This window comes from Lygodium microphyllum, chromosome 2 (genome assembly GCF_053477565.2).
Source record: "Lygodium microphyllum isolate KBCC chromosome 2, Lygodium_microphyllum_v1.1.10, whole genome shotgun sequence".
Lineage (NCBI taxonomy): Eukaryota > Viridiplantae > Streptophyta > Polypodiopsida > Schizaeales > Lygodiaceae > Lygodium > Lygodium microphyllum.
In genome coordinates this window covers 137,273,283-137,417,461 of record NC_141136.1, presented here as the reverse complement: position 1 = coordinate 137,417,461, position 144,179 = coordinate 137,273,283, and the positions used below count along the sequence as shown (strand labels likewise).

At 41.5% G+C, this 144,179-nt stretch overlaps 1 protein-coding gene across 2 annotated transcripts; it reads right to left on the bottom strand.

Moving 5' to 3' along the window:
- Positions 1 to 25,351: 25,351 nt before the first annotated feature.
- LOC148040373 (uncharacterized) lies at positions 25,352 to 125,186 on the bottom strand. 2 transcript variants are annotated; one of them, XR_015694666.1, is made up of 9 exons: positions 123,708 to 125,186; positions 93,084 to 93,158; positions 92,444 to 92,515; positions 92,287 to 92,367; positions 39,903 to 40,000; positions 39,697 to 39,822; positions 39,394 to 39,442; positions 25,877 to 26,167; positions 25,352 to 25,755 (listed from the first exon to the last, which is right to left on the bottom strand). XR_015694666.1 is itself a non-coding variant. In XM_087698932.1 (8 exons), exons 1-8 carry the CDS (start codon positions 125,070 to 125,072, stop codon positions 26,015 to 26,017), a joined length of 2,019 nt encoding a protein of 672 aa, XP_087555058.1. In that variant the 5' UTR covers positions 125,073 to 125,186; the 3' UTR covers positions 25,354 to 26,014. The 2 variants fall into 2 exon arrangements, 1 of the variants encoding a protein (XP_087555058.1); XM_087698932.1 differs by having other exon boundaries at positions 25,354 to 26,167.
- Positions 125,187 to 144,179: the final 18,993 nt, after the last annotated feature.

The following is a 144,179-nucleotide window of genomic DNA, read 5'->3' as shown; positions in this document are numbered from 1 at the left end:
AAGAAAACATTCCTTATCAATGAATATTGGAGGATGTGGACTCATTACCTTCTTTGCGGATAAGAAAGATCACAAAAATTACCCATTGGAGGCTAATCTCATTGATCAATTCTATATACAAAATTTTTATGAACGCCTTAGTCAAAAGGCTAGGATGATCCTCAAGAAACATATCAACAGCCATTAATATGGCTTCATAAAGGGAAGGAGCCTTCTAGATAATGTCGTTAATGCAATGCTTGCCATTGAATAGGCCAAGTCATTTGGGCAAAAAGTTGTCTCTCTCTAACTCAACATTTAGAAAGGTTTTGACAAAGTAAGGTGGTCCTATATTCAAAGAATCATGTTTAAAGTGGGTTTTGATAGGAAAATTGTAGGTGTTCTATACTTTCTATCAAGAATTGGCCGGGCCTTTTTATCCTTGAATGGTTTCTTGCTATAGCTTTTTTGCATTGGCAAGGGGGAGAGATACAAATGCCCTCCATATATCCCACTACTATTTGCAATCGGAACCCACCCATTGTTTTGCATGATGAAGGTTCTCACAAAAGAAGGAAGTCTTGAAGGTGTGAAATACAATCACAAGCAGTTGATTGGTCAAGGGTTCACATACAATCTCCTTATGTCTCAAAGCCACTAAGGAGAACATAGAAAAAACTATGGAGCTACTAGACTTGTATGAAGAGGCAACAGGGTTCTCCATCAATTATCATAAGTCCTCTCTAATGAGTATTACTAAATAGCACTTGAGAAACCTCCAATGGAAGGTTGGAATAATCAACAAAGGTAATATTTTTATATGTCTCCATTTTTGAGTGGGGGAGATATATATGTGAATCTAGCAAGACCTTTTGGGTACTTCACAAACTCAAAGGGAAGATAAGTAATTGGAGGTTAACAAATTGGCTACTATATGTTAAATCAACAGTCCTCAACCTATTTATCCAACCTACACTATCATTCTATTGTTAAGTTGGAATGCATACAAGCTCTAGGACTCGGCCCTTCATCTTTGCCTAACTAAGATGGCTAGGAAATATATTATAATGTTGAATCCCATGATTATAGCAATAGCTTTATTGTTGAGTTGATTGTTACGAAGAAAAGGAGTGACTAAGTAACTAGAGTCTATGCATGCCATGCAACTAGGTTGCATGGCATGGTTAAAAGGATTTTTGAGGATGACTTACCTATTGATTATGCAATAAATATTTCATTTTTAGAATCTAGAATGAGAAAATATCATCTCCTTGCTAGAAATCCCACTATTGACTATAAGGACCTAAATGTTGTCTTCAATGAAGCAACTAACAAAGTTTCAAATTGAAGAGTGATCCTATCATGAATATCCATTATACATTATCAAATGTATTAAAGTGGGCGGACAGGGGGGTTAATTTTGGAATCACTCAACATAGAGCTTGCAATTGTTAGAGGTAACCACATTGCTCTTGATATTGCGCTTTATTAGAACGATCCAAGCCCCTTAATATTGCTGTAGAGATGGAATAGAGAACTAATGTTTATGAAATAAATAAAAGGTCATTTGGAGCAATAGTTTGTGAAAAATCAAATTAAATCGAATCTAGCAATTATTTCCAACACTTAGGTCCTTGAATTGGTAATCGAATAATTAAGTGATGCAAAACATTATTAACATGGTTAAGGACTTGTGATGGGAGACTATCATGTTTATGCAAAACCCCATCATTTTTTATAATGATTTGCATTCCAATAGAACTACAATAGGCCATCTTTCAATAAATCCCAATAAGTTTTCTATTTACAATATCCCATGTTTCAAATGCTTTCACGTCCAAATATTTGAATTTCCAATATCAATTTTGCTTCTATAAATAAAGCTATTAAGGTGACCACTTCTTTAACCCTTCTTATCAATTTCTTCTCAGTTGCATAACAATTATTTGACATTAAGTTGATGTTATCATCAATAAGATGAATAATAGATTTGAAAGTTATTTCCAATTGTTGGTGTTTATTATAGGATCACATGTTTCATATGAATTGGTTAGAATTTGGGAATCATAATCACTAAATTTTACATGAACTAATCACATTTTGTTGGCATAAAATGTTATATTTAGCCAAGCACAACATAAAGTATATAACGTATGTAGTCAAACAAAATGATATATTTCTTATTATGATTTTACGCATGAGATCATTTCTAATTTCAAGGCTTGCCATCTAATAGGGAAAGGAGAATGCTCAAAGAGCTTTAAAAAAATCATTTCAATTAAAGAGTACATGCATTTTGTTTTGTTTTGTCTTTTTGTATGTGTTGTTAGGTGGGGTGTTTTGGGGGACCCAAGGCGGTCAAGGGTGGGGAGGGGGAGTTTTGGTTGGGGAAACAATGCGTAGTATGGATCTTTGTAGAATGCACAAAGGAATTAGTTGTAGTGACAAGTGATTGGCTATATTAATAACAAACAATGAGTTGTTGTTAAGTTGATATAAGCAAGCCATAGATCATGATGAGACGAGAAAAAATATCCTGGAGCATCTTGATAGATTTATACTCTGCCATTAAAAAGAACTCTATCAAAAAATCAACACAACATTAAATTACACGTCAATCTACCATGAAGCCTTGATGGGCCTCAAACAAGCACCATACATCAAGCAATATGATCCCTCTACAATCCTTGCTTACCTTTGTGCACATGCGCAAATTGTGGTTCATTTTGCAGCCCTGATATTTTGATTATTATAATCTTTAAGGGAATCTTACTTTAATGGTTGTAAGTGTCCCAATAGTTCTTGGTAAAATCACTCATGCTAACTAAAGTTTTGGATAATATAAGGCCATTAATTGTTTTTGTGATTATTCTCAATTTCATTATCATTTTGCGTACTTTTCCCTCTCTTTTATTCCTAATGTGATGGCTTGGAGTGCCTCAACAAAAACTTATCACATTAAAATGCATAAGAAGGTAGTAATGCTCTAGCACATTGACAAGTGCCCTTCTTGACTCAACTTCATTAGCTTGCTAAACTTTGAAGGAATTGGTTGGAAAAGCCATAATTCCAATTATTTTTCATAAATTTCCATGTTTAATAGCCTTCCAAGCTTCCGTTTATTAGAATTCAATGTGAAAGCATGCTACCACAGTTGATGTGTACTCTTGGGTAGTGAAAATGAATTTCATCAAGTTAGCTATAGCTCACCATGTTCTTCTTTCCATAATGACTTTTGTGCACTTGTTGGCATACAAAATGCATTGTTTTTCTTCTTCACTTGTGAGTAGCCAATCAATTGACTTGTCTCATGAAATGCTCATGCAAATCATGTGCATCTCTATTCTCTTCCTCCTTCTTCTCATTAAGCTCTTTTTTCCACTTTTGAAAAATATGTTTTCAATAGGCTATCATTTGCAATGTTCTCCATTATTCATCAATTTAAAGTGATATTGGATCCCACCATACTTCGATGGAGAATGCTCATTGGCTTTTGAAACCTGAACATTGAATTTTCACCCCAAAAAGAAGACATACAAAAAACCGGAATATGCAAGTATGTGACAATCAAATTTTATACTATGAGTTTACACCTCAGTGACTATTAATAAGAGATAATTACTAGCTTAACTTAATAAACTTGATACCTAGGTAGAACATGTGCAGAACCAATATATTAGTCTTTATGAGGCTTTACCACCATTATAAAAAGATTTGGGAGCGCAACTATCAAGTACCTACCAAGGAAGATAAGGATATGAAAAATTCTAGTCCACAAAGCAAATATGAGTCATGACCTACCTCTTTGCACTTCTTAAAATTAAAAAGTTTGAAAAAAATATGGCAATAAGGTAGGTGACAATGGTGATCTTTCTTTCATGTCTTTGGCTAGTTTATAGAAAACAATTGAAAGTTCTTTTAGGTTTGAATGCGCTTTCCTTTCTTACTAAAAGCCCATCAAATTATCAAATTTCACTAGATTTCCTTTACAATGGACTTTTTGGACAACCAAGTCCTAGTGAAAATCCTAGAAGGAAAAGCTACATATTTCTTTCTTTGCTAATATGCACTTAGGCAAAGATGCTACCACATTGACCTTACAAAATGATGCAAATCTATTATGATAGAAACAAGTTTTCATGTTATGTTTTATTGTTCAATCGTAATACTTGTAACCTCTAGTTTAAGTCCAATTGAACTCTCAAAGAAAATATGAAAGTAAATATAAAGAAGAAGCATGGAGTCTAAGAAATAGCTTGTTCCCATTATGTTTTTTTCCTATGTCCTTTTAACCAACCATCAAAATATAGGCTTCTAAAGCACAACTCAACACGAAATTGAATGTTAACATACATCAAAACCATGTTTTGTTAAGAATTCAAAGTTACCCATGTCAATTAGATGAGGATGATGGCTTTGCTTCATTGGCATCATGGACCATGGGAAACTAGACTTGAAAATATAGAATGTAAGTATGGTACCCTAAAGGTAATGGACTAAAGGTCAACATTTTGTGTCATAATTGTGAGATTGTAGGTTCAAGTCTTGCCATGTGCTCCACTCTTTTTGCAAAACTTTTCTTTACGTTATGCTCATGAAAGTCCAAGCCCTTTTCCTCCCAAACACTAGATGAGTCCTTCTCCATGGTAGGGTCATCAAGGAGGAAGATTCCAATGTGTTTAAGCTCCAATATTCATTTAGCTTACTTTCCTACCTATACATATGGGCATTAACATAGTTCTTGCTCACTCTCTCACTTTTTTGATATATGGGGGAAAATCCCCTAGCATGGGGATGCATCCCTAAAATTAAAAAAAAATCATAATATGATTCATAATCAGAACTACATTAATCAATGTATCAAACTAGCCTATAATGAAAATACAAGTGGATTTTTAAAACTCTAGGGACAAATAGGTCCTCCTCCAAACAAGTCCAAACTATTTGGCATGAAAAACCATAAATTTACTATATCAAAGGCCAAGATATGTGTTTTGAAAGTAATTTTAAGAAACTATTTAGTCATGTTAGTTTTGTAAAGTTTTGTATCCATGTGCTAGTTCTTAAGACTTATTAAGGATGTCATACAATCACAATTTTGCTAATACTTGTCCTTGTCTCCCTTTATGTATAGGTAACTCATAATTGAATATTTGTATTCCTAACAAAATTATTATTAATTTGCATAAACCTCGATACAAGTCCAAAGACTCTTGCATATGTGGATACCATGCTTTAGTGCATTCATGTAATATGGTCTTTGGTTTGTAGTTTTATTTTAGTCCATGCTCTATTTTAAATTTGATGTCTATGTTCCAAATCAAAGGACTAGGTTACTGAGGGAACTAGGAATTCCACAACTTCATGTTTAGATCCCTATTGAGGCATGGGATCTATGTTTTGTGATGTGAGTTTATTTTAATACTATTTCATAATTCTTATTTGAATCATAAAAATATACATAGCGTGGCATCTAGTGATCTAAATTTTTGTCATATGATTGCTTTCATTTCTATATCACAATTCTTTCAATAAGACATTCCGAACATGGTGTAATGTTTCGTATTGCTACTATTTCAAGCTATGTTCTTGAGATAACATCATGTAATATTTCATGTCCTACTATTTCAAGGCATGTTCCTAAGATAATATTTATCTCTTTGTCATCTAGAAAATAAGTCTCCTCAATCAAGTATGATGTGTGTCTTGTTATAGAAAAATATCCATGTCTCTAATGAACTTCAATTAAGAAAATTCCCTAAAAATATAATAATGTCAACTTGGTTCTCACATTCCTTAGTAACACAACACACATAATGAAGTATCAAAGTAGAGTGTTCCATCTTTTAAACTCTTTGTTTGGATCATCCTCAAGTAGACATAAGTTGAAACTTTTAAGCACTTAGTTGCTATGTATAGTGATTGGAGTCAACATTTGTGAGCATACTTATGTATGGTTAGTATGTGCTCCCATGAGTTTCTTCACTTGTTTTTAGATTGGAACCATTAGATTTGGTGTCAACTTCGAGCCTTGATCCTTGAACATTTTAGCTACATTGGGTTCCTTATTAGTATGTACAACTAACACTATCTAATTTTTGGGGGATTTAATAGATTGCATGTATAGACATCATATCTATTGTAAATTCATCTTCAGGTCCTTTGGTATCATAGTGAAGTATTGCACATGGCTTCTTGTGTTTTTGACACATGAGATGACATCTTGACAATATGATAGGTTACTTGCTCATGTTGACTAACTTTGCAACACAATGTTCTTCAATCTTGCAAAAAGCTTTATAGGTCTCACGAGTGAGGGCCTTCATAAATAGATCTACCACTTTATGCTCTGCAAAAAGATAAATCAAACTAATTTGGCCTACTAAGATTCACTCATTAGCATAATAATGATGCAATTCAATGTGCTTTGTGCAAGCATGAAAGACTAGATTCATTGCAATTACCAAATCATATTGATTATAAATATAAATCATGGTAGAAGATGATCAATCAAGAAGTCATATGGGCCATGTAAACTCTACATATGTGGATTTTTCTATGTACTTAGCATTACACATATAAGTGGCCATAATAGGCTATCATTTCCTTAGTCATTGTATACATGAAGCATCAAGATGAGATCAAAACCCATTAGTTGACACTCTAATGACTATTTATCAACACTATATGGATAGGATAAAGCATACATAACCTTGTGCACCTTCTAGGTAACAAAACATGCTCTTCATATCTTATCAAGGTTGCAAACCAAGGCTATTCATAGACCTAGTCTCACATGCGATATTGCAAACTTCACACCCGAAATAATTAAATAGACATTAAAAAGACACTTATATGGATAGATCAATTCGATTACATTGATATTGTAACAATGAAACGATACCAAGTCAAACATCTCAAAGCTCGAGGCATAGTTCAACTTTGAAGGTTGAAATTACAATCTATTAATGACAAGTGAGTAGAGAATCAACCAAATAAAAGTGTGAAGTTGACAAGTGCACACTAAGTCAAACTATTGCAAAAACCACAAGCAAGCAATTTGCATTTGTATTCTCATATCGAACTTGAGGTGCATGTTTATGACTACAAAAAGCCTTTCTCATCTTGCATAGTTTTGCCTCATGTTTGTTAACACTAAATCTAGGAGGTTGCGACACATAAAACTTCTCATCCATTAAGCAAAGTAGGTTTATTGTCCATGCAATGTACTTTCCATCCATAATGCACAACCAATATAACAATAGATTGAATGGTGATTAATACATGAAGTAAGTTTCAAGGTCTTATCATAATCTATCCCATTCTACTAAGCGTAGCCCTTTGCAATAAGTTGAGTGCTTGTAGCAATCAATGTTACAATCTCTTTCCTCTTAAACTTCTAGATCCACCTCTAGTACTAATGGGTATTTTTCCTTCATGCAACTCAACCAATTGCCATGTGCCATTATTGATTATGAAATCATATTCATCCTATATGCCAATTATTGAATCAATACTCTCTTTTTCTTAATCAAATAGGGCCAATTCCTCACCATCACACACATAGAAGTAATAAGAGCATGATTGTCAAAACATGGAGCATTAAAAGAAGTCCCATCACATTTCCTATTAGGTAAAGGAGCATCCAATTCGCTACTTTAATAGTCTACACAGCCCATTTGGAAAGCTCTTTGCAATCATAAATGGTTGCTCTCTCCTCAAGCACAACCTCATCCAAATGTCATATCCTCAATTATATCATGGTCTATCAAAAGTTTTCACCTTGGATTGTCCTCTACTTGGCAAGGTGGGTGCTGTACAAGTGGTGGTGGTGGTGGGATCTTTGAGAAGAAGTCTATCGATTTCTATTAACTATTTCCATGTGTACTCATGGCTAGTGTTCAAGGGCTAGCCAATGTATCTTGGTGTTTGCAAAGCTCCTAAAGTCTCAAGTATCTCTGGCCATGGAAGGCCATGACATCTACATACCTACTAATGCTCCTCTATCTCCACATCCAAGTGGCAAACTAGTGGGCAATATCTGTGATTACACATGAGAGAGTGTAGATGGCAAAGGGCCATGGTTGAGATCAATTTATTTAGTACCAAATAAGGGAATGAGAGTTTTCAATGTATTTTAAGTAGTTACGTGTTTTTTCCTTTTTCATGAGAGAAAAGCTAAACTGTATATTTTGCAAAGGCAATCCCTACTAACAAATCAATTAATTTTTGTAGCAAGGTCATAAATCCTATATCCTCTATTTTCATTGCTATACAAAATAGAGATCACTTCATAGCCTTGTCACCTAGCTTTTTGCATTTTCGTAAAGGCAAAATGTCATAAGCCAAGTGTTCCAAAACATGCATACACATAATGTAACATTTTTTATCATACTAAACCTCCTAAGACATTTGCAAAGCCATAATTGGACATCTACTCAATATAAATAATTGCAAAGCCATAATTGGACACCTACTCAATATGCATAATTGGCATCGGATAGCTTCCAATAAACTATGATGTAAAGTTTGTTATTTCACTATGCATCTTTCCATCTCTAAAATATATCATTTTTTCCTCTCGATCACTCCATTTTGCTACAAAGTGTAAGGCATTATATATTGATACTTAATACTTTTTTGAGCTATAAATGTGTGAAACTCTTTAGAGACATGCTCCTCCTAGGATGTGTATCGAATCCATGCTAAAATAGCCAATCTCATTCTCATCCATGGATCCAAATGTTTTATGGAGGAACATAAATAATTCTATCAAAGGGAAACCCATATAATTTTGTTATAAATGTCAATGAACCTTATATAGTAAGCTACAACTAACTAGAGGTGCCCTCATGTAAGAAATTCTAAAAGAGGGTATATGACCATTGATTCATTCCACCTTTAACTTTCAAAATCCTAATATAGGAAGAGTTCTTAAAATTTCATCAATGCGTACATCAAAGGATCAAATCTAGCAATTGTGCTTAGGTTTTAGGTTGGATCCCTAATGCTAAAATAGCATTGCTTCTCATAACTCCCTGAAGGGTATGTCATATTGGAAAATTACATTTAAAAAACAGTAAAATACCCCCCCCCCCCCCCCCCCCCCTCTTGGTTACACCTTTTAGTCCTAACTTAGCATCTACAAAATGGCTCTTGGGTCATGTGCTAGAAAGAGTCCTTAGGTGATTCACTTTCACATTTCTTTTTCTTTTATTGTAAGGGCTTTAAAAATCATCTATTTGGTTGGATTTTGTTGATTTAGATTCTTTTTCTTGCCTGTTGCATAGTTCTTGCTTGTTGTTGTTGTTGTTGTTATTGTGCCAACAACCTTTTATGGTACTCCCCCACCTTCTTGCACTTGAAATATTTTGGTTTGTATTTATGGAAAGCAAATGGAGCCTTCACATCCTTTCTTTTCATTATGTGATTGCATGATACATGTTGTCCTTTTGAAGGTGGTTTCTTTGTGTAAGACATTACATCTTTTCCATGGATTGGAAATATGTAGTCATCTTCATTTCTTTCTCTTGGAGGAGAAGAATAGACACAAATATTATTCCATGTTCTTATGTATGTCCTTAGTAGATGCATAGTCTTTTGGAATGCTTACTAATGGCATGGCCATTACACCTTTTTTTGGTATCTTGGCATCAATAACACCCACTTGAGCCATCATACTTTTCATCTTACTTACATATTCTATCATCAGAAAATCTTAAATTTCTAGTTTTAATTCATAAGACTCCACTTTAATATGCAAGTCATGCTTCTTAGTCTTGATCCAAAGATTTTATTTAGCTTTACCCATGCATGCCTTCATGTACCTTATACATTTCTATGATGTATTCAACTTGGTGCAAGATGCAAACTAATTAGGGTTAGTGTGAGTTTGTACTTCTTTCCAATTTGATGCATGGATATCTTGATTCACTTGCAACTTCCCATAACTTTTTATTCGTAAGGAGAAGTTTAACTTCAATGGACCATGCATGATATCATTATTATGTAAAATTCTCTAGGAGTAGTGTCTATCTCTATTACAACTTTCATAAAGAAAAAACCACACACAATTTGATGCATCCGTATCTTGTTCTTGTTCACTTGAAACTTGCTTTTTTTTTGCATGAAGAGAATTGTAACTTGAGTGGACATGTATGATATCCTACCACTAAACTTGTCCATGAAGACATTAATAATGACACTTGCCATGACTTGAGATGTCTTACTAGCTTATATCAGCACTGACAACAATGTCCATCTCTAATACAAATTTTACAAAGAAAAACCCACATGACACTTCATTAAACAACATTGATCCTATTGTTTACACCGTGAATTTGTTAAAAAGGGCAAAGCTAGTAGAAGGGTCATCCATACAAGTTGTGATTATGAATGATAAGTTGGGGCATTTTTCATCTTCCTTTTCTACAACCCCCAATCATGGTCTAGATTGAGCTTTAGGTTCTTTCTTTGGCTTTAAATTTGTTGATGCTACAATTCACACTAGGTTACTTGTACACTCCACACTTATCGATGCACTACAGATTGATGGCAAAAGTGAAATGGTGGTGAAGGCTTGCAAACTTAGCATGTATATCCTAAATTGAAAAGATTTTACGATGAATAATTAAATCCTAATTCACCAAACAATCAATACTCTAACTATTCCAAGTTTCCTACTATACATTCCCTATCCTCTTGATAATGCCCCAATGGGGGTTTGGCAATAGTGGTTGTGACTGATCTCTAGCTTCAAAACTTCACAAGAGAGTTTCCATGCTCCTCATGTCTTTGCAAATGAAGAGGCTTTGAGAAATTGTGATTCCTCTACTGCAACCATATGATTGAATTTCATCCTCTTGATCACCCTTTCCAAAATACACTAACGACATAGCTTCTAGAGTTGCAATGTTTGTGAGCTTTATTATGGTAATTTAGCATATTGAAATACTCTCATGGCTAGCTATTAATATTTGAAAATACGGAGGTGTGTGAGCCATGACAAGCAAGAGACCAAGATACTCTATGTCTAATTATGGCTAACAAAAGCTTCTAAAGTTACTAGAAAATGAAAATTCTAACTACATTCATATGTGGTTTGAAGAGATCAATACTGATTTGAAGCTTGACAAATGGCTTTATAATGATAACAATAGTTTGGGAAATGGAAGTGCCTCTTCAAAGATATAGATGAAGAAAGAGGTGTGTAGACTATAATCTAGCTATGAAGACAAGTGTTAGGGTTTTGATGGAGCCATTAGGAATGACTAGAGACTAGAGTGAGCTTAAGGATCTGGTACCATGAAGAATGATTGGAAGTTAGGATCAACATGATAAAAACCATAATGGCAAATGAGATAGTGATAATCAAACAACGCTTTATGAGCCCTTCACTAATGCTAATGCCTCTTAAATAGGCAAAGTACAAATGAATTAACCTCTTTTTAAGCTTGTGATCTCAACCTTGTGGGCCTCCCTCCTTAGAGTATAGATGTGCCCATTGATTCATTCCACCTCCTTGACCCTTCGAATTCCTAAAAGAAGGCTAGGGCTCATCTACTTTTCATCCATGGTGAGATGAAAGATTCAAATCTAATGATCATGCTTGGGATTAATGTCAAAAATACATTTGATGTTGGGGAATGCAAAACATTGTATTTTAGCAAGAATAGGGCCATCACATGCATGTTTCACATGATCTCATAGATGTAATAAATAAGACATAATGTTTCACCTAGCAAGTCCAAAGAAATATTGGTAAATCAAGTATCCACATGTACATGACACAACTTAGAAACAAAATTGGTAGTAAGAACACATTCATCATCATGTGCAATCCTCTCGTAAACATTCAAATCGTAAAATCCACAACATAAGATCCTTGAAGCAATGATAATGTCAACATTGCTATGATCATATATATATATATATATATATATATATACACACACACACACACACACACACAAAAACATGACAACAAAACCAACTTTGGTAATTAAGAACATGTTCTTTTTTATGCTTGATACATAAAGCTATATCATGAGAGTGATTGTACTATCATTTGTTGCCATGAGCTATAGGTTGTCCATTCCTTGAACAATGCATGATATATTGTTAATAAACTAAACATAGCTTTTGTGCAAAGGCATCTCCAAGGACCAAAACAACTCCTTATGAAGAGTGATACACCCACTACCAAAATACCAAATGTAACAACCATAATATTGTATGTATCTCATGCACAAAAGGATCAAAATTGCAATGTGTGATGAACACATAGACTTGTGAATATCATGTATACAATCCATTCCATAAGGACCAAATTTTGATATATCAAAAAGTGCTCTTGGATAATATTAATTTCAAGTGGGCAATAACATGAAAAAAATCTCTCTCTTCTTTGTATCCTCATCACATTTTTCCTAGAATTTCTTAGACAATTAAGCTTAAGATTCTAGTCACCAATAAAACAGGAATTCGCCTTGCTTTGTGGTGACTTGTGTGAGATGCTAGATCGACTAGATAACATGATTTTGTCTAGATTATTCTTCTTATTGTATCAACAGTCACAATGTTAATTAGATTTCCCTTCATCATTTCTTGAAGTCCAAATGCAAAACCAAATCTAACAATTCATTCAAATATGTAACTAAGGTACCATTTGGAACTACAATAAGTTGCTTCTTGAGATCCTCAATTTTTGTGAAAGACATATCCATAGAGTGGCCCTTATTCATGTGATCAAAATTCCATGGTTTATACAAGAAGGAAAAGTGTGCTTCATTACATACCTAATAGAGCTTACAATGTGTATCTCAAGCCTCCTTTGGCAGTTTTACATCAGGAAATGTGGCATATGATTGCTATTTTGACAAATAGAGATGATAAATCTAGAGCTTGTGTATCCTTTTCATCCCATCTAAATTATTGTTGAATGGGTTGTAAATTTTGCATGTTAATACTAGGACATATCTCATCCTCCACAATGCCTTCATAAAGAGTAGCAATTGTGGGAGAGTCATGTTGCTTCTCAATACCTATAGTAACATTTCACTGCCCTTTGCCAACCTACACATGCTGCATGACATAACACCATGTGGATTGTTGGTCCCATCAAGCTTTTTATTAGTGATGGTGGACTTAATATATCATTACACCCAAACATTTTGAACTCTCATGTACTACCAAGTTGTTCAAGATGTAGTGTCTAAGTATCCTCCAATTATTGAAGAAATGTGTTGGCTCCCAACATAGGAATGGCATTTGTATCAATTAACTAGATTTTCTTTAAAACACATAAGGATGAAGTAAGTAGAGAGTATTAAAAATGGTCCTAAGTTGGTTAGTCTCCAACTTTAAATGAATAACCCTAAAATTACTCTAAAAAGGGTTAAATCTAGCTATTCTCTTTACAAGTTGTCCAAATGTGAAAAGCTATTAGATATTTAACACATCAAGTTGCCAAGGAAACCTAGTAAGAGCATGAGAAATATATGAGATAGAAACATACCACATTGGCTACATCATCAATTACAAGAGATGGCTTACAACATAGATCACATAGTGAAACTAAAAATAGAAAACCATAGATATGTACCATGAACTACATCATCAAAGGCTAAAGGCTAGGAGCACATACCATGAGGCAAGATATACACCATGGGCTCAATTTGAAGTTTCCACATCCATCATTTTCCTCATGATAGTGCTTGATTGATGGCAATGGTTAACTTTCCTTAACACTTGGGCATTGGCATTATTGCTAAATGGTTACAACTTAACCTCCATCTTAAGAAATACATGTGGCATACCATAAGTTGTCAATCCTTTACATGGTGGGGAAAATTTTTCCCTTCATCTATATATGGTAGATTCATAAGAAACTATCAACATAATTTGCATCATTGCTTGGTTTGCATTATTCTCCATTTTTAATGTGGCTTTGTGTTTATTTTAAATTGCTAGAATTCTTTAGTACATATAACAAGATTGACATTTTTGTTAACATTGATGTCTGCATCTTTGTTATCATCACTTGATTTTCCTTAAGCTCCAAGCTTGAAACCACTTCATGCTTGCATGTTAGAGTTGTCCAATACACGTAACATGAACGTGTGACATGGATGTCCACATCTTTGGGATGGTGCACTTTTGGCTCACTTCTCATACATTGCCTTTTTGCTTGACATAGAAAAAAGGTTTTGTTAATTTTCAACAAGCACCCAATAGGTCTATACATCATTGGCTTGACTTCAATCATAGAAAAGTTTTATGTATATGAGCCTTCTTTCATATAAAAATCTAACATGCACTTCCTTAGATAACATACATACGCCCCCTCCTCCTTAATTTCTATGGAGACAAATGGCATCATAGCATCATGAACATACTTTTGACTTAAAACTTGTGAAGATTGACCATAAACCATTATTTAGAAACTCCATGACGTCAAGAAGCCATCAACATCTCCACATGTGTTCAAAGGTTATTAAAAGACCTCTTTTACTCATCTTACTACTATATTATTTTGGTTGTAGGTTCGAAAAGCCTCCAACCTCCAAAGTGCTTCCCGAACCTACCCCTTTTTCCAAACCTCCCTTTTCAATTAAACCCCCTCCCCTCCCCTCTCTCTCACTTGTAATCTCTCCTTCTCTCCTTTTCTCTTCCCCTTTCCCTCCTCTCCCCCTTCTCTCTCTCATTGTAGGGCTTAGGCTCTCTCTCTCTCTCTCTCTCTCTCTCTCTCTCTCTCTCTTTGTGTGTCTCTCTCTCTAATTAAAACCCGCTTCCTTCTCTCTCACATATAATCTCTCTCTTTCTTTTTCTCCTCCCCTTTTTAATTAAATTCCTCCCCCCTCCCCCCTCTCTCTCTCTCATGTATAGGGCCTAGGTTCTATGTGTGTGTGTGTGTGTGTGTGTGCATTAGATTAAACTTTTTAATTTAAAATTTTCTTTAAATTAAATATTTTTAAAAGTTTTTTCAATTTAAAGTTTTTCGAACTTAGTTTTTCATACACTAAGAGGGAGATAGAAGAAGTAGTACTAGAGAGAGAGAGAGAGAGAGAGAGAGAGAGAGAGAGAGAGAGAGAGAGAGGAGAAGAAGAAGAAGAAAAAGAAGGATTAAAAAAAGAAAAAAAAAGAGAAAAATACAAAGAGGGAGGAAGGAGGAAAGAGGAAAGAGAACAATCTTTTTTAAATTAAACATTTTTCTTTCCCCCTCCCCCTCTCTCTCATGTGTAGGGCCTTCTCTCTCTCTCTCTCTCTCTCTCTCTCTCTAATTAAATTAAACTTCTTTTTAAATCAAAAGTTTCTCTCTCCCCCTCTCTCTCTTAATTAGATTAAACTTTTTATTTTAAATTTCCTTTTAGTTAAATATTTTTAAAAGTTTTTTTTTAATTTAAAGTTTTTTGGACATAGTTTTTCACACATTTTGAGAGGGAGATAGAAGAAGAAGAAGGAAAAGGATTAAAAAAAGAAGAAGAAGAAAGAGAAAAAGACAAATAGAAGGGAGGAAAGAGAAAAGAGAATAGTCTTTTTTTAATTAAACCTTTTTGTATATAGTTTTTGACTTAGAGAGAGAGACATAGAGGAAATATATAATTTGAAAGAGAGAGAAAAAAGGGGAGAAAGGGAAAGAGAAAGAGAAAGAAAAATTAGGAGAAAGGGGAGGAGAAGAAAACAGGGAGAGAGAGGAGAAGAAGAGAGAGAATATGAATATAAAGAGAGAATTATATTTATATATATAAGAAAAAATAAAATTTACATACTTTAAGAGAGACTAAGAGGGGAAAAGAAAGTAAAAGAAGAAGATGTAGAAGAAAGAAGGGGGGAGAGAGAGAGAGAGGGAGCATGGAGGGAGAATTATAGAGAGAGAAAATATAATATTTAAAAAGAGAGAGAGAAGAAAAAACTAGAGGACATAGAGAAGGAGGAGAAGAAGAAGAAGAGAAAATATCCGAATTTTAGCCTTATGATAGTGATTAAATATCTAAATTTAAGGTATAACAACTTTAGCCTTATGATAGTGATTAAAATGCTTCAAAAATAGCCTACAATCATATTCAATCCCACAATTGTAGTCCTTGCCTTCAGATGTACTCCTGACCCTATTTTGAAGTATGCAAGTGGAGTGATCACATAGGAATGTGGAAGAGAGCTTGAAGAGGGAGCACTTGCAAAAGCTAGTAAGAGGGTGAGAGAATGGTGGGAAGCTTTGCATAACGAAGGCCATTTCTTCCATTGTCCTAGTGTCTCTTAAATAAGAAAATGGGTACATTGACATAAAGCATCTACCTGCTTATTGCATACAACATTGATAGTCTTGGTGCACAAAGCTTTGCACAATGAACTCCACACATCTTCCATTGACACAGTGCGCCTTAAATAAGCAAATAGGTATACATAAAGCATCTAGTTGCATATGGGATACAACATCAACATTCTAGCTCTTGACACACATACATTCTTGTATAATCTTAATGCAAGGGGGCCACATTTTCTACACTTTGAATATATGTTATGCGTGTGTGTGTGTGTGTGTGTGTGTGAGAGAGAGAGAGATACTTGTGTCTTATGCATCATAAACCTCTCTTCCTTGCATTATTTACAACTGCCATTTCTCTCAAACAATATAGTGTGTGACATGAAGCCTTAGTCACACAAAAAAAGCAAGCTTCAAAGTTGTTTGGACTTCCACTTTGAAAATAGTGCACATAGTAATATGTCCCCAACATTATCCACAAACAATTGTGTGAACAAGTCAAATTGAAAGGCTTTTGTTTGATTCCTTCGTGCTTTTTATGAACAAGTTTGCTTCATGCTTTTCATTTGCTGCTAGAGATGTGAGCATGCTTTTTGTTGCACATGTACTTGATAAGATTGGGGAACAGAGCGATAAACAATGGAATAAGGTGCGAAAGCAATGTTTACAAGCAGTGCACACATGTTTACATGCATGAATCGAGAGCCGCGTGGGTCATGATGAAAATATGGTGGGAGAGCTTGTGGTTGAGGAGATGGTTGGATAAGGAATGACGATGGGTGATTGTAAGAATGAGTCTTGAAGGTGATGGTGGGAGTGATGGGAGATGCCTAATGGGCGGGGACACATGCATGGTTGTGATAGAGATGAGAGAGGTCCTTGTTGATCACAAAAGAAGCTATATAGGGAGGGGGTGGTAATAGAAGGAGGAGGAGGGTCGGAAGGTGGGTGGTATGAGAGTGGGGCTGAGGGATGGGCTAGGCCTAGTAGGCCTAGTGGTGTGAGTGAGGTAGATAGATGCCTTCCTTTATCGTCATGGGCAGAAAGAAAAGTGCAGGAGAGGAAAATGTGGATCCGAGGACACCAAGAAAAAGGCTTCTCTTCTCTGGCTCTCTTTCTCTCGAAGGTGCCTGCCTCCACATCAATGACAAGGAGCGCTCTCTCTCTCTCTCTCTCTGTCTCTCTCTGGAAGGTGAGGTGCCTCCTCCACATCAAACACAAGGATCAGAGCCGCCTTGTGATGTGCCATGCCAGCCATCGCCTATCATCATTCTTGCTCTCTCTCTCTCGCTCACGTCCTTCTTGTACCAGCCTTATCTTCTTTAGTGCGGCCTTTTCTCTGCTGCACGCCAGCCAGTACATCCCATGTACCGTGGGCGTGGGACGTGTCACCGCTGCTCCAGCCTACAGTCGGGGTGTGTGTGTGTGTGCGTGTGTGTAGTCGGATCCGGCTTTCATGGGCTTTCACAGATTGTCTGGGGATCGGGGCTTATCCCTTTTTACCTGTCACTCTCTCACTTCCGAAGGACGCGCTCCCAATTTTCTTGTGGCGTTGGGTTTTTTCTTTCTCTCTCCCTCCTTTTTTTCTCACGTACACTTATAAGTTATAGCATGCTACGCGTTCACGCAATTTGGACGTATTTTTTCATCAAATTACACGTATTTACTATTCTTATAACTGAATTTTTTCAAAGGTTTCAGGTATTAATCCTTTTTGTTTAAAGTTTGAAGGTTTTTTTCCTTTACATTCTTGCAATTCTCTTTATATTAAACCTCAATTTTTCGTGAACAATGCTAAAAACCAAGGTTTATTACTTTAGTGCCAAGTAAATCATTACACTCGGGAACAAAAAAACACTTTGAAAATCTTGTTGAGAAAATGCTATTAACTTTAAATTGTTAGATTCCTTTTTTATAATATGACAAAGCCCATGAGAAGAAAAACTACAAGCCACCAAGTTCAAGGTTTTTGAATCTCGATTGTGAAATATATTCTCTATAAACACTAACTTACACATACCAAAAGTCCATGCATGTTAACTCCCACATCATATACATTATGGAACATGTACAACAAGGCACAATTGTAGGTGTAGGGAGTCAAATATTGCCAAGGCCATTACTCATTTTCAATGGTATTCAATTGTACAATGGATTGGATAGTGCACAATTGGTGAAGATATATGTGTTTGGTTGTACCATGGATTGGCTAGTGTCCAACTAGTGAAAATATATGTGCATTGAATCTTTCTTGCTACAAAGATGTGACTTTATGAGGGAAAGAGATAAGTGTTCGTAATTCCTTAAAAGAAATGAAATGTATTTCAAGGGATATTTATGATGTGTACGCTCTTGTCATGAAAGTGCACAAAAACAAATTCCCACCCCAGAGGATTGGCAATTGTGGCATACAGTACACATTACATTTGGGAAAAACACCATATTCATTTATACAAGATAGAAAAAAAAAACTTGGTGCTATGAAAGATCGAAGTGTGCTAGCTACAATAAACTACATAGTGCCCATAGATATTGTGATGCATGATGGCAAGGTAACATAATTCTCTTAGAAACTCTATAATACACAACGTACAACATGGATAAAGTGGTCACTACCACACAACTCAATAAAAGTGTATACTTACTTAGTAATAATGTTTGGTATACTCTAAGGCCCTCAAATAAGCATTTGTCTTAATTGAAAGGGACAAAAATACCATCATTGACTATAGGCACCAAACCACAACCACTTCTACATGTACATATTCATATTTATACTTTTGTGTGTGTGTGTGTCTCCATTCTATTCCTTGTATGTCTTTGTATATTTTCATCATTATAAGGGCATGCACATGGTCCATCTCCAATGGGTTACTTAGAGGTTATTTGTCATATAGACTTTATGACAAGACAAAACAAAGTTCACAAATTAAAACACTAGCTAAAACTCTCAACTCACATAAGGAGCATTACTTACATGTGTTTGTTTCAAGGATTTACAAGCTATATCAAGCAAACATGTGCTAGGATATAAAAGCATGCTCTTACTTGAGGTTTTACCTTTAACATCCATGCTTCGTATATGTGGGAAAGATAGCAACCTATGCATTTGTATAGTTTGTGTCATTTCAAAAGGGTCTACGAGAAACCTCAGCATGTATGGAGGCATCTTAAAGTGATAGAGGTTGTAGTTTGATGTGAAAGTATGGAGCTCCTACACTTCCAAAAAATTATTTCCATATGTCCATTTTTTTTTATTGTGACCCTTGGTTGCACAAAATCGTAATTGAATTTGATACAAAATTAACACAATCACAATATGTCAAATCATTTGTTCTATGGCAGAATGTTTGTCACCATCAATGTAAAACACCACCAATGTTTATTTCTTTATGGTGAAATACAAGACCTTGGGCATCCTAAGGGGGAAAAAAGGGGATTTGACTCATAAATACGTAAGCATATCACATGGATTCAAAAGAATGGATTTTTAGAATACCATGTTTATATTTTTTACATACAAAAGGGGGCCATATAAAGGGGTTATTCATTAAAAATTTTAAAAATAGGTGTATTTTATTTAGGAAACATTCATAGAGAAGGGTGCTTTTAAATAGGTGTTGGATGCACGCAATATAGACTATTTATATATCATGAGTCCCCCGAGTACAAGGCTTTCATCCAATACCCTCAAGGAAGTTACTATATGTATATCCTCTACATCACGTGCATTCAAGGCCTATTTATAAATATCCTTATCTATGAATTTTTTCTAAATAAAACATAACCCTTTTCTATTCAATCTTTAAATAACCCCTATATATTACACCCTTTTGTATGTAAAAAATGCATATAAAAATGGTATTTTAAAAAACCCTTATTTTGAACTCAGATGATGCACACATGTATTCATGAGTAACTTACCCGAGCCAATACCACCCTAATTCTTCGCAAGTCACTAAAAATTTGTAAGCATATCACATGGATTCAAAAGAAGGGATTTTTAGAATAGCATTTTGACGTAAGGGTGTCCTATAAAGGGGTGATTTGCAAATTTAGAAAAAAAAAGGGAACATGCTTTATTTAGGAAACAATCATAGATAATGGCATTTTTAAATAGGCATTGAGAGCTTATAGAATATTTCCTAAGACCCTTCTGGACTATTAAGCACCTTGCAACATGCAATCATGATTTTGATTCTTTACACTTGCAATAAAAAACATATGTAACAATGGCATAAGACCACAACTTTATAGTCATCTCCTAAGGTGAACAATGTTTCTCAAGGTTGTTTCCCATAGTTTGGTTGACCATGCATTCATTTCCTTCATTCTCTATAATTTTGGGAAAAAATATATGCAACACTGGCATAAAACATCTTTGTTGTCATCTCCTAGGGTTAACAATGTTTTTCAAGGTTGTATGCCCATGGAGTGGTTGTTCTTATGATTTTGAATTATTACATTTGTTGCAATGAACCCACAATGGGTGCTCATGGTCTCCTCATGTCCATTAAGGACAACTTCCTCATGTTTACAATTGTCCTCTCTATTTCTTTCTTCACCTCACCCTTCTCATCCCCCTTTTTTGCTTGTTCGATCTCCCATTTGATTTTTTACATGTCATCTCAATGAGAGAACATAGGGGATCCTTATTCACCTTTATCTTCGAAGCTTTTAAAGGCATCTTTAGCAATTACAAGGATGCTTTGTTTTCATGTCCTTTCTACTACCATGTTTATATATGCAACAAAATTGGATTAGTAAACAAATAGCTTCTATGCTTGGCTTATAAGTGTATTAGCTTGGCTTACATCTTATAGACTACCTACAATATATCCACAAGCCATAGGGCAAACCTATGAGCATAGACATCAATCTTTTAACCATAGGCCATGCCTACAACACACAAAGAGCTTATTAAAATGGTTAGTGTACAAAATGACTTACGAATTATTGAAGGCCATGATAGCCAAGCTTTGGGATCAAGATTTGAGGCCACACCAAGCCAACTTATAGGCATAATCCACGTGTGTGGGTCAGCTATTCAAGGTAATCTAACATAACACCACAACTCGAAATAGGTTTATTTTCTACTATTTTTTGGCATTTTTGACTAGTGTGCTCTCATTTCCAATCATACACCCACTTCTCATTATTGCTTGATTGACATATATGCTCATTTCCCCTCACCCAACTTATGTTGTCTCATACAACCTCTTTTTTCTCCTTGTGATTAGTGTATTGTCTCTTCCTGGTGTGATTCTCTCATTGTCCATTTTGCCTTACAAGTACCGCATCACCCTCAATGAGCATGTCAGGCCACTCTTAGATAAGTTATTCTCTATTGAGCATGTTACATGAAAAAGTACTACACTTCTTTGGGGTCCACCTCCCATTGGAGTTCTTTACCAAGAGGAGGACTATATTGGGAAAGGAAGGTGAAAAGTTGGGCAAATCTTAGCCAACTAGGTGGATCTCCAAAATGAGGGTCAAGTGGGGTTGCTAGTGATACAACACCCAGTTCTAGCAAGCCACAAATGGAATAACCTCTATGAACTAATTAAAAACAACAAATTCCTAAATGAAGAAATTATTCGATTCCAAGCTTGTTGGCACATACCCCCTCATTTCCACTCCTATACCATGTTTCCCCATCAATTTTCACTATTTCTCACTCACACACCCTTAGTTTTTCTCTCTCTCTCATTTCTACACACAAGTGCACACAACATCTTCCCTACTCACACACAATCTTGAACCACAAATGTTTTCCCTTGAGATAAAAAACACAAGGACAAGGTGTTGAAGCTTGTTGTGGGAAGAAGCCTCCATCCAAAGTAAAACCTACAAAACAAGCACATAACAAAACAAGAGAGGAGATGGGAGCTAAAGATCCACTCACCCATTTAGGTGAGAAGAATAAAGAGATCATTACAAGAGAGATATGTGCACTACTGCACAGAAGGGACCTCTCCAAGTTTTTTACTTTGATTTCTCATTTTTCAACCTATGGAAACCAAAATTCTCTATAGACTTTTGATGAAACTTGGTGTTGGTTTAAGTAAGAGTAAAAAGTGTTGAAATAACTATATATAATCCTTTCATTCAGGATATTTTTCAATTAGTTTGCAAAGAAATGAAAACAATTGACAATAAGAAAATGTGTGCAAAAGATTCAAGAGATTATGTATTGCCTATCCAATAGATGCAAGCAATAAGTCTGGCTAGTGTTAAAATACCTTGAACAAATTTTGAACTAAAACAAAAATTTTAACTTGTCAATCTAAAATTAAGCACTCCATCTAATTACCTTGAACAAATTTTGAACTAAAACAAAAATTTTAACTTGTCAAACTAAAATTAAGCACTCCATCTAAAGGCTCTTATTTAAATGTGTGAAAATTTGGGAAATCACTAAGTTGGAGTTACCAAGAGCACCCAAAATGCAAGGCTGTGCTTGAAAGGGTAATTGTAAAATTAACCAAAGAAGGTTAGGCTATTCTGAATTTGGATGTTGGTGACCATGTGGTGAATAAGAGGGAGTTATGCCACCTTTGCACATTTACCTAACAATGGTTTCTACAAGCTCTTGGGTGAGGAGGCCTTGGCCTGAGATATGACCCAAAGAAAAAATGTGATGTCATTGCTGGGCCAATTGAAAACCCTAAACCACAAGAAGCATACCTAAAGTCCTACACTTTAAATCCTAAATGCTTACTCTAAAACACCACACCCTCAACCATAATCATATACCCTTTATCCTAAATCCTAAATATCAAAAATGTTAGATCCTAAATATTGTGAAAACTGCAACCAAATAGCAAACATGTAACAATGTAAAGGGAACAAGTGCTATTGAAAGGTTATGGCACCAAAGGTCCATTAATTTGCCCACTCAAGACATATGAAACTAAATTTCAAAGTTCATGTTTTTTAGTCTCTTTGAAGGTACCTTTACATCCCAAAATGAAGATCATAAATAGTAACCTAAGCACTTGACATAGATATTCATAAATGGGATGCATATGGTTATAAAGGGCTCAAACATTGTAGTCCTCTACATTTCTAAGAAGGTTTGAATGCTAGAAGTGGTGCATATATGTAAGCACTGCAATTCATATTACCATGTGATCTCGTATTTTGCTTTTAACACACCATTCCATCTCGTTATAATCGCTCCTATAGGGACAAGAATTTCCTCAAATATATTAAAATAGGGCTCAAACTTAACCCTTTAATATTGTTATCTTCTCGCATATCCATCTAAAATGTTCGAGACATTTGAGTCTCAAGCTCCAAAAAGAGAAGTTTGATCAATTCAATCACTTAAGTGAATCGATGAGCACCATCAATCTATGCTTTGGAGCAGTATTTCTAGTCTTCTACACTTTCTAGAATGTTTTAAGAAACATATATACATTTGCTAAGTAACACCATTATTATTACCCAAATGGCCAAATTAATTTGCTTTAATACATCATTTGCATCCCACCTATAATGTGCTCCACATGCATATGTGAATCTGATGTTTAGCACTCACATTATCATTAAACAAAGCTCAAAATATTATTTTGTCCTCTCACCATATATTCGAATCGAAGTCACAAGTCTCAATTTCTTGGGGAAAGAAGTCATAAGTCTCAAACTCCAATCTATTATGTGAATCAATTGTTATAGCATACATAGAAATCAAGTTTTGTACTCAATAACAAGCCTCTCTCTCCCACATAACTATATCTTGAGCAAACGATGCTCAACTAAATACTTGAACTACATGGTACTTGAAACATCTATCACTTGATTGATACAACAAATGCAAGCACAACTCTAGTACCAATGTTGCAAGAATCTCTTACAAGCAAATACAAAGTTCTTTCATAAAAATAAGTGTGCACAAAAGGAGATGTACATTAAGAATGAAACCCACTTTTAATAATGGGGCTTTTGGCTACATAAAGATAAAATTCCCAAAGTTACCTACCTTAACATCCTATTTTTAAGATTAAGTTGTGATGTTCTCATGTTACACTTCTTATCGCGCTTGGAACCCATAGTATCGACTTCAGCAACACCAACTTGCTAGGCAGTTTTCTTCTTTGGTGTAATGGTTTGGGATGGAGCATTTGTTATTCTTGATAGGAAGTGAATGACTAAGGTGAAGCATGTGGCCATGTAATTGCACTCTTTTCATTGCAAATGGAAACCCATGCTTATATCACACAAGAGTTCAAATCCTATTGCAATGGTTCTTCTCCAACAGTGGTATCAAAGCTATGTTTGATATTTGACACAAAATGTTTGCTATGTGATGCTATGTAACAATATTATCAGATCCATTCCTATGCTTTGATGTATGGTTACTGTCTTGAGGACCATGTGCGTGAATTATATTCTTGAGCATGGATATCTTGATCGAGTAGTACTCAGATTGTGAGGAGAAAGCTCAAGAGGCATGTTTAGCTTTTTTTCATTTTCCTTCCCTTGTCTGCATGGTAGCCTTGAAAACTAGAGTAGGCAAAGGGAGACTTGATTTTGTGGCGCACTGCAGGCTTTCCATGGAGTCGCCAAAACTAGTAGAGGAGGCAAAGACGGAGTTAGTTTCAATGAGTTATTACAGCCCACTCAAAAGCCTTCGACACACACGTTTCCATTCTTCACAGTGATCGTCCTCCATGTGCATTATGTACCCATCCAAAAACTGTGGCATTATGCACCCATCCGAAAACTATCCACATGCTCTGTGTGTGTGTGTGTGAGAGAGAGAGAGAGAGAGTGATGAATGCTTACAGTACGACTATATCCATGCATATATGCGCCGTATATCTAAATGCATGGAGTACAAAAAAAACCACGATCCCGCTCCCTCGTTTCTCTATAACCCTGCAAACTCTTATACTCTCTCATAAAACTCAGTATTTTCAGTTTGTACACCTACATGGCCGTTAACTGCAAGCTCGTCTGTAAGCGGCTAGGCAAACCTAATAGGCAGATGCGCACGCGTGTCCATAATACAGTACAAGTTGACAGCATCCAGGTGTACCATGGGAAGTTAACAGAGGCGTATTACAGCTGGAGTTGGATCCAAAAGGAACTCTATTAACATGTAAACCCCCTCTGCTAGAACCTGCCAACACTCCGCAATGTAAAGCACATCCTGCTACACGGAATATAAGAAAACCATGCTTGTACAGTGAGAAATTAAGTGGTGTATAATGGCTAGAATCAAATTCCATTACAATGTCTTTGAACAACAGACTTGCCGATACTTTGCAACGCTGCAACAATGTTAGTACACCGGTAAATAGCAGTCGTTGAAAATTATAGCAAGAAAGGGTAGCTGAACACTTCCTCTAAAGGAAGGCTAGAAGTAACACGGTTGAGAACTCAGATAATATCACAAGGCTACCATCCACCACGTGCAGAGGCAGGCAAGCATTGACTGATTCTAATATTCACTGGTATATATAGCTTATGCCAGAGCTTCTTTCCCATCTCATCCTTCCTTGTTCCTAAAAGAGAAGAACCAGCATCATTAAGTACGTGCTGTTCATCTGACATTCTCCACCAAAAGAAAATTACCTTGCTAATGGTTTTCACCCGAGGCGTCTTCCAGAGTGCTCTCTGCTTTACCTTAAGAATGCAAAAAGCTATGCAGTAATTGGAGCACACGGAATTCAAGTTTTAGGCACATGGGCGGGATGCTTTATGTCTGCATAGATTACTCGCCACCTCCACTACTTTCACTACCAAGAATTGGTCTCAGTCGCCCTAGTGCAGCCATTCAATATTTGCAACGTTGAACAGCTGGAACTCCAGATCAGTTCTAATCATTGGCTGGCCATAAAGTTGTCGCTCTTGCTCTGACAGCCACTGGCTCTCACAGAATCTCTTTGCCATAACTTCAGCTTCTTGGAAGACACGCTAATCAAAAAAATACAAGTTAAATCAGTTGTTGCAAATGCAAAACTAGGCACAGCAGAGACCAAAACCAAAACTTGTTGCCCTACACGGCTGAAAACACCAATCAAGCCTCTAATCAAAAGAAGAACTAGTGCCTGTAAAGTGTACAATCGTCCACTGTGCACAGATCATGTGAGCGAATATGTTTTCGTTCAACAGCCATGAATATATCAGAGACAAGCATACCTACTTACATCTTCACACATTCATTCTTCTGGGGGTTCGAAACCATGGGTAAAGCACAATTGTAGGAGTCTTGTTATAATGAAACATGGAAGTACCATGCCAAATTCATGTTTAAAATTTTGCATCCAAGTTGTGCAGTCCATCTATTAAGGAGTCGCCATAAATCAGAACAGCTCCAAGGGATGATGGATATCTTCAACACTACTCCACGTCACTACTTTGAGAGTTGCAACTTTCTTTCTACAACACCTTACCACTTGCAAGGCTGCAAGCAGACATCTCCAGAATAAACTTTGCTTCAATGCATGTTGTTCATCCTTAAAAGCTTTCCCATCCATCAGGTTGTAGGCTTCATCAAATGCCATAAAAATTTGCCGTGGAAGCAAGCTTTTACAAGACCTTTAGCTCAAATATAATTCAAAGGATAAACGGTTGAGGTTTAATCCTCCAATCTATGGCAAAGACTCGAGCAAAGGCACAAGCTTCAAAATTATGAGTTCCCTGACCTTGCTCCAAATAGGTCTAAGCCCGAAGCTTGCACACGCATGTGGAAAACTAAGAGAGTGCCCATCAACGTCAACCACATCATTAATTGGCCTCATGCCATGCTGGGCCAAGAGATAAGCCCCAAGGTTCAGTCGCTACCAAAGGTGGTTGAAATAACCAAACTTATAGCAAATGATTTTCAATCTCATAGAATATCTCCATGAATCTTGCCTACCAGTCCATGTCACATTTGCCAATATTACTTGCAACTTTTGCAGCATGCGAACATCACTCAATGGTTCCTCCAATCTAACTAGTAGCAAGAAAAGTTTGAAGATTCGACAACAGGCCTCCATGCACCTTTGGAGAACTCTCATTACTCTCAATGTCTTTTTATGTTTCTAATTTCAGCAAAAGAATTCTACAGTGGTTGAGATGAAGAAATCGATTTCAGTTTTGGTTCAGTTAACAAAGGTATTCAGAATTTTACAAAAGTCATCAGTATGGATTAGACAATCCTCAACTGACATGCAACGGCTGAGAGTGTTTCCTAAAGCAACCTGCAATTTTCGCATCACCCTTACCGGATGCATTCCTTGCAACAGGATAAAACCAGTTCATGAGGAACTATTACCTGGCTCAGCCATATTAACTCATGACATCTTTCCAAATTCCTTTGTTGATTGGAAGGACACTTCAATTTGCCAAGTTTTACAGCCACAGCAAATAAATTCCAAACTGTCATGAGATTATGTACTTTCCATTCTTTATTCCAGACCTAAAGAAGAGACATCAGCATACCAAAGGGCCAAGAGATTGGCATTATCAGGCAATAGAAGTCTTTGCAATGTTTCTCCTTACAGCAGGTTATCCTTATCTGACCGCAAGGAATACATAGTAACGGTATGTGATAAGCTTCGAAAGTATGATCTGGTCTTATTGGTATACAAAGAGTCCCAGCAGGCCCCTCATTGCATCAAACTGAGAGAGTATGTTTGTGTTTGCCTTGACATGCTAACTAGCATTCTAAGGCATGCTTGATACTTTCTTTTTTTTTGGCAAGTAAATTGTGACTGATTATACTACTCAAAAAGACTGATTACAATGGGATGCTCATGCTCGACAGACTAGCTGGAGCTGGTGGAAGGTCATAAATAGATCATGTGTACAAGCCTCTCAAGGCATCTAGGGGCAAGAACCGCGGGGGGGGGGGGGGGGGGGGGGGGGGGCGGGGGGGCTGTGTGGTGTGGGTATCATGAACAAGTCCTGGCTGCCCCAAGTGCGCATAAAATGAAAACGGAGCTCCTAACGAGCTGGAGACTCACCTTGCACCTAGTCCCATCGGCCGCAGAGGGAGTGGATGATAGAGGTCCATGGCTCTCCCAAAGTCGCCTATACTAAAAATCTTTCCCCACCAAAAACCTCCTGACACCACGCCTTCCAAATGTGCCATCCAGTAAGACTCCCTACGATCTTCCATACCTCAAAGCAGTCTGATGTGGGCTCCAATACCTGGCACATGGGTAGAGCCTCCAAGCCCACCACTACACACAACCTAGCCTCAATGATGAAGATTGTGTCCTGCATCCCAGCCTCATACAGAAGGTGGCGGCCCTAGCTGACTGCGTGCCAATAGAAAGCTCCCCATGAGATACATCCAAGGCTGGGTACTAAACGGCCGAAAATGCGGCATGCTCCTCTCCACACAAGCCGTGCCGCCTCACACAACCAAAGGCAGTGCTTTGGAGTTTCCAGAGAAGGTTGTGTGCAACGTTTACCACCTCCATCCTTCTACACCTGGGCTAACCAACTCCCCACCGCCAGGCCTCCATGTGCCAACAGCCATAAGAAATACGATACCCTCCTCGGCCTCTAGCTATCCCATAGGTGGCGCCAAAAAGTCCGCTGGAAAGCATTCGTGATGCTATGCTCCGCCCAGTATCTGCTACGCGAAGGCGCCCAGTCCATGTCCTCCTCCACCAATACGTGTCTGCCAATCCTGGCAGTGTACTCTAGGAACCTCAGTGGCTTCTTGGCGACCGCAATGGCTGGCCATAGCCACTCTCCAAGGTCCCACTCCAACTCATCAAGTGGCCTGGCATGCTTGACACCAAGCATGGTCTTTTAAGCATTTTGAGGTATTTCAATGATTGTGTTTTGAAAAGCCTGTTATTCTTACATGTTTGTTTAGTGGTTATGTTCATTGTGCAGTATTGCATTCGAGTGTATCCTGATCTTGGGAGGTTGCACTTGGGGTGAGGATCCCTCTCGATGGCTGCATGGAGGCTTCTCCTGCACCACTTGCTCAATGTGATCATTAAGGATGGGATTGAGTGTGTCCAACTAGTTGCACCTGACACCAAGGTCAACAACTGTCAACAATTTGTTGCCTCTCATTGCTTTTCCATATAGATTTGTGTGCGCCCATCAACCTTCCTCAACATTTGCAATGTGGTTAGCACCAAGATCACCAAGAAATTGTATGTGACCATGCCTGAATGCGAAGCGCATTTCATGGGTATAACGTTTCACCCTAGCAATAAAACACCTAGTTGTTTTCATCTTTTTAAGCTGCTGAATCATACATTGCCCATATATATATATGCATTCTTATATATATATATATATGTATGTAAGTTGAACCTTAACATGAATTGTCAACATATTTCAACAAAGCTTACACTTCGAAAAACAAGCATAAAAGATGTTGAATTTTGACAAGGGGACGAGGGGTATGAGATGATAATCTATACACTATAGATGTGTCATCTAGGTTCAAAAGTCACCCAGGGAAAAGTGTCACATTTTTAAAAGGCGAGGGCTAAAAAATGATTGCCCAAAAAAGGGCAAGTATGAAATGCCTATGGCATACATCTAGTTTTAGGGGTCTGCAAACATCTGGAATGGGGAATCATACATGCGTGTAATGTTTCACCTTGAAATGAAACATTTCAAGACTAGGCATGAGGTCCTTGCATTTGCATCATTGCTAGCCTCTCCTCCAACCACTAAAGGCTGGCTGGAATAGGGCTCCTAGCAAGTGCTGATATTGGGGATGAAAGCATGCTTACCGGGCATTCTTGCCTCATAATTGCCACACAGGGCACCAAGTCCTCGCCTTCATGATACCGCTCAGTTTTAGGCCGCCCCTCCCACATCTTGAAGTTGGCAGCTGAATGCGTGGTTGTCACTTACATCCGTATCAAAGACACATGGTCTTTGCCTTGCTTAATAAGCAATCTTGCCTCAATTGACATGCATTTACTATTTAGGATTCGCATTATTTTGAATTGCTACAAGAGATGCTATCATAGGGATGTGAATTTTTTATGTTTTTCTTAGCATTTGATTTAGTTACTAATCAAATGTGCAAATGTGAGAGGCACATGTGTTGTGCAAGTCAATTAAGTCACAATGATAGGCCAAGGATCCCGAGATATCTGTGGGGCCGTAAAAGGTAAAAGTTCTCGTCAAGTAGCTTGGTGTCCATTTGGACCTATGGTATTTAATTAGACATTAAATGTTGGTGGTGATATTAGGAACTAGAAATTACTTAATTAATTAGTGCCAATTCAAGGGCCAATTAATACTCACGATCACTTAGGAGTCAAAATGGCCAAGCCAATTTAATTGTGGATGGGAACATTTAATTTTTTGGGCAGGACATGGGCTAAAACTCATTTTCAAAATTATTTATTCTGAAAATTAATTCAATGGCTGAAAAATCTAATTAAAAGGCTGCCATTTGGCAAAACTCGCCTATGCAAGTGAAGGAAAGGCTATTAAAGGCTGGTTGAGGGTCATTTCAGCCATTTCAGTGGATTGTGGAGGTTGTGAGAGAAGGAGAGAGCGTTGTCCAAGCATGTACCAACAGGTTTTGGTCATTTCCAGCCAGCCAAGAAGGCTCCTACTACAAGCAACAGCACCAACAAGGAGGGTAGCAACTGGAGGTTCCATCTAGGGCAGGGTTACATCCATCTAAGGGCCTCCAAGCTGCTAGGCAACAACATTTAATGCTGTTTTACAGCACACAACAGTTGGTTCTAACACTTTCTCAGCAAAAATCAGAAATCTCTCCTCAACTTTCTCTCTCCTCTATAGGCAATCCCTCTCAACAATTTTGAGCCATTTATAACAAAACAAATATTAGGGTTTAGCAATGGCCTTGGATCCTATGCCAAGAAATCAAAGGCTTACTACTTGAATCAAACAGCTGGAATTCAAGGAATCGCTAGAGATTTCAAGAAGCCAATCATCCTAATTGAATTTGGGGCTAGATTTGACCAGCCAAGGGTCAATTAGAGGCCAATCCCCAACTTAGATCAAAGGGGAATTTGATAAGAGGTCTTGTTGGTCATTTTTATATAGCAAGAGAGATTAGATAGTGAAGGATATTGGAGCCAAATCTCAGCGTACTTCATCCAACTTTAATAGAAGCTAAAGAAATACCACAAAGGGCACTAGTTTTGGGGCCAGTTGGGAGTCTACCATCCAAGCTTGACTAGTAATGTTTATATTTCAATTTACATGAATCTTATGCTTGTGTAGTTAGTGCTTAATCAAGTTATTTTTAACACCCTATCCAAGAAGGAAGGCTGGTTTCATGGTCCCATTGTCACGATACAATTAACTCCCTTGAATTGGTAGGCCCGTGGCACCTAAATAGAAGTCAAAAGCATTGCTTTAGTGCTGAATTTGTAATCAGCTGCGCATTGCAACAAGAATGTCTTCATACAATGAGATGGGATCAAGTAGTGATGATGCCTCTCAATCTGAAAATTCTCAAAATGTAGGGGAGAATGTGATGCCTAATCTTGGACAAGGAACATACCATGGCAGCAAGAAAATTAATGTTGGTTTAGACTAAAATGAGGGTCCTTCTAGGTCCCTTGAAGCTGATGACCAACAAGAGAAAGAGGCATTTGATGACCAATTTAAGGACCAGCTAAGGTGAGCAACTGAAATGGTTGTGCAATTGGCAAATGATCATTGGTTAATGTGCTTTTTTGAATCCCATGAAAGAGGTTTACCACCCTATCCGAGAAGGGAGGTTGGTTTCATATTCAATTTTTAGATTTGCAAAATTTTAATTGCTAGATGGAATTCTTATTTATGCATATTGGTTTTCCTCCTCTTGTTTTTAGTGAAAAAGGTGTGGCTAATTATATTACGCATAACAAATACAACGAAGGAGCAAATGCTCAATGGTCTAGCTAGAACTAGGTGCGCATCCAACCACATATATACATAAGATCTCTGTCACGAGGACGTGAAAGTTTATTGCTTTGCTTAGCATTTGATTAAAAGTTAATCAAATGTGCCTTTCTCACAATTGAAGACCGAAGGACCCTGTGAAAAAGATGGGTGTCAAAGGCAAAAGTTGTAATAAGTTACACTTGTTAGATTCTAGGTGAATTTTGGTGTCAGTTTGCCCCTAGGACCGTTAATTGGCCATTAAGTGTCAGTGGTGACATTAGGGACTAGGCATTAATTAATAGATTAATGCTTGTCCAAGGGTCAATTAATACATGGAACCACTTTGGGTTGCAAATGGCCTAGCCAATTAATTTTTGGATGGGCAAGGTCAATTTTCTGGGCATGGATTAAGGGCTGAATTAATTTTCAGAATTAATTAATTCTAAAAATTAATTAAATGGCTAGAAATTGCTGAAAATGGATTAAGAAAGCTGCCACTTGGCAAAACTTTCCCATGCAAGTGGGGAAAAGGCTAAATAGGGCTGAAGGGAGAGGGAAATCTCGTTTTTTCATTTTGGAGCCGTTGGAAAGAGGTGTTGGACTGTTGCTGCCAGCTTTTGGGGCTAATTCCCAGCCATTGGAGTCCATTTTGGTGATGGAGATTTGCATATTCTTGACCTTGGGAAGCTGACAATTGCTGCTGATGCACTTTCTCCTGAAGATCACAATCTCTGATGCTCCTATTGTTGTTGGTGCATCCGTTTGGGGCTAGTACAGTAGGGCAGCAACTGATTTTGATCAGTTCTTCGCGACAAATCTCAAAATTTTCTCTCTCTACAGCATTCTCTCATTTCCTTCAGCCTATGCTCAGCCATTCGGAGGAGATCTCAACCATTTTTGGTGGGCTGATCTGTAATTTCTGCAGTAAACCCTAATTCACAGCAGAAATTAGGGTTTAGCAGCCACCTTGGGATCCGTGCCAGAGATTGAAGGCTCAAGGAACTGAAATCGGTAGCTGATAATTGAAGATTATCAAGGGATTTCAAGAGCCAACCCATCCCGAATTGATTTGGGGCATTTGGCCAGCCAATGGTCAAATTGGAGAAGAAGTCCTGGGTGAGACAAGGGGCAAATGACCCAAAAGGCTTGCTGGACATTTATGACAGCAATTGGTTAGCAAGAGGAGATTGAAGAATCTCAAGTTGTACTCCTTCCAATTGAAGGAAAGCTAAAGAAATACCGCAAGGGGCGCCAATTTTGGGGCCAACAAGGTGTCTACTGTCCAAGAATGTTATGGTAAAGTGTGTATTTCATTTTATGTGCATTTATTTATTTCTGTAATTAACTCTTAAATCAGGTTATCACCACCCATTCCAAGAAGGAAGGCTGGTTTCATATATTGCATATTTCACTTTCATATGTAGGCCAAAAACACTTCATTTTTTGTTGAATATCTCCAATAAGGAAGCTTATTCTCAAATCCTGGCTATAATATATGCTAATATGTCCACAACCTTTTGGAAGTTGGACAATATCACATTGGGATGGTTTTATGAGACATTTTCAAGGCACAATTGTTTTTTCCATTAGGTTGATTATGAGTTGGAAAAAATTCTAAATAGATCTAAAATGGACTAGCAGACACACGCAGAAAGCTAGCTCTCTGCAACTTGAAGGCACACATTGAAGTAGATTGTTGAATGCTTTGGCTCTTCAAGAATAGAGGAGAGCTTACTTTATTGGAAAAATAAGAATTGTATGTATTCAAGATGTCATGGATAATCATGGATATGTGATTTCCTTTGTTGTTGTTAGTTCGTTACATATCGGTCGTGTATCCAAGATCTTATAAGACGGCTTGAACTGATTCATCCTCTGGATTCAGCTTTTAGGCTAGATTCCTAGAGTTTGCAGCATGCTTTGTTGCCTAGCAAATATTTGGCACTACAGTTGTTTGCTAAATCTATCTATCCCTTTACCCTAGACAAAACATCACACAAACTTGCTAGAGTGTTTGAATAAGCCATTGAAACTGCCAAAGACAACATTTGAAGGTCATTTTGAAATGTAAACTTTCCCTTAAATCACATATTTTCCTATGGACATACTTGACTAGGTACTGCTATCTAGCATTATTCTTACCCAAAGAAGAATAGAAACTTCTATTTCTTCTATTTGTGCACATTGTGCTACCCCAGCTGAAACAATTCTACATATTTTCTGGTTTTGTACTTATTCACATAATTTGATAGATAGAATTTCTAGTTGTTAAGGGTGTGTTTCATAGTTGTCAGGTACAAAAGATACGATACAATACAACACGATAAAATAAGGTACTAATTGGTATCTTATGATTTTATAAGGTATGGTACGATATTAGTACGAAAAAAAATTAAGATGATTTTTTAAATAACAAAAATCATAAATCATTAAATGATAGATCATAGAATACATGTTTAAAGTGGAAATAGCCATTTTATTATAGAATAAGATGAATACATAAGTATAACCATCGCGGTCACATGGGCTACACAAAACATGCGATACAACTACAGTCTAGTATATCTGATACAAAAAAAAAGAGAGACCTATGTGACATGTCATGTGAATCTATGATGAGGCATCACTATCACCATCACCATCATCATCAAAACCATCTGAGTGCTCATCAAGAGAATCTGAAGATGACTCCTCGGCATCCAATGATGAGACACTCATACTCATCCTCAGTAATGAGGTTACCATCATCATCAAATGATGGCTCCCTAGGTGGCGGCTGTGTAGACAAGGGGGGAATGTCATCATGAGGCACAGGATGTGAACCACTAGAGCCCCGCCTTACATAAATCTGCAAACCACTCAAACCACCCCTCCTCGATGATGGAGGCCCTCAAATGACCATGCCCCTGCGACCACCTACTCGAACTCCTCGCCCACGAGCACATTGACTGCAAGTGTCACGAGTATCTAATGCTATAAGCTCTCTATAGAGCTCTGCAAAAATCATCTCCTCCTCCTCGTCCACCTCCTTATATATACTCAGAAGAGTGTCGCATGTCAACTTGAATGTATCAACATTCACCTACACAATGCAGTGATGCATGTAAGATTGATAATTGTAAATGTTAAAGTCTAAATTGTAAAGTATAAAGTTTAAACTCCAAAGTTCAAAGTTTAAAAGTTAAAACACCAAATTTTAAATGTTATGGTTAAGTGTTTAAACTTTACTTGCTTCGGACTATCCATGCTCATCATAGCCCTCGTCATGTGTAAGTTAGTACGGCAATAGACTAGCCGCTCTAATTATCGTGTGCTAAGCCAATTGTGAATCTTTGTGTGAATGAGAGAATAGGCACTCCAGTTTCTCTCACATGCACCCGAAGAGCAATCCTGGGCAAGGACCCTCATGGCTAAAGGCTGAAGGGTCTCCAGTGCATATCCAAAGTTTTGCCACCAAAATAAAGGCTTCACAAGTGACTCTCTCCTCCAACAAGTGGGAGAAGCAAAAGCCACATGCCCTCTCTGATCTGCATAGCATCCTAGCTCCTCTAGCACTGCATTGTGATCATCCACAGGGACAACACGAGTCAAATAAGCAAGCTGGTTTGAACCGAACTCTCTATCATCTATAACCACCAGTGACTTGTAGGCGGGATGTACCAATGCGGAAAAACCATGGATGGGCTTATGCATCTATGCCCATCTCCTCTTTGCTATCTCTAAAACATGTGCACGTTGTGTCTCTGTGATCATTGTACAAGCACGTGACTCCGCCAATGCTACTTTAAAGAAGTGAACGAGAAGGCCCATGGTGGACCCCTCGCAATCACTCATACGCAACACCCTCTAAAAGGGAGTCACGACAATGACAACGACACGAACTTTTTGCCAAAACTGCTCATTAAGGCACAAGCACTACATGGTTTTGGCCTCCTTTGTCTCATGCTCATCCCACTTATTCCATAGAGCGGACACCACTATCTGGCGCAAGGTGGACCGCACCTCATAAAGGCGCTCCAATAATAACCACATGTAAGCAAAGCAAGTTGAAGAAGGCTTCTTCAACTCCAGTGTGCTATGCTTACGATACATCGCAAGCACCTTTACCTTTACCTTTGTGGACCACCCTCTTCACCCACTTGAGCTTCTCAATGTCCTCCATAAGCAAGTCCAAACAATGACTTGCACATGGAGTCCACACAATCGTAGGAAACTCGGCCTCAAGCAAACAGCCCATACGCTGACAATTCGATGCATTGTCAGTAACAACTTGCACCATATTTGAGGGGCCCACCTACAACCATAATTTACAAATTACAAGTTACGTATAAATCAAATTTCAATTATGAATCATGATATTATCATAACGAAAGAAAGTGAAACAAATTTAAAAAGAAAATTGCAATGTATACCTCAATGATAGCTTGTTAAATGTGGCAGTAGATGAATGCACTTGTCGTTTTTCTCCCCCTCTTGTCGGTATCTACAGCTTGCAAAAAGTAAGTGCCGAGTGGACATAAGACGAGTATCTTGATGATACCTCGTTTCTTACGATCACTCCATCCGTTGGTGAAAATGGAGCAACCATATTTTATCCATGCGGCCCGAATAGAATCAAGGAATCTATCAATCCTCTCCTTCTCTTCATCAACCTCTCTCGTCCTCATGTCATTGTATGTGACACCAGTCCATCCTTCACATGGACCCACATTGGCAATGGCTTTTATCATCTTCTTCCATTGCTCTTGCTTTAGGACATTGAATGCAAGATTGCACTCAATCACCGTGCGTGCAATTTCAATGTCCGTAAGTCGTTGCCTTTCTCTAAGAAAGGCAACCGATCCACGCACATGACCGGGAGCTTGAGAGAGTGACAATTGTCTCTCCGGCACCGCATGAGCCTCCACTCTGTGTCTTTTACCGGAGCCGGATGCGAATGTGGAGCCCCCGCCACCAATGGTAGAGGCCTCTCTTGCATCGGTTGAAAATACGCCCATACTGAATGCTTCCTTGTTAGTAGGCATAGGAGTTGGTGCCGATAAGCCACTTCCTCCTCTTATGGATCCCCCTCTCATCTTGGCGAGAATCTCATCCGCAATGTTTTGAGGGATCTCCTTGTATGGAGGAACTTGCCCCCCCGTCTTGGAAAGATATTGGAGAAGCCGAGTTGCACCACTTGTATAGCGCTTCCTGCAATACTTGCACGTCCAATGGTGGGAGTTGGAATTCTTTGTGTCCCTCTCCACATGGATCGCATGCAAATTGAAGGCCTCGTGCTTCTCAAGAGTCATGGTGCCGATGACGGATAAAGAGGCCCGAGAGAGAAAGAGAGAGAGAGAGAGAGAGAGAGAGAGAGAGAGAGAGAGATGCTTGAGTCTCGACTCCTGAAACTTGAGTCTTGAAAGTTTAAAGGGAGGGAGACTCGAGAGGCCCGAGGATTGAGGTAAAGTTGAAAGAGCAAGAGTGAGAGAGAGAGGATGGGAGATGAGAATGGCAAATGCTCTGATAGGGTGCCGCCCACGGGATAAAGGGGATGGGAGATAAGATTTGAGAATGGCAATTGCTTCGATAGGGTGCAGGAAAGAGGGGATGGGATGTGAGATTCAAGAATGACAAATCACAAGTCCATTCAAGAAACAAGATCCAAGAGAGGAAGATGAGAATGGTAAGTGCTTGCTGAATTGGTGTGGAAGCATGGAGGAGAGAAGCATTTTTTGTAGATGAGAGAAGGGTCAAAGTTCAAACAGTCAAAGAGGGGTCAACGGTCACAGAGAGGGCTGCCAACTGGAAGGAATCCAAAGAGGGCTGAGGGGGAGTGCATAGCTGGAAAAGGGGGTGGGATGAGGTATCCAAGCCCCCCCCCCCCCCCAAAAAAGTGCCACGCAAGCAGGCGAAATGCGCAGGAGTAAAGGCGAGGGTGCAGGAAACGCGGGACGCGGGATCCAGGTGGCCCAAAATCACGTACGAATTCGTACGGATATGTACCGTACAGTACCGTATAGACAGTACCGTACAACGTACAGAGGCAACTATGGTGTATTTTCATTCTCACCATTTTGGGAAAACTTTTTGGCTATCTCATCATTTTGGGAAAACTTTAGACTATTTATTATAATTCATGCTGCTCACGTTTCCTTTCTTCAGAAGATCACTAGTAGCAGACACGAGGACTAGAAACTAAAACATAATGCCTTAGGTTGTCTTATTTCTTTTGAAGTCACGTCCTCTATGAAGGTACAAAAGCATATGTTACCTCCAATGGCATGCCTGATTTCTAAGTCAAAGATAAGCTTTTTGGAAGGCTTTTGCAAAGGATCTCTCCATCTCCCCTCTAGTTTCATTGAGTCGGATATTGGGTTTTCTGGACAATTGGGACTCAAATTTCAGCCTTGTGGCTACTTCTAACATTCGCTACAGCAATCAGTATATGATCACTGCCATGTTGCTGATTTGGATGCTTATTCTACAGATGTGCTTTGCCATTATTTCTTATTTTTAAAATAGACTGCTATGAAGTCTATTCCCCTTACTCAGATAATGAACAGTGGTAAATTAGTGTTCATTGTCTCATAAATGTACAATCAGAAAAGACTTCATGACAAAAAGAAAGAGTGTTGGTGTATGCATGCACATGTGTCTGTTTTGGATATGATGCTGTGTGTTCGTTTGAACACGGACTCCTTTGTAGCTTGATAAAAGTATAATCCAGTCATTTCACCCAAAAAAAAATCTCCTAAATCTACAACCAAAATACACTTCATGCCAAAAAAGAAAAAGTTGTTGGAGTATGCATTTGTGCACACATGTGCACACTTGCTATGAGGTTGTGTGTTTTCTAACATACATATTCCAGTTGTTTCACCAAAAAAAAAAGTGTGTTTGCACACAGATCCACACCCCCCGCAACATGCACGCATGCATGCGTGCGCACACACAACACACACAGTTGCCAATTGAGCCAATTGAGCCAATTGAGCTGACAGAACCAGAATAGTCTAACATTTTGGAATAGATAGGTGGCATCTTCAAGCAAACCTCATAATCTATGTAGTCAACTGGCAACAAGGGCATTATCAATGCGCCACTAGCTACTTACTAAGATCAGCATAAATAAATCAAATGCTCTCTCAAATCCTCTACCATAGACAAGTAAAGAATATAATGGCAGACACCTTACTTGCATGCATGATATTGCAAGCAAGCCTAAGATGCACTGGCAACAAGCTAGCTTTCATACATGCACTTGCTGGGGATTGCAGACAGAAAAGTGACCAGTGGAGCTCGTGAGATATCAAAAATTCTGAGACTGAGACAGGTACCTGCTTATCGCGTAAAACAAGGCCTCTTTCACTTTCCAACTCTGCAATGCTGCAACTCAAAAGGATAATAATGTTCAGTATATATAAAAACTTTGAAAAGTTTCTGACCAACACTATGCTGTAATAAGTTTCCATTCCTTAAAGCTCAAAACAAGTGTGTATATAAGTCCTCTGTCAAAAAACAACCTTGAAGCCAGAGAAATGTGTTACACAAATTATTCCACGTCCTAAATTAAGATAAGGTTGATACACTGGTCTCACTTAACAATTACCACATTATCTCAGAATTTCCTGACTTCTCACCTGAAACATAGCTGCCTCGGGTCTTGACTTCTAACCAGCATGACTCTAGCTTTCTCACCCACTCTGAAAACACTTCCCACTGACCTCACAAATTCTTGCGACATACTTGAGATATGCACAAAACCCCTGTCAATAGAAACATGTCAGCAAAAGGACTACGTACAACAAAAGTAAGCACATACAGAACTTCCATTTCAAAAACTTGCCTCACACTGGTGCCGAGGACTTCAACTTGCACTCCATGAGAAGTAACACTTGTAACAACAACATCATGCACTGATCCAAGCAAGAGGTTTTTTCTCATCTAAATGAAGAAAACAAACTAATCAGGCAAATTGAGTCATGGCTTTTTCCCAATCTTATGGTTCGCTTGATTAAGCTCCTAACTTAGCAACTAACCAGACAAAGTGACATCATCATGGTGAAGGTCTACACCAGGCTCAGTTTCAAATAGTAGTAAAATAACAGACATCGTTGTTGTTTCATAAACATTGTGAGTACAACAAAACAAGCTTTCATAAACATTGCAAGTACTGCAAAACAAGCTTTCAACTGCTGATTAAATGATCTGAGAGAAAAACAATTTGTTCCTGACAGTTGTGCATACAAACAAAACAAGGACAATATGCTATCCTTGTTACATCTAGAACATCAAGGCATTCTAGATTACAGGTATGCTGATTTGACAAATTGTTTCTGCGACAAGTATACAGTCACCGATGCTTCAGAGAAGTATGCAACTGCGTGCCCAACCACCAAGTCTCAAACTGGCAATTCAAGCTTCCAGATCAGCTATTGAGCTCCTGTCCACAAGCACTTGGACTAAGTAGAAAAGCATTCCCTCAAGAGGCCAACATTTCACTGCAGTTATCTCTAATGCTGTTCTTGCTTCAATGGTTATTATAAGATTTTTCATTTGCAGGCATAAGTTGATAATGTTATCATCAATCAATTAATTAAATCTTGATCCTGATTATTACTCTTTGAGCATGCTATCAAACATCTAGGTTTTCCTAAAGGAGTTTTGTTCACGATGTTGTCTTGATTCTAATCATATTTTTTTTGTTTACAGGAATCTTGCAATACTGATGGGAACAAATTTTTGAAACAACTGCCATGGCTGAAACTGCTTTTCACAAAGCAAAGATTTGCAACTTTAACAAAATTGGAGATTTTCTCATACACTGCAGAAACTTGATATATGTTTGTGGGAAACATCATGATGAATCCATAAAAAATTAATTCATCAACAAGCTGCCAGCAGAATTAGCAAGACTGGTCACAGAAGACATCAAAAAGACCTCCAGTATAGTAACCTGCACTTTTGGAGAATTCTTTCAAAGAATTGAAAGGACAATACAAGATCTTTGCATCAAACGGTCTACACAGTAAAAGAATTCCCCCAAAAACATTTTGTAAAAATAATATCTTACTAGAAATTTTGGCTGCAACAAAGAAAAAAGCAATAGTTGCAAAAAACACGAGGACAAATATAGAGGCCCCAAGTCAAAGAGAAAAGTTAGAGCATTCAGGAGGCAGAAATCAAGAAGAAAAGAAGAAGATAATGCATGTTTTATCTATGAAAACAAAGGACATTCGGCAAGCAAGTGTCCAAAGAAAACTAAACAGTTTAACAGCATGCACTTTGAGGAAGAAGAAGAATATCTACAGATTGATCTCAGTGATGCAGATAGCAACACAATCTTCTTCTATAATGACTAGCACACTCTCTATAGCTCAGAAGACTCTCTAGATGAAGGGCAAGAAGAATTGTGTAGCATAATATTCACAGGAGACTGGCCACAAGATGATGATACCATCCCTTGCATCAATATTCAGGCTAGTTGTTACACCCATGGAAGACCAAGACAAAAAAGCCGAAAAATAAAAAATGGAAGACAGTCCCAAGGGGAGAGAAAAACGGAAGAGAAAGGCACACTCAAAACAAAATCTTAAGGCATGAAATGTAGGAAAAAGCCTCGAATGTAAAAGGAAACACACGATAATAAGTGCACTGTAATATGCTAGCAAGAAAAGCACCAGGCGCATTATAATTTATTTTGTAAAACAGAGTTGGGCTCTCTCCCATGTACATTGTAAAGAATGAGAGGCATGGGTTGAGGCCTACGCTAATAGAAAGGAGAAGAAAAGAGAGTAGAGGAAAGGACAAAGGCCTGACCAAAAAGGGGGATGGCCGCCCAAGGAAGGGATAAGGGCATGTATAAAATCAAGAAATGAATGAAGAAGCTCATTCTTGTGTGTAGCCAAACTTGCTCTCTTCTTGTTTCTTGCTCTTGCTTCCTTCTTGTGCATGAGAGAGGAAGTGTGAGAGAGGGAAAGAGTGTGTGTGAGGGAGTAAGGGACCGTTGAGAAACTCTTCTTCTCCTCTCTTCATCTTCTTCTTCTTCTCTTCCTCCTTCTAGTGCCCAAGGCTATGGAGGTCAAAGCTCAGAGCTTGTAGCTGGAGCTTGCTTGAGAACGCATCTTGAATCGTGGAGCCATTGATGAATTCGTGGGAAGAGGTACTCAATCAGATTCGAAGGTAAGCTCATTACATTGATTTGTGGAAGTGCACGGCTATGTGAGAGGTAGCTATCGCTCTCAGCTTGAAACACTTGAAGCAATAAGGGATCCGTGGGTCTTGATGGTTTGTCCGCGAGGGCGACAACACTAGTCTAGAAAACCTTCCCCCTAAATATGATGAATGTAACAAAACAAAAACCCAGAAGGGCTCCTTATAACATGCGAGGGCAAGGACAGGGACAAGGACCCCAAAGGGCAACCCAGTCCACACAGACAATAGAAGAAGAAAAAGAGGAAAGAGAATCCACAGATTCTAAAGAAAGAGAACACGTAATCTAGAATGAAGACCACAAAGAAGGCATCAGGCGCCTTCAAGAAAAATAGCAACACAAATATGGTCTCCAAGAAACTGCTCTCCCTAATACTGGCACACAAACTGATGCCATAACTATGATCCCTCCTTTGAGTGATCGAATAAGCAAAGACAAATGGCAGACCCATCCGACTAAAGGAACAACAAAACTATGTCCAAAGAATTGTGTCAAGCAAAGCTGTCACACTCTCCCTTGAAAATCTACCCCCGGGTCTAAGCAATGATGAGGAAAAAAACTCCTCACTTTCACCCAGACTTCCAAATAGTATCCACTTCTTTCAAGCCCCTAGGCACCACACTCTATTACCACACCAGCCCATCGGCAGCCTCCAAAAGAGGCCCCTACCAAGTTGACAAAAATGATCCTGTTGCCATGGCCCTGAATGAAGATTTCACAAGAAAAACAGGACAAGTTCCTCAAGCGCCTTCAGCGCCAGAAACACCTCCTGCTTCAACAAAAATCCACCCTCTCACAAATCCAGGTCATCTCCTCTGACTCCAATAATGATCTCCCCACACCTAACAATAATCTCAAGTTCTACTCCCCACAAACCCATCAACATATGTAGTCTTCTGTGGAAAAGGATACAATGACTTCATCAACCAGAGCCACAGTCCTGATCAAGACCCTAAAGAAGAGCTTAGCAAGGAGGCTAAAGAAACAATTGATTATCTGGAACAACTACCTCCAGAAGAATTCAATAAAGCCATGGATATCCCAGGATTCCTAGCCTATGGAGGGATCAAAGAAAATAAGCCTGTCACTGGAGTCAACATCAAGGTCCCTGGTATAAGACATTCAGCGTGGATGCACTCATCGACACCGGAACTTCAGTATCTTCAGTATCCCTGATTAAAAAAAGGGGATCATCCCCAAAGGAAGGATAAGGCAAATGACAGGTACAGGAATAATAATTTCAACTGGCTAAAAGAATTCTGTGAAATATGGATCCAAATAGGGCAAATCAAATTCAAAGCCCAATTCATAATCCACCCGCCTCCATGAAATACGATATGATTCTAGGGATGAATTTGTCAGCTCTCATGGATCCCATTACCTTAGATTTTAAAAGAGAATTGATAAACTTCTTCATTAAAGGCAGAGAAGACCAGACATTGTCAAAAGAACCTACTGCAGTGCTACAGAACATAGAACAGGCTGAAGATTCTGAGATTGGAAAAGAAAATTTCCAAAAATGGTTTGCCAAAGAAGAACAGCTTTATGCGATAGAAATCCAAGAAGTTTGGTTGGACCTGGAGATAGGTAGGGCCGTCAGCAAGAGTAGACTCAATGCCTCCAATCAGTTGATCTCTGAGATTCTTGTGTCAGGCAATGAGGAGCATAACCATACATTAGGCAGAGATGCCTTCGCGGAACAGAGGATTAATGCATGCTTGGACCATTCCGAAATAAGTAAAATGATACCCTTTTTCAATCGCCTTTTGTCGCTCATTTTTCTATGATGCTTTAAACTTTGATAAAGCGCATTTCTCCATCATCAAAGATGGCAACGACTGTTCTATTTTCTAATAGAGAGTTGAGGGGTGAGGCCCTAAGCTGAAACAATTTTTATGTTTGTTTACTAGTTCTCCAGCAAAACTCAGGACGTTTCCACCAAGGACTAGGATCTATTTCTTCTCCTACTAGCTTGAGACTACCTTATGCAGTGTAAATTTTTTCCTTCATAGAAATCTTACCTTTGAGAGAATGGCCATGGCTTCCACTGGGGCTATGGGCTTTCGGATTCTTCTTTGCATACCAGCAACTCAGCTGAAAGAACTAATTTGTCTCAGCTCTACCCAAATACTTGACATACAAGGGCCTATGTCTATGGTATGCTAAAACGCGGCACGGCAATGGTGGCAATAGGGTGCAAGTGAGGGGCCAGAGAATTTAGTTCTGCCAGAGTGCCTTCTCTTAAAGATTTTAAAATCCTCGGCTTCTATTCAGCTTGACCGGAAGAAGTTCTGTTCAGCTTTCTCTCTGTAGAGTGAGAATGAGAATGAAAGAAGCCTAAATGAATTGCCAGAAAAGAACGCTTGGCTCTGATACCATTTATACGCACAGCATATACAAAGAAAGCATGAACAGCTATATTATATAGAAATGATGTTTACAGAGTATGCAGATCATTCAGATGTTCTCTCTCCGTGTTTGTGTTCTTCCATTACGAACTCTCTCAGTGTTGCCAATATAACATGGAATGCAAGTTCTGACAGTCAGTTCCCAAAAATTTTCAAGAGGCTGTCATACAATATATGATCCCTCCAAGTATAATATGGAATGTAAGTAATGATGATCAGTTCCCAATAAGCTCAGGAACTTGTAACATTTAAAATATGGCTGATGCCAAGTATGATACAAGCTGTAAGCTATGATGATCAATCCCCCAAAGTTCAGCTGTCGTGTTAAATAGAGTAATGCCAAGTGTGATATGGGAGCTAGCCATGATGATCAGTTCCCCGTAGTTCAAAGGCTGTCGTAGAACAACGTGTTCATTGGAAAACTGTCCTTCAGTGTATTTTTCCTGGCTGGATTTTCAAGAAAACCATTGAAATTCAAGTTTTTCTAAATAAAAACCGACTAATTTTTTGACATTTTAGTTATAAAACCAGCCACATTTTTCCCTAAATCAGTCACATTTCAACCTCTTCCTTTTTCCATTGGATGGGAAAATAGTTTTTCATTACACTTATACTACCATATAGGAGAGCACAATGAAAACCTAGTAGAGTGGGGCAAGAGAGAGGGAACAACCCCAACACACCCTAGACAGTCTTAAGGTTTGGGGGCTTCTATTTCTGAAATCCATAGAAGTGGGTTCTGATGTATTCAACAGTTACCAAGTGCCTCTGCATCCTAGGGGAGCTCTTCTGCTCATCCTATTCGGGTTGCTTTATGGGAGTCCGCCATCTCCTTCTCGTCTAAGCCTCTTCTTTGATACTGTGTAAGGTGTTTATGGGGTTGCTCTATGGGTTTCATCTTCTTCTTCTCACTTAAGCCTCTTCGTCGATATCTGGTCCAAAGGCAGTTCCCAGTCCATGGAGTCCATCGCCAATACAAGTGCGGCCAAGAGAACATTCTTTCTCACTATTTGTGCTACTGCGCTTTGATAGTAGTGATAGTAGAGACAGAGACACTTATTGGACCTCCCAATCCATGCACCCCTAAAACACCTAAGAATGAACAAACAACATCGTTTTAGGAAGGGAAAGATACCAAAATACCCCTCGTTTATACTATCTATACTACTACTACTTCTACATTTCCCGAGCCTACTACCGAACCTCACATAGGAAGTGGAAACATAATTCTTGTTGACTAATAATAGACTGTCGAAGAGACTGAGTTCCAACAAGAGAGAGCCAAGATTCAAGACTCAGGATGGGAAGATACAAGGCTAGGAGATATATGGCTAGAGATAAGGGGATGCAAGACCAAGTGTTCAACTCTGTCTTCACAAATAAAGTGGTAGGTGGCAAGTAAAGTATGACAAAAAGAAGCCAAGTAGTGGAGGATAGTGGGGAATAAAGTGGTAGGTAGCAAGTGGAGTATGATATAAAGAAGTTAGGTGGTGGACTGGTATCAATACAAAGAATAAAGTGGTAGGTGGTCCTTTATTTTGGCAGTGAGCTATCTTCTTCTATGATGATGTGGGTAGTGGAATATGGATCGTTTTCCATGTGAGTAGATAGGATGGGATTACGACTGAGAAAATCTGTGATGTTCTTCTATATCCCCGGCACATGCTCGTAGTCATATGTCCATGGTGAGAACCAGCTGGCCCACCTTAGGAGTTGGGTATTTCCAATTTCACTTGCATTTTTTCCAAACAGATATCCATGCAAATTTTTTAGATCCATTTTTAATTTGAACCTTGTGCCTATGAGGAAGAGTTTCATCTTCTTGATGGATCTCGTTGCTCTGAGTATTTCCTTGTGGGCTGAAGGATATCTTTTAACGGCTTCAGGAAATATTCTAGATCCAAACCTGCAAACAAACATTTTTCCTGCGATTTCTTCAAATAAAACACATCCCCATCCTATTCCTGATGCATCAGAGTAAAGGACCATAGTTCCTTCTCCAGGGATTCTCATGGTAGGAAGATGTAAGCAGATCTTTTGGATGGCTTGAACTTCTTGCTTTTGCTGATCTGTCCATTTTCCCTCTGCATCTTTTTTCAACAACCTTCTGAGATTGGTGATGGATTGGGATAGATAGGGAATACACCATTCTATCCGATTTAAACATCCCAAAAACTTTGCAATTCTTTGATATGTTAGAACTTATCAGCAAACTTGGCAATCCTCTGCAAAACATGTTCTTGTGGCTTGACTGTTCCGTTTTGGATTATGGTTCCTAGGAAATCTGCTTCTAGTTTACAATCCTGGCCTTTTCAATAGATAATGTGAGGCCACTTCTCTTTAGGAGTTGATCAAAATCTTTGAGGTGGTCAAGGTGTTGTCTGATGTTGTGGCTGAAGATGAGTATATCGTCAATATATACAATACAGACTTTACTGATAGCTTCAAAAAAGAGCTGCACTCTCTCTTTGTGTAAGCCAAAAGGCATACAAATCCCTTGGTACTGTCCAAGCAACATTTGCTGTTTTGTACCTGTGTTCAGGATGAATCTTGAATTGCCAGAATCCAAACTTTAAATCAAAACTACTAAAGACCTTTGCTCCCTTGATTTTCCATATTAATTCTTCTTTGATTGGCATCCGGAACTTGTTTTGGATCAGCATTTGGTTTAGGGGTCTGTAATCTATCACTAACCTTTTCTTTCCCCTTTTCTATTCTGAGTGCTTATTGACATAAAAAGCTGTACATCCACAAGGACTATTACTTTTTTCTATTATGCCTTTGTCACATAATTCTTTGATTTCTTCTCCGAGTAATTCTGTATCTTCAGGACTCATCCTTGGATGACACGCTTTAGTGGGGCTCGCATCAGGAACTAGGCAGGGTGGATTACAAATTGGGCATTGAATTTGATTTGCCCTATTTGGATCCATATTTCACAAAATTCTTTTAGTCAATTGAAATTATTATTACCCTACCTCCTTTTCATAGGGTTTTTCATTAGCCTTATCCTTCCTTTGGGGATGAGCCCCTTTTTTATCATGGATACTAAAGCTCCAGTCTCAATGAGTGCATCCACGCTGAATGTCCTGATACCAGGGATCTTAATGTTGACTCCAGTAACAGGCTTATTTACTTGGATCCCTTCATAGGCTAGGAATTCTCAGATATCCATGGCTTTATTGAATTCTTCTGGAGCTATCTATTCCACATAATCTATGCATGCATAAATAAAGTAGAGTCTATGTGTGAAGCGACTTAAAGGTCAAAAGGTATTTATCACTTTAGAGAGATACTTTATGTGTATCCTATTGTTTGACAATGAAAGAAAGAGAAGAATGAAGAAGAAAAAGAAGAAGATTGCTTGACCCTCCATATTTTGTGCCACTCTCCCTTCCGTTGCACATCCATATCCATTCTTTTCAGTTGATATCAGAGTGGGAGCACGGGATCGAAAGGCTGTAGTTGGAGAAGGCCGATGCACATTGGAACAAATTGAACACCTACATTCGCTCATTCTTATTTCTCACTTGCACACTAGCCATGATTGCTCATATTAATCATTTGATAGGTGCTCATGAGATATGGCTATAGGATGAGCTTTACACATGGATGATTGTTATGAAGCATGTGTCTTTCGAGGTTCGGATGCAAACTTTGAAACTTGACAAGTCCACCTCCATGCGAGAACATGTTAACGAACTCCAGCAATTGAATATTCTTGTTCAAAGTGCCCGAAAGGTTATTCCCTCGGAATACGGTGGTGGTGACTTTGTTATCACAATTTCCACCCCGGTTTAGAGCTTTCTATTCTAACTTGATTACTTCAAGGCGTATAGAGACTTTTAAGTGGGAAGAGATGATTTCTATGGTATTGGACCAAGAGGAGTAACCAAAAAACCTTAATCCTCCAAAATTGGAGGCCCTTACAAGTCAAAGCTCCCAAAATAAAGAGAAGGATAAGAAGAAGAAAAAGGATAACCCCAAGAAGGACAAGGAGTCTACTTGCCCCACATAGTAAGACAGGTCATTGGAGAAAAGATTGCAATGACAAGGACAAGAAGAATACCAAGGAGGAGAAAACTATGAAGGACTTGGCTCCCTCATCAACGGCATTTCTTCACCTAGAAGTCATTGAGTCTTTTACATTGGATGCTACCAATGCAACATTGATGGCCCCTCATACTCAAGAATAGATCATAGATAGTGGTGCTTCCAACCATATGACTCCTCTGGATGGTATTGCCCAAATGTTGAGCTGAAAATGCACTATAAACTGATTAGATCTTTAAAACATCCCCAAAACATGTAAATTACCCAAAGTTTCATGAAACAATGCACGGCCTTGGAGAGTGTCAGTGCCCCATAAGCCAAACGCTAATTTGGGAGGATCCACTCATCTATAAATAGACAACCTGCCCACCATTCAATCTCATTCCTTGTCTTGCAAGTTTTAGCCATGAGCTCTCCCTCTAGTGGCTATCCAAACCATCACAACTACTGCCACATCATCACCAGCCCCTAGTACCCTATCCTTTTTGCCACCCTACTGTCCAACCTCTTCTTGTCATACAGCTTGCGTTTACTACTCATTGCAAGCTCAGTCCCAATCAGATCTTCCACTGATGGCTGTCACCCAACCTCCCACTGCTGCGTTTACATTGCTGAGTTTACCAGTTCTATCCCAAGAGACTGCTGCATTTTGGCTTTAGCTTGCTACTCTTCCACTTTCTAAATCATCTTAGCACCAACTCATAGTTACAGCACTCGAGATCCGTCTCCGATGGGCATTACACATCAACACCTCCCTTAGCCTACTCCGACGAGAGCCATCGGCTGTTGGACAGCTCTGTCCTTAAGCAGCTTGTACACTCTTTCCTTCATTTACAGCATTCATTCACACTTCAAAGTTATCTTTCTTTTCTATTTGTGTTTTGCGTTTGCAACTTTGTGACTTTGCATTTGTGTTTGAGTTCTCTATGCCTCATCATGGTCATACACTCTGTTTTCTTTTGCAAACCCTAGCATATCTCCACATGGTAACAGAGCCAATGCCCTTCTAAAGAGTTACTTGAGGCTATCATGGATTGCTTGGTTTCTTCCTGATTATACTATACATCACATCACATGCTAGTTCACAATCATCGATGGCTCAAACCACTCCATCTTTGAATCTTCTGATGCTTTCTCAAGCTACCCTTCAATAGAGGCTTTGTTGAGGCATTATGGTCTTGATTTGGAGGACAACAATCTATCTATAATCTATCAAACCAATCTCAGTCCCTATTGATGATGGTAGTGCCACACCAAGGAGGATGAGAGGGGGTCTTCCCTAGGCAGGTAGGACACTTTCTCCACCCCCTAACATCCGTTTTTATCAATGGTTGGCCATTGGTGTGATGGATCCTCAATCTCCCCCTTAGCTAGTGCCTCATGGCATCTATGACTGGTTCGGTCATTATCTTTCCCCAAGCTAGTTTCTTAAGTATCCTAGGTCATCCTTAGGAACCTTAGGCTAGTTTCCTTTAGGCTTAGCTGCACTTTTTCAAGTCCTCTACTGCACACTTCTTTCTTGAATTTACTTCCATTACATCTAACACTCATTTAGCTCTCTTTTTCATTTAATGACACGTCAATGTAAAACATCTTGTATGCAAGTTCTTTCTTGATCCTTTCATGATGGCTTTTGTATTTCAATTAGGACTAACATTGCAAGTATATTACCAGACCTACCTAGGCTAAAGATTTGACTTTTTGGTACTTGCCTTGGCAAGTATTGCCTCCATCAACATGGAGATGCAGATACTATTTTCTCTCTCGAGATCGAGTATCCTTTTATCTTATCTTGGCATCCATCTTTCTTTCCTTTCAGTTGAGGTGTTTTTTTCATTTTATCATCATTTCAACACTTCTAGTTTATTTTTTCATGGCAAGTGGACTTCTATCTTGGTGGTTTTACCTTCATTTTTGACTAGTATACGATCCATCTCTCGAGATTGATTTTTAAGCGTGCCTACAACACTTGGTCAGCATTAAAGCCATCTCTCGACATTGAATACGAACACATTCCAACTATCTTGGTGGCTGACTCTTCCCCTACTCTTCCACTTGGGGAGTGTTAGGTCTTCCTTTTTCATCCATTAGATCCATTTGCATGGTGGATTGCTATCTTGGCACTTCTCGACTAGCAAGGAGTCCTCTCTCGAGTTTGATATTCGGGCTTGCCTATGCCACTTGGTCAACAAGAGCCCTCTCCCAAGATCAAGTATGGGCATGTTTTATATACCTAAATGGCCGATTCTCCTTTGGCTATTCCAACTAAGGGGTGACAAGTCCACCTTCATCATCAACTTTATCCTTCATCCTAGTTCTCAACATCACATGAAAACCAACATCAGGTTCCTCTTCCTCCTTCAACATTGACGTCTACGGTTGAGAGAGGGCTCCTACCCTTTTCTTGGTATCTACAGGTTTTGGCACTTGTCTTCCACATCGGGCTTCCTTCCCTATTGTATCTAACCTTTGCATGCTGAATTATTTTCACTAGTAGTTCTTTTACCACCTTACCACCACACCTCCCTACTTCACCCTTGTACTTTGTCATTGACGTCCACGAGTGGTCAAGATAGCTTGTCTATTTTGACATATGGTGGATCTAGCCATCCCTCTTATTTTCACCTAGGGGCACAAATTACTCTATAGGACGAAAACTATAATTCAATACCCTCCAAAAAAGAAACTATTCTCACCTAGATTACTCAATAAGACGAAATCTATGATTTAAAACCCTCCAAAAAGAAAAGGGCAAAAGCTCAATGTGGTTTCATCCGCCTTTGCAGGTCATGGTAGACCACTGGACAACTAACAAGCACCCTTTGTCAAATGCCTTGACTAGGGTGATCGCAAGACTCCCTTGGTAAGATAACCATCACTTGTGTAGTCTTAATAGGCTGTCTTGGCTACTTTGCGGTGAGACACCATGGGGTAAAATGGACTTGTGCTTTTCTTATAGTCCCTTTCTAGTTCCAATTTTGGGCCTGAGAGGGGGTTCTGGCCTAAAAATACATTATAAACTAATTATCTCTTTCAAACAGCCTCAAAACATATGAATTACCCAAAATTTCATCAGAGGGTGCGTAGTCCAAAAGAGAGTCTATGTCTCATTAGCCAACAAACCCTAATTTGGGAGGATCCACTCATCTATAAATATATAGGCTATAGGCTGCCCACCATTCAATCTCATCCCTTCTCTTGCACTAGCTCTCCCTCCACCAGCTATCCAGCCCATTGCAACTAATGCCATGTCATCACCAACCCTTGGTGCCTTGCCCATTATTGCTACCCTACTGTCCTTCCCCTTCTCTCGAGCATCATACAGCTTGCATTTACAACAATGCAGGGTCAATCTACATCAAATCTTCTTCCTTCAGCTGTTGCCTATCCTCCCACTCCTATTGGTGATTGACTTCCATTACCTTACAGCAATTACATTATTTACCAGTTCTAGCCCCAGAGACTGCTACATTTTGGTTTCCAGCCTACTGCTCTTCCACTTTGTGCATCATCTCAACTCCAATTAGTAGTTACAACACTCAAAATATATCTCCGGTGGACATCCCACATCAACACATCCCTCAGCCCGCTCCTACGAGAGCCAACGGCTGTTGGACAGCTCTGCCCTTCAAAATCTTGTACACTCTTTCCTTCATTTACAGCATTCATTCATTCACTTCAAAGTTATCTTTCTCTATTCGTGTTTGTGTTTGAGTTTTGTGTTTTGTGTTTTTGTGTTTTGCATTTTGTGTTTTGTGTTTTTGCATTTATGTTTGGGTTAATCTATGTCTTGGTCGTGGTCATACACTCGGAGTTTTCTTTTCCAAACCCTAGCATATCTCCACACCAAATGCCTCCAAACTTTGGAGGTTCTTTAAGTATCTAGCTTAGGCTACCACCTTTTAGTGAGTAAGATCTATCAGTTGCACGAGGAAAATCATTCTACAAGATGTGGAGTTCCACCTTCCTCTCATCCTTATTTCTTTCTTCACAATCACAAACCAAGTTGTGGCATACTCAGTTCAGCCACCTTAACTACAAGTTCCTTTGAAAGGCGGCTCATGGCCAGCTACTTTGTGGTTTGCTAGATGTTGGGGTAAGCCATCCCCTTCTATATCCTACATTCAAGATAAAAAGTGATGATATCCTAGCAAGGCTTCTCAATAGGCTATTGAGCCCATGCAGCTTGTTTCAACTAATTGTGTGGACCTAAGAGAAATGGGTTCCTTAAGGGGAGTCTTTATTTCATGCTCATTGTTGATGATTTTAGCAAGATGACTTGGGTGTATTTTCTAGAGTTAAAAGTCACAAGCCTTCTCTCATTTTCAAGACAAGCTTACCTTTGAGGAGAATCGTTCTAGGCAAAGGCTAAAGACAATAAGATCAAACAAAGGTGGAGAATTTGTCTCCAACAAGATGGCTCATTCACTCCTCAAGAAAATGGTATTTGAGAGCAAAAGAACAGGAGTGTGATCGAGATGGTCCAAACCATGGTGGAGCATCAGCAAACACGGTATTGTTAATGGGCCAATGCAATTGCCACTACTATCGATATCTTGAAGTGGTCGCCCACCCCAATCATTCTCAATATGACTCCTTTTGAGACTGACATTAGACTAAAGCCTAATGTGTCTTATTTTAAGGTTTTTGGATGTGATGCTTATGTCTTCATTCTGGGAAAGGAATGTGACAAATTTGAGCCAAAAGTCCAAGGAGCAAGTGTTTGTTGGCTACAGTTCCTAGTCAAAGGGAGACAATAACACTCCTCAAGGAAATAGTATTTTGGAGGAAAAGAACATGAGTGTGATCAAGATGGCCCAAATTATGATGGGGCATCAACAAGCACTGCATTGTTAATGGGTCAAGTCATATGCTTCAGCATTCATTGCCCTCTGACATAGTATCAGACCAGTGTTGAAGGGCTGATTGATCTTGGGCAGACCTTCACGGGAGATTTTGACACAACAAAAGTTTGTGCTAGCAGCATTCAAAGGCTGAGGCAAACAAGTCAAGCATCGGGAAGGCGCGAAGTTACTGTTTTTTGCAGGTTTCTGCTGTTCCTAAAGAAGAAGAGGCTGACTTTCAGCCTTTTGGAGCAAATTTTGAGCTTTCATCACCTCTCGCAATTGAAGCAGCATGCACTTAGCAGGCACCGTTTGCGGAGTCAAAGGGGCTGCCCTTGTTTTTGTGGAGGTTATTCATGTGATAATGTCTTTCGAGAGTGATGTGGAATTTGAGGCTGTTATGGACCGTGAGGTCCCCGTATTACCAGCTCTTCCTTCCGATTAGAAGCTTGATGGAAAGAATTTGATGATAGCTTCAAGGATCGAATGCGTACAACAGCAAATCTTTTTGTTGAATTGGTAAAGGATCCCCAGTTTACTCGATTCTTGAATGCCCAAAAGAAGGATAGCAAAGGCAAAGAGAAGAAGACACCTTCTACAGCTTCGGTATAGCCACAAGAACCGAAGGAAATGCCTAAGCCTTCTTTAAAAGAGCCCAAAATGCCTGATGAGCATAAACAGTTGGTATCCAAGGGGTAGCAAGTGCAAATGCATGGCCAACTTGGTAGTGCCAATCCATGGGAACATGGGCAGCAAGGCAATTATGCACATATAAGCATGGGACAGCAAGGATACTTTGGTGGTGGTACCATTTTCATGCTATGGTTGGACAGGCACCGCATATGGGAATGTATGGCACAAATCCCTATGATATGCAGCAGCCAATGCATGGCTCACAACACCCAATGTATCCAAGTAATACAAGTGGAATGCCTAACCCCATGCATGGCAGCATAGGCATGATGTCTGGGGCATAAAGCGGGCCATATGGATATATATCGGCACCCCCAAGGACTGTTGGAGCACAAGGATTTGGTGTTGGTCATGTAGGTGCCTCAAATAGTGCTGGTTTTTATGCAAATACAGCCAATGTACCCTTTTTGCAGCAGCCCATTTATGATAACTCCCATAGGTCCGCCGAAGGACTATGATGGAGGTGGCAAAAGCGTGAAGTTTGAGCCTTTCAGTGGTGCACAAGATAAGCTGAAAGCACTTGTTTTAATTCAGCAGTTTGATGAAGCCTATTCTAGAGGCAACTTCACAGAGGCATATAAGATACACAAGGCAGCCACATTTTTTAAGGGAAATGCATTGCAGTGGTGGTCTACACTTCTTATTCAAGTAAAGTTACCTACCACTTGGCTCGAGTTCAAGCAAATGTTTGCTTCAAATTGGTTGACAAGTACCTTTGAAGTAGACATTATGACAACTTGGAATCAGTTGAATTCCGAAGACTACAAGAACTTGGATCAGTATAATAAGAAGTTTTGGGATGCATTGCTGTTAGTTACTTCTTATCGCACAGTACCCCTCCATGAGCAAGTGAAGTATATTTGTGGTTTGCCAAAGGGTATTCAAGATTTTTGCATTAAGTCCATTGTTTCCAGCATGTCTCAGCTTATAGAAACTGCTACTACAGCCGACACATTGCTACGTGGAAAGGATGCAGGATTCCAAGATGATGATGCCAAGTCACATGTCAAAGAGGCAAAGGCTGAGAAAAATGATAAATCTGAAAATAAAGCTAAAAATCAGGGTATATCTGAAAATAGGGCTAGAAAGAGGAAAAGATCACACGATGATGGTAAGAAAGTACCTCCTATTTTGCACACAAAAGATAAGATCTTTAAGGCTGATCGCTACGTGAAAAGCATGGATGCAACTTATCAAAAGGTTAAGTATACACTTAAAGATCACAAGATAAGCAAAAGAGATCACCTAATCGTCATAGGCATGCTTTGCACTTTGCACAAGGCGATTATGTATTGCTGCGATTTGAAAAGGCACGGCTAAAAAAGATGAAGAGCAAAGAGCAATTGTATCCAAAGCTATCTGTGAGATACTATGGGCCATTTCAAGTATTGGAGAGGATCAGTGATGCATGCTATAGGCTCAAATTGCCTCCACACTGGTGGATACACAATGCCTTTCATGTGAGCTTGCTTAGACCTTTTCATGGAGATGTCCCAAAGGATATATCTGCTGAAATTCAGCCAGTGGTTGAAGAGCTGATGAAATACTCGTACCAAAGCAAATTTTGGCACACAAAGAGAGGAAGATCAGGGGTAAGGGTTCTAGAAGGTACTTGGTGAAGTTTCAAAATTATTCACCAATGGATGCCAAATGGATGGAGGAGGATGACCTGGTAGACCATCCTCAATTGTTGCAGCTTTACCTTGATGCTTTCCAGTTAGAGCCGACTTTAGTTCGGACTCAATCAGGTTCAGTAGAGCTGAGATCCAGAGTATTACCTAATGCTTGTGAGAGAGCTAGCACCTTTGCTCCTCAGTAATGGACAGCTCTAGAAGTAGTGGATCTCGAAGGTATTCAACATACATTCAAGGTACTGCAGCTGAAAAGTTTGTTTGTGAGGAGATCACTATTCAATGTACTAGTCACTATATTGTGTTGACTATAATGCCCTATGGAAATTCCAGTGTAGTACTTTGCTTTTGATGCATTTGGTAGTGCAATCGAGGACAATTGCAAGGATTTCAAGGGGGAGGAGTGTCATGAGGACATGTATTTTTGAAACCTTACTTGACATGAGGATTAATTTTTAATCACATGATTAAGTAAATGTTGCACATGCGAGATGCAACTAGGGTTAGAGTAAATTTGCAAGCCCAAGTCTCGAGAAAATCACGGGATGTCAAAGGCAAAAGTTGCTATAAGTTATATTGCACAGGTACTTTGTGGTATCTGGTGTCAATTGTTGCCCTAGGTCATTCATTTGGCCATAAGTGTCAATTAATGACACTAGAGATGTGGCGTTCAATGGTACCTAACGCCGATCTAATGATCAAAGATGACATAGAGAGACTCGGGAGTGGAAGATGCCTAGCCAATTTAATTATTGACCAGTCAGATTATTTTTCTAGACACCGAAATTATTATTAGATTAATTTTCATTAATTAAAGGCTGAAAATTAATATTTAATGATGGATAATGTTAGAAAAACCATTTGGGAAAGTTGCAACTTGGTAAACTTGCCAATACAAGCTAGTAAAAGGCTGAAGAAGAGGAAAAACGAGATCATTCTTCTTGTTGTAGCAAATGTGGGAGAGTTGTGGGCAGCCATGGCCAGCCTATTTTCAGCCATTGCAGCCAGCCACAAGTGAGTTTTGAGGAGGCAATCGCAGATTCGAACCCTCCACAGCTGGGCGATTATATCCAAGTACAAGATGACAGCTGATTTGAATGTCTCAATTGTAGGCGACGGCATTTAACGCTGATGTGGCAGGGCAACAACTGCATTTGACTAATTTTCAATCATTCTTCGCAACAAACCTCTGAATTTTCTCTCTCTATAGCTTTCTCTCTCATCTCCCAACCATTTCACAACGTTGCTCTGAAGATCTCAGCATTTGGACCCTTGGAGGTTGAGAAATTGCAAATTTCTCTACTATAAACCCTAATAGCAGAAATTAAGGTTTAGCAATAGCCTCGGGAAGCGTGAGAAAAATTGGAAGCTCCAAGACTTGGATTTTGCAGGGCTGAAGGTGAATTTCAGCTAAATTCAGGTGGAGAACTAGCTAGCCATTGAATTTGGTGCATTTCCATCGTCTATGAAGTAGATGAAGGCTAATTAAGTGCCCAAATCAAGGGGCAAATCAGATTGAAGACTTGCTGGTCACTTTGACAGCAAGGGGAGTTTGGATTATGAAGGGGATTGGGAGAATCCCATTGTAAATCAACTTCTTCTTCAATAAAGCTAAAGAAATGCCAAAAGAGGCGCCAATTTTGGGGCCAATCGAGTGTGCATTGTCCAAGATCAGTAGGTAAATTTGTATTTTCAAATTTGTGTTTATTGTTTGCTGCTGTAATTAAGTTGTAATCAAGGATTTACCACCCATCCACGAAAGGAAGGCCGGTTTCAGGTAGTTCAATCTAGGCAATGTATTTTTGAGTCACAACAAAAATACACTCTTTAGCTAGTGGATCACTATTGTACGGATCAGACGTGGCCTATGACCATGCAATCTGTTGTCAGAAAACTTCTTCAATTGATTCATACTAGGCTAGATTTAGCTACTCACTTAGCTTGTGTTTATTGTTTGCTGCTGTAATTAAGTTGTAATCAAGGATTTACCACCCATCCACGAAAGGAAGGCCGGTTTCAGGTAGTTCAATCTAGGCAATGTATTTTTGAGTCACAACAAAAATACACTCTTTAGCTAGTGGATCACTATTGTACGGATCAGACGTGGCCTATGACCATGCAATCTGTTGTCAGAAAACTTCTTCAATTGATTCATACTAGGCTAGATTTAGCTACTCACTTAGCTTACTCAGTCATTATTTCACAAGACCTAGGATATCACATTGGATTGTATGTATTCATGTTTTGAGATATTTGAGGTGTACCTATTTCTATGGCCTGACTTATGATTCCGGTTTATTTTTGCAAGAATACATTGATTTTTATTGGCAGGAGATCCTAATACCTAGTATTCGCACAGCAGCTATCTCTTTACCTTGGGCACAGCTTCCATATCTTGGTCCAGCCGTAAGCAAGAGACAGTGGCAGCTTCTACGGCCAGGGCTAACGGCCAAGGCTGAGTATAGGACACTCTTTGATGTCACCGCTGAGGCCATCTACCTAAGGATTTTACTAGCACCACTTCAATTTCCATGAGCTATACTGACTGTTATCTAGTGCAACAATCAAAGTGCAATTATACTAGTTGGTAACCCAATCATTACACCTCAGATGCAGCATACTGATCTCCACTACTATGTCACTAGAGAGCGGGTTGAGCTAAGCACAATTTACCTAGAGTTATGCCTTCATTAAACAGCTTTGCAGACATATTGACCAAGGCGGTTAATCATCCCGGTGCTTTAGAATTTACTACCCAAGATCAGCTTGGCTACACCCTCCTCTACTTCTTTAGATTGACAAGGAAAGGATGCTTCCCTCCGGCTTTCCCTTCTAGTTTGAGAAGGGGCAACTTTCTTCTCTTGATGGTGACAAGGTGTTGTTTATAGTTTTGTTTCAAACATTATGTATATTGTACTTTGTATCTTCCACATCATCAAGATGACCATAATTGTACTTTGTATCTTCCACATCATCAATATATATTTTACTTTGTATCTTCCACATCATCAAGATGACCATAATTGTAAAAGGACACTTGGGCAAGCGAACAATTCCCCTGCGAGAACACTCTCTTAGTGGCACCATTGCATAGCATTTTGCATGAGCATGATTACACCTGCATTGCCTCTTGCATAACTCTAGTACATCGGCACTCTCTTCTATTGCACTATTACTTAATCGGTCGAAAACTTTTGAATAACCCTTAATGCTAAATCTTTTGAAAAGCAAAAGCCAAACACCCTTTAAAAAAAAGGAAGATAGTCCATTGTGTTTTGATCCGCCTTTGCAAGACTTAGTAGACCAATAGACAACCCAGCAGGACCCATTGTCCAATGCCCTTTCCTCTCTAGGTGAACACTTGGGGTCCCTTGGTAAGATAACCATCATCTCTTTAGTCTTGGTAGGTCATTGGGGAGCTTATGTGCATCCTTTTCCCAATGCCCTAGTTGCTTTGGGGTGAGATACCTTGGAAAAAAGAAAAGAACAAGGGCTTGGACTTGTTTCTAATCCCTTTCTGATTCTAGTTTTGGGCTTGAGAGGGGGTATTGAGCTAAAATATCATTAGTTTTAATTCAACAACCCCGAAACTCAAGTTAGTTTATGAATTTGAACCATTTCTTTTAAACAGATGCGGTTCGAGAGAGTTTCGATGTCCCACATGTAAACCCTGATTTAGGAGGCTCTTAACTTTCTATAAATAGACAACACTTTTTTTCAAGTAAAATGTGGCTAATTATATTACTCAGAAGGCTGACTACAACGAAGTGCACATGCTCAACAAACTAGCCAGAGCTGATGCAAATCACAAATCCCGTATGTATACAAGCCTATCAAGGCGATCTCGGGGAGATGGGGCCAAGAAGCCATGGAGGGGGGGGTGTATCGCCATTTGGGGCTGCCCACCTGCAACATGAAGAACACGTCATGGCCGCCCCAAGTGCACAGAAAGTGAAGATCGAGCTCCTGACGAGCTCAAGACTCGCCCTGCACCTAGTCCCACCAGTCGCGGAGGGAGTGGATGATGGAAGTCCAAAGCTCTGCCAAAGTCACATGTACTCAAAGGCACTACCCGTCAAAAACCTCTTAACAGTGTGCCTTCCAAATGTGCCATCCTGTAAGACTTCCTATGATCTCCCATACCTCTGAACGCTCTGCTATAGCCTCCAATACTTGGCAGCTAGGTAAAGCCTCCAAGCCGACCACTGCGCAAGACCTAGCCTCAATGATAAAAATTGTATCCTACATCCCGGCCTCGTACAAAAGGTGGTGGCACTAGTTGACTACCTGCCAGCAAAATGCCCCCCACGAGATACATCCAAGGCTAGGTGCCACACGCTAGAGAATACCGCAAGCTCCTCTCCACACGAGCTGTGCCGCCTTGCAAGACCAAAGACAGTGCTTTGGAGTTTCCAAGTGTTGCGGTGGGCAGCACTTACAACCTCCATCCTGCTGCATCTGAGCCAACCAACTCCCAACAGCCAGACCCCCGTGTGCCAAAAGCCAAAGGAAATACAACACCCTCCTCGACCTCTAGTTGTCCCACAGGCAGCACCAAAAAGTCCGACATGGAAGGCATACATGATGTTGTGCTCTGCCCAGTATATGCTACATTAAGGCGCCCAATCCATGTCCTCCTGCATCAATACATGTCTGCCAATCCTGGTTGTGTACTCCAAGAACCTCAGTGGCTTCTTGGCAACCGTAATAGCCGGCCATAGCCACTCTCCAGGGTTCCACTCCAACTCATCAAGTGGCCTGCACTCTCATATCCAAAGGAGCCACTCCCGGAACTCCTCCCAGGATACATAAGGGTCCAGTCGCCAGATCTTCCCCTGGAGACCAACCACACGAATCCTCCTCCAAGGAAAGACAACAATCTCCTCATCTTGTTGCCCTCTGTCGAGGACCAAACGCCCCCCCATCCTGCACGGTGAAGAAAGTCCCATAGGGGGCACTGCCCACTCTACCTGCCACCTGTAAGAGGATACCTACCGATGAGAATCTAGCAACCCACAACTCACCAGGCTCCACCGGCTCTCAAATCGGAGGGTCAAGCCACTCCTGAGGGATCGCTGAGTCAATCTCCCTTCTCCTCACCTCAGCTCCTCTCACTGACAACCTGATGCCCACTACAACACCTCCTAATCCGCCATCTTGTACACCTCCCACCACGTCCTAATAGTACGAGCAGGGCCAGTCTCCCAACCAACCCACTGGATATGGGGGCGCTCGCCAATCTGTATCCCATCCCGATCTCTGACCTGGGGGTTCTAGACCAAGTCTATCTCCTCCTGGCATGCTAGGGGCCTTTGAACTAGGGCCTTGCGAAGGCCCTGCCACACTCGAAGTAAGCTGCGGAGGAAGGAAGATCTGGGTGGCGTGATCTGGGCAGTTGTGAAGATCCATCTCAAGGATGGCCTCCAACCACCACCTAGCCTCGGTTTGCACTCCCAGAGACCCTCCTGCATAAGAATCTTCCAAGTCTACCCACCTGGTGTGAAACCACGAACCACTAGCTTGCCCAAAAGGGCCAGGCTCTGGAATTCTAGGTCAATGATCCCAAGCCCTCCCTCAGACCGATGCCAGATGATAGTCGCCCACGCCACCTTGGCCTTGGAATCCCTAGAACCGTCTGAGCCGGCCCAAAGAAAATTCTGCACTAGCCAGCAAAGCTGAACCACACAAAACGAGGAGAAGCACCAACATGAGGCTATATACCAAGCCGTCGCTAGGAGGATCTGGTTGACCACCAGGGCTCGGCCCGCTAAGGACAGGTGGACAATGCTCCAGTAGGTCAGCTTTCGCCTAATAGAGTCGAGAACTTGAAGAAACTGTTGGGCAAGAGTAATGTCGAGTCCCACCTGGAACCCTCAATATCGGATGGTCTATCCCCATGCACACCCATTTGAACCCCAAGTAAACACCCCACTCTGTGCTAAAGTCCCGATCTGTAAGAAAACCAACCGACTTTCGCCAATTGATTTTTACTCCGGCTACAATGCAAAATACCTCCAGAGCTAGTCTCACTCTATCCAACATCAACTCATCATCCTCTACGTAAAGGGCGGTATCATCTGCATACTCTGAGTCCAACAGCTCCGGCTCCTTCCTCACCGGAAGTCGAAGGCCACGTAGCTCGCTCACATGTGAGCGAAGGAAGTAGGACATCGCCTCCACAAAGAGCAAGAACAGATACAGGGCAAGAGGGCAGCCTTGCCGGACAGATCTCTCTAGCTGAAACTCCTCCCCCCTCTTGCCACCTATGAGAACCCTGCTAGTGGCCGATTTGTAAAGTGCAGAAACCCCACAAATCCATGTCTGTGGGGGAAGCCCGACCTCGCCATGGTGCCCTCTAAGAAGTCCCAATCAACCTTGTCATAGGCCTTCTCGAAATCCAGGAGGGGTACAGCCAATCCCTAACTACTGTGCTAATCCCACTCCATAGCCTCAAAGAAAGTGAAGAGATTGTCTAGGATGCTCCTATCCTAGACAAAACCTGTCTAGGTGTCATGAATGATGTCTGGAGGGGCAGACTCGACTACCGATCATCTTGGCCAGTGCCTTATAGGCCACTGACAACAAGGTGATCGATTTCCACTGGGACAGCTCCAACTGGTCTCCCCCTTTGGGGAGGAGACTGACAAGACCTACCGATAAACTCCCTAGCATCCGTCCTAACCTGAAAATCTCCTAAAAGGCCAGTAGTAGGGGGTCCTTCACCACCTCCCAATAGGTAGTGAAGAAGGCCTCAGAAAGACCATCCTCACCCGGGCATTTCTACCCATCATGTGCATGGAAGGCCCCAACTAACTCCTCTGTGAAGGGATCTAGGAGGGAGCGTCCCATCTCCTCTGTGATAAGGGATGGAATGCAATCCCAAACCTGCTGTCTACAACACTATACTCTGGCTGAGACTGCCTCCTGCTGAAAAAAATGTCTGTAGAAGTCAGTGGCAATCTCCATCACCTCATCTGGGCTGAGCGAATCCTTTCGTACTGATCCCGAAGGCTGCAAATCTAATCTCCTGAGGTGCGAGGCTGATACACTTGAAAAAACTCCATGCACATCGTGTCCTCCTTCCGCGCCCAAAAAGGCTGTTGAGATACAGAAGGAGAACTCAGAGCGCCCGTCCTCAAGACCGGTGAGGGCTGCCCGTGCACGCACCTCCTACGTATGGAGAATGGGATCCCTTGATGCCTCTTGGAGTAGTCTCTCAGTGGCTGCTAGGTCTCACCGGAGTGCTCTCTCCTCCTAGCTCCGTTGCCTTGCCTGTAGGGCTGCCTCCTAGCAAATCGTGCTCGACTCGGCTAAGACTTCTGCAACCTCCTTTGCAATCCGATCCCTCCTATCTCACTCCCTTGTCCAGAGCTTCTCAATCTGTCCTCACCTCCTCCCTCCTATAGATAGAGTCAAGGAACCGAAAGGATCACGTGTCAAGGGCTGAAGCAAGAGCATCAAGTGTCTTCATCTGATTCTTGAACAGGTCATCAAATTCCTCTTCACTTTGCTGGTCATCTACCTCATGACGGCTTAAAGGCCCTGCATCTTGCCCAACAGCAACATTTTCAGCTTGTTGTCCATCATGAGAGCCTTGTCCAAGATTAGGCATTGCATTTCCTTCATTCCCATGAGAATGTCCATACTGAGAGGCATCATCACTGCTTGATTCCATCTCCCTACATGAAAACATGTTGCTGTAATTTCTCAGCTGAGCACAAAAATTAGCACTAGCACAAAGCTTTGGCTTGCAATCAGGTGGCTCAGGCCCACCAAATCAAGAGATTTGATGTATCCCGGCAATGGAACCATGAAACCAGCCTTCGTTCTTGGAATGGGTGGTGATAACCTGATTTAAGAGTTAATTACAGCAATAAATAAATGCACATAAAATGAAATACACACTTTACCATAACATTCTTGGACAGTAGACACCTTGTTGGCCACAAAATTGGCGCCCCTTGCGGTATTTCTTTAGCTTTCATTCAATTGGAAGGAGTACAACTTGAGATTCTTCAGTCTCCTCCTGCTAACCAATTGCTCTTGCTGTCATAAATGTCCAACAAGCCTTTTGGGTCATTTGCCCCTTGTTTCACCCAGGACTTCTTCTCCAATTTGACCCTTGGCTGCCCAAATGCTGCCCCAAATCAATTCGGGATGGGTTGGCTCCTGAAATCCCTTGATAATCTTCAATAATCAGCTACTGATTTCAGTCCCTTGAGCCTTCAATCTTTGGCACGGATCCCAAGATGGCTGCTAAACCCTAATTTCTGCTATGAATTAGGGTTTACTACAGAAATACCAGATCAGCCCATCAAAAATGGCTGAGATCTCCTCCGAATGGCTGAGAATTGCTGAGAATGGTTGAGCATAGGCTGAAGGAGATGAGAGAATGCTGTAGAGAGAGAAAATTTTGAGATTTCTCGCGAAGAACTGATCAAAATCAGTTGCTGCCTTGTTGTACCAGCCCCAAACGGATGCACCAACAACAATAGGAGCATCAGAGACTGTGATCTTCAGGAGAAAGTGCATCAGCAGCAATTGTTAGCTTCCCAAGGTCAAGAATATGCAATCTCCATCACCAAAATGGTCTCCAATGGCTGGGAATTGGCCCCAAAAGCTGGCAGCAACAGTCCAACACCTCTTTCCAACAGCTCCAAAATGAACCTCTCCCTTCAACCCTATTTAGCCTTTCCCCCACTTGCATGGGAAAGTTTTGCCAAGTGGCAGCTTTCTTAATCCATTTTCAGTAATTTCCAGCCATTTAATAAATTCAGCGCTTAATCCATGCCCAGAAAATTAACCTTGCCCATCCAAAAATTAATTGGCTAGGCCATTTGCAACCCAAAGTGGTCCCATGCATTAATTGACCCTTGGACAAGCATTAATCCATTAATTAATGCCGAGTCCCTAGTGTCACCACTGACACTTAATGGCCAATTAATGGTCCTAGGGGCAAACTGACACCAAAATTCACCTAGAATCTAAGTGTAACTTGTTACAACTTTTGCCTTTGACACCCATCTTTTTCACAGGGTCCTTCAGTCTTCAACTGTGAGAAAGTAGCTTGCACCTCATATATGCAACACATGTGCATCTTTTAATTGCACATTTGATTAATCCTTTAATCAAATGTCAATTAAACATAAGCAAAGCATCAAATTTTCACGTCAAAAGCTGTTGCATGGCCTGACCTCCGTAAGAGCATAAACATTGAGGACTCCAAGGTATGAGCCCCTAAATCTAGTCTGATCCATAGGACCCTCCCTACCATAATCGTCTCGTGGTCTCACACACTGGCGGTAAGCCTTGGGCCAATAGAGGTGCATACGCCTCCACTCCTACCATGGGCACTGATGGAGTACTCCCAGTAGGTGTGTGAACTGCCTGAAAGTACCTTCCCTACCCGATGGACTTGGACGGGGGTGAGCTTGTGCTCTTGAAGAAGTAAGATAATCCGTCCAACAAGGGCAGGCTACAACTCCTGCTGAACAATCAATTTCCTAGAACCACGTGCCCTACTGTAGTTAGTGGAGGCTATTCACATTCAAGGATGCTAGGTGTAAACTCATGGAAAAACCTGTGACTGACAGAACAGGCATCTGTTCAGTGTGGAAACTGCTGATGAAGGAGAAGAGCTATGGGGCATGCGAATGCGCTTTGCCGCAGGCCTGGGGGTGAACTCCATTCCCCCATGGTGGCTCTCGGGCGAACCATGGGGGTAATAGATGCTCCAGGCGGTACCACCAAGGCATCTATCAACCAGGCTGAGAGGCGTGACTCTATGCACTGGCAGAAGTGGGCAGCCACCCTGTGCGAGGGGCCACTCGATCACATCCATCGGTGAGCTCCACTGGGTAGGGGCTCGAAGATTGATGCTCAAATGTGGGACCTCAGCTCCAGCCCACCAATTAATGTCCATCATGCACCCTAGCTACTACTGGGAGAATAGTGCTAGCCCTCCTTCACTCATCCACTGGAAGATGTGATCTGCAACCTGGCCCCTCACTTCCTCCTCTATCTGTGTCATCATCCAGTCTCCTGAATGAGAGGTCTGAAAGAAGAAAGCATAATTTGGTCCCCATCTGGTGATGCTAGTAAATGGACCTTACCGCTCCTTGATTGCGGACCACGAAGATACCCACCTCCAAAGGTAGTGGAAGCTCTCCACGCTCTGCAACTCTCAAATAGGACCACGGACCACTGCGGAAAAACTCTTGTGGGAGCAACTGCGCCTGTCGAGGGAAAGTGTGACGGGCAGCTAGGCCAGATGTGCTAGCGGCTGTGTGGGGAGGGGGGCTGGGCTGTTGATGAGGAGAAGATATGGGCGTGTAAGGCTCATCACCCCCTATGGAAAGGAGGGGGATGGATGTGGGGGGGGGGGGGGGGGGCGGGGCGCGGGGAGATCAAGGGGGACTGATTGGCGGGGGATATGGTGGGGAAGAGGAAGAGTGAGGGATAGTGGGGTGATCAAAAGTATGAGGCAGGTGTGAGGGGAGGCGAGTGGCCCCAAGAGGGGGAGGCTGTGAGATAGGGTCAAGGGGCAATCCATGAGGAGGGGGTGCGCATGGGGATTGGGGGATCTCGGGTGGGGTATCCTGTGACGCCTTAGTGAGTGGTGGGGTGGAGGCTTGTGATCTTGCTGGGTGGGACGAGTGGGGGGGTGTTGCGGGGTGCTTTGACAGGGGCCCACCAATGCCCACCCTGCTCCTCCGTGCTGCGGTGGCTGTCTGAGGCCCCCCCTACGGTCTCCCTCTTTGTCGTCGCTGGACCCATGTAAAACCGTCAGTATTCACCTGCAGGTCTTGTGGCTGAGCCACCTTGGCTCCGAAACGCATGCAATCTGCTGCCTAAAGCCCAAAGTCATGGCATCGCAAGCACTGACCAAGTTGCCCTATTACAATAACCTGCTATCTGAAAGAGTGTCTGCTTGCCTCAATCTCAAGAAGCTTAGGTGTGTTCATTGTAACTTTCACAGCCACTCCTACCTTCAGGACTCCTACGGTTGTCACTGCATCCACAAAGGAGGGAGGAAGAACTGTGCCGAAGAGCTGTCCAAAGTCCTCCATTAACTAGCGATACTCTACCGCCAATCCGGGGAATAGAAGGATGACCAGGTGTCTAGGAAACCTGTTGTGGAGCACGAATTCTTCCATTGTGAAGCCACTATACCAGGGAACCATATAGATGACCCCCTTCGTGGAGGCATAAGGTGAGCTATCCACTAGCTGACGGGCTACATCCGCAGAGGTGAGTTGAACCATGAAGATCCCCTGACCCTTGAGAACTGCCTCCATAATCTATGTTGTGCCAATGCGTAGTGTGGAGTGAACCCAATCCCGAAGCTCGGCCCTGGATGGAGAGTGTCCTATGACTTGAACAAAGATTGTTGATTCTTTCAGTTCCAGCTCTGTGGCGCGGACAGATAAGAGCTATTTCTCAGAAAGGACGACGCACATGGGATTTAACTAGAGGCACTTGCAGAATGCACCGGCGTCTAACCAGAGGTTTCCATTGCGCGTCACTGTTGAGGACCTACTGAGCTAGCTGCTATGATACCGGATTTTGGGGGGAGGGGAGGGAAAATGTTGCCACAGACGAAGGGAGCAACAGGGATAGATTATTTTGGGCTAGTGCTATTTACAGGCCCTGGTGACAGAGCAAGCCAGGGAGCAGATGCCAGAGTGGAAGAATGGAGGCGACGTTTGTCACACGTGGCAATGGCTCACTAAGGACTGGCGGCAATCATCCAGAGAGAGATCGAGGGGGGAAGCTTGGAGACAAGGAGAGGTCGAAAGACACCTTGGATATAAATAGACAATATGTCCTCCCACTGACTCCAATCTCATTTTTATAGTTTGCAAGTGCCAGAGCTTTACTGTCCACATTCCATTCACGTGGAATATCTCAACCAAAGCCGCCCCAACCTTTCCACTACCCCCACAAGTGTCTATTTCCAGCCATCTTCTTACTAATCTCTCATTGTGTTTCTCTTGCCTACTATCCATCACGTCCAAAAGATTATATTTATTGCCAAGCAACTACTCCCATCTAGGGCACACCTTCACTTATGTTTGCTACCTTACGAGCTTTCCCAGCTGGTGTGGCGACCGTGTATATGCTGCATTTGACACCCAAGAGACTATTTGATCTTCATCATTTGTCACCATCATTTTTTGCTATGTTTTCAACTTCTCCGTGCTCATTTGCCTATCACCTACACTCTGAAGGCTCTGTTTTCAACTTCTCTCTCTCCTTTACTTGTCTGACACAGATCCAACATCCATACTATTGTATTTGTTGTTGCCAAACGTCGTAGAGACTGCCTTGCTGCGTTTCACGATCACAAAGACCTTGAACACTTAGAAAGTAAGTAGTCACCTCCACAATGTATATACTAGACATTTTGGTGGTATAGTCATGGTTGTACAACACACTCTCCAATTATCACGGGGACGTGAAATTTTATTGCTTAATTTGGCATTTGAATAAAAAGTTAACCAAATGTGTGAATGTGACTTGGGCATGTGAGATGCACGTCAATTATTTCACTACATGGGAACCAGGACCTTGAGATAATAGTTGGTTCCAAAGGCTAAAGTTGTAATAAGTTGTGCCTAATAAGTACTAGGTGGTACCTAGTGTCAGATTTGGACCTAGACCAATTTATTGGCTACTAATGTTAGTGGTGACATTAGAGACTAGGCATTCTTTAATTAATTAATGCAAATCTAAGGGTCAAGAACTGTTCAAGAGCACCTGGCAAACAAATTGGCCTAGTTATTTTAATTATTGACTAGTAAAATTCACTTTTTGAGCACTAGAATAATTATTGAATTAATTTTTAAAAATTAATATCTTAAAAACTCATTTAATAAGATAGATAATGCTAGAAGATGAGATTAGAAGGCTACCACTTGGCAAAACTTGCCCATATAGGTGGAAAAAACGTTTTTGGGGCTGATGAAAGTCTATTCCAACTATTGTGAGAAAAAAGGTTGTTCAACAAAGAGAAGAGGCCGTTGAACTGTTCTAAAGCATTGGAGGTGACAATCCCAGAAGTGCCAAAATAGGAAGGTGACAGCAATTGGCGGCTGGTGACAATCATTTTGAGCTCCCAGACTGAAGGTGATTGTAGCTTGGACTCTCCTAATCAGGGAAGCAACAAATTGGAGGTGGTTTTCGTCAAGAAAATCAGAAATTTATTTTTCTACAGCATTCTCTCTCATTCTACAACCATTTCTCAACTCCCCTCAGCATTTTCCGACAATTTGAGACATCAAAGCAAGAGATTTCAATCAATCTCTTTTGTAAACCCTAAGTTATAGCAAAAATTAGGCTTTTGACAACTACCTCAGGATGCATTCTTAAAATTGAAGGTCTAAGCCTTGAATTTCAGCAAGTGAAATTAAAGAGGTGCAAGTGACAAAGGAAAAGGGTAAAGAGATATGTACCACTACTGGAGACAGCTCACAATTTGGTGAGAGCAATGTGCTCAAAGGTACTCTACACAATGAGATGCCTAGATAGAGGCTACATGATGAGAATGTACATACAATACATGCCCCTTGGACAAAGTCTCTCATGGAGAAAATTGTTCACTTGCCTAAATGCCCTTTTACAAAGATGATAACAATCATGCAACACAAAGAGCAAGTACACAAGGAAGGCCAATAGCAAGGACAATACCGAAACCTATAGATACCAAGTGAAGGGTAGGATCCTCCTCTCAACCATGGACAACCTTCGTGTGGTGTCGAGAACCATGAAAAAAAACGAAGACAAAGCACTCCAACTAGAAGGCTAGGGAGAAGCTGTCGCCTTGGTAGTATCAAGAGATGCTTGAAGATCCATGTCAAGAATGAAGACCTCCATGCTGGTAGAAGGGCCAATCTACAAGGAAGATGAAACCACAAAGGAATGGTTAGCAATCCATGTCCACAACCCAAGGACAACCGGTGCAAACCTACACATTAGCCCTAAGTTGAAATACAAAATCCAACATCCAAGTACAAAAAAAGATCAGAATCTACATGCCATTGTTTGATAGTGATATGCTTTAGTGCTAAACAAAATAAAAAGTAAGGAAAAGCTAAAAATGATGAGTAGGTAATAGAGAAAAGAGATGTATGGATGCATCGGAAGATAAATGAAAGAAAAACCTCAAGCAAAATGGATTAAGGACAAAGTAGCCTATCGACCCACCTCATTAGCCTAATGAACTAAAAATACTAAGGAATGCTAGACTAGCCTAGAGTACCCTAAGGAACTTGAAAGATACTAGCCCAAGGGTGTGGCCACCATCGCGCACTTCCGTCAACAGGTCTCTACCAATTAAACTCATGGCGAGGTGGGAAAGTGGTCCTAAGTAGGTGTGCTTTTAGAGACCTCGGAATGGTGGCTAGAAGTGCCTCTGGTTAGAAAACTAATGGAATGGGATTAGTAGACCAATCACCCAAACCTTCAAGAGTCCTATAAGGTTGGGGCAAATGGGATTGTCCATATGCCACTTGTCCAATAGTGCACCACTGAGATATCTACGTACCAAGGAGCAAGAGTAGTAGGTCCACCGTCCAATAATTGGAGGAGGACTCCCACTAGACTGTCTTAGCAATGTGCGCAAAACCTGTTCGTTTTAGAAAGTTCTTGCTAAATGAATTTAGTTTCTTTAGTGTTTTGCCACCTCTAGATTTTCCCTTCAAAGAAGAGGATAACAAAGTCCAGTCTACAAGTAAGAATGAAGAAGATCTTTTTGTCGACTTGATCATGTAGCCTTGTGTAACACAAGATTGATATTTGAACTCATAAAATGTTGGAAATTGGGATGACGAAATCACTTGCTACATATAGTGTTATTTAAGTACAACTTATTTAGAAATAATGTGACCTAATCGTCATCTTGTGAGAGATGGAGTGGATTGAAGCTCAACTAAGAGTGGAGTAGATAGTATGAAGTGGAAGCACAACACACAATGCAATAGACTGAAAGTGTAAGATGGAAGTACAAGGTACAACCCTTAAACCTTAGGGTTGTAAGAGAGTGTTCATTCACACCCAAAGCGTGTGCAACATGATAAGTGCCCAAAAATGGATAACATAAAATAAAGAGAATAAAACTAGGGGGAAAAACCTCTCGTATGAAGAGTAAATGTGAGCGTAGAAGTGAGTGAAACCCAACAAAAACCCCGAGAGAGAAGAGTGATCAAAATACAAGGGTCATCTGCCACCAAAGGAGATCAAATTTAAAGCATTGTAAAATGCTTCAAATTTGTCACGAGGAAGAGCTTTGGTGAAGATGTCTGTCGCATTACTAGTGGTAGGACAATAGACAAGGCTGATATCTCTGACATGTAGGCTCCCTCTGACAAAGTGATAATGGATCTCAATGTGTTTCATGCATGCATGAACCCTGGTTCCGTGCCACTGCAATGGCACTCTGAGTGTCAGTTGAACAAAGGAGTAGGCTTCGTGACAGACATATCCAGATCAGTTAGCAAGCGTCTAAGCCATACACATTCAACTGTGGTAGTGAAAGTTGCCTTGTATTCAGCTTTACATGATGATGTGGCAACAGTGGACTGTTTCTTGCTAAGCCAAGATATGCAAGATGAGCCAAGAAGGAAACAATTGCCACTAGTGCAGTGCTCCCCCCTTGGCATAAAGCAATCCAAGAGATCTAGTATCCTACAAGTAACAGAAACAAGCTTAAGAGCTTGCCAATGTGACATGCGTTGTTGATGCATATATCTGCTCAGGGCTGAAATTGCAAATTGTATGTCCGGCCTAGTGTTGCATAGGTAAATAAAACATCCAATTGTTGGAGCATGTGTGTATATCAAACAAAGCACTGTCATCATGCAATGACATCTTCAATCCAGGTTCCATTGGTGTACAGACTAGCTTACAATCTTGTAAGCCAAACCTCTCAAGAAGTTTACCAATGTATCTTGATTGTGATAAACCAATACCTCTAGCATCATGAATAAACTGAATGCCCAAGTAATAGTGCAAAGACCCCAAGTTTGATATCTCAAAAGTTTGCTGCAAATTTTGTTTAAATGCTGAAATCTCATCAACATATGTCCTTGTAAGCAAAAGGATGATCAGCATGGATCCCCCCTTTTTGCATACATAAAGAGTAGACTGCGATGAGTTGTTTATGAACCCTTGGCTCAGTAAAAAAGTATCAATCTTTGCATACCAAGCTCTAGGATCTAGTTTCAAGTCATATAAAGCCTTTTTCAATTTACAAACCAAGTGTTCGGATCCCTCAACTGCAAAACCAATGGGTTGCTATACATATACTTCTTTATGAAGTTCCCCATGTAAGAATGCAATCTTGATATCTAACTAATACACAGTCCATCCATAATGGGCAGTCAAAGCAACCATAGACCTCATGGTAGTCATGCGGGAGGTAAGAGCAAATGTCTCACTAAATCCCATGTTTGATTCTTAATGATGGAATCAAACTCAGCTTGCATTGCTCCCATCCAATGCACACTCTGTTGTGCATCCTCAAAACATTCAAGCTCCTCATCATCAACTATATTTGCTGCCATAACAAACTCCATGGTATGTGCAGTATCATGCATACGAGCTTGCCTTCTAGTATGACCAGCCATGGGAGCATCCAAATGACTATCTTTCATAATCGCTAAATACCATCTAGGCATTTGTCTTCCCTTCTGACTATGCACAAGCTCTTGCTGAATTTCAGATTTAGCACTTTGCTGAATATTCAAATCAGTCATTGGCTGATTTTCTGCATTTTCCAATGGAGCAACTGGCTGAATATTAAGTTCACTTGCTGAAACTCCAGCTGAATCACGGAATGAAATGGGTAACAGACCTTCAAATACATCACTGGCAGCTGATATGTGTCAAAACAGGCAAGGGATAATTCCAATTTTTCATCAAAAAGTACATCCCTACTGACAAATACCTTTTTAGAGACAGAATCATATAATCTGTATCCTTTGCTCTCACTGTTGTACCCCACAAAAATGCATTTGACAACCTTGTTATCCAACTTTTTTTAGTACCTTGGGAATGTGTGCATATGCAAGACACCCAAAAGTACGAAAGTGCCCAACAAAAGGTTTCTGGCTGCTCCAAGCCTCAAAAGGCGTGATATTCTTTAATGATTTGGTGGGGCATCTATTCAAAACATGGTAAGCATACATAACAGCTTCCATCCAAAAGCTATGGGGAAAGCTCTTTGCTTTCAACATACATCTAGCCATCTCCATGAGTGACCGATTCTTCCTCTCTGCAACCCCATTCTGCTGTGGAGTATAAGCAATAGTAAACTCATGAACAATGCCTTCTGCTTCAAAAAAAAGTTCAGCATAGAGGACATATATTCCCCCCCTCGGTCTTAACGGAGAGTCTTCATCCTATAACCAAATTAGTTCTCAACAAGTGCTACAAAAGCCAAAAATGCATCATACACTTCTGACTTTTTCACTAAAGTGTAGACCCAGCAAAAGCGAGTAAAGTCATCAATAAAAGTCACAAAATAGTAACATCCACCCAATGACTTTGTCCACATGGAGCCACATACAGCTGAGTGCACTAACTGGAACTTGGTTGTGGCTCTAAAAGCAACATCACGGGGAAACAAAAATTGATGCATTTTCCCTAAAATACATCCCTCACATAAGTGCTAAGGAGATCTCTCCAAGAGAGAGAATCCATCAAGCATCTGGGTTCGCTATAAAAGCATCAAGCTACCATAGTTTACATGCCCCATGCGAGCATGACATAACTCCGCCTGTAACATGCGTTTTTTATCTTGCACCATGCATCTGTCATCATCAAAGGTGACTTGCAAACCACACCGTGCCAAAGAAGAAATATATAACAAATTCTTCTTTATACCTAGCACAAACAAAGCATCCTATAGACAGAGAATAGAGCCATCAATGGCCGTAAGCACAATCTCCCCAATACCTCTAACAGGGTATGATGCATTGTTGCCACACTGTACAAACTTGCCAACTAGGGCTGCACCAACAAAAGCAAACAAACCTCTGCGAGATGTGAATCGTGTTGTGCCTAGCAACACCACTATCAAAAAACCATGTGTCTGCATCCTCGGTGGAGCTAAATGCTCTATCAGCCCAAGAAGAGTCCTAATTGCATGTATAAAAACAATCGTCCATGTCTACAACAAAGGACGCTGACTCGGTAGGAGTGGAAGAAGCATCAGAAACAGACATCCCTGGCTCCTTTTTCTTCTCCTTGGCTATACACTTTCTACACTCAGTGATGTAGTGGCATGGCTTCTTGAAATAATGGCATTTGCCCTTCTTGGCTTACGTGCCCCCTTGTTTCTTATTACCCTATGAAGTGCCTGAAGTCCCAAAGCTCTGCGAAGCATTCTTTGCTTGGCTGCCCTTGCCCTTCTGTCGTGCCATAAAAGCCTGCTCACAGGCTATAACATCCACACCACTGTTTCTTCTTGTATGCTCCTTCTCTAAGAGCAAATTGACCAACTGAAGAAAAGTAAGTGCCTCTGGGGCAATCCTCATAGTGAGGTTTAAAGCTGTAAGAAAGACCAAGTACAAGGGCGGCAATGAATTCAATGTAGTAGATATCATCTGTGTATCTAAGTAATACTCATCAACATTCATGAGCTACACATGCAAGTCCTGAATTTTGTTTAGGTAATCCTGCATAGAATCACCCTCGCAATCTTTAGTGTCTCAAGCTCTTTCTTCAAGAAAGAGATGTGGGCCTCATTCTTACCAGCAAACATCTGCTCCAAGGTCAACCAAGCTTCTCATAAAGAAGCTGCAGACCGAATGTGAGGGGTAAAAAACCGCTGAACTGCCAATGCAATCAGCGACAAAGCCTGTGTATCCCGTGTATCACATGCCTTTCCTGTTGCTGATCTTTGGAAAAGTGGCTGAAGTGGAGTAGGCTGAACAAGCTGAGTTGCCATTGTCAACATCCTCCTAGAGGAGGAGTAGCAAGAGCTACAACTCCGGGCCTAACTTTTTCACCGCTAACATAGTTCCAAAGATTCTACACAATCAGCATATTCTTCATCATGAAGGACCAAAGTGAATAGTTGTTACCATCCAACCTGTCTTTCTGGTACACAAATCGAATGTTGGATGTGTACGTAGCGAGCGCCGGAAGGTCCCCAAGAACAAAAGAACTCTACTAAAGCTCATAAAACAAAAAGATAGATTTGCACGACATGAAGAAAAGAGACAAATTGGGTACAATCTCTCCCCATGCCTTGTGTGAGCGCTTCACGAGCATTTCACAAGGCATGTATTTATAAATTTATTCATCTCAAAGCTCAAAAATAGCCTAATTTTACAATTAGCATGCTTTGGCTTTTGTGTTTGCTTTTGTCCAAATAAAGAATAAAGCAGTTGGGCGCTCCAAAAGTCGAGCCATGCCCAAATACAATGTCTGATAATGAAATATTTAAACCGAGCACCTATGCACATACAAAATAATAAATATTTGTCAAGTGCTTCAATAAATATTCGCGCCATGCCTTTAATGATAAGACGCGCATCCATCAAAGATGATAATTTTTCTAGGTAATTTGAATACACGCTATCGCCTAGTGCTTCCCAACGCCACCGCCGCTTGCTCTACACATCAATTGAAGCATTCACAATTGTTAGAAAATAATAAAATTAAACCAACAAAAGTGAATACCTAGCAGTCTTCAGCTACAAAATAAATAAATAGATTGAAACTCTATCGTCCTAACCTTAATTTAATACGAGTGCACTCTAAACTCATAAACGTCCATATATTTAAATATGTATTTTGTGGAATCACCCGCTATGGAATCACCCACGTGCACATTAAATTAACATGACACCCGAAAAGGACAAGCGTCCCCGTCAACTTCTCGCACGAGAAATCCACCTTGTGTGCAAGCCCCGGCAAATAAATATAGTTTTACGAAATCCACCGCAAAACCTCACAGAATCCACCGTGGAATATGCCTCCTGGCATCACTTCCTTGGATACATAGGTAAATATATCACCTCCCTAATTTGCCGTGATAAACAATGCCAAAAAGAGCAAAAGAGCAAAAGAGCAATGTCCTAGCTGGACCAACCTGAAAATCTCAAAATTTCCAAAAATTACAGCAAGTAATTTGCTGCAATCCAAGGTGCAATCAATGCTCAACAACACTGTAGAAGCAAAAGCCCCAAAATTTCTTTTCCCAAAATGCTATAAAGCAATCTATTTCAGACTGAAACTGCTCTGCATATACCAATGTCTTCACAAAACCAAAAAGCCCCCCAAAATTCTTGACTTATTTGCCGAGAAATTTCTATATAAATCGTGTCCCAGACACGTATCAAGACAGCTTGTGCCTACCCGGGCAAAAGCTTCTTCCCCAAAGATGAATTTGGAATCAAAAAGTAATTTTCACTTGAAAAAAAAGGTTTGTACCTTGCACAGGAATCAATCTAGCTGGTGGCGAGTGGCCTGAGCAGGTGGCGAACGATGGTCTGGGTGTTGAGGCTACACGGGCGACACTGGGCATAGGGTGGCACAAGCGAGCAGCGCTAGAGGAGACAGGTGGCGTAGGGCAAAGACGGAGCACTGGTGGGCTGTAGGCGAGTGCAGCACAAGAGCACAAATGGGCTGCAGGGGAGCTAAGCAAGCGGGCACAACACAGGGGACTAGCAGCGTTGGACACAGGCGGGCGGCTCAAGCTAGCGTAGCGCAAGGCAGAGGCAGCTCAGGTGCAGGGAAGTTGCGCAGGCGGACTTCTCAGGCGGCAGCTCTGGCTGATTGGGCCGCAAAGTCTGCACGATATAGAATTGCACAGACAGGAGCTAACTATTCCAATTGAACTGAGCCGTATACTGAGAAGGAATTGAGTCGTACTCAACTCTGATGCCAAATGTGAGAGATGGAGTGGATCGAAGCTCGGCTAAGTAGAGTAGGCAATGTGGAGAGTGGAACTACGACACCCAATGCAATAGACTGAAAGTGTAAGATGAAAGTACAAGGTACAAACCTTAAACCTTAGGGTTGTAAGAGGCTGTTCACACCCGAAGTGTGTGCAACACGATAAGTGCCCGAAAATGTATAATATAGGCACATAAAATAAAGAGAATAAAACTAGGGGAAAAAACCTCTCGTACGGAGAGTTAAAAGTGCCCCAGTGTCCTACTGGGATCACCGACACTCCTCTATGAGCGTAGGCGTGAGTGAAACCCAACACATCTAACTTCACATAACTAGTGTTGGCAAACTCAAAGAGTAATTGCCTATACTCAGCCAACTTGTACTTCAAATCATCCACTTTCCTAATGGAAAACTGTTGCAGCTTATGATCCATATAAATACATTGGGCTTGATCTTTCACCGCATAGTGGTCAATGACATGACTCCAATGATTAGATACTAACGAAAAATGTTGTAACTACAAGTGAAACTCAAAAAGTAACCCCTACATTAATTTGACATTTGCTATAGCATTGCTAGACCTCCATTGGTGAATATGATCAAGGTCGACCATTTGAGTGTCCAACATAGGCTCTAAACCAACAACTAGTTCTCAAAGGCCCTAAGATTCAAGCAGTTGTTACATAAGGTTAGATAAAGTTGTGAGATTCAATCCATTAAAAAAATTCTTATTTGAAAAGGCATTATCGGTCGTAGCAACTAGAGTATTGGAGCTAATAAGTGAAAAATAGGATGGGTAGGGAGGGGGGATTGGAGTACACATGAAGATGAACCTCAAAGTGCCCACCATGCAAGCCAAATGTATGCATAGTTGATCCATAGGTAGGTATAGGTTGACTAGATATGGGTGTAGTAGCTTCATGAGTAGCTGAAGGAGAATGGATAGGTACATTCTAGGTAGAGGATGGATATTCCTATGTCAAAGTGGCCCATGGAGTATGTGATGGTGCACCATAAGTATAGGACGAACATCACTGAGTCTAAGTGGACAATGGAATGTGTGGTGGCACTCCATAAGCAAAGGATGGAAATCCATGGATTGAAGGAGCCGAAGGTGCATGTCCAAGAGGAGTGATACCAGCACAACCATCATATGAGAGACAGATGGCACACCATACGCAAAGGATGGAAATCCATGGGTTGAAGGAGCTGAAGGTACATGTCCAAGGGAAGTGAGCAGAATACCCAACACAACCATCACAAGAGAGAGAGATGTGCTCACTTCTGAGTATGTGTAAGGTATGGTGTTAATGGGTAATGCACAACAATAGTGTACCAAGGTGCAAAGTGACTTTCATTTGTGGATAGGAAACATGTGAAAAAAAAATGTGCTAGAAACGAAAACAAAAAATATTAATCCTATGGTGCTTGATACAAATGTGGAATTTAAACCTAAACTATTGAAAGCAAAGGATAGAGAATCTAAGTTAGGAACAAAAGCGTGAGGGACAAGAGAGAATTGTAAATGCTTAACATCGACACTGTGCTCATATGAAACAAAAGGTACAAAGTCGAGTATACATGTAGACGTGCATTTGCTTCTAGAGCCTTCTCTATTGAAATTCATATACTCAATTTGGTCGCAATCAGGACCCTATATACAAGATAGAGAAACAAAGATGAGTCTTGTTTCATATGACCCAAAGAAATTACACAAATCTGACACCGAACTTGACTATGATGAAGAAGATGGGTTGCCAATTGTCCTAAATGCAGTATATTCTCCTTGAGCGAAAAGATGGCCATCCTCACCATCGGCCTCCAACTAATGCTTACCATGTAAAGAAATAGAAGAATAGTCACGATATTTGACATGCGTGAATTCTTTGAACTCCGCATCATTGATACACATGAATTCTCTTAACTCCACCTGCATCATTTGCCCTACATCTAATGAAGAAGGTGAAGAAGATGATGCACTATCCTCCTCATTGAGACCATAATGTCTCCTCAAGGCCTCCACTAACAAAGAAGCCTGTAAAAGGCCCCCATAGCTTCCCAAGAGGAAGGAGTATCAGCCATTGTAAATTGGTTATGTATTGCTCGTATATCTAGCACAAGCCAAGCCTCCACGACAAATGCAAGATACTCTTTAGAAGAGCACTGGCTCTAATACCATCTGAAGATATGCTAAGTTTTGCATTGAGGAAACATAGAATGTACAAACACAATCAAGACATAATAACTCCAACAAAAACACAAAAATGCAAACAAAGAAGAATGATAACTCTGAAGTAAATGAATGAATGTGTATAGAATGCTCAAAGGAAGAGCTATGCAACAGCCGATGACTCTTTTGGGAGTGGGCTAACAAAGTAGTCAGAGTGTGACATCCATTGGAGATGGATCCCAAAAGCAGTAACCACCAGTCAAAGTGGGCAGGCAGGAAACACAGCCCATAGGAGTGTGCGACAGGGTGATAGGGGACCTCCAAGCGCAGGGTGGTGGCAGTATGACCTGGCTGGATCGAAAATGGGTCCAACACCAAATCTGATCAAGGCAACTGCTACGAAGTGCAGAACAGGGGCTGCCAGGGATGTGGAGTCTGTCCAAAGCAGTGCAGAGAGTGAACAGCATCCCAGCAACAGCAGTAGACTGCAAAATGCTGGCAGCATACTCATCATGAAGCAAGGCAGGATGTCGATGGCCACAATAGAAAGCAGAATGTAGCAGTATGACTCCTCCAAAGGGCTAGGCAGCAGCTGGAATCACGGCGCCAAGGACTGGAGAAGGTGGAAGCAGTCAATGGAGAGGCTGGACAGCCACATGGAAGCAGTAGACTGAGTGGTGAGGGCTGGAACTCAACAACCACAATCCGTAAGTGACTAAGCACACTCCTATTTATAGATGAGAAACCAACCAAACTATGTTAGTTTGCTAATAAAATACAGAAACTCTTTGTAGCATTAAAGTTTAAGTTTTGGAGTTGTTCAAATGAGCTTATCAAGGTTTAAAGTGAAATGCTACTTTTTTAGCTTAAATCCCCTAGCATTACGTCATTGGAGTCAACTTATCAACCACTACACAGCGAGAGATCGAACCTGATGCACCAATCTTGCTCCTGAGTTGTAGGAGTTCTCCATTAAGGAAGGGGATGATTTGAGAGTTAAAAAGGCTGACAATAGGCATTTACTCACCAAGTTTGCCACTGCTCCCTCACTAAAGCCAAATGTTGATCAGGTCACATTATTCTTAAGCAAGCTCACTTAAAATACTTCCACTTTATGAAGCAAGTCATCTCTTTATCCCCCCTATTGACCTTTTATGAGTTCAAGTGTCAACTCTTGCCCTACATATGATTGCATGACCAAGTCCAAAAAAAGACCTCCCCCACATTGTCTACATAGCTGTCAGGTACGAAAGGTATGATACGGTTCGGTGCCATAAAATACAGTACTAAATGGTACCTCATGATAGCCATTTCATTACAAAATAAGATGAATACATGAGGGTGACCATCGTAGTCGCATGGGTTGCGCAAAACATGTGATACAACTATAGTCTAGTATATCTGATACAAAAAAGAGAGAGACCTATGAATCTATGATGAGGCGTCACTATCATCATCATCATCATCATTATCATCATCAGAACCATTTGAGAGCTCATCAAGAGAGTCTGAAGATGACTCCTCAGCATTGGATGATGAGACACACTCATACTCATCCTCACTGATGAGGTTACTATCATCATCAAATGATGACTCCCTAGGTGGTGGCTGTGTAGGCAAGGGGGGGGATGTCATCATGAGGCACAGGATATGAGCTACTGGAGCCCCACCTTACATATGTCTGCACGCCACTCGAACCACCCCTCCTCAATGTTGGAGGGCGTCGAATGACCATGCTCCTACTACCACCTACTCGACCTCCTCACCCACGAGCACACTGGCTGCAAGTGTCACGAGTATCTGCTGCTATAAGCTCTCTATAGAGCTCTGAAAAAATCATCTCCACCTCCTGAGATGTACACTCGGAAGAGTGTCACCCATCAACTTGAATGTATCAACATTCACCTACACAATGCAATGATGCACGTAAGATTGTAAATACTAAAGTCCAAATTGTAAAGTATAAAGTTTAAACTTCAAAGTTCCAAACAACAAATTTTAAATTTTTTAGTTAAGTGTTTAAACTATACCTGCTTTGGACTACCCATGCTAATCATAGCCCTCATCGTGCATAAGTTAGTGCAGCAATAGACTAGCCGCTCTAACTATCGTGTGCTAAGCTAATTGCAAATCTTTGTGTGAATGAGAGAATAGCCACTCCAATTTCTCTCACATGCACCCAAAGAGCAATCCAGGGCAAGGACCCTCATGGCTAAGGGCTGAAGGGTCTCCAATGCGTATCCAAAGTTTTGCCACCAAAATAAAGGCTTCACAAGTGACTCTCTCCTCCGACAAGTGGGAGAAGCAAAAGCCACATGCCCTCTCTGATCTGCATAGCATCCTAGCTCCTCCAACAATGTATTGTCGTCATCCATAGAGACCACACGAGTCAAATAAGCAAGCTAGTCCGAATGGAACTCTCTATCATCCATGATACTGGCGACTTGTAGACAGGCGGATGTACCAATGCGGCAAAACCATGGATGCACCCATGCCCATCTCCTCTCTGCTATCTCTAAAACATGTGCACTCTATGTCTCTGTGATCACCGTACAAGCACGTGCCTCCACCAATGCCGCTCTAAAGAAGTGAATGAGAAGAACAGAACTCTCTATTATCCATGACCGACAGTGACTTGTAGGCCGGATATACCAATGCGGCAAAACCATGGATGGGCTTATGCATCCATGCCCATCTCCTCTCTGCTATCTCTAAAGCATGTGCACACTACGTCTCTGTGATCACTGTACAAGCACGTACCTCCACCAATGCCGCTCTAAAGAAGTGAATAAGAAGGCCCATGATGGACCCCTCGCAATCACTCATACGTAACACCCTATAAAAGGGAGTCATGAAGATGACAACGGCACGGACTTTTTGCTAAAACTGCTCATCAAGGCACCAGCGTTGCATGGCTTCGGTCTCCCCTGTCTCATACTCATCCCACTCATTCCATAGAGTGGACACCATTGTTTGGTGCAAAGCAGACCGCACCTCATAAAGGCGCTCCAGCAATAACCACATGTAAGAAAAGTGATTTGAAGAAAGCTTCTTCAACTCCAGTATGCTATGCTCACGATACATCGCAAGTACCTTTACCTTTACTGTGAAGAAGGTGACAATTGATATAGCTTTGCGCACCACCCTCTTTACCCACTTGAGCTTCCCAATGTCCTCCATGAGAAAGTCTAAACAATGACTTGCACATGCAGTCCACATAATCATGGGAAACTCAGCCTCAAGCAGACAACCCATGCGCCGAGAATTCGATGCATTGTCTGTCGCTAACAACTTGCACCACATTCGAGGGGCCCCCCTACAACCACAATTTACAAAGTATAAGTATACTAAGAAATTAACAATACTTAGAGGTTAGAGAGAGAAAGAGAGAGTTGAGCCTTTCAAGTTTCACCTTTCAAGATTCAAGAATGAAGAGAGATAGAGATTAGGGGGCTTGGGGCCCGAGGGCAAAGAGAGAATCGAGATAGATATTAGAGAGAAATTAGAATAGAGAGATAGATAGTTATACATAAATCAATTATCATAATGAAAGAAAGTGAAACAAATTTAAAAGGCAATGTATACCTCAATGATAGCTTGTCGAATGTGGCGGTAGATGAATGCATCCATCGTTTTCCTCCCCCTCTCGCTAGTATCTACGGCCCGCAAAAAGTAAGTGCCGAGTGGACATGAGACGAGTATGTTGATGATGCCTCATTTCTTACAATCACTCCATCCATCGATGAGAATGGAGCAACCATATTTTATCCTTGCGGCCCAAATAGGATCAAGGGCTCTATCAATCCTCCCCTCTTCATCAATCTTTTTCGTCCTCATATCGTTGTATATGACACTAGTCCATCCTTTACATGGACCCACATTAGCAATGGATTTTACCATCTTCTTCCATTGCTCTTGCTTTAGGACATTGAATGCAAGATTGCACTCAATCACCATGCGTGCAATTTCAATGTCCACAAGTCGTTGCCTTTCTCTAAGAAAGGCAACCGATCCACGCACACAACTCGGAGCTTGAGAGAGAGAGAGGATTGTCTCTCACCACTCTTTGTCTTTTACCGGAACCGGACGTAGATGTGGAGTCCCCACCACCAATGGTAGAGGTCTCTCCCACATTCGTTGAAGATACGCCCACATTCGATGCATCCTCCTTAGGCATACGAGGTGATGCTGATAAGCCACTTCCTCCTCCTCTTGTGGATTCCCCTCTCATCTTGGCGAGAATCTCCTCCGCAACGTTTTGAGGAATCTCCTTGCATGGAGCAACTTCCCCCCCCCCCCCCCCCCCTCCGTCTTGGAAAAATGTTGGAGAAGCCAAGTTGCACCACTTGTATAGCACTTTTCCCACAATACTTGCATGTCCAATGGTGGGACTTGGACTTCTTTGTGTCCCTCTCCAGATGGATCGCGTGCAAATTGAAGGCGTCATGCTCCTCGTGAGTCATTGTACCGATGACAGATAAAGAGGCCCGAGGGAGAGAGAGAAAGACAGAGAGGGAGAGTGAGATGCTCGACTCTTAAAACTTAAGCCTTGAAAGTTGAATGAGAGGGAGACTCCAGAGACCCGAGGGTTGGGGTAAAGTTGAAAGAGCAAGAGTGAGAGAGAGGGGATAGGAGATGAGAATGGCAAATGCTTTGATAGGGTGCGGGATAGAGGGGATGGGAGATGATATTTGAGAATGGCAAATGCTTTGATAGGGTGCAGGAAAGAGGGGATTGAAGATGAGAATGACAAATCACAAGTCCATTCAAGATCCAAGAGAGGAAGAACAAAATGGTAAGTGTTTGCTGACTTGGTGTGGAAGCATAGAGAAGTGGAGTACCTTTTGTAGATGAGAGGAGGGTCAAAGTTCAAATAATCAAACTTCAAAGAGGGATCAATAGTCAAAGAGGGTTGCCAGTTGGATGCAATCCAGGGGAGGGGGAGTGATATAGCTGAAAAAGGGGGTGGGCTGAGGTATCCAAGGGTCCCCACCCCCCCCAAAAAGTGCCATGTAGGCAAGCAGAACACACGAAAGTAAAGGCAAGGCCACAGGCGGACCGCGGGACTCAAAACACGTAGGTGAGGTGGCAAAAAAGAACCCAATTTAACGTACAAATACGTACCGTACGGATCATACGATACAAACAATACCGTGCGTCATACAGAGACAACTATGATTGTCTACTTCAAAGCAAACTTTGGTTTCTTCTTCCTCATCAAAAAATCCAAAGGTGGCAAGAACTCTCACGCAAGGAAGGCAATTCCTAAAAAGGTTGACACCCCTGTCTCACAAGGAACCAAGAGACCAAAACTATTTGGCAATACTTGTCTAAAAAGAATGGGTATTGCCTATTAAGCTAAAAATGCATTAGCTTGACTTAAACAACCCCAAAATATGCTAAATTAATGAAGAAACATTCTTGTTTTAAAAAGAAACATGACCCTAGAGTATTAATGTGCCCCACATGCAAAACTCTAATTTGGATACCCAAAACTTTCTATAAATAGGCATGCAATCCACCAATCTCCCTCAATCTCATGTTTGCAAATTTTAGGAGTTGTATCTCTCTTGCCCATACCCGATTCACGGAGGACAATGTGGTCAGAGCGTCCATTTGCTGTCTGCTACCATCTGGCACATGATTCCAACCTCCATCACCCACATCCAACTATCGCCTACTGATTGATCACTGCTAGATTTGTGTTTGCTGTCAGGCATCCATCTCCAACTGCTAGCATCATCATTCAGGCTGCATTTATTATCACCACGGCCTTTTAGAGATGTCACCATTATCCAAACCATTTGCATTTGCGTCCTATAGCTGTCACCAAGGTTTCTCTCTCCTCTACAAATTTACATTCGCTGTATATTCTCTCTCATATTGCCTAACTGCATCAAATCCAATCTTCTGTAGCTATGTTTGCTAGTGTTTGACACACGGAGGCTGCCTTGCTACCTCTCGGGATCAATTTGGAGTACGCCACACTCTCCAACTAATAACCTCTACCTTGATCCCAAAGATACGAGAGTTCGAGATTCAAGATTCACTACATAGTGTGTTTGCTACACGACTGTATATTCAATAGTCATTCACTTCATTATTCATTGTGTTCGCTGTCTCTAAGTTAGCCTAATCCTAATTATGTTTTGTGTTTAACAATTGGTGCTTTGTCGTACGATTGGTTTTGTGTTTTCTATGTTTAGAGCATTACTTCACATGGTATCAGAGCTAGGTACTATTTGAAAAACCTTGGTCTTTCATCAAAAAGCTCATCCGCAGAAGCAAGAACAACAAAAGGGTCAAATGACTTTGTATGCATTCACACCACCACTCCAATCTCCGCAGCCAAACATGGACAGAAATGATCAGGAGTGAGCCTCCCAACTTGCTACTGCCCAATCTAACATAGGTGGAGAACCATTGAACTACCATGGAGTCCATACACCATATCAAATTTCCACCGTTGAGTATAATCTATCACTAATCCATTTAGGCTCCTACCCATCCCTTCCTCATCTTCCGCTTCACCTTCCTTTCCGCTTCCATTAAGTACACCACATTTACCACCACACACGATCTTTGTGGCCCTATGAGGAACGAGTCCTTGCGAGGGAGCTCGTACTTCATGTTGATCGTAGATGACTACAGTAGGATGACATGGGCCTATTTTTTGGCATTGAAGTCAGAAGCTTTCTCCCACTTCAAGGATTGGCTTCTCTTTGAGGAGAACCGCTCAGGCCGGAGATTGAAGACCTTGCGATCTGACAAGGGTGGTGAATTTGTTTTTAATGAGTTTGCTCATTTTTGTGCAGATAAAGGTATTCACCAGGAGTTTGCTAATACCAACACTCCTCAAGAAAATGGCATTCTTGAACGGAAGAACCGAAGTGTGATCGAGATGGCGTGCACCATGATGGAGCACCGACAAACACCTCAGTTTCTGTGGGCCGAGGCTGTGGCTACTGCAGTCCACATCCTTAACCGATCCCCCACTTCGGCCATTGATGGGATGACACCTTTTGAGGCTTACTTCGGGACTAAGCCCGATGTTTCTTATTTTAGGGTCTTTGGGTGTGATGCCTATGTTCACATTCCCAAGGCTCATCGTGATAAATTTGAAGCAGCTTCCCGAAGACAGGTATTTATTGGCTACAGCTCCTAGTCCCAAGGCTATCGTTTGTATGATCCCGTCAAGCGGGATGTGTACACCAGTCGAGATGTGCGGTTCGTGGAGGTTCCGGCCATACCAGCGGGTGAGGAGCATCCCGTTCTTGGAGATCCAGGGGAGAGTTGGGCTCCCGCTACAGTTCGTTTGGAGCCCGCGCCTTTTGATTCTGATTCTGTTTCTGACACAGAGTCTACTGTTCCACCGGTCACCCCCAAGGAGTTACCACCGGTGGATATCCCAGAGTCTTCAGCTGCTGGAGAGAGACGAGGAGAGGTTCGGCCTCCTCCTCGTTGGGCCCGTGACACACTCCGTGATTCAAGGATCGAGGGGGTTCCTGAGGAGTGGGGACCGCAGGATGGTCGCAGCGGTCACGGAGGCACCAGGCACATTCTACGGAGCTTGTTTGCTCTAACTATTGTTTGATGACCCGTGTTATGCAGGATCACGAGCCCACCTCCGTGAAGAAGGCTTTACAGTCCGCACCATGGAAGAAAGCTATGGAAGCCGAGTTGGAGGCTATTGAGAGGAATGGCACTTGGTCACTCGTACCACGCCCCCCGAATAAGAAGGTGATTGGCGTCAAATGGGTCTTCAAGACCAAGAACCTTAGCGATGGTTCTTTGGACAAGCACAAGGCTCGCCTTGTTGCTAAAGGTTTTGCACAGCGCCCAGGGATTGATTGTCATGATACTTTTGCCCCCACTGCTCGTATGGCGACTATTCGAGCTGTTCTTGCCTTGGCTGGCCATAGGAGATGGCCTGTCTACCAGTTGGATGTGAAGTCGGCCTTCCTCAATGGTGATCTGAAGCCTCCTGGCTTTGGCTCTTCAGATGGGACAGTCTACAGATTGAAGAAGGCCTTGTATGGCCTCAAGCAGGCTCCACGTGCATGGAACGAGAAGATTGATTCGTTCCTTCAGTCACAGTTGGGATATCGGCGTTTTAAGGCCGATCCGCAGCTTTATGTACACACTTCCGAGGATGGTTGTGTGCTTTTTGTGTTGTATGTTGATGATTTGATTGTCACAGGTGATCATGCACAGAAGGTCCAAGAGACGAAGGCAGCTTTACATCGAACGTTCGAGATGACGGACTTGGGTCTACTTCATTTCTTTTTGGGCCATGAGATTTATCAGTCTTAGAGGGGGATTTTCATCTCTCAGCAGAGATATGTACAGGAGCTCTTGGTTTCTTTTGCGATGGAGGATTGTCGGACCATTTCTACTCCTATGGATCCAAACTGGAAGGCCACTTCCCATTCAGCTTCTCCCATGGCGCATGCTTCCCGCTATCATCAGTTGATTGGATCATTGATTTGGCTCCTCAACACTCGTGTTGATCTTTGTTTTGCTGTTGGGCTCTTGGCAGGGTTCATGAGTGAACCTCAGACGGTGCATTGGCAAGCTGCTCAGAGGATACTTCGGTATTTGAGGGGGACGTCTGATTTAGGGATTCATTATCCCGCAGGCACAGGTGGTTCAGATCTTGTTCTTGTAGGTTGGAGCGACTCCGATTGGGCAGGTGATGTGGACCACAGGCGGTCTACTACAGGTTACTGTTTTACCTTGGGTACAGGTGTTATCTCATGGAGTAGCAAGAAGCAGCCCACGGTAGCCCTTTCGTCTACTTTTTTGTTTTGTTTTGTGAGTCGGGTGTGCACCTTCATGCTATGCTCATCAAGTGAGTATAGTACGTTAGTGTACGCGCTATCACAGGGCCAAACCCTTTCACCTCCGGCTTCGGCGGACGCATCCGCTTTCCTCCGCTCCCTTCGGTTGATAGCTCCGGGGAGACTAGCCCTTCTTGGCCAGTGAGGGTAGGCACCAAGACCCCCATGTGGGAATCCAGGTAGTCCGGGACTTGAGGAAGGATCGCCCTAACTCTCACCCGGTAAAACGCCCCATCCCGACGGGTTCCCGCAGAGGGATTGCCATGCCCAGCTTGGACGTCGGCTCGTAGGAGGAGTCCGTTCCCGCAGGTTACCTTAAGACCCCATTGCTACAGGTAACCAGTTCTGGTAAAGCCAACCGTTTGGTGATATCGCAAGAATACAGCTCAGTGACACATGTATTTCATGTCTTCGGGGTATCATCGTCATTTCCCAAGGGATCGGAATTTATGAGCTATGTAGTTCTCGCAGGTATCGCGGTATAGCTTCACCAAGGAATGCAACGACTGAAACATGTCCAGCCACTACACCCCTCGAGTGCGGTTTCGGGGCCACCCAGTTGGGTAACCTCTTCCCACTTGCCTCCCCTCCAAGGAGGATCACGACAGCTTCCTCATCGGTGCCGTCGAGGCCTAGGATCTCTCGACTCTCTCGAATGAGGTTGCCAAGAGTACGGTCCCGAAGGTCCGTAAATGCGTCACACTGGAGCATTATGTGACAAAGTGAAGATCCAACCTCTGGCTGATTGCAGCACGGGCATTGTTGTGACAATGAGAGTTGCATTGCCTTGGCACGGAACCCTGTTTTTCATGCCCGAACGAAGCACATAGAGATCCACTACCACTTCATCCGAGAGAAGCTTCTGGATGAGACCATCACCATGGAATACTGCAAGACGGAGGACAATCTTGCAGATTTGTTTACGAAGGCACTTCACCAGGCTCTACTTCGGAGACATTCCAGATCCCTCAGGCTTCTGCCCCGCCCAGGCTCTGAGAGGGGGTGTTAGAGATCGTTGCCTGGTCGGACTACACAGTCCACAGTCCAATCAGACTGCCACGTGGCAGTCCGACCTACTGCAGTACAGCCGGCTGCAGCTGCATTTAATGTAGCCGACCTGCATATTCTGGCGCCCAGATTTTTGGCTATTTATAGCCGAGTTTTCAGTCTTCTGCCCACATTCTTCTGCTTGCAGATTACAAGCTGGTGGCTCGCGCAGATTCCGTCTCTGTTCGTAGATTTCAGACAGGAGACAGTGCAGACTGCAGCAGACTTCGAGGTGAACAGCAGGTTGCATCGTCAAGGTGGAGACACGCAGTCCAGCGCACTACGCCCGTGTATATATCTGCATATCTTTGTATACAACACACTATATACAGCAGATCTTCATCTTCCACTGTCTCTTTCTCTCTCTTCTCTCTCTCTGCGTTCTCTCTCTCTCAGTCCTACGCTTCCGCACTGCTGCACTCTGACACAACCCCCTAGTCTACACCTTTTAGAACAACTAAAGGTATGGCTGATTGGTCTTGCACACTAAGTCCATTAGACTTCTCACCACAAGCTCAACTTGCCAATCTTATGAGGGCTTCTAATGCAACTACGATCAAATGCATTTCTCCCCCTCGCCATGATTTTCCTCAACAAAAACATGCTAAGGGACATGCACAATGGTGACCACAACTTTAGACTAGCACCCTCTAGGTCCCTTAGGGTATACTAGGCTAGAACATCCTTAGGCTAGTGTAGAAGTTACATCATTCTTAGCTTCTTAGGCTATTTGAGTTGGGCTCATAGGCTACTTATCTTTATAAGTCCATTTATCTTTTGTTGCACACATTCATTTTCTCATTTACTCACTCATGAATACATATTTATCTTACTCTTGCTTTGTTAGCTTAGCACCAAAGTATCTCAATATGAAGCATTGGTATGCAAGTTCTCATCTATTTTGGTAGTTACAGGTTGGGTTTCATATTTCAATTAAGAACTATCATTGCAGGTTTATAACGGTCCTAACTCAGTTGGAGACAATGTTGTTGGTTGTTCCATGATAGCCCATGATTCTTCAACTTTCATGGCAGCTTCTTCTTCCAAGGCTGAGCTCCAAACATCTCTTTTGATGCTACACACACAGCAACTATTTCTCCAATGTTCTTCTAGCTGAGTTGCTTCTTCATCTACCTCTTCATTAGATTCTCAGCACCACATAACCAACATCAGCTCCTCCTCCTTTGGTTTAGAGTTTGGGGTTTAGCATCTACTGCTATTCTATCATCATTACTGGCCATCTTCTACCAATCTGCTGCAGTTCCATAATTGCCAAGGGTTTCTGAAACAAGAGGTATGAAACAAGTTTCATATGAGTTTCGTAAAATGTTAGAAACGGGTTTCATTTGAGATATAAATAGGTATGAAATATATATATATATATATATATATATATATATATATATATATATATATATATATATAGCTCCCTCACCCACGGTGTTGGCGTCGTGTCGCAGCACGTTGATAGCTCCACCCACCCACCGTGACAAAGTCCCTTGCTATGCTCCGGCTACCTTGTACATATCTTTTTGCCATGAATATGACGTGATGCCCCCAAGATGGGGCCTTGTGCAATCTCGTATGTGTGTCATGTGTCGTGTCGCGTTCTGTGACGTGTTGGGGTGCCCCGTGACTTGTTGAGGGGTCAAAATGCCAAACTTGGGGGAAGGGTCTGGCGATGCCCCGGGGCCTAGACGGGGTCCCGAGCGGGTATCCAAGGGCCGGACCATCATACATACATACATACATACATACATACATACATACATACATACATACATATATATATATATATATATATATATATATATATATATATATATCATTTGACTCATGTGGCATAGAAAACATGGATTGATATTTATTCATTATTCTATACAATGCAAATGGACATTCAACATAGCATCAATATTTACATGCATCATGGTCCACTATCCATGCCCAACATCAACTTTAGCTATAAAAGGAGCCATCAATATATGCAATCATCATGGATAACAACTCAAAACAAAACTCCAACAATCAATGCCAATAACCATGTCAACATGCTAAGTAAATTCATGATAAATGATTATTACAAAAGTCCCAAGACATTTTGGGTATAGCATTTGTGAAAGTTTAAAATAGGTGTTTCATACATTTATGAAACGCCTAGGTATGAAATGAGTTTCCTAACCTTATGAAACTGGATTCTTGGCAACTGTGTGCAGTTTTGAGGCATCTTTGCCCGGATTCAGCTGCCACAGCCTGATTGCTAGCATCTTTAGGACTCAACCATCATCAAGCAACCAATCTAACTACTAAATCTACCCCTTCCACAGCCCAAGTGATGCCCTGGGTTTTGGTCAAGGACAGATGCATTTTCATCATGACACCTGAGGCTGATCTGCAGTTTGCATCTACAGCAGGTCGATTTTCAGTTTTGCATGATTTTGCATCAGATTTTCGGTCACGTTCTACCCCCTCCACCCTCAGCCACTAGTGTCATCACCCTCAGCTCCAATCAGCTGCATTTTCATTAGATTTGGTGGCATTGCTACATTCTGGATCTGTACATGAAGAATGGCACTCTCCCCTCAGCCCACTCTCATGAGAGTCAATGGTTGTTGGACATCTCCACTCCTTGAGTATCATACTATGTCACCTTCTTCCTCCATCCATTAGATTCTATTCTTCTTCCCTATTTTTGTGTTTTGTGTTTTTGTCTATGGTATTGTGTTATAGTCGTGTGAAAACATTTTCTCTTTTCACAAGAAATCTTAGCATATCTTCACACTATCAATGCACTTGTACTGAGTCTTGAAAGATACCCCCAGAGTTGTGCTCAAATCCTATGGTGCTTACTAGTGCTCCACAAGAAGCATGTTAGATTTGCTTCTAGAGGAGTCTTTCCATGAAAGTTACAATTGCCAATGGCAAACCAGTCATTTCCAAAGGCAGAAAGTGGTTGATTGGATTTAATTAATCAATAAAAACTAGTTTCCATGAGACACTTGTACACCTTGCCTGTCCCTTACAAGTTGATATTCCAGCTTGTCAAATTTACCTTTTTTCACTTGAGCGTGAGAAAAAGCTCAGATTCTCATGTCTCAAGATGTGCTTTTGATTGGTGGGGACACAATGTGATAGAAACTTATTCAGTACATTTAACCCTGTTTTCTTCCTACGGAACTGGCATATCAAAATACCTTCCAAACAACATCCATCAAGCTCAAAAGAATCAATTAAACTTATGAAAAGAAGTCCTAGTAGCACCAAAATCCTGCTCAAAGGACGAATTCCACTGCATGTATTGATATTGTTGTACTCTTTTGTGATCTAACATGTGGTCAGTTTATAGTATCAACACCATAAACAGCAAAGTAAACTAAGTTGTGTAACTCAAAGATGTGTCCAAAGTCCAATAAAACTCGAAATGACATACCCAAGCCTTTACTTCACTAACAGTCAGTTTTGAAGCATTTTCATTTGCCTCTATAATCACCACTGGGAGAAATCTTCCAACCTGCAGAACAGAGTGATGCTTGAGATGATAAAATTTTTCAACTCCTGAAGAATCTTCACACAAATGTAGAACGTACATATTCTCTGGCAGAAGCTGTGCTCCGTGGCCTTTGGAGTAGCTCCGACAGTGGTAGAAAAGCACGCAAACCCTACAGAGGAGGAACAATCTCATGAAACTGAGGGACATTGTTTAGCTGAGTCCTGAAGGCAGTTTGCCAAGTTAGTCTTACTACAGGAATGATTTTAGTGTCTAATATTCACCATCAAATCATTTTTGAGATAGACACTTGGCCCAATAATATTTTACATGCAACATCTGTCAATATAAACGTTATTTCATCAATTCAAAAAATATCCTCATATTTATAATACGAAGTTTAGATTCCTATGTTCAAAGGTTCCAAAGAGTTACCACTAACCTTATGAATTTGACATATATCAAGTATTCCCCTGCAAAGTGGACTCAAGTGAACTTAAGTGACAAACCCTATGTTATTTTAAGGAGTACTAAGCGGTGTTGCTTAGGATTATCTCTTGATGGGCCACTAAAATTGTGCCACTAAGGGTCCTCAATCAGGCACGTTACATATGGTATTAGAGCAAATGTTATGAGTGGAGGGGTAAACAACCTTGCATGTGTTTTCCTAATAAATTATTTTACGAATTCAAGAAAAAGTTATCCCTAATTACTACAGAATCATAGAAAGATAAACTCACCTGCAAATACCCCTCAAGTCCACCATGGTTTACTTCCAACACTTCAAACTGAACCGTTTCTCCAATCTGCATCAACTGTATTGAGCAAGGGATAAAATCACCAAAAAATCATATTTATTACTCTCTAAAAGTTCCAAGTACTAAAGCCTACTTATCAACATTCGATATATCAATAACAAAATCAATGTTTGGATAAACTATACGAGCCATAAATTAAGTTTAAAGAGGACACCAAGAACTCTTAGACAAATGAAGCAGCATACTCACAGGCCTTAGCACTGTAGTACTAATATTTTGAAAAATGTGACATCATAAAAACCCCTCAAGCAGATTATGAGAGTAGAACAATAGAAAGCCATTCCACAACATCCACTGAAAAAAAAATGAAAAAAAGAGGGCTTCAAAATATAACCCTTTCTTTATGAAAACTATTTTTGGGAGAAGTCTTGCAGCATCTACAAGGGTGATTTGCACTACCTTCACTTTTATCAAAGCATACATATGCACTAGATTCTAAGGGTAGTTACAAATGAAGCAGTACAGGGAACTCAAAAGGCCAAACATTATCTAAAGAAATGAGCCACCTCTAAGGGGGCATCTCGTGTTCAAATTCTAATCTAGAAACCATCAAGACTAAAGATGACACTAGCATATGGAAGGCATAAACTCAATGAGACTTACACACGGCTTATATTGTACTTTACCTTGACATGTTTTTCTTGTGGATTTTATTATAAGCTTTTCTCTTTTTGCTTTTTTCATTGGGGAGGATTGTACTTATCAACACGTCACAACAATAGATTGGTAAGTAGACACATGTTTAGAAACCCCATCATTAAGAGAATTACTTACAGCCCCAAAAAAGGCTAGGCACCCCATATTCTAGGCACTACCCTCGGCCATCTAGTGTCTATAAATAGAGCCCAAACATTCATCATTATACACTCTTTTCATTCATCATTCTAATTCTTCTTCACATCATTTCTCCTACGTTTGGTGGATGCTTCTCGTGGGAGTGGCTCAAGTGTTGCCGATTGGAGCTTTCTGCTACAACCCACCGTCTTTTAGAGTTGTCGCCATCATCAGTTGGCTATCACCCAGCCTGCCACACTGTCAGAGGTTGCTACCCACCTACGTTTTCATCTTCAATGCAGATTTATCCTATGTTTGCTTTCCAGACTGGCTGGCTTGCACTCAAAGACCATCTGGATGTTTTCGCCATCATCAACAACAACTACATTTTACAGCACATGAAACCAACCTTCCTTCCGTGGATGGGTGGTAATTCCCTAATTACAACTTAGTTACATTAGTAACATTTATTACAAAATTGAGAAATGCAAAATAACTTACAATCTTGGACAATGGACACCCTATTGGCCCCAAAATTGGACACCCCTTTCGGTATTTATTTAATTTAATTGAAGAAGAAGTTGATGAACAATGGAATTCTCCCAATCCCTTTCGGTATTCCAACTCCCCTTGCTGTCCAGAATGACCAGCAAGTCTTCAATCTGATATTTGCCCCTTGATTCGAGTAGTCAATTGACCTTTATCCACTTTGATGGAGATGGAAAGTGCCCCAAATTCATTGATTTGCTAGTCCCTCCACCTAAATTTAACTGAAAACAGCTTCAGCCCTGTTGAATACAAGACTTGCAGCTTCCAATTTTTGGCACGCTTTATAAAGGCTGCAGCTAAACCCTAATTTTTGCTGCATATTAGAATTTACAGCAGAGAAATCTGTAATTTCTCAGTCTCTAGTAATCTCCATGCTGTAATCTTCTGAGCAATCCTAAGGAGAGAGAAAATTCAGAGTTTCTTCAATAAGAACTAAAGAAAATCTGGCATTTACTACTGTGACCTATCTCAATAGCTTGTAGATGCAAAGAACTGAAGAAAATCAGTCATTTAATGTTATTGCCCTGTCTCAACAACCTGTAGATGCTGTCACTTGTTGTTGATTGGTCTTCTCCTGCCCCTGACTGCGCCTTAGAAGGTCCTCCAATAGCTGCAAATCAAACCAGCAGTAGCATCTCCTCCCTCTCTCTTGCAGGTTGAATACACTAAAAAAGCTTCTCTCTAGTCTCTAAAGACGTTTTTCAAACTTGCATGGGCATTTTTGACAAGTGGCAACCTTCCCAAATGTTTTTTCCAACATTATTCATAATTAAATATTAATTTCAGTCTTTAAATACTAAAAATTAATCTAATAATTATTTCGATACCCTAAAAAACAATCTGACTAGCAAATAATTAAACTGGCTAGGCAACTTCCATTCCTGAGTGTCTATGTACCATCTTTGACCATCAAGTTGGCGTTAGGTACCATTAAACACCACTTCTCTAGTATCACCAACTGATACTTATGGCCAAATGAATGAGCTAGGCAAACAACTAGCACTGGATACTACCAAGTACCTGTGCGGCATAACTTATAACAACTTTTGCATTTGACATCCTGTGATTTTCTTGCATCCCGGCTCGTAAACTTACTCTAACCCCAGTTACACCTCACATGTGCAACATTTACTTAGCCATGTGATTCAAAATTAATCCACGTGTTAAGAGAGGTCTTAAAAAATACATGTGCTCATGACAACCCAACAAGCCACCTTGCTATTCGACAATCTTCTAGAGCTGATTCAAGTTGTTTGTTATTGTTTCCTCTCAGCTAGATTTGTGTTTTACTAGACTGCTAGTTATCATCTTCTTCACTCCAATAGTCCCTAAGATCTTTGTTTTGCTGCCTCTACAGCTATTCTTCCTTCTATAGCATCTACTTCGGTATCCTATTGCCCAAAGGATTGTGATTCCCTCCCTTCACAGTGCAAATTTCCTTCAAGTGCTACCACTGATCAACCAAGACTGTGCACTCGTCTTAGAGCTCAGCTCCACTATATTAGCATGATTCATTCAGTATGATATAGCATTCATTTTTCTTCATTCATCATCTTCTTCAATGTTTATGAGTTCCTTCAATGTTTTGCCAGACACACTATGTTTCTCCATGCAAACCCTATCATCTCTCAAAATGGTATCAATGCATACCATCCCATGTTTCAACATGATATCAGAGCAAAGATGCTAAAAGAGCTAAAGATCCTCTTCATTAGGAAAAGGGAAGAAAGGTTGCAGGATCAGCAATACTCTTAGATTCTAGATTATTTATTTCTATTGCATCATCAGGAGATACCCTTATCTTCTTCTCCTTCCCACCCTTCCTTTATAGGTTTGACAAACCAATGCTATGGCTTCTCCACAAATGCAAGGATAGATCACTGGGTGCTCCTATTGCGGCAAGAACAGCCATACCACCATAGATTTTCACCATCAACCTTTGCTCCCCACCCCACCAGAATATATGCATCTACTCCCCAACACTCCTTGAGCCACCTCACCATTCTAGGCCACAGAGATTGTTTTGCATTGGCTCTCCTCGAAACCACTGCAATACGCTACAAAGGTTTTCTCCACCTATTTTCAAGCCCAGTGGTTTTCATGTCCCCCACTTTTGCAATCCGCTCCATTGAGAAACAATGGCTCTTGGATATGGTCTCCTCAAAAGTCCGCTCCTCCAAACAATACAAAAACAATGCGAGTCACTAACTGTGAAGGCACTGGCACCTGCTCCTCTCCCTCCACTAGAATCTATCTAATGATGAATGACAAACGATACATGATGATAATGATCATGGAGGAGGAGCCTCAATAAATAGACAAAAATAATGCCATAGATGATGTCAAGTTGGCCAGCGTTTAATGCTGGTCGGCCAACATAAAATGCTAAAATAGCCATCATAAAATGCCTAAATAATCTAGGAAATGTCTCATTGCCCTAGCCCACTAACATGCACACACTCGACCATGAACTGAAATATCTGCTAACACCCTCTCTCAGATCATGGGTGATCTAATACAATACAATATACAATGCTAATGTCTCATCATAGTACATACAACAAGGACCACCAGAGTAGAACCATGGATATCCAAGTAGTGGGTACGCAAGCCATCACCAAGATGCCTCGGAGAGAACCAAATGTCAATGTTGATCATATCAGTGCCTGAAAACAAAGAAGAATCATAGCACCTCTCAATATCTGTCAACAATGCCTCACAATAGTATACAAGACCATCATGTAAAAAATGCCTCTAAACATATGTAACCATGGATTCTCCCCCTTTGGCCACGACCAGCAAAGTGTCCCCTCATATGAGCTCAGACTAGGAGCCAATCCCACTCTCTGTCAAATAACTAGCTCATCATGAACCTAGATGTCAATCCCAACTCTAGGATTTGAACCTGCTAGACTTTGGTCTCGATGCATCAGGAAAAACCCTCTCGAGAACCTATGCACCTATGTACTTGTATCGATGAGGTTCTCCAACCCCATCTCACCACCCTCTCACACTCCCTCTCTAATACTGGAGAGTTATGAGGGATGGCTATATAATCTGTACTAGCAACCTAGAAGGGAGGCCCCTGCAGCCATCGTTGAGGCCACATAGTTGGAGCCTAAACCTAGACCTGGAGGTGAGGAAGACTCGCCAAGAGAGTTGTAACCCTTCATCACCATTCGCTCTTATACATGCCTTAAAGCTGCTAATGTCTTGTAATCCGTCTAGAGATAGCCCTTTTTGCCACAATAATAGCACTGAGACTTCTTCTTGTTCCGCCACATGGCACCTCTCTTAGAAACGGGAACATCTGAAGCACCGAGAGATAGCATCCTCACAGAAACCTGAAGTTGAACACATCAAGTCTCCAACATAACATTTGTAGATGAGGAAATAATGTTGGCATGCTAACCATCAGGAGGAGATGCCAGAGGAACCATGATGAGGAAGATATAGAGAAAATGAGAAAAAACAAGGGATCTTTAGGAACAAATGTATGTCAAAAATATAGACTCACAAGGAGTGCATGAGTTCAAAGCAATAAAGAAAGGACAGAGAGAAAAGATCAACATTAACTTGAGTGTAGTCATGAGAACACGACAACTCGATGCGCATGAACCCTCTCTAAAGTTAAGCAATGTAGCACAAAAGGCAAATACGGACCAAACATAGCCAAAAAATAGCCTCAAACCTGTCATCCAGCCCTGCACAAAAGCAAAAGAGTAAAACGCAGATGCCAATCAGTAAAACACAGACATGAGCTGCGATAAATGCAGTCAACCTGCAGGAAAACAGGTCACCTTAGCCTACTCTCTCCAAAACACAAATTGGGAAGGGTCAATAACAAGTCCCCAGCCCTGGAACAGCCCCAAAAATTTGCAAATGCAGATGGCAAACTGCAAAATGCTGAGAAAATAGCAGAAGAACAGGCCGAAAATTAGCTGAAGATGGTCACCCAAGCTGCAAATCAGTCATAGCAGTCAGAACATGTCCAAACAGCAGATGAAAAGGCAAAATTCAGACCTGAAACAGTGTAAAACCGCAGCAGGAACAATGAACCTACGATCTGCTACCGTGTCAGAAGTAGATGCAGTGATGGAAGCGTGGAAAACTGCTGTAATAAACTGCTGAACACAAGAGACAAAGGAAAGAGAAAGACAAGCACTGCAAAAGAAAAGAACACTGCACAAAGAACTCAAAAGCAAAGAGATACTCGAGAAATGGAATCCATATACCAAGATATGAGAGAGTACAAAAACAATGTGAGTCACTGGCCGTGAAGGCACTAGCACCTACTCCTCTCACTCCACCAAAATCTGTCAGATGATAAATGATAAATGATGCATGATGATAATGATTGTGGAGAAGGAGCCTAAATAAATAAGCAAAAATAATGCCATAAATGATATCAAGTTGGCCAACATTTATTGTTGGTCGGCCAGCATAAAATGCTAAGATAGCCATCATAAAATGCCTAAATAATCTAGGAAATGTCTTGGTGCCTAGCCCACTGACATGCACAGACTCAACCATGAACTGAGATATCTGCTAACAAACTCTAGGAGCTATCTAGCCTTTGTTCCATTGCAGCCCTAGATTCAGCACCACCACCAGCACTTCCTTCACCATCAAACACTTTGGAAACCATGATCCTTGAGTTTTTAGATTCAAAGGGGCCTTTCTAGGAGCTATCTAGCCTTTGTTCCATTGCAGCCCTAGATTCAGCACCACCGCTAGCACTTCTTTCATCATCAAACACTTTGGAAACCATGATCCTTGAGTTTTTAGATTCAAAGGGGGCTTCACCGGGGGGATCCCATTCCTCTAGCTTCAAAGGGGGTCACTCCTCATCATAGGGTCCTTCGCACCCTTGTGAAGGAAACTGCTAGGGTTTGCACTGAGGACACACAAAGTGTACGACCACGATAGAAACACAAAGAGACAGACACAGACATAGAGGCCAAAACTCAAACCCTAAACGCAAAACTCAAAACCTCAAACCCTTAACGCAAAACTTAAAACTCAAACACAAACAGAAGAACGGAGAGAGAGAACACAACTCTGAAGTGAATGAATGCTGTAAATGAATGTAAGAGTGTATAGTGTGCTCAAGGGCAAAGCAATGTCTGAATGTGACTTCCACGGAAGACCGATCCCAAGTCTATGACCACCAGTCGGAGTGTAGAGTGTTGAATAGTGAATGACAGCAGGCTGGTCACCAAAAGGCAACAGTCTGGAGGCTGGAAACTGGTAAACACAGCAGTGTACCACCAATCAAAGGCTGGAAACTGTGCACAGTCCGCTATAAACAACAGACTGAAACAGTGTCTGAGAGTGTCAAGGCCTGCAATGCTGAAAACGCAGGCTGGCTGACCCTGGAGATGATGGACAGCAGGCTGAACAGCAGTCTGGGACAGTCTAGAGCAGTCGCCAGCAGCTGAGAGCTGTCGCCTATAGCAATGGACAGGCTAAAGATAATGTGGCTGCAGCCGATGATGGCTGGACGGCAGATGGACGCGGGCTATTGGCTGGAAACTAGGCGCCAACAGCAGCAGAGGGTGTGTGGGCTGGTGTAACCTACAAACAAGGATAATGGCTGAATGGGGGCAGCCTGTCTATTTATAGATGTGGAAGGGTGCCCCAAAAATTAGGGTTTCCACTAAACTCTCTCGAACCGCTTCCCGTTTTAGGGTTTTACTCTAATAGAGCATTTTTAGTGTGTTTTGGTGCTGTTTAAGAGGCTAATCAGCAAGTAATGCATATTTTAACTCAACACCCCCTCTCAGGCCCAAAACTAAGTTGAAAGGTTAGGCCAGTCATTGTGATGTTTATGTACCCCAATGCGTCCCACCCCAAAGCAGCCAAGGCATCGGACAAAGGGTGCAAGTCGACTGCCCAGTGGCCTACCAAGACTACAGAGGTGATGGTTATCTTACCAAGGGAATCCAAGTAGTCACCCAAGAGAGGACAAGGCATTGGACAAAGGGTGCATGTTGGCTCCCTAGTGGCCTACCAAGCCCTACAAAGGTGGATGGAACTACATGGATTTTTTTTTTTTTAATAAGTGAAGTAAATTTGATGGGATGTGGCTGATTGAGTAAAAGTGACCCAGAAGACGGGAGTAGGGAGGGTACACCCAACACATCACAAAACAGTACAAGCTAACCTATCCACTTAGGGTGTCGATGACGAGAAAAAATAGATGATGAGGTATCCATGTGAATGAAGAAGGATGGTGGTGTGGTAACAACAACCGCCGGTGGAAACAGCTTAGGATCCGCGCAAGTGGTGCTCTGCACAATAAGATGCAAAGTATGCTACATGCTGAATAAAGCTCATGTAGCAGGTGCCACTTGGATAGTGTCCCACGTGGGAAAATTGTTCATTTGCCCAAGCGCCCTAGTACAAGGATGATGTAATCATGCAATGCAAAGAGTAAGGTACAACAGGGGGAAGAAGCCGATGTCGAAGACAAAGTGCTGAAGCCGGTAGAATACCATGAAGGGTAGGAACCCCCTCTCAACCTGAATGTAGATGCCGAAGAAGAAAGAGAAGCCTGATGTCGGTCTTCATATGGTGCTGAGAACCATAAGGAATGAAAGAAGATGAAGTGGATGAAGCACCCCACTAGAAGAGCAAGGTAGAAGTCACCGCCATGATAGCATCGAGAGAGATGCTGCACGATCCGCCTCGGAAGGGGAAACCGCCATGCTAGAAGAAGAGCAAGCACTCCTAGGATGATGAAACCATAAAAGGAACAGTGTGCATCCCCACGTCTCTAGCCCAAGAAGGACCAAAGCAATTTGCAAGTTAGCCCTACACTGAAAGACAAAACCCTGCAAAAGAGATGAGAATCTGCAAACACGGAGGTTAGTGGTTAGATACTCCAAAGCAAAACAGAACAGAAAAAAATTCTAACTCAAAATAAATGCAATGAATGTGTATGTGTGTGAGTAAATGCAACTGAACACAAAAAAATGGAAAAACTAAGGATAATGAATCCTATGGGCCCGACTCTAAGAGTGCGAAAAATGAATACTAGACTGACCTAGGATATTCGAAAGAACCTAGAGGCATGCGAGTGGAAGAAGGTGGCTACCATCGCGTATATCCAGTAGTAGGGCTCTGCCAAGGAAATGCATGATGAGATGGAGAGGAAGGTAAGATGGATGCATAAAGTACAACGAGATCGAAACTTGCAGACCAATCAGCCAATCCCTCAAGGGTAGTGAAAGAGATGGGCCGCTGAGGCTGTACTCGAGCCACATGTCCAACAGCAACAACAACAGGTGCTGAAGGAGCAAATGAAGCGATAGCGGAGGGCGTAGCCCCATTGAATTGTGCAGTCACAATGGTCTACTAAGGCTTTTTAGGTGGAAAACCTTGGGCCTTGGAGTGACACTCCTCGTTCACATGGCCTGCTCTCTGGCAATGTGTGCAAAACCGGGTTTTCTTAGGGAGTTGCTGCCAGATAGATCTAGATTCTTTGGTTCCATCTGAGGAAGAGGAGTCACCCTTTGATTGGCTTGCCTTTGCATCTAGCGAGTTATTGTCACTAGTAATTGTCCCTCCCAAAGAAAAGGCAACCAACTGTTAGCAGATTAGTCAGCTCATGGTTGAGTCTGTACTTGTGGTACAGCAAGCTCGGCATAGAGACATTTTAGGCATTTTATTCGTCATTATTTATTGAGGTTTGGGCATTATTTGCAGCCAGTCGGCCAGCATTTAATGCTGGCCGACCAATCATATTTTGGGCATTTATTTGTCCTATATATTGTCTGGCTCCCTCCTCCACATATTCATTCATCATTGGACAGTCCTTGAAGAGAGGGAGCAAGTGCCAATGTCTCCACAGCCGGTGACTCACATTGTATCTGTATTGTCTCATGTTTTGTATATGGATTCCATTTCCCGAGCATACATCTGAGTTCTCATCTGTATTGTGTTATCTCTTTCTTTTCTTTTGTCTTGCGTTCAGCAGTTTATTTCAACACATGTTTATGCTTCCATTGCTGCACCACTCCTGACATGGTATCAATTTTTCAGGATTTGTGTTTCTGTTGTGTTTTATTGCTAATTTCAGGACTATTTTTCCCTTTGCTGATCAAGCGGCTGCTGCTCCATACAGGGGACCTCTTTGACCTGCGTTTTCTGCGGATTTGCCATCCCTACAATCCAACACCTCCTGTTGCCTGTGTTTTCATCATCAGGCTGCTGGCAAAAGTTTCCTACACCTGTTTATGCAGGGTGCAGCCTGCGTTTTGTTGTTTTCAGCACTATTTTGGGCTGGGCGATTGGCAAAACATGCCATTTTTGCTGTTTCTAGCAGTTTTGAACTCATTTTTTGACTTTGTGCAACAGATTTTGGCTTCTTTTGATCAGATTTTGGGTTATACTCTATGTGAACTCTTGTTTTTTGTAGTCTGTGCTCGTGTTTTGGCTGTGTTCCCTCTCCAAATACCTTATTTTCTCTACTTCTATTCTACATCCTCTCTAGATGGCTCCTCCATGCACATCCACAGATGATACGCTACATGGAGATTCCAGTGAGGCTTTTGCAACTTTAGAGAGGGATTTGAAGACAAAGAAGTCGAAGGCCCAGTGTTACCACTGTGGCAAGAAAGGTTAAGGAAGGACTACAACGAGTTAGTCGCTTCCAAAAAGAAAAAGAAGCAGAAGACGAAGCGGGATGCGGACTCCTCCGACGAGTCATCATCTGCCTCAAATTCCGACTCAGAACCTCCGGCCAAGGCCCAGTCCAAGGTGCAGAAGGGATCCTCTTCTTCAGATCGTGGGAAGGGCTTAGTGGCCCCTTCCTCAACTGCTTTCTAGTGGTCATGATGAGGTCATCCCTCACGACTCTCCAGTGCCAGAGAGGGAGTGTGAGAGGGTGGTGAGATGGGGCAGTCGCACCTCATCTATATTTCTATACAGATGCACAGGATCTAGAGAGGGACATCCCTGACGCATCGATCGAAGTCTGGCAAATACAAATCTTGGAGCTAGGATTGACATCCAGGTTCATGATGGGCTGGTTACTTGACAAAGAGCGGGTGGCTTTCGTCTAAAGCTCACATGAGAGGACGCTTTGGTGATTTGGCCAAAAACGGGGAATCCATGGTCATTTATGCATTGCGGCATTGGTGACAAGATGGTCACGTATGCTACGTCAAGGGCATTGTTGATAGACATTGAGAGCTACTATGATCTTCTCTATCTTCAGGAGCTGGTACGATCGACATCAACATCAGGTTCTCTCTGAGGCACCTTGGTGGTGGCTTGCGTATCCACTACTTGGATATCCATGGTTCTACTCTGGTGGACATTGTTGTATGTACTATGATGCGACATTATCATTGTATATTGTATTGTATCAGATCACCCGTGATCTGAGAGAGAGTATTAGCAGATTAGTCAGCTCATGGTTGAGTCTGTACTTATGGTACAGCAAGCTGGGCATAGAGACATTTTAGGCATTTTATTCGTCATTATTTATTGAGGTTTGGGCATTATTTGCAGCCAGTCGGCCAACATTTAATCTTGGCCGACCAGTCATATTTTGGGCATTTATTTGTCCTATATATTGTCTGGCTCCCTCCTCCACATATTCATTCATCACTAAACAGTCCTTGGAGAGAGGGAGCAGGTGTCAGTGCCTCCACAGTCGATGACTCACATTGTATCTGTATTGTCTCATGTTTGGTATACGGATTCCATTTCCCGAGCATACATCTGAGTTCTCATCTGTATTGTGTTATCTCTTTCTTTTCTTTTGTCTTGTGTTCAGCAGTTTATTTCAGCACATGTTTATGCTTTCATTGCTGCACCACTTCTGACACTAACCCCCTCTGCTTTGAATAAGGCTGTGATGAGGATTTTTTGTGGACTTGATCATATAGCCTCACGTAGCGCAAAAACTGGCAATCTAGGTTGGGAGATGATGTGTTGAATGAAATTGAAGTACTTGTCGGGCAACTTATTTAAGAAGAATGTAACCTGATCGTCATCTGACTTTGGAGATCCTGTAGTAGCAAACTCGGCAAGTAACCGCCTATATTCAGCCAGCTTGACTTTCAAATCATCCCCTTCCTTACTAGAGAACTCTTGAAGCTCAAAGTCGAGATTGATGCACTGAGTATAATCATGAGTCGCATAGTGGTCGAGAAGGTGATTCCAACGCTCTAACGCCAGTAGGAAGTGCTGCAACTAAGAGTGAAACTCGGGCAGCAATCCCCACATCAGCTCACATTGGATGTGGCATTGCGGACTCTCCATTGACATATGTAATCAGGGTGAGCTAGTCGAGAGTTCAGCATAGGCTCTAGACAAATGACGAGGTCCCAAAGACCCTGAGACAACTCTGAAGTGAATGAATGCTGTAAATAAATGTAAGAGTGTATAGTGTGCTCAAGGGGCAGAGCAATGTCGGAGTGTGACGTCCACCAAAGATGGATCCCAACTCTGTGACCACCAGTCGGAGTGTAGGAGTGCTGAACAGTGAATGGCAGCAGGCTGGTCACCAAAACGCAGCAGTCTGGAGGCTGGAAACTGGTAAACACAGCAGTGTACCACCAATCGGAGGCTGAAAACTGTGCACAGTCTGCTGTAAATAGCAGGCTGAAACGGTGTCTGAGAGTGTCAGGGCCTGCAATGCTGAAAACGCAGGCTGGCTGACCCTGGAGATGATGGACAGCAGGCTGAACAGCAGTCTAGAGCAGTCGCCAGCAGCCGAGAGCTGTCGCCTACAGCAATGGACAGGCTGAAGATAATGTGGCTGCAGTCAATGATGGCTGTCCAGATGGACACAGGCTGCAGGCTGGAAACTGGGCGCCAACAGCAGCAGAGGTTGTGTGGGCTGGTGTAACCTACAAACAAGGATAATGGCTGAATGGGGGCAGCCTGTCTATTTATACATGTGGAAGGGCGCCCCAAAAATTAGGGTTTCCACTAAACTCTCTCGAACCGCTCCCCGTTTTAGGGTTTTACCCTAAAAGAGCATTTTAGTGTGTTTTGGGGCTATTTAAGAGGCTAATCAGCAAGTAATGCATATTTTAGCTCAACAACCCCTTGGCAAAAATCCTCACTTGTATGATCTGGCAAAGCTCATGACCAGGAGGGCTATAGACTATCCTATGGCTCTTGATGCCTCCAAGATTTTTGCTAATGAGAAAGATGAGCTACTCAAGGTACAATCACATTGGGATAAATTGAATGCCAGTATTCACTCTTTGCTCTTTCTCTCTTGCACTCCAGCCGTCATTGCTCACATCGAGCATTTGACTGTTGCTCAGGAGATATGGCTAGAATTAGATCAAATGTAAAAGAATAAGATCAAATGTAAAATCAAATAACCGTTATGAAGCAGGTGTCTCTAGAGGTTCAAATGTGGACTTTGAGTCCCAACAAGTCTTCTTACATGTAGGAGCATGTCAATAATCTTCGGCAATTGCAGATACAATGCAAGGAAGGTGATTACCTCAAAGGACATGGCGAGATAACTCTTCTTTTGAATTTACCATCCTGATTCAATGCATTCTATTCCCCCTTGATTGCTTCAAGGCGGGAAAATACCTTAAGTGGGAGACATTGGTTCCAATAGTCTTGGACCAAAACTCTCCCCAAGTTAGAGGCGTTGACAAATCAATGTTACCAATAGAAGGGGAAAAACAACAACAACAAAGACGAGAAGACCAAGCAAGATAAAGCAAGGAGTCTACTTGCTACATTTGTGGCAAGACAGGTCATTGGAAGAAGGATTACCCCAACAAGAATAAGAAGGAGAAAACTATGAAGGACTCAGGAGAAGTGGCTGCTCCTTCATCGACTACCTTTCTCCATTTGGAGGTGATTGAGGATGCTCCTCCGACAACCACTAATGCAACGATGTTGACCCCCCAGTTTCATGAGTGAATTGTGGATAGTGGCACTTCCCGTCACATGACTCCTTCAAATAGTCTTGCTTGTATGCATCCAATGCATGGGCAAATTCTCATAAGTAACAGTTCTTTAGTCCCTATCAAAGGCAAAGGTGATATGCAGCTGATTTTGGATGGGCAAGGTGGTGCCCTCACATTAAAAGTCCTCTATGTACTAGGTATAGGGTATCTTCTTCTTTCAGTGAGCAAGATTTGTGCTCTTGGTTTTATAGTTGAGTTTGATAAGCACTCTTTCCAAGTTCTTGATAGGTTCTTTGCGCAAGCCATGAGGAGAATGGAGCCTACAAGATGCAGACTTCATCAGCCTATACTTCTCTTCTTCTTCCTTCTCAAATTCAAATTGAGCTATGGCATGCTTGGTTTGGTCACCTCAACTATGAGTACCGTTAGAAGGCAACTCATGGTCAGCTTGTGCATGGATTGCCACAAATTGGATTGAGCCATCTGCCACGTGTGTCTTACATTCGTGGCAAGCAACATAGAGATGTGATTCCCAACAAGGCTTCACGAAGGGTTAAGATGCCCTTGGAGCTTGTTTCAACGGACTTATGTGGACCAATGAGAATGCAGTCCCTTGAGGAAAGTTTATAGTTTATGCTCATTGTTGATGATTTTTGCAAGATGACTTGGGCATACTCCTTGGAGTTGAAATCAAAGCATTCTCACACTTTAAGATTGGTTGATCTTCGAGGAGAATAGATCTAGCAGAAACTCAAAACCTTGTGTTCCAATAAGGGAGGAGAGTTTGTCTCCAAAGAGCTAGCCAATTCTTGTGTAGATCGTGGAATACACCAAGAGTTTGCCAACACGAATACACCTCAAGAGAATGAATGGCATGTTGGAGTAGAAGAATCGCAATATGATCAAGATGGCACAGACTATGATAGAACATCGGCAGACCACTCAAAGTCTATGAGCCAAAGCAATGGCCACTACTGTCCACATCCTTAGTCAATCCCCTACATTGGCCATGGCACATGTGTCACTTTTTTATGCTTACTTTGGTCAAAATCCGAATGCGTCTTACTTCAAGGTGTTCGGGCATGATGCTTATCTTCATATCCCAAAGAAATAGAGGGATAAGTTTGAGCCTTTATGATCTTGTTTCGCGAGATGTATACACAAGTCGAGATGTTTCTTCATGGAGTTTCCAGCTGCAATGGGAGGTGTTTAGCATCCCATACTAGGAGATCCACGTGACAGTTGAGCATTTGATCCAATGCCTTTGGAGACTCTATCTCTTGAGGCTCCTCCACACTGGTGGAGGAGATTGCTTCACCACCGAATTCATGTGTCATGCCAGCCCCCATGGACATTCCAAAGACTTCGGCAAAGATAGCGATGAGGGGGAGTATCAGCCTCCTCGTCATTGGGCACATGATATAGGGATTAAGGAGTTCTAGAGAAGTGGCAATCGCAAGATGGCCCACGGCGATCTCGAAGAAACCATGCACAATCCACCGAGCTTGTTTGTCCCAACTATTGTTTGATGTCTCATGCCATGCAAAATAGAGCGCCCACCTCCATGAAGAAGACTTCGCAATCATATCATTGGCAAAAGGCTATGGAGAGCAAAATGGCACTTGGGATCTTGTGCCTCAGTCCACTCATCGGAAGGTGATTGGAGTCAAATGGGTCTCATGCCATGCAAAATAGAGCGCCCACCTCCATGAAGAAGACTTCGCAATCATATCATTGGCAAAAGGCTATGGAGAGCAAAATGGCACTTGGGATCTTGTGCCTCAGTCCACTCATCGGAAGGTGATTGGAGTCAAATGGGTCTTTAGAACCAAGTACCATAGGGATGGTATTCTTGATAAGTACAAGGCGTAGCTCATTGCAAAGGACTTCACACAATGGCTAGGGATGGATTTCCATGACACCTTTCCACCTACAACTCGAATGGCTACCATTAGGGCTATTCTTGCCTTGGAAAGCATAGGAGATGACCGCCAGTTTATCAACTTGATGTGAAGTCTGCCTTCCTTAATGGAGATTAGAAATCGAAGATCCATCTTAAGCCACCTCCTGGCTTTATGTCATCCACTGGCAAGGTGTATAAGTTATAGAAGACCCTTTACAACCTCAAACAAGCTACACGTGTGAGACAAAATACAATGTGGCTTTGAAGGTTACTAGGAGAGCTTGGCTGCCTACAAACAAATCCTACGACACTTCATTCCGACAATGAGAGTTGCATTGCTTTGACACGGAACCCTGTGTTTCCTGCTCGATCAAAGCACATTGAGATATAGTACAATTTCATTCGAGAGAAGATCTTGAATGAGACATTGATGTGGTATATAACACAAGGACATGAAATTTTTCAAATACTTTAATCTTGCTAGTAACATTTGATTACTTTAATAATCAAACGTACAAGGTTGTTAAGCACATGTTGCACATGGCAATTATTTCATGGTAACAGGCCAAGGACCCCGAGGATGCAATGGGTGTCAAAGGCAAAACTTGTGATAAGCTATGCCAACTGAGCTTTGGTTGTCGGTTGGTGTCAGTTTTGACCCTGGGACAGTTGTTTGGCCATTAAGTGTTAGTTGTGACCCTAGGGACTAGCATTAATTAATTAATTAGTTAATGCCACTCTAAGGGTCAACAAAGGTTGAGGACCACTCCAGATGGAAATGGCCTAGCCAATTTAATTATGGATGGGTACATTTAGTTTTGAGCACGTTAAAAGAGCTTAAATTAATTTTCATGATTGATTAATTTTGAAAATTAATTTAATGTCTAGATAATGCTGAAAATTAAGCTTAGAAGATTGCCACTTAGCACAAATACCCATGCAACTGAGAAAAACTTTTTTTTGGGCTTGGTTTGAGCCATTCGGTAATTTTACAACCCATTAGAGAGAGCATAGTAGCCAGAAACATCAGAAATGTTTAGAAACGAAACGTTAAAAACGTGTTTTGTAAGTTTTTTCAAGAGGGGGTAAAATAAGAAATGTGGGTTTTTTATATAGGGATTTTTAAATAGTTTTAACTAGGAAACAAGGTTTTAAACCTCCATGAAACTCTCTTAAACAAAGAAAGGCCAATCAAGCTTGAGTGATAGTACATGAGAGTCAACTAAGAATAATACGTTATATATCCATGATCCATTATTGACTTATGTCAAAGTTAAGTCTTTAGACAAGTTCGGATCTCAAACATTATGATTCATACATATTACACAAAGAAAGTTGAAATAAACATGTAAATAGCTCATGTACAATATGGATTGAGTCAGGTTGCAACATCATGATTCTCATTTTAAAAAAAACTAACAAAATGTCAAAATCCAAAATGAATCATATATATCATAAATAACTCATAAATTAGACTAAAGTCATATAATAATCAACTCTCAAGACAAGAAGAAAATCTAGATACTAGATTGCCAGAGTCCAATAACTAAACAAAATCCCATAACAGTAAGTCTATCATCCAAAATCTTAAGTCCTTACGAGTCATTACTCATCATCATGATCATGTTTAACATTATCCAACAATTTTTATCAAAAAACCCATGTCTTTGGATTCCCTCCCCCCTAGTTTTTTACTGTCAGAAACATTTCTTACTTTAAGAAACATTTCGTAAGTTTCAAACTCAAAAGAAGCATGTTTCTTAACTGGTATGTGAGAGAGAGAAGGAGTTGCTGATCATTTTCTAAGCAAAGAACAGCAATTGCTGCAAGCGACAATCAACAAAGGCTTCAAGAGGCAGGTGACAGCACGAAAGGCAGCCATCATGGGCTAGCAACAACTTATGCAAACTGCAACAGCATTTATAAGCCTCCTAGCAATAGGCGACTGCGTCTAATGCAGTCTGGTACATGCAACAATCAAATTTCAGCCATTTTCCATGTGGCAAATCGGAAAATCTCTCTCTTTCATTCTCTCACCTTCACCTGAAACCAGCCTTCCTTCCATGGATGGGTGGTAAATCCTTGATAGCAACTTAATTACAACAGCAAACAATAAATGCAAATCTGAAAATACAAATTTACCTACTGATCTTGGACAATGCACACTCGATTGGCCCCAAAATTGGCATCCCTTTCGATATTTCTTTAGCTTTATTGAAGAAAAATTTGATTTACAATGGGATTCTCCCAATCCCCTTCACAATCCAAACTCCCCTTGCTGTCCAAAGTGACCAGCAAGTCTTCAATCCGCTTTACCCCTTGATTCGGGTACTTAATCAGCCTTAACCCACTTCATAGACGATGGAAAATGCCCCAAATTCAATTATTTGTTGGTCCCTCCACTTGAATAGGCTAAAAACAACTTCAGCCCTATTGAATTCAAGTCTTGGAGCTTCCAGTTTCTAGCACGCTTCCTAAGGCTGTTGCTAAACCCTAATTTTTTATGTAAATTAGGGTTTACATCAGAGAAATTTGCAATCTCTCAACCTCCAAGGGTCTAAATGCTGAGATCTTCATAGCAAGGTTGTGAAATGGCTAGTGATGAGAGATAAAGCTGTAGAGAGAGAAAATTCTGAGTTTTTTTGCGACGAATGACTGAAAATCAATCAAATGCAACTGTTGCCCTACCACAACAGCTTGTAGATGCAAAGAACTGAAGAAAATCAGCCATTTACTGCTGTTGCCCTGTCTCAACAGCCTCTAGATGCTGTCACCTGTTATTGATTGGTCTTCTCCTGCCCCTGGTTGCCTCACAAGGTCCTCCAATGGCTGCAAATTAAATCAGCAACATCTCCTCCCACTCTCTTGCAAGCTGAATACAGCAAAAATGTTTCTCTCTAACCTCTAAAGACGTTTTTCAATCTTGCATGGGCATTTTTGACAAGTGGCAGCCTTTCCAAATGGTTTTTCCAACATTATCCATAATTAAATATTAATTTTCAGTCTTTAAATATTCAAAATTAATCTAATAATTATTTCGGTGCCTTGAAAAATAATTTGGCTGGCCAATAATTAAATTAGCTAGGCATCTTCCACTCCCGAGTGTCTCTCTCTGTGCCATCTTTGATCATCAAATTGGCGTTAGGTACCATTAAGCACCACTTCTCTAGTGTCACTAACTGATACTTATGGCCAAATGAATGACCTAGGCTAACAATTGGCACCAAATACCACCAAGTACCTATGCGGTATAACTTATGGCAACTTTTGCCTTTGATATCCCGTGATTTCCTCAAGTCTCGAGCTCGTAAATTTACTCTAACACCAATTATAGCTCACATATGCAACATTTACTTAACCATGTGATTAAAAATTAATCCACATATTAAGTGAGGTTTCAAAAATACATGTCCTCACGACATCTTCGACCCATTCTCAGGTTATCTCAACATTTTTGAGTCATTTGGCGAAGATCACAGCCACATTTGGTGGATAGCAAAGAAATTTCTGTTGTATATTAGGGTTAGCAGCTAGCTCGAGACCTGTGCCATTAGTCAAGGGCATCGTACACTGAAATCAGTACCTAAAATTCAAGGAATGGTCAAAGATTTCAAATGCAAACTCATCCATTGTGAATTTGGGATAGCATTTGGCTACTTGGGATTCCATTAGAGCAAGTCTTGGGTGAAAATCAAGGCACAAATGCCTCGAATTGCTTACTGATTGTTTGTACAGCGAGGGGCTTTTGGATCATCCAAGGAGATTATGGAATCTCAAATTGTACTCAATCCATTAGCAATTAACGGTAAAGAAATACTAAAAAGGGCGCCAGTTTTGGAGCCAACAGGGTGTCTATTGTCCAAGATTATTTAAGTAAAGTGTGCATTTCAATTTATGCTCATTTATTCATTGCTATAATTTAAGTGCTTAATCACGTATTACCATCCTTTCTAAGAGTGAAGGCTGATTTCATGGTTCCATTGCCAAGATACCACTCAATCCTTTGATTTGGTGGGCTTGAGGCACCAAATCACAAGCCAAAGCTTAGAGCTAGTGCTGATTTTTTGTGCTCAACTGAGAAATTATAGCAATATGTCTTCATACAGTGAGACGGAGTCAAGCGGTGATGATGCCTCTTAGTATGGACATTCACATGGGCAAGAAGGAAATACATTGCGTAATCTTGGACAAGGCTCACATGATGGACAACAAACTGAAAATGTTGCTATTGGACAACATGCAAGGCCTTCAAGGCAAAATGAGGCTGATGATTAAGATGAAAAGGAATTTGATGACCAATTCAAGAATCGGATGATGACAGTAGCAAATCTCTTTGCTGAATTGGCAAAGGGTCCTCAATTTGTTCAATTTTAGAATGCTTCTAAGAAGGCTAGCAAGGGCAAAAAGAAGAAGTCATCTTCTACATCTTCGAGACAACAAGATGCACAGAAGGTAGTGCCAAAGCCTTCACTTGAAGCTCCTAAAGAAGCCAATGAAGCAAAGCAGTCAATTCCTATGTGATAAGATATGCAAATGCAAGGTCATCATAGAAGTGCCAATTCGATGGATTTTGGACAACCGAAAATGCATGCAATGATGGGGCAGCCAAGATACATTGGTGGTAGCACGATTTTTCATGCAATGGTTGGACAAGGACCGCATATAGAAATGTATGGCACAACTCCCTGTGATATGCAATAGCCTATGTATGGCACAAGTCCCTATGGTATGCAATAGCCTATGTATGGCAGCATTGATTTGATGCCCAAGGCACAAATTGGCATGTTTGGTAATGCATCTATATCCCCAAATGCTTATGGGGCTCAAGTAATGAGTGTTGGTCATATAAATGCTTCATTTGGGTTTGGTCATGATGTAAATATAGTAAATGCACCCTTTTTGCAACAACCAATGTATGACAATTTGACTCGCAAAGGGGCAACAAAAGACTATGATAAGGATGCAAAAGTAGTGAAGTTTTAAGTCCATCGATGGTACAAAAGATAGGCGAAAAGCTTTGACTTTCATTCAACAATTTGATGCAGCCTATTCAGTGGAAAACTTCACCGAATCCTCGAAGATTTAAAAGCAGCCACTTTCTTAAAGGTTAATATATTGCAATGGTAGTCTACACTCTTGATGCAAGATAGAGCACTGTCAACATGGGTACAATTCAAGCAAATGTTTGCATCGAATCAGTTAACATGTACTTTTGAGGTGGGCATCATGATAACTTGAAATAAGCTTGATACAAAGGAATGCGAGAAATGTAGGGCAATAAAATAAGTTTTGGGATGCATTACTGCCCGTCACTTCTTATCGTCCAATATCCCTTCATGAGCAAGTGGATAATATGAGTAGAGAACATGTTCTTGTCTTGCCCAATCTAAGGAAGTCATTTGTGGTTCAATGTGATGCATGTGGAAACAACATCGGGGCTATTTAATGCAAGATGCCCGAGTTGTAGCTTATGAGAGCCATCTTCTCCACAGTGTAGAGAGGAATTTGCAAGTCCATGAGAAAGAACTCTTGGCTGTAAATCGTGCACAATCTACATGGAACCATTATTTGTTAGGGGCTGATCTTACAATAACAGCTTATACTCTCTACCTCATTTTTAGAGAGAGTAGTTCGAGATTCAGAATTCACCTTGCAAAGTGTGTTTGTTGCAATGAACATTGTATTTATTCATTATTCATTCATTCATAGTCAGGATTCATTGTCTCCAAATTACCCTAAGCCTACTGAGTTATTTTATCAATATGTGCTTTGTCATGCAATTATGTTTGTTATTTGTAGACAAATATTTCTTTACATGGTATCAGAGCTAGGTATTCACTAAAGAAACATAGGCTTTTGATTGGAAATCTCGTCATCAGAAATAGGAACATTAGAGGGAAGATGATTACAAGCACTTCCCTTTCCACTTTAGTCTCCAAAACCTTCAATGCCGAGAATAAAATAGGAATAGGTCTCAAAGTGTCACAATGGGGGGGGGGAGAGAGAGAGAGAGAGAGAGAGAGAGCTGCTGGCCCATTTTTTTTATCAACAGCAATTTGTTGCATAAGACAACCACCTAGGGGCCTCAGCAAGCAAGGGACAGCAAGGAGACACCTTTCAAGGACTAAAAACAGCATTGTTGATCAAGTGACAGCAATTTGGAGGTGCCTATCAATATGTGACTGAATTAAATCTAGACTGGAACAAGCAACATGCAAATTTGTCACGAAGAAAATCAGATTTCTCTCTCATCTTGGCTTTCTCTCACCTTCTCTAGTAATTTCTCAAAAGATATCAACAATTCTCGGGTATTCTCAACAGATCTCAGCCAGATTTGGTGGATAGTAAGAGGATTTTTGCTATAAACCCTAAACTTCTGCAAAAATTAGGGTTCAACAGCCACCTTGGGACCTGTTGAGCAAGCATCGTACATTGAAATCAACACTGGAAATTTATCGAATTGACAGATTTCAGATGCCAACCCATCCATTGTAAATGGACATAGCATTTTGCCAGTTGGTGGTTCCATTTGTGCAAGTCCTAGATGAAAATCAAGGAGCAATTGGCCCAAATTGCTTGTTGATTGTATGTACAGCAAGGGGCTTTTGGATCAGCAAAGGAGATTGTGAAATCTCAACTTATACATTGTCCATTACCAATCAAAGTTAAAGAAATACCGAAAGGGGCACTAGTTTTGGAGCTAATCAGGTGTCTATTGTCCAAGATTGTTCAGGCAATGTGTGCATTTCAATTTATGCTCAGTTATTAATTGCAATAATTAAATGCTTGATCGGGTTCATAGTTGCAAACGTACTATGTACGGACTAGTTCGTTCCGTACGGTTCGTACCGTACCATACCGTACGTATCCGTACCATTTCGTACCAAAAAACATGCTATTTTTGGCCTCTGAAAACTAGACCATACAAAAATCTTCCAACTCCTAAGCCTTATGTTTATTATCATAATTCCAACTCTCTCTCTCTCTCTCTCTCTCTCTCTCTCACACACACACACACTCTCTCTCTCTCTCTCCCCCCCAACTTCCAAGATGAGTATGCAATTCCAAGAGCATCTCTCCTCCCCTCCCCTCTCTCTCTCTCTCTCTCTCTCTCTCTCTCTCTCTCTCTCTCGTCACACACACACACACAAAAGAATGAAGAACCTGTTTGTCCATCCACCCTAAACTTTGCTTTGTTCTTTAATGTATTACATATACACTCCCATATGTCTTCTAGTAGCGCATTGCGCATGTTGTGCATGAGATTTTTCCTTGTTATTCTCATGTATTCATCCTATTAACTCAAGTGACATCACTACTTTAGCCCTAAACATGTGTTCTTTTATCTATAATCCAAAATAACCAAGTTTTTTTTTGGTACTAATATCGTACCGTACCTTATAAAATCATAAGGTACCAATTAGTACCGTATTTTATCGTACCGTACCGTTTCGTACCTGACAACCTTGATCGGGTTTTACCACCCTATTTAAAGAGGAAGGTTGGTTTCACACAATTTGTTGAGAAACCCTTCACCCGCAGTTTGCGTTTTTTGCCTTTCTGCATTTTGCGTCTAGGGTTTGCATTTAGGATTTGCAGCCCCAAAAAGGGGCGCCATCCTAGACTGTTGATTGTGCCTATGTATAGCCCACTCTCTCATTCATTCCTCACAGTTGATTCATTCAGTCCGTCACCTCTTCTCTCCAGCCTCTCCACTACCCTCACACCCCTTCAGGAGGACATTGCAGTTTGTGGTTCGTGGTTGTCTTCATCATCTTCCTTGTGCTACGGCCCCCTTGTTCCCTTATATCACATTCACTTCATGATTCAGAACTTCATCATTCCATTCATCAGAGTTTTTTTCTCTCTTCTCTTCTCCATGTTTGCCGAGTTCACTCCGTGTTCCTCCCCGCAAACCCTACTGTCTCGCTGGTACGTCATCTTTTGACATGGTATCAGAGCTAGATCTGCTCACCTAGCAGCGAAGATCCTCCACTCCAATGAAGGCAAAGACCGGTGGCAAATTCGGCTTCCACTTCTCTTCTTCTTCCGCTGCATCAAAATCTCGTTTTAGCAAATTTCAGGTGTTTCAGCTCGCTGCCCACACCCCATTCGCGGAGGACATCTCAGCCGAAGCTGTCCATTGCTATCTCCATCAGTTGGCGCCTGATTTCCAGCCCTCTTCACGCAATTTGGAGCTGATTCTAGCCAGGCGACTGTTGTTCCTGTGCAGACCTGCTGCCGTACAGCTTGCCACATCATCACAGTCATGTTGCCTGCGTTTTTAGTCTTTCTCTCTCCTGCATGTTGTCCTACCTGCGTTTTTAGTCTTTCTCTCTCCTCACCTGCGTTTTTCTACTGGTTGCAATCTCTTACTGCTGGTCACATCCTCCCACTGGCAGCTCACTTCCAACCCTTCCACTACCCTCCCACCCCTTGAGGCAAACATTGCAGTTCGTGCTTCACACTGCCCTCATACCCCTTGAGGCGGACATTGCGGTTCGTGGTTCATAGTGGCTGACTTCTTTCTTCTTCAGCAAGGCACACTAGTATCCATGGCTTCTTTACCAACAGATGACCAGACTACTGGGTGCTCCTACTGTGGCATCACCGGACACACCACCAATGCTTGCCGACTTTGACCTTTGCCCCCCACCCCCCCGGAGTACATGCGTCTTCCACCAGGCACTCCTTGTGCCACCTCTCCTTTCTGGGCCACAGAGATTGTTCTGCGTCGGCTATCAGAGTACTATTCTCAAGGCAATAAGACGCATCCAATGCGCACTAAGTCCTTTCGAGCACATGGAGGATCGATTGGCGCTACGACCTCCTGGAGATTGTCGCAAAGCCAGCAGCAGTCTTCTTCCACTTATTTTCAGGTACAGTGGCTTCCACGACCTACGGCTCTGCAATCCGCTCCATCAAGAGACAGTGATTGTTTGATACCGTCTCCTCGTCACTCTGCTCCTTCGAGAGACAGTGGTTGCTCAACTCCTTCCTCTTCTTCAACTACCCAGTCTGCTCCACTGAGAGACAGCGACTATTACCCACCTCTTGCTCATTCTGAGCCCCACCCTTCCCCACCCTCGACTACTCAGGTTCGAGAGGCTACCTCTGGGAGCTATTCGGCACCCCAGATACCTTCTTCAGCACAACCGGCGGCACTTCCTTCATCATCAGACAACTGCGACTTGGTGACGAGGCCTTCGTATTCCTTCTAGCATGGATACACGGAGCTAGTGGCTTCTCTCCCGAGGTTGAGTTTCGGTTTCTCCAATTCACTCTATCTACTGTTCTTTACTACAAGTTCCCTTTCCGGTGGAAATCTTGGATCTTAGGGATTCTCTACATCTTCTTCCTCCTCTTCTCTTCTTGCCTTGGTCACTTGGTCAACATGGAGCCACCTCCCGAGATCGAGTACGAGCATATCCTTATGGTTCTCAGCACCACACAAAGTCCGACATTCCTCCTATGCATTGCATGTTTTCTTTATCTTTGTACTAGGGCGCTTGGGCAAGTGAACAATTTCCCCACGAGGGACACTGTCCAAGTGGCACCTACTGCATGAGCATTCTTCAGTATGTAGCATTGCATCTCCACCTCACTCCTCTCTTGTTCCCCTTTTGGGGCTTGAGAGGGGGTGTTGAGAAACCCTTCACCCGCAGTTTGCATTTTGCGTTTCTGCGTTTTGCATTTAGGGTTTGCGTTTAGGGTTTGCAGTCCCAAAAAGGGGCACCATCCTAGACTAACTGTGCATATTTATAGGCCACTCTCTCACTCATTCCTCATGGCTAATTCATTCAGTCTATCATCTCTTCTCTCCAACCTCTCCACTACCCTCACACCCCTTTAGGAGGACATTGCGGTTCGTGGTTCGTGGTTGTCTTCATCATCTTCCTTGTGCTACGGAACCCTTATTCCCTTGTATCACATTCACTCCACAATTTAGAACTTCATCATTCCATTCATCAGAGTTTTTTTCTCTATTCTCTTCTCTTCTCCATGTTTGCCGAGTTCACTCCGTGTTCCTCCCCGCAAATCCTACTGTCTCGCTGGTACGTCATCTTTTGACACAATTTGCCCCACAAGGACCCAACATGGGTAGAGAGACATATCAGAAGTGGAGCAGCGGTGGAAGCATAAACATGTGCTAAAATAAACTGCTGAAACACAAGACAAAAAGAGAAAAGAAAAGAACACGATACAGATGAGAACTCAAATGTATGCATGGGAAATGGAATCCATATATCTGAACACGAGACAGTCGCATACAACACTGAGTCACTGGCTGTGTGGGCACTGGCACTGGCACTGGTACTAGCACTGGCTCCTCTCTCCACAGAGTCTGCAGATGGTGAAGATGATGATGATGATACTGACTGAGGAGGAGCACTGAGTATAAATAGGCTGAAAAAGTGGGGAGCAATAATGCTGGTCGGACAGCATTAATGCTGGCCGACTAGTGCATAAAAATGCTCCACTGGCATAAAATGCCACACCAGAAAAAACCTAAAATACCTAATAAAAATGCCCAGCCCAGATCAAGCTCAGACTCACACATGAGCTGACAAATACTCTGCTAACACCCTCTCTCAGATCATGGGTGATCTGATACAATACACTAGTACAAGGAAAAGGAATCAGAAACTATACAACATAGAACCACCAAGTAGAACCATGGATACCCAAGCAGTGGGTGATCAAGCCACCACCAATGTGCCTCGGAGAGAACCTGATGTCGATGTCGATCGTACCAAACACCTGAAAATAGAGAATGTCATAGCATGTCTCTGTGTTCATCACCAATGTCTCGCAGTAGCATACAAGACCATCCTGTCAAAAATGCCCCTGAACATAGGTGACCATGGATTCCCTGCCTTTGGCCAGACCGCCAAAGTGTCCCCTCATGTGAGCTCCAGACGAAAGCCTCCCGCTCTATCAGATAACCAGCTCATCATGAACCTGGATGTCAATCCCAACTCCAGGATGTGATTCCGCCAGACTGAAATCGATGCGTCAGGGTCGTCCCTCTCTGGAACCTGTGCACCTGTATAAAAGTATAGATGAGGCGCGGCTGCCCCATCTGAACACCCGCTCACACTCCCTCTCTGGCACAAGAGTCGTGAGGGATGACCTCATCACCACCACTAGAAAGCAGCCGAGGAAGGGGCCACCAAGCCCTTCCCGCGATCCAAAGAAGAGAATCCCTTCCACGCCTTGGACTTCACCTTGATCGGAGGATCTGAGTCGGAGGCTGATGAAGGAGAGGACTCATCGGTAGAGTCAACATCCCGCTTCGTCTTCTGCTCCTTCCTGGAAGCCGCTAACTTCTTGCAGTCCTTCCGCAAATGTCCCTTCTTGCCACAGTGGTAACACTAGGCCCTCGACTTCTTCTTCCCGTTACCCCTCTCTGAAGCTACATAAGCCTCGCCTCCATAATGTGCTGGAAGCCGCCCCTGTAATCTCAAGGATGTCTCATGCTCAAGAAGCATCGAGGTCATATGTGTAAAACTGACAGGAGTCGATGATGTCTGGGCCCGCAAAGCATTGGCCACGCCATCAAACTCCGAGGGGAGCTTGTAGAGGACCGTCCCGACGAGATGCACCTCGGGAAGAGCAGATTGCATGTGCCGAAGCTGGTCATGTACCTGCGTAACACGAAGAAGAAAAGACTGAATAGTATCTTTCGGCTCAAACTTCATCTGCTGGAGCTGGCCATAAAGGGTGACGGCCCGCATGGTGGAAGGTGCTTCGTACATCTGCTACAACTTCTGCCATACTTCAGGAGATGTCCTACAGGAGGTAACCGCCGGTAAGACCGCTTTAGAAATACACCGAAGCAACGCCGAGTAAGCACGGGCATCGTCCGAGTCCCGTGTGAGCACCGCGTCCTCATGGTTGTCCTCACCAAAGTCTTCAGGAAGAGGAAAAGGACGGAGAGGTCGAGCAATAGCTCCACAGACAATGTACCATAACCGCTTCTGCACAAACCAAGCTTTCATGACAGCACTCCATGTGAGATAATCAGGTCCATGTAACTTATCATCAGTGAAAATGCACGAAGGAGCCATATGGAAGGTAGAGAGGAAACACAGCCAAAACACAAGCACTGACTGCAGAAAATGAGAGTTCACATGCAATATAACCCAAAATCTGATCAATAGAAGACAAAATCTGCTGCAGAAAGTCAAAAAAATCAATCAAAAACTGCCAAAAACAGCAAAAACGGCTTGAATTAACAGTCACCCAGCCACGAGAGATGCGGAATCAGCAAAACGCAGGCTGTAAACTGGAGAAAAACAGGTAGAAAACTGTCGCCAGCAGCTGCAGATGAAAAACGCAGGCAGTAGAGCGTGCGTAGGCAGCAGGCGATGGCAAAACTGCAAAAAACGCAGGCTGAAAACAGCCCCAAAACAGGTCGCCTCGCTGCGACAGTAGTCGCCTGATCAACAGGGGTACAAAACAGTCCTGAAATCAGCAAGAAAACACAGCACGAGCACAGATCCTGAAATCTGATACCATGTCAGAAGTGGAGCAGCAGTGGAACCATAGACATGTGCTGAAATAAACTGCTGAAACACAAGACAAAAATAGAAAAGAAAAGAACACGATACAGATGAGAACTCAGATATATGCACGGGAAATGGAATCCATATATCTGAACACGAGACAGTCGCATACAACAATGAGTCACTGGCTGTGTGGGCACTGGCATTGGCACTGGTACTGGCACTGGCACTGGCTCCTCTCTCCACAGAGTCTGCAGATGGTGAAGATGATGATGATGATACTGACTGAGGAGGAGCACTAAGTATAAATAGGCTGAAAAAGTGGGGAGCAATAATGCTGGTCGGACAGCATTAATGCTGGCCGACTGGTGCATAAAAATGCTCCACTGGCATAAAATGCCACACCAGAAAAAACCTAAAATACCTAATAAAAATGCCCAGCCCAGATCAAGCTCAAACTCACACATGAGCTGACAAATACTCTACTAACAAGACATTGGACTATCATGGAGTCCACAAACCATATGAGATCTTGTGAGCTAAGTACAATCTCATCCTTATACATAAATCTTAACATCAACTAGAAGTAAACTTGATTATTCTCCTTTAGATTCAATGCGCAAATCTATTGATTTTGCAAAAAGATTGAGCCTCCATTTGGAACCCAGCCATCCCATTGGAGAGACTAGAACAGAGTAAAAGCCTACTTTCTCTTCTCCTCCATCTACTCCAATGCAAGGTACATTTGCAATTACTTCTCAATCATTTCCTAATGTTTCCACTTTCGAGCAAGATTTGAAGAAAATCTTCAAACTATTCACCACAATTTAAATCCTAAGGAGAATTGGTTTTTGCATTTAAACACAAGAAAATATGCTTATTTTTAAAACTCATGTAATCCCTTTCCTTCATCTCCTTTTCCTTCAAGTTTTATTCTCAATGTCATTTTGAAATTGGCGAAACATCACATTCATATTTTCCATCATCATCCACATTTCAATTTCAACCATTAAAATCAAAATATTCATTTAATGCATTCACATCCCCTTCATCCTCACCTCATATGTCCCCAAGCTTTGGGTGAATCTCTTATACATCCAACAACTTTGCCAATTGGGGTAAGCAATTTGCTTTACAACAACCACAGTCAAGGTCATTGAAACCACGACTAGTTTAATGATTGCTCGCAATGAGTTATAGCCTAGTAGCCTCTATATGATGACATACTTTCTCTCTTAGCCAACATCAAAGGGCTCTAAGTCCCATCAGCTTCATGCCCTAGCCACTACAAGGGAGCCTACGAATGACAAGCATCTCTAGCACTTCCACTTCAAGAACCTTGGTTACAACTCTCTTTACGAATTGGGGCTTTCCATGCCTAATATTGTCCAAGGATGTATGTAAAGCTTGTTGACAAGGATTCATCATTCAGCACTACACTCCATTTCCCCAGCAATCCCCTCATAGAGCAAAGGGGCCCCTTAGGTTGATTCACGTTGAGCTTTGTGGACCAACATCCAGCACCACTAGTAATGGCGCCTTGTACTTTTTTTAAATTGTGAATGATTTCTAAAGATATATGGGGATCCATTTGTTAGAACATAAATTTGACGTCTTCACATATTTCTCTACTTGGGTGCGTCTTGTGCAAAACTAGAGGGGTGCAGCAAATCCAAAATTAGAACAACAATTTGGTATAGTATCCGTTCTCACGGGATACTCTAGTTCCTCTTGTTTGGCAATGATACCATGTGAAAGTGCACAACAGAAGAGAATCGCTAACATAGAGAAAGAAGGGAAAAGAGAGACAAGGTGAATGGCAAGAATGAAGAAATGGGACTGCCTGATCTGAAAATGAATGCTGAGTACAAGGCTACAGTAATCAGCCCCTGCACGCCGCTGGTATGCATCAGTGAGGGCGCTGGAACAGGCAGATTAAAGGCTACAAGCGGAGAGAGTGGAGGCAATTGATGCAAAGTACGGCATGCTGGAAACCGGCAGCTATAAATAACTTAAACCTGTAAAACTGGCCAACCAGCTGCCTAAATGGCCAAAAAACTGGCTGACCTGCAACTGGTAATAAGTGACTGGCTGACCAGCAGGTAAAACTGCCATCCAGCCTGCCACATGGCAAAAATGTAATGCACTCAGCCCGGACAGCATAAGCACAGCTCAAAACTGACTGAGAAAGCTGGAAACTGAAATGCGAACTCGTAGAAGGCTCTAACACAGCTCTCAACCAGGAGATAACCAGCATGAATATACAAGAAGTGCTAAGAGGAAGGACCCCTTGCATTAGGACCTTTAGTTGAGTCAAAGGGCAAGCCCGATCTCTTAGTCTATTTGCATGTGATCAAAACTGAATTTTGCCAAAAATGAGCAATCCGTTTTCCCTAAGTAGGTTAGTAGTAGCACAAGTTTTGGCATAGCTACAAGAGTCCCTCATCTATGAACAAGGTTCCCTAGGCCTTATTTCATGAATGATCTCAATCAAAATGGATACTTGAGTACATTATAGTATGGCAACTATTAAAGACAGCACACAATTTATGATTTGTGTTGTCTAACTTTCTCTAACCTTGTGAAAGTCCCCATTCTCCTAGAACCTACCAAAATAAGATTAATCAACAAAAATAAAGTTTACACAATGAATACAATTAGCACAAGTAAGAACACTGCTTGACAGGTTATAATGCACTCTCTATAGATTTGTAATGAAAGCACAAAAAGGGCAAGACTAAAATAACTGAACAGTCCATGCCACTTAATCATGTGAAAGAAAGTACCATGATACATAGTTGGCATAATCTTTTAATTAACAAAGAAAATCCAATGGTTGAAAAGGACTCTAGCTACCATTGCTAAACATTTCTGCATACCAACCAAGCTGCAATCATGTGAAAAGAGTGCCAACCTGCCTAAGACGATGCCATGCCAATTTTTTGGGTGGTATACTGCCTAGTATAATTGCTTTGCCACCAAGTAAAGTTTTATTCTGGACTTCACCAATCAGAACAGTGCCTACATCAGGACATTCTGATGATGTAAGTGGAGAATTTTGATCTTGTACTAAGAAACTGTGCCCTAGTGGAGCGACAAATCCTTCAGCACTGAGAGGGAGATCAAAAAACTGTTTGCTAAGGTCAGTTTGGAAAGTGTTTTTAAGATCCTTCACAGTCATCAGCCCAAATTTCTCTGCCCCTATTTCAAGCGTCAGCTTTCTGTCTTCTGTAGAAGCAACCACACCTAAAGCAATGTCTCCCTGTTTTGGATCATAGCCCCGTTCTTTACCCTGAGATTCTGAAGGCAAACTTGTGGAATCTGCAAAACCCTGTGCCCCAATGCTGTTTTGCCAAGTTGAGAACCCGGTACCATTGGTCTGGGATGACGGCATGCTACGAGGGAACAATGGCCCCTGATCAATCGCTCTAGACTGTTCACCCAAAGGCTGGCTTTGACTGTATAAGGGATTGGCGACTACCCGATTTCGATTCATCATAGATATGGGCCTCTTAACTGATGATAAAGATCTTCTTTTCCTGGTGATGGACTCCTCTGCAGGCTTTTTATCCTTCAAAGTCTCCAAAAAATCGATGAGGCTGTTTGACTCCGTCACTTCGATGAAATTTTCTCCAATGATTTCACCATAATATTCTTCAAATGGGCCACCAAAAGGTGGAGGTGGAGGAGGGGGGGTGACCCACCCTTCCATGGAATTGGAAGCGTAAATTTGAGCGCTCAAATCTTCCGAGTCGACCGATGTAGTCGAGGCATTTAAGCCTCCATTCACAGGAGGGGCCAACTGATTTAATGCCCCGTTCGGAAGAGGGGGCGAAGACAGCAAGCTGTTTCCCCCGTGAGACCTTAAGGGACCCTCATTCGGAGGAGACTGCGAACCCAGCAAGCTATTCCCCGCTTGAGAGCTTAGGGGGCCATCATATCGATGACGGCTATCATTACCGAAGTTTGATTCCACGCTGAGAGGGCTGGAAGAGCCAACTGCATTGGCTGCCGCCGTTCCCGCTCCTTCAGCATAGACGCCATAGATAGAAATGGAGCCGCGGAGCTGACATGGAGGGGGAGTAGGCAGGGTCAGGATTAAGTTATTGCCGCAACGACAATGCGAAGAGGAAAGGTGAAAGGACCTGGGATGGGGCGGGGCCGACGAACAGCACAAGGTCGAGCTGTGGAGGGACGGCGGAAAATAGAGCACCAGGTGCGACGTGTCGAAAGAAGGCCTATGAGAACAGGATTTGGAGAGCATGGATGACCATGCCATAGCTCTCCTCGCTCGCGTGCTCTCCTGTCTGGCTGCTCGTCGCCACCCTTTCCACACACAAGATAGAGCTTTCCACACACAAGATAGAGCGGAGAGGTGTATTATGTTGTTGAAGCCTTCTTTCGCCTCTGGTAGGATATTTTTCCTGCCAATGGACTATCAAAGGCAGCAAGTGGCCTCAAGTTTCTTTGAAACTACACTTGATTGCATCGTCCACGGGAGGATCGGCTCGTAAATCTCGAGAAGGCTCTCTAAGGGTGGTTACACACCTAAGTGTGGCCGGCCAAGCATACAAGATCCAGCCAATAAGAAGCCCGGATCTTCAAAAGTGAGAGCCCCCCTCATACACACTGGGGGCGCCCGACATCTCCCCCTTTTGGGGGTCTTCAATGCTCCCCCCACCCCCTTTCTGCGTTCTGCAGGGCGGGGGAGCTCCCCCGTCCTCTTCCGTCCTGCGACTCGACCTACCTCTGATTGGCTCCTCTGTTGGCCTGTGGGCTCCAGGACAGAGGGCTTCCCGTTGCTACAGCCCGTTGCTGACGGTGTTTGGCTACAGCCCGTTTGGCTCCACCTCCTGTGATGAAGTATCTCTCTGGCCGCCATGCTCTCTCTCTATTTTCTACCCACATGAGTGGGCTCCAGGTAGGTGTAAGCACCCTGTGGCCGTTGATACACAGGGAGCCGTTGATACACAGGATGCTTCCCTATGTTGCTCGTTTCTCCACATGCATAAATGTACACGTCGTGAAGGTTCATCTCTCTGTGTTTTTCTGGCATCATCCCTCTCTTCGCATGAAAATGTACACATCGTGAAGGTGGAAAGGCATCTTTGATGATCATGCATCCAGCCAGGTCTCTCTCTATTGCAGAAACCAGTTCAGGGTTTAATCATGGCCGATTGGTTGCATGTAATTTGCAGGCTTCACAGGTGATTCGCAAGCTTCAACGGAGGGTTTTATCATAGCTCTGGCTCGGAGACAGAGGTCTTTATCAGAGCAGAACTTCGCAGCCTTCACAGGTATGCTCTCTCTCTCTCTCTCTCTCTCTCTCTTTTTGATTGACCTGGTAATGTTTTATAAACCATCGAATGTTGGGGAATTCATGTAATGTTTTATAAACCATCGAATGTTGGGGATATGATAAGTGATTCTATTGATTATGATTGACTGGTGTGATTGTGCATTGTGTGTGCCTTAAGTGTGTTCCTAATAAGTGTGCACGTGTGTGGTGGTCTCCATCATGTTTGATGTCCCAACTCATGGCTGCTGATCACTGCAATCTTTGCCCAGTTTTTGACCTTGATTGACCAGTTTGCAGCAAGTGTTAATCAGTCGGAAACATTAATTGGGCTATGTTTTCATATCGTGTCTTGCCTGTTGTGCATGCATACTGCTACATTTCTGGGTCTGGTTAGTTCATGTAGGTCATTTTTCCATCATTTGCATGCCTAGCTGCCTGTGTTTCTACCTCCATGTGCTGCTACCCCATTGTCTTTGGCTTCTCCCAATTTCTGATACATATGAGTGAGCTATTCATCTCTTATAGCAATTTCTGATAGCTATTCATCTTTGATAGCAATCATTGCAGGAATCATCAATCAAGCTTCAATTGAAAATAATGGTGTGGAGAATTGTATGAACATAAATGAATATCATTGAGAAAATTTTTGAAGTAGAACACTTGCTGACTGCCTGTTTTATTATTAGTTGAAATTTTGAATTCCTTGCTGACTGCCTGTTTTATTTATGTTCATACTTTCTGCACCAACGTCTTTGAAACACCACAATATCTTGAAACTTTTTGAGTGGACCCTCATTACAACTGTTGTTCTACCAATTAATTTATTTAATTGTATTTGTAGGAATGTATTATTGTAAATTTTGAGTATCCTAAACTCTTGCTAGGTGGTCTAGTTTCAATTTGACTTAGGTTTTATTGGAGGGTTTTTGTTTGCTTAACAGTATTTCATCGTTGCAATGAATCCTTTCTTAGTTCCGCTATATATGTTTGGCATCTATTACAGGTTGACAATGGCTAAAACTTCTTGTCTATACATACATCCCATCATTTTGTTTGAATCAATGTATCTGTATAACATATCATTTTCTTTATTGTTCTTTAACCATATTGTTTTCTAATTGTTCATCGTTGCAATGAATCCTTTCTTAGTTCCACTATATATGTTTGGCATCTATTACAGGTTGATAATGGCTAAAACTTCTTGTCTATACATACATCCCATCATTTTGTTTGAATCAATGTATCTGTATAACATTTCCTTTTCTTTATTGTTCTTTAACCATATTGTTTTCTAATTGTTCATCATTGCAATGAATCCTTTCTTAGTTCCGCTATATATGTTTGGCATCTATTACAGGTTGACAATGGCTAAAACTTCTTGTCTATACATACATCCCATCATTTCGTTTGAATCAATGTATCTGTATAACATTTCCTTTTCTTTATTGTTTTTTAACCATATTGCTTTCTAATTGTAAGATAAATTGCAATGTAATTGGAGTTATCCTATAGTTGTCACCTTACAATCAATTATTGATATGTAAATAATAAAAATGGAGTGCATTATGTAAAGAACAATAAACCTGTTTGTCCATTCACATATTGTAAATGATGGATCAATTTTCATGCGTAAGGTGGAGCTTGATGGATTCTCAAGAGAGCACTCCCATGGAGGAGTTTCACCAGTTCGTGTCTCAAATGAGCCAAGATGCAATATGCAATAATGACTTCATGTACTTTTCGAGCCAATGTGTGGGTGTTCCAAACCACATGCCAAGCCACACTGCCATTGGCAATATCCCTGTAAATGTGTTTCCAAACCGCCCTCCTTTGATCAATCCCTGTCCTCCTCAATTCGTATCATTCCAACGACCAAGACAATTAGGTATAGAGAGACCCACAACAGTACACAACAATGTAATTCTTCATCCAGTTACACATAGTCCTCAACATGGTCCCTTGGCACCACGACAACAAGAACCACAAGCAATAAGTTATTGTGATGCCAACCAGGACACATGTGAAGAGGTTGACTTGGTTCAGGCTCAAGAACCAATGGTGCCATCTTCCGAGAATGCCACCAAACAATGTCCACGACGAACATCATCGGAGTCTGATGCTCCTAAACCTCCTAAACCAAAGAGGGCACGGAAAGGAAAGAATCAGAATGACGGTCCTGAGACACAAGATCATTCAATAGCCACAAAAAAACAGTTTGCGCAATGGAAGGATGCATGGACAATACAACTCATTCACATCCGAGGATCCATGAGTGTGGAGTTCTCAAAGCCACCGAAGCAAGGAGTGGATATATGGTCCAAGGTTGCCACCCAGCTAGCATCGCTATTTCTAGAGTTTGACAAAGATGGTGGGGCATGCAAAAAACGTTGGGGACGCATTTATGAGTCATATAGAAAGGATAAGGCCCACAATGCCATATCAGGCAATGATCGCAGGATTATTTGTCAGTGGTATGATTTTGTGGATGAATATATGTGGAATCATGCCAATGTTGTTAGCGATGCACATGCCTCGTCTGTTGGTGGGTTGTCTTCGTCAGAAGACAACCATACATCAGTCTCCAATGATCAAGGTGACCACACCCAAGAAGACATTGGCTCCAATGAGCCTTCGAAGATCATGCATGATCAAACAACCAACCAAGGAGCACGCAATGAAAAGGGTAGAAAGATAGAGGAGTCTCTTAGTGACATGGCTAGCACCGCCCGATCAATGTTAGCCAACCAAAAATCAAACCTAGAGGAAAAAAAAAATTTGAAGAGCGCAAGCTCGTTATCATGGATACACTTGCCTCCTCGGTATCTGGTCTATTAGATGTAATCAAATGTCTTAAAAAGGAATGATGAATTCAACTGTAGATGAATTCGGAACTTTAAAAAAAACAAGTTTTTTATTCTACCTTTACATCTCTCTTCAATTGTCTCATAAAGTTTCGTCAAATCTTTTGACAGGTGAATGGACGAAGAAAGTCTTTTAATAATGTGTGTCATTAGTGTTGTAGTCGCTGTCATAGCAATGTTTCAACTATTGTTGAGTGATTTGGATGACGAGGACGATGACAACATGCTATTGCATACTTTGTTAGAGTGCATGGCTCAAGGTTACGTTGCACGTCGAGCCAGGATAGGTCAGCGAAGGCACGATCGACGGTCATGTTGGGCCTATCCAAGACCACAAACTTTTATGGAGCAGGGGCTTCTGGGGAGTTATACAAACCGAATGTTTAAAAGCAGGTTACGAGTTAGCAAGAGTACATTTGAATATCTCGTCGCGAAATTAGCACCACAAATGCGACGCAAGAATACGAACTATAGAAGGGCAGTACCTGTGGAGAAGCGGGTCTGTGTGGCTCTGCATCGCTTGGTAAGCGGCTCAAGTTTGGGACTAATAGCCGATTTGTACGGAGTCTCAACTTTGTTTACACAGCTGGCTATTTTGGACTTTTGCGATGCACTGGGTGCTTCTGGATTGCATAGTATGTATGTAAAGTGGCCTTCCCCACAACAAATGCAAAAATATGCTGGTGCATTTCAAGCCCTTCGAGGCATACCGTATGTTATTGGTGCAGTCGATGGTAGTCATATACCCATCATTGCCCCAAGGGAGAACCACGATGATTATTTAATAGGAAGGGCTTCCACTCTATTATTCTACAGATAAGCATGGTAGCCAATTGTGTTGTTTGGGACTATGACATTGGCTGGGCAAACTCTATGCACGATTGGAATGTTTTTCAACGTTCAGACCTAGGAAAACGATGCACAAACAAAGCTCTGGGACAATACTGTCTACTAGGCGATTGTGCTTATCCTACACGCTTTTGGATGCTTTCTCCTTTCAAGGGTAGTAAGGATGGGCTATCTTCGGAACTTTATTATTGGAATTACATACAATCAAGTACTCGTATGCCAGTTGAAAGGGAATTTGGCATCCTTAAAGTGCGATTTCGTATATTGTTAAAGAGATGTGACATGCTTTTACAAAATGTCCCAAAGATAGTGGGAGCATGCATTGTTCTACATAATATATGCATTGTGCATGGAGATGGTTTTGATGATGCATGGATACATGAAGCGACAGCAGAACTTGATAGAGAAAGTAATGCGGCTCATCAAGACATGGACCAGCAAAATAGTTTGAGGAATGGATTAGCAGAGGTTGCTATGCTAACTAACACATGTACCACACAAGCAATACAAAGAGCTCAAGCAGCGGAGCCAACACAAGAGGCAATCCATCTTGGGGGGCATCTCGAAGAGACAACATTGCTCGAGCCATGTATCGAGAGAGGGAGAGCGCAAATGTGAGAACAATATTTGGTGATTCTGACTCTGTGGAGGAGATGGACGACGAAGACAATGGTGAGTAAACACATTCCGACTTTGCCTATTGTTCAGCCCATACTGTTAAGCACAATCACATCCAAGTAAGTAATTTTCAGCCATCTTTGCATGATTTTTAAAAGTTTTCAATCATCCTTGCATTTGCAGCGCAAGTGGAAAGGTGGAAAGAGGGGTGGTGTGCAAAAAAAATTTCCCTCTTTCCACCTTTCTGCAGAGAGCTCGGTAGAGTCATGCCTCAACAACATGGCGAAGGGGTTCAACTCCCCTGCTCTCTTGGAAGTGAATGAGCTTCCAAAAGCATGAATAGTAGTCACCATAGAAACAAATATATTGGCGCAGAAAGCAACGACGCAATAAGGTCATAATCTGGGAGTTCTTTGGTAGGAAAAACTTCAGATTCATGCTTTTAGTTTTATTGGTGACTTTTTTTAAAGGTTTATTAGTCGGTTTAAAGTGTTTAATCAAGTATTCTAAAAATAATTATTATGAGAATGATGATCAACATTCGTAGCGTCCCTTCATTCGCATGCGATTCAGGAAGTGTTTGGTGGTAGAGGTGGTGGCTGGTGTGTAAACGATTGTGGACGGACACTTATTGATAACGAAAAGTGTCCACTGCCCAGTGTGTAAGCAGGTGGCAGACAAGTGACTGCTCAAGTCAGCTTTTTCTATGCCCACAAACTAGGCACAGATTGGGGGCGGGCAATGGCGGTGTGTAACCACCCTAAATCTTGAGAAATAAATTGTCCATTCGACTATTGAACATTTTGAGCTCATGTATGGGATCAATTGATGGAAATATATGTTAACTTCTTTAATGCTTTAACTAATGTTTTCTCATTAAGAAAAGGATATGGAATGGGCTTCACACTTTTGAGTCATGCTTCACACTTTTGAGTCATGCTTCACACTCACCATGTGGTTCACACATTGAGGCTAAAAGCACATTGACCTCCTAATCATCACCTGCACAAGCAACCAAGGTGGGGCTTGCCTTGGAGTAACAAATTGGGAGCCTCACATCCCATTCCCTCCCTTGGGGTAACGAATTGAGGGCTCACATCCCATTCCGTCCTTTCTACCTATAAGACCTTTCCATTGTGCTAAGATCACCCCCCATGATTCCCACTGTCTGGATCACCTTCCCTTCTCCCCCTTGATGTTGTTTCTCTTGAAATATGTTCATGCTACTTCTTACAAATCAAGATGTGCGCTTCCTTCTAGGAAAAAGGACCAAAGTGCATGATGCACTACTCCATGCTACATACATGATGCATCTAATGCATGATGTATTACTAGTCGCATATTATTGCCATTTCCATTGTGCAAGGAAAAGGAACCATTCTCGATTACATATTTCAAATTTTGAAGTTTGCATAAGGAAAAAAAATTTATTAAAATGCACATTGCCTATAGTATAATTCAATGAACAAATTGTGAAATTGCATCCTAAATTTACTGCTTGTCCATGCAACAATTGTGCATTGTGCTCCACAATGCATTTCATGGATTTTGCAAGTCATCTTGTTCCTACGAGACTAGGTCAAAAACAATTGACCGCTACCAAACAAGTCACTACTAATGCACTTATTGATGAAGGTCTTGACTGTAACACCCTCCATATAACCTATTGATGTAGTTAGCCCCACCCACTTTGACAGCCACACATACTAAGCTTAATCCTTATGGTGGGCAACCCTACTCATTACTAGGCAAATGTAAGCCCTTGCTTACTATTCAAGCTAAAAGCATCCCCCCCTTTTTGTAATGCTCTTCCAAACAATGAAGATGTAGGGAAGGAACTTCTCTTAGGTTGAGCCTTTAAGAAAAGTAGGGTTCTATTGAGACATATAAGATCAATACCAAGGACTTAATGGAACCACCTAATCTTTTAGGGACTTCTCTACACTCATGACCTACCTACCTCTCACTCAACTTGCATTGTGTTGACCTCTCTTACCCTTTTTTTTTTACCCCCTACTTTGAAAATTTAAGTAAGAAAGAGGAAGAAAGTTGAAGAGCTCCATTGATCGCTCATTAGTACCTCCATGTTTACCACTAATGGTGTAGAGAGAAGCTCTAATACTCTCCCAATGTACAATGCAAGCTCCAACCGCAACGATAGCACTCCCTAGGATCCTTCTTTCTAAAGAACATGGTGTCCTTGCTTGTTGATAAGTCAACATGCCCTTTAAGTTCATTCTCTTTCAAAAGAATTGATGATATGCACCTCTCAAAATCAAGGGTTTCATGTGTAAGGAGTGAATCTTTTATAGATGCATATTCCTTAGATAGGCTTACAAGTAGGATTGCTATTGAGTCTTTTTCGTGAAATTTAACTTGGATACCTTTAAGCTAGTTGATTAAGCTTCTTAAATTTGATACATGTTTTACAAGCGAATTCTTGTATTTATGATGCAAACTATAGAAATCCATACAGAAAATATCTCTTAATTTTTTGATTTTGCACCAAAATTTTTATTTAACTCATTTCGCACTTCCTTTGTTGTTCCTTTGATATTAATGTGGTGGATAAGGCCTAGAGGAAGATGTAAAGCAATTCTTGGAAGTGTTAAAGTCATAGGAGAGATGGTATTAGTGATGCTAGCTATTGGTGTTTGAGTGTAGTTATGTAGTTATGGAGGCTAGATGGTGTAACGTGTCCAAACCTTGACACGTTTTAGTAGTCCATCAGGATTTTGATCTAAAGATATTGCTTGGCACTTCCACAGAATGTCATAAGATTTGTCGATTAGCAACTTCCAAGTCCACTCCGCAACGAAATGTATCGGCCAACCCTATTAGGATCGACCTGAATCTTACTGGGTTTCTAATGGTCAAGTCATTCCAAAGCCTTCTAGCGTCGATCTTCAGATGATCTCCTTTGCGCAAATCATCTAAACCAAAGTGGACTCATATTGTACTTGGTTCAAAGAGAATGGGAAACAAGAGGGATGCATCACTCGACCTCTCTACCCGTAGGGTAATGTTCCATTCCAATCCCTTAAAACGATATGAGCCAGGGTTCTACCCTACATTATCTAAGGTCAATACGTCATCTTGATTTGAATGTTGAGAAGCTTCCCGATTGTCTGGGACCACCTTGCTGTAGGATGAACTCGTTGGGGGTTCCGCCCACCCACTTCTCTTGATAGCTTTAGTTTTCTACTTACCTAAGGGTACATTAGTGGTAACACATTCAAGCGGCTTCCTTAGTTAACTCGTTAGTCACATGTTCCTTTATGTAATTTTATGCACTGACACAAAAACAGCTCAGACGAATTTCTTGAAAAGTAAACTTTATATTAAAATTTCAACTGGGATACAAATTCCATCCATAGGACAATTCTTGCAATCCATAAGGATGTGTCTTATTATCCTCCAAGTTTCCGCCCTTGCACTAGTGACTGGGCCTCAAGAATTCATCTCTAATCACGTAGACCATTTGAGTAGGACCCGAAGGCAAGGGATTTACAACCAAAGCCCCCCCTGGCATCCAAGAATCCTCCTACAATCAAACTAATCCACAGAGAGACCTCTTGTAGCGGGTTCGGTCCACATTCCCGTCACAGTTATTTAGAACCCCCTTGGATAGGGTTGGCGGCTAGTTGGGGGTGGCTTGGTACACCCTCCAAGAATTTAACCTGATCCTTTATACAAGATTCTTATGAGAGCTTTGGTCAAATAATCCTTTCACAAACAGTGCTCCTAAAATTACAAGCACAAACAATAATGTGGGTGAGTGCTCAAAACACCTGCTAAGGTGGGGTTCCTTTTTGAACGCTTAGAATTCAACCTTTGGATTTTTCTTGCCTTGGTGTCAACTGCAATGTCCCACTGAGGGGGCATGGAATACCCTTGTTTCATCCCTCATTCTTATGCAAAAAGAATGAGAATTTATATAATTGGTCTTACATCCAATTATCAACACCCATTAGTTTTCGGATGGTAAATTTTTCCTAGGCTCTATAACTCATGGGTTGGGTTTTCAGCAAGATCTTAGATAATCCAATCTAAGATCTTCAATTACCATTTGAGGAATGGCTCCACCCTCTTGAGAATCCATTATGAATTTCAGTTTCCCCTCCAGCTTCCACTGTTGCGCTTTTCGATCTATATTGTGGTTAAATTCTTAGTTTGTTATCGTCGAAAGGATAACCTAATGAATTTTCCTCTTACAAGCTATCTTTAGTGCAAATTATGATGAAGACCACATCCTATACGCATTACAATCAAACTTATATCTATGATATCAAGAAATATCAGGATGCAAGCTTTAACACCCTTGAGAGCAAATGCTTTCTATGTAATGTGCGATCCTTCATGCTTGATATGGAGATGCAAGCTTTCTTTTCTAAACATGCCTTGAGATGCCATTCCTACAATAAATCAATTCTAGAATTTTTCCAAGGATGCATCTTACAACCACAAGGTATTGGCACATATACCTAAGAGTGCAACGTTATGAGTCAAAGACGAAGATTTTTATCTCTTTCTACGAGTTACTTAGCACATATATCTACCCTTCATGTGCGGATATACGCAAGCGTTGTTAGTTGCGTGATTTGATGAGTGTAAATGACCTATGAATTACAGGTAGCTCTTCTGCAGAAGTAACTCTAATTTCATGCACCAATTTAATTCTTGTAGAGGCTCAACCGCCAAAATCCACGGACTGCTTATTTCTTCAAGTGTTTCAAGCCAAGCACTAATGGCTACCTCTCACATAGCCGAAATGCTATCTCTCTCTGCAAGTGTAGTGAGCTTACCTCCATGCCCAATCGAGTTGCATTCTCTCTCAAGAACTCCGGTAGCTCCACGATCTAAGTGCAAGCTTCATGCGAGCTCGATCTCAAGCTCCACACTCCAAGCTCCATTGCTGCGAGCAAGAGAAAAGAAGAGAAGAGAAGAGAAGAAGAGAGGAAAAGATGGAGAGCTTCTCCACTACGGTCCTTGACCCTCACACACTCAAGCTCAAGCAAGCAAGATAGAAGAAGAAGAAGAAGAAGAAGAAGAAGAGCTACTTTTCGCCGTACACAAGATGAGCTTCTCATTCACTTTTCAACTTTATATACAAAATCCTAAATCCCTTTTGGGTGGTCATCCCCTTATCCCCTTTTTTACATGGCCGGCCATGGCCTAGATCCTTTTTCCCATTGTCCTCCTATCTTCCTAGCTTTCTTCCTACCACCCATCTACCTTTACAATCGGCACTCTTAAAATAAATCTCCTTGATTTAGGACTTTTTGCACATATTGTGATTCCAAGTTATTCTTGGCACACCTTTGTCTTCCATTTCACTTTTGCCTTGGCCTTGTCTTCTGCTTTAGATTTTTTGGATTTTCCACCTTGTTCGTCTAAGGGTTAACATTACCCCCTTACCCCCTCCTAGATAAGTGCTAGTCCCATGGCACTCACCGTCGTAGGTAGCAGCTTTGGCATGCACCAAAGATGTGGGTGGAAGGGACTGCTATGGTTTGCTGTGGAGGACTTTTGGTGGTGGTGTGGATGAAGGTCACTGGGGACACTTTGTTGGCTTGATTGGTTGGTGATAGGGTTGTTGAAGTTGGTGATAGGGCTAGTTTTTGTTGGGAGTTGCACTCATCGGTTGGCACACGTGTTGATGTTTTGGGGATTCTGCGGGCGACACGATTCTTTGGTGAACTTGCAAGATGATAAAAGATAAAAATTCAACCTTGAGTGTTGATGAAGAGTTGACGGTACTTTCATTGGAGTCTTCAATACCTGCAATTGAAAAACCTCTCATATGTGGTTTCTCCCTAAGGATAGTGCTGGTCTTCTTATCATGCACAAGACACATTTTGATTAGTTTGGGAGACAGGTCGACGAACTCTAGGCGACCGCCGAGAGTAATGTCCCGCACTTAAGGACCCAAACTTGTATAGATTGTGGTGCAGATATTATGTGAGTGCACGTGCATACTTAGATATTACGTAGTTAGAAGACTATTGGTTTGGTTCCTCGTAACAATATGTGGATGAAGCAAGGGTTCAATGGGGTGGAAAAAATTGTCGATGTTGAGGAGAAGTACACTTGAAGGCTTCCTAAGACATCATTTGTGATTTTGACAACCCGATGTAGCATAATTGAGCTCATTGATACCTTAGCTTCTGATACCTGGTGGTTACTAGTAGTGTTTGAAGAGTACTATGTACTTTCCATGGTATTTCGTGCCTTGCTTACCACTATTGATTGCAACGGTACTACTGAGATGGAGTGCGAAAAAAAAATCATGCAAATGGGTCAAGGTGATAGGTCTAACCATTGGCTACGAGACAAGTTGCCTAGGTATGTCTTGCCCTTGATGTGCCCGGAATAATTGTGGGGGATGTGTAAAGGGCTAGGGGAATAGGGACGAAGCCAGTCGACCAAGAACACTAGATGTACCTAATTTGAGGACCCCTAGGTGCTGTGCTGTGATCTTGGGTGCCTTTTTTTCTTTTCTTTTCTTTTCTTTACTTTACTTTTCTTTTTATTTTCTCTTTTTCTTTTGATAACATGAATACAACCATTGCAATACATTGAGACTATCGGCCTTTCATTTGGATTGGAAAATGTCAAGATCCAAAGGCTATGAAAAATGGATATTATAAAGATGATTGTGTTACTAGCCTCAATGCTAAAGGAACAATTATTGAGATGGAGAGATACACTTGAGAGTTTACAAACCTCTTTGTAACATGTGAGACATTCGTACAATTGAGGTAGCAACTGCAGTGAGCTGGATGTAGAGTTTGGCCAAGAATGAGAGAGTAGCCAATGAGTATGCCTTGGGCCATGCTCAAATGCAATGTGTGCTTTGTGCAAGGGTGATTTTCTCTTCCAGCAGTGGGGATTTCATCATGGCTCTTTGTTCTTGGTATTTCTATTGCTTTTTCTGTAATGGCTCTTTGTGAGGTTAGTGGTCTAGTGGTGACTTGGACATTGAACGCTTTCGTACAGAGACATGTGTCATTTTGTATCCACTTGATAACTCGTAAGAGTACATGCAAGTCATATGCTTCAATCTTAATGGATAGGTGCAGCTCAAAAAGACATCACTTATTTGAATTCCATAGTGTTGACTTTGATGCATATCACCTGCACTTGAATACCATTGCTTATGCGTGTGCTGGCTTTGCTTTTTTGGTATTATCTATACACAGTCACAAAACACGTTGTTTATTTATATACATGTTTATAAACTCATGTCACTTTGTGAGGATAAAAACCAATTGTAGAACTCAGGATTGTACTAGAGTGTGGCACACGCATCTGTTACTCGTGGTAGCCTACTCAATATAACAATAGATATTTTGCAACATCAAGTAGCATGGTGCCTTGTCTGAGTCTACCGGCAATATGTAGCTCCTCCTCAGTGAGAATTTTATCAATCTGAGTGTTCTCTTGGCTAGCTCTGGCTAAGTCCATACTCCAAACGATAGTTAGTACTCGAAAGGAAGTTGGCGCCACATAGCTTGGGTCTCTTTGAGATTGGGCCAGTCACTCCTTTGAGACTATCATAATCTGGTCGGCCATTTTAGCGTGGTTTTCAAACCAATGCTTTTCAAATTGACTTTGATCCTTTGATTATTGCTTTAGCTGCTCTATCTCTAAGAGATTTGGTTGGCAAAGTGCTTCATTGAATGTCACAGTTAAGCGTAGCTCATTGGCTTCCTCGTCAGAGATGAGTTGCATGCGTTCATGTATGAGCTTGTCATAGTGCTCGTTAAGATATTCTTGCTCTTCCCAAGATAGTGGATATACCAAATATTCCTCAAGTTGCTCCCTAGGGAATGTGTCCATGTCCGCAAGGACATAAGCATGTGCGAATAATTTGAGTTTAGCCTCCAACTCGGTCAAGCACTCTGTGACACTTCTATGTTTGATGAGGGATTGCTTGATTGCTATCTCATGCAAGGTTTTGGGAGTTTCCCTAGGCTTTAGCATAGCTAGGGGCTTAGGCGTAGATGAGCAAGATTGGTCGATGCTAGGATTGCTCATGTCCTCAGGCTTTTCATATTTCTCCTGAGGCTTTGCATCTATTGTGTCATGGTTCTCCTCGGATGTGACTAGTGTAGTTTTATCAACTTGTTGTGACCGTGTTGTATCCACTCTTGATTAGTTAATGTAAGTTCTATTGTTGGTGGATTGAGCATTGCAAGCAACCATTGATGATGGTAATGGTTGCTTTGACTTATCAGAACACACGGATGTGTCTAAGGTTTCACCGCTGTTAGGAGAGAAGGCAATGGATTCATTCGTGGATGGACCCGATGCTTTATTCCTCAGCTCGTCAGCACTCTTGGTCTCAATATTCTTGGTGTCTACAATCACTTGCAACTGCTAATGTTTTTATTGTTTTCTCCTCTTTTTATTAGGCACTTGAGGTGTATCCTTTAAAGACTCAAGTCCCTGAACTAGGTCAGTCGTTGATGTGCTTGGTTGGGCCTCATCATTCTTTTTCTCTAATGTGTCCTCATGGGACATAGCTGCGGCATGTTGAACAACCTTGCTAGGTTGTGAGGGTACAACTACCTCTCTTTTTGGAGAGCCTAGCTCTTCAGCTAATTTCCCTCTGTCTAGCCCCTCATCCAATTACATTGGCAGTTGCTCTTGGTCGGGGACGTTTGCTCTAGAATCTTGTCCTTACCCATTGGAACATGCCTCCATTGCTTCTTATCAGAGAGAGTGTTGTGTTTAGATCTTTTTTTCTCTTGCTCTGGAGGTTTGGTTGACTCTAGTATAGAACCAAGAGACGGTTTAGGGTTCTTGTCATGTAGGCTTGGATGGAACTAGCTGAAGAAGTCAGGGTTGTATTGATGGGAAGCATAGAGATCTAGGATTGCAGGGTCTTGAGTGAGGCAAAAGATATATGCACTAACATTAAGAAACCATACTCCCTACTCCTAGGTTGCTAGCCACGTGCAGATCTTATTCTAGAAGCAGTTTATCATACAAGGGATGTTTTTGGACAGTGGCAGAAAGCTAGACCTCATGGATTGCTGCCAACACTCGTAATGAGGTTGGGGCAACATACGTTCAACGATCACGTATTGATGTCCAAAGGGCTTTCATTTGCTCAACGAGTGTCATTACTCGGTGGCCAATTTGGCCTACCAAACTTTGATTGGAGTGTAATTTCTGCACAAAGTCACCTTGTCCTTTCCCTTTTCGTTTGATTGCTTCGAGCTTTTCCTTGTTTGTTACAGATTGAGTAGTATAGAGTGAGGGTATCAAGCACAATTCTCTAGCTGTGGCTTTTGGGATGTTCTTTATTACTTCTTCAGTGAGCTACATAGTGGGAGTAAACATGTTGTTGCTCATTCCAAGTTAGGGGTTCGGCTATGAGCTTTGTTTGGTTTGGTGTTGGCCTTTTGATATCCACATGCACGTACGCATGTGTGATGGCTGGCAACTTGTGATCAAGCTTCATCATGCACTTCACCTCTGGTTCATTCATCAAATGCGTCATCTCCTTGGCCAAATCTTTGAGAGATTTCTCCTCAAGCCTAGGCTTTAGGTGCTTCAAAAGTGCTGGAGGTGTTAAGGATGTTGGTTGCGACACCTCTTCCACATATGAATTGCTAAGGATACATTCCGCAAGGGGCATCGTCACAACTAAAGGCTGTGACTGTTGTGATTCCTAATTAGAAGTAATAGCAACTAGTTCAGTGGATTTGCTATTGTTAGTAGAGTGCGGTATCAAGTCCTTAAGCAGATCAGAAGTAGTTGTGTCTTTTGTTGCCCTTTGTGCATTAACTTGTGCAAATCGAGCATCAGTTGAGCTAGTCATATTGGATTGCACATGCATATCCTTAGGCTGAGAGCTAAGGGTGGTGTCATGTCCCGCATCTTAGACATTTGGAAGCTCAGATGGAGATAGAGATTGGGATTGAGCAGTTGTACTTGACAACTGTTGTTGTGCCTCCTATCTCCATTTAGGGAAAGAGGGTGTAGGAGATTTGGGACTCCTAGTGGACTTGGCACTGGCTGGAAAATTTTCTCATTGCTGTTTGACAATTTTGCCATTTGCTTTGTTGAGCAATTAGCCTTATCATAAGCAATGTTGCGCATGTGGTGCTCATTATCCTCTTGGGAAGTCAAAGGCTCCTTGGGCACTAGTGGTCTTTGTGCATACTGGATGGTCACATCCGATATCCGATTGTTAAGCACACTAGGCTGAGGATCTATCTTTTGAACAATCATGTTTGGTTTCTTGATTTCAATTGTAAGGGGCTCAGTCACTCCAACCTTGTTGAGTGAAGACTTGGATTTTTGTTTAGATTTCCTCTTGCACTTCTTCACTTTTGATACAATCTGGCCTTCAGCTGATAGAGGTGGTTTAGCAGGGCGTTTTGGCACCCAAATCCATCAGTTACCTACGTAATACCCTTGAGCACGTAGCAACTCTTTGGATATCCATCGCGGCATTGTGTTGGCTCTCCATCGATACAATTGTCTATAAGGTTTGGGCTTCTTTTGTAGTCTTCTACGATATTTGTAAGTCCAAAGCCTGTCCTTGGCATTGTCTCTTGACCTTCTTGCTTTAAGCATGGCCTCGCTCACTGATTCTCTCCGTTCAACAAGTGCTTGTATCAACTCTTTCAACAAGTCATTGCTCCCCTTACTAGGCTTTCTTGGTATATTAGAATGTTCCTTGTCTTTTCCTCGAGGTTTGATGAGGTCACCCTTATTAAAGGTTGTGATTATTCTCACACCCGATAGTGTCAAGTGTATCCTCTGTGCTACATAGTCAGGCTCACGTTTCGTTGCCCTTTTGAAGGGTCTTCCTAGGAGGGTTTCCTTTCCACAATTAGCACTATTTGGAGGAACATGGAATAGGATAGGCAAGCTTTTAGTTTCAATAAGTGTATCCTTTGTGCTACATAGTCAGCCTCACTTTGTCGCCCTTTTGAAGGGTCTTCCTAGGAGGGTTTCCTTTCCACAATTAGCACTCTTTGGAGGAACATGGAATATGATAGGCAAGCTTTCAGTTTTAATAGTTACAAGGATTTTGCATTTCTCTATAAGTGCTTGTGGATGTCCCCCATAAGGAATAAGAGTTGCATTAGTTGGTATGAGCTCTGTTTGGCCTACTAGAGTCCATGTTTCATAGGTCAATATATTAAAATTTTCTCCTTCATAGATGAGAGCATCGACACTATGCTCTATTTTTGCGATGAGTTTGACCCTAAGATAAGTAGGCGGTACTATGTCTTCATCTTCTGGGTCTTGGCTTATAAATTCAAGCCTTACGATACATGCCTTTGAGTCCCCAACTGCACAACTAGATATGGATTCTCTACTGATGTCTTAGGTCTATGTAGTGCCATTCAAGGTGCATCTATCATCAGGACTATCATATCTAGTCATCCTCGCAGTTGTAGCTTGATGTTGTTGCATTCCTCTTTGACTAGATGCAGAAGTCCAAATGCAACATATACATGTTTTTATGGTGTGGCCTTTTTTCCCTTGTTAGCTAGATTGGCCCTTTGAGGTTCTCGAGTCTTTGATTGTCTTTGTTTGGGTATGGTCTTTTGGTTGTTGTTTTGGAAGTGAGAATCTATGCTCGTGTAGAGCCATTACTACACTAGGTTCTAATTTGCAGGATCTATCACGGTGTGAGTTTTCTCTCTAGCCTACTTAGGGGAGGTGCGGAGGGGGTAGAGCCCCCCTCTACGAGGGTTCGGGGAAGGGGGGGAGTCCCCTCGGCTTGCAGGGCCGTTATGCTAAACACCATGCGTGATTTGAAGGATCGCAAGTTTTGAACTACTTGCTCTAGATTTTAGCCCAGTGATAAATCTATGATGTGCTTTCAGCTCTACATGGTCTCTATGTCGATTTCAGGGGTTAGATGTGTCAAATTTGTATTCTATTCACCTACCTAATTTTGATATTTTTTGTCTGATTCTCAGAGGTCCGATTCTCAGAAGTTTGATTATCAGAATTGGACGTCCGATTTTGGGTTGGTTTGATCGGCTGATCGGACGTCCAAGTCCAAGTGGTCCGATTATGGGTTTGGTCTGATTATGGGTTGGTTGATTTTCCTGCGACTGATTCTCGGAATTGGATATCCGATTTGACAAGTATCGGATTTTGAAGTGTTCGGTTCTGGATGGTTCGATTATTGTGTGTTCAATTTTTGTGTATCTGATTCTAGGAATTGAACATCCGATTATGGGGTGTCCGATTTTTGAAATCGAACAGGATGGGTTGGTCCAAGTTTGAAAATCAGACCGTTTGATTCTAGGAATTAGACTCTGGTAAAAGTGTCAGATTCCTACAGATGAGTTTCAGGGATGACAAAAATCAACTCGATTCTAACGTTTTTGGTTATGGGGGGTCCACTTGACTAATATATTCAAGTTGGTGAAATGAACATGCTCATTTGTATGATTTATTTCTTACATTGCTATTCTATTTCATTGTTGGCACTTGCAAAAGAGGAGGGAAAGTGCACGGGAAAATTTATGCAATCTGAATCGGGGAGCCATATTTAATGCTAGGTAAGTTGAAGCTTTCTAGTTATGACTTGCCCTTGATGTGCCTCGAGTATCTGTGGGGTTAGACAAGAGGGCAGTGGGTTATTGAAGGAGCTAACCGACCATGGCCATGGGACATCACAAATTTGAAGACCCCTAGATGTGGTGCAAAGTACATTTGCATGCAATTATTTCCTTTATTTATATTTTTTTCCTTTCTTTTCTTATTGTATTTTATTCTCCTTCTTTTTTTTGTATCTCTATTTTCTCATTGTTTTATTTGTTTTTTCTCATTCATTTGGTCACATGCCATAATACAACATTCTATGTTGCCATAATCTTGCTTATGTTTGAGTGTGGAGTACAAAGAGGTAAGTGTAATTGGCCCTTGATTTAGATACATGCAAGTGTATATAAAAGAATGAAGACCAAGGTAGTGATAACATTTAGCTAACACAATTTAAAGGTGTTTGGATTAGTCAATACCATGTTCTCTAAGGTTTGATTTAGTTGTTATTGAAGAAATTAAGCTTAACACTTGAATGCATTTAATGAAGGTCTACAAGTTTTTTGAAAAGCATTCAACCGATTTCCTCGAAAAAGTGGAATACAACTTGGCAAGGTATTTGATGAATTAGTGCTCATAAGGGCTGATGTAGTGGTCGATGGTCCACGATCTCTATTGATTATGGGTCAAAATTTTTTTGTGATGAAAATGATGTGAAATTTTTTATTGATGAAAAATTGGAGGAAGTTGTCCCCTATTAGTTACAATCATAACTTGATGAAACAAAAGAAGTGCTTCAGTCCCTCCTCGTGGCATCATTGTTTCTTCTCTTGTATCTCTTTTTATTGGCTACAATTACTATGTCAAACCTTAAGGGGTGGTATATAATTAGACAAAGTGATAGGATTATGATAGCTAGAAAGAGGAGAGAGCTTAGAGCACATGTAATGAGAATGAAAAAATTCCAAGGCTTATATAGCCATTCACTATAATGCCACAACAAAAACAAACTAAGTGCTCTGTGGGGCTAGTTTCCTCTTGCTACACACTAGCTTAAGTTTGGCGCTTTGTACCAAACTTTGAAGCACCACTGTTACTATTGGTTAACACATTTGATGTCATGATGCATGTCTTATATGGTTGTATGATGCATGGGATGCTGAGTCCCTAAAAAACACACACACACACACACACACACACACACACACACACACACACACACACACACACA

Coding starts and splice junctions, on each gene's coding strand:
- LOC148040373 (XM_087698932.1), bottom strand. CDS start 125,072: ATGGCATGGTCATCCATGCTCTCCAAATCCTGTTCTCATAGGCCTTCT. Junction 92,368..92,443: donor CAGCTTCTGCCAGAGAATAT/GTACGTTCTACA, acceptor TCTGTTCTGCAG/GTTGGAAGATTTCTCCCAGT. Junction 39,823..39,902: donor GTCCTCGGCACCAGTGTGAG/GCAAGTTTTTGA, acceptor TTCTATTGACAG/GGGTTTTGTGCATATCTCAA.